Raw genomic sequence first — 144,179 nt, forward strand, 5'->3', positions numbered from 1 at the left:
CATGGCATTTGTAGAAGTACCTGTTCAACAAGTGGGTGGGAAGATGAGACGTATGTAGTTCAGTGGGCTGATGTTTATTTTCTCAATGCATGCCGAGTATGTCAGAGTTTTCTGTTTTACATTGTAACATATTTTTCAGTGATGTGCGTATTTCTTTTCCCTTTTATCTTTTTTTGGAGGTATCCAATCACATGAACTTCACTGCCATATACTTAGGGTGGGATTGATGCCACGTCACTGTTTTTTTTTAGGGGGAAGAGGACATGATGATGATCGGTTTAGGTAAAAAAATAATCAAACCAGGGTCGTGGCAGGGAAATAGCACTACAAGGTAGTCAGAAAATCAGACCTTGAGAGACTGTATAATATGTATTAAGATAACGATTGAGCCAAAGCTGGCTGCCGCCTTACAACCCCCAACAATGTGGAGTAATAAAGACTGTCCAAGCAAAGGCGGTCCAGCAAAGCCATTAATGTACTAATACTCATTTATTATTATTATTTATTGTTTTCTATAGCACCATCAAATTCCGTATTTATACATTAAAAAAACTAAACTAAAGGGCTGCTGCATTGTAAGTTTTTTTAGTGTATAAATATACACTTGGCTCCCGGGAGACAGAGTTGCCTCGGTTCCTGCGTGTTCTTAGTGTGACCCCAAGGAGAAGCTAAATTAGGAGTATAATAATATGACTGAAGGATACTAGCATGGCAGATATACGAGAGTACAAATCGCATCTAGGAAAGGACACCCATAAACATATGTAGAGATGTCATCAATATATGGGGTGCACATACCATTACGGAGGCCAGCCACATGCAGTATACATTGATTTACTTTGTGAAAAATATATACTATATAAATAAAGAGAGTAGACATTATGTGCAATCTTTTATCCTATATACCAAACAGTTTGAAGAATGTGAATGCGATTCTGAGCTTATAATTCTTATTGAGCTTTTCCACAAGAAACTACCATCCTTGCAGAGGCTGACCATTCTCGCTTCAATTATTTATTTATTTAATTAAGTTAAATTCTTTAATCTATCATATCCTGCCATTTTTGCTGATAATTAAGATAGAAGCACTATCTTGTTACCCAAATACACTCTCTATCAGAGCTTTGTGATGGGACAGTGTGTAGTGCAGGATCCAGAACAACAGACTGGATACTTTGTGTATACACCTACTATGTATTCCTTATTCACAAACTTTTAGAGCCTAATCCCTAAAATTATAGTTTTTCAGATGAAATGATTTTAAATTTCCACATCAAAGCAAAGTCTCTATAAAAAAAATAAACACAGGTTATACCTGCTATGTGTATATTGCAGTAAGGCTGTCCAAAACTGATAAGCAAAAGTTCAGCTTTTCCTGGTCTGGGATGGCAGCTCGGAGAACTCCCCACATACCTGGCTAAGATTTATTGAAGGACGTGGCCAAATTCACATTTCTTTGGCACAAACTTTTATATGAAACACTTAGATGTAAGTATGGCCGTGTTTTACGGGCATCATATCTGATTTGTAATTGCGTGTGTTGTATATGAAGGATATATGGCATCACGTATATCTGTAACTGGAAGAGTTAAGGTGACTTTTTTATTACAGTTGCCATTTTTCTGCTTGTTTATAATTCAGTTCAGAGTCAACTGACAGCAACAGCATAAGAGGACCAGGACAATCTGACTGCCCTCAACTCAAAATGATGTTCCCGAAGGCTCATATCGCAGTAAATGGATAGGAAAGTGAAATAGCACAATGCTAAAGAAACAGGCCATATCTATTCCTGGGAACTTCCCAGCTCACTTCCCTAACAGCCCTGCTTAGTGCCTGATTAAGAGCACATGTGTCCCCTAGGCACGTGACTCTTGTGTGGCCCGTTCATAGCTACACAAACCACGCATGTACCATAGGAGCTGCCGCAGTAATAGGGGTCATGAATAGACTCATATTGCGTGACCCGGAAAGGGGGCTCTGGCTCTTCTCTGTATGATTATTTTGGACCCGGGAAGGGTGGAACTGCTCCCAGAGGTGGTGAGGTCAGACTCGGGAGGACAATAGTAGGGTAGGAAGGTAGGCAGATCTAGATTGGGGTAGATTGGGGTAGAGCTACTAACCACTATAGGGTCACAGTGACGAGTCTTGATTGTGGGGACATATGCCCTGTTTAGTAACATCTGCTGGTGAGCTGGAGCATTAAAAAGTTGTATTGTTTGTTGTTTGTTTAGTTTGTGAAATAAGCTTACTATTGCCAGATCATCCTCGGGTTTCCATGCCCCAGTAGCGTCTGTACCCAAGGGCGACTTTTAGCTGGTATGATGTCAATCCCAGTTCATCTAGATCACCGAATTGATAAATTGTATTCAGCTTTTAAGGAAAATGGGGATTCTGCCTTTATTCCTGTGAAATTGTTTCTTCCTGAGGCGTGAGAGGCAGCAGTTTATAAAAAAAATAAAGCACTCCAAACTAAATGAATTTAATAAGCATACCTTTAATTTTTCAGACTAACCCAGTGACATAATCCTTAATTGTATCCATTATTAGCTCAGAAGAACGTTTTTCAGACTTCATTTTTTTCTAATGGTCTCAAACGTACTTCATAAAGGTAACTATTGTTTTTGCATTGTAATCAAGGGAGTAATTTATGCAGATATGAAGTATAGGTTAAGGTAATTTACTAGTACATGCCATGGAGAATAAAAGAAAAGGAATTTCAAATAATAACTGGGAGTTGCAGTCCCATAAGCAGTGAAGTAATGTAATAACTTTCACGTGAGGAGAGGCCATATGGTTAATTTAATGTATGTTCTTTAATGCAAAAGGGTTATTTTATTAAACATGAGCTCGGGTCTCTTAAACATGATATGGCGTCTAAGCCATAAACGAGGGAAAGGCAGCCTGGGGCGCAGGTCGACCTAGAACGCTAATGATTGTAAAGCAATAGCCTCCACAAAATAATGGGATTGGTAGCTAAAGAACACCAAGAAATCAAAAGACTCTCTGGCCATCTACAGCAAACCTTACAGAGGAGTTATGTCGCATGTGTGCGTATGATAAGGGTATATGTATATATATATATATATATATACATATATATATATATATAAGGACAGTAACGTGTATTTGCAGCTAGGCTGTATGCTTCAAAATCCAATGTTAGCTGTAATGTGATTTCCTTTCCAAAACAGAATGGCGACCGTCAACTGATATTTTAGCCAAAGGTGGTAAGACTAAGCGGCTTTTCTCATCTGTGCTGCATATCCTAATATGAACAAGCAAGGCATGAAATAAAAATCGAACAGGTAAAGTTCAGATAGCTGGTGTTCTCGGGGTTTGGACACCGGTCCATGCACCCCTGGGCACAGAGACGTGAAAATGAGAATGACATAGTAGGCGGTACATGGACAAGACAAACTGGTGGCACATGGGCACAGGGGCTACTATTAAGCTCATTATTTGCCTAAAAAGTACTTTTTATACTTAATATAGAAACCAGTCTGGCTATTTCCTACTGACCTACCTGGTGGCTGTATTTGAAATTTGGAACTGCATAGATAAGCAGAACACATAGACTGACAATGTTCCTTTTTTGTTGTATAAGGTTCTATTTTGTTTAATTAAGTTTTTACAGCAGTAATAATTGGCAGACTATGTAGGCTGAAAGGTTCTCATCTGCCGTCAAAATCTATGTGTCTATCTAAGAGCCAGGTTCTCATATTTCCATCAAGCAAACTCGGAGAGCAGTTTCATGCTATGTTTTAGAGTAGTCCTCTGCCCAGAAAGTGCCTGGGAGGTGGTCAATAGGGTAAGTGTAAAAAGGTTTCCCTCAGCTACAAAGCTTGAGATTCCAAGTATCCTAAAGCCCATCACTGTGTAAGAACTTTTACGTATCTGTCTGCGATTGCTGTAAAATCCATTTAGCTCGGTCTTATTGATTCTTGCTGCTTCTTAATTGAATATGTCTCTGACATGGAATACTTAGGGGGCTACGTTTCTTTCTGTGTCCATCTCCTTAGGCACAGAGATACTCAGGACTAGCGGATCAATGTCTGAATATGTAGAAAAAGTCTCCACAGTAAGGAAGGACTTTTAATGTATGGAGTCAGACAAAACGTGGCAGAGCTTCCCTGCGAAAGCTATTGGGCAGAAGACAGAAGAGTCTCAAGAATTATAGAATACACGATATTAGTAAAAATACACTGGCACAAAAATATATAGCATGTAACGCTATCACAAAAGAGGTCAACACCTTAATGAAATGTGACCACATCAGAAAACATTGTCATTGCTCTATAGGACAAAGCAAGCCTTTATTTTCTGAAACAAGAAAATTGGAGTTCCAAGTGAGAGGAATCATTTCTGCAGAACCGCAAGGAACTCTTCCTCTGTCTCTTGGGGAACTGACTTCACTCGAGGATTTCACTATACCATTCTTCTCAAAGACTTATAACCCAGCAAGTACTTGTTCGCCTTTCTTAACTAGCAGGGGTATCGATAGATTCATACAAGATCCGAGGCTAGAACCCATACCAGCTTCAAAAGAACTATGATGGTGATAACCATACACGCTAGGATAGATATCACCCCAAAATACACTACGCATGCTTCATATGTACAGAGTATACATCCCACATATACAGCTTTCCCGAGACTCAAGGCTATCCAGGTGCAGGCCCAGACTGGCCATCTGGCAAAACGGGCAAATGCCGGTAGACACAGGTCACTTGCCTTTAGTGCTGTTCTGGTTCTTTAGTGTGTGGCCCCTGGCTGGTTTAAAGAAGTAGCATGATGAGATAGTGTAGCATTGGGTTCCGCCACATATATCAATTTTGGTAAGCCATCTAAACTATTAGAATAATGCTCCTCGGGGGGCTACAGTGCCTTCGAACTCACCCTGGGTCCGTGTTCCACAACCAAGATCCTAAACGGACATCTCCACACCCAGGAGAAACTGAAGTCAATATGGCAAAATAGTAAAATCAAAAGAAACGTTATTGCTGTCCTTGGACAGCAGCAATCGACAACCTCAGCCAGCAGGACCAGACTTCAGACGCATTTCGCCCACCTGTGCTTAATCAAAAGCAGCCTGTTTTTAGCATAGCGTACCACCTTGTGTGTCCAGACGGCGGCTGCATGTACGCCATTTATTGGCCACAGGCCTTAAGGTGCCGGAGTTCATTTAAATCCCCAGTCGGTCCCAGTTTCAGGGGAGAGTTAGGGTTTAAGAACATTAGCCGGTCACTACCAACACTCCTGCCACAAGGTACCTCTCCGACTTTAGAAGGTATACGGAAGAAAAACATAAATGAGAAATGTGAGATACAGCAAGTGCATCATATAGAACAACGTCACCTTTAACGTAACATGACAGTATTTTCTTTACTTGTAAACTAGCAACTACAACTGACCCTTGGGACGTAAACAAGGCTGGTGTCTCTGGGCCATTGCCCTAGCAACTCTACCCATGGTACGCACATCAATGCAAAGACTCACAGACGAGTGCGTTAATGCCTGCCATGTCTGCGCTGACACATACAGTCCCTAACGTCTTACTATAATGCTTTGTCTTTATAACGCACATACATTACCGCCATTTTCCAAGCACCCAGTGTTGTGGCTTTTTCCTTTTTTTTTTTTACTTAAAATGATCCAAGACAGAGACTTCTACAAAGCCAGCACCCATTACACAATTTTCTTATTTTTATTGCTCATCATTGTAAAAAAAACAAGACTACAATATATTTTATAGAGAACAAAAGGTAACAAGGCTTCTCTTACCCTATATTCTCCATAAAATATTGTAATATTTCTTTTACATGCATAATAAAATGTTAATTGCTGATATATTTCTTAATTAGTTGGATGCCAGCAGCTAGAAAGAGACATTTGGTTTGATTCATCGTTACGCCGGATTATCTCACTCTTCACGGACATTTTTGATGCGTGATCAATATTTTTTTGTAGCACGCAAAGTAAAATGTTAAGAATTCTTTATAATACTGAAAAGTACATTTTCCGCTGCTTTTCAGGCAAATACTTTCCTCTCTTGTTCCTTTTAAAGGCTTACGGCGTGACAGCTTGCTGCATAAACAGCCCCTTTTTTTCTCCAGACAGAAGGACGTGAGCTTTTTATAGAATTTCATCAACAAACCATATTCCGTGAAGATAAAGATTTATAGTTTCTCAAATATAATACTTTCATTTTTTTTTAATATGCTTTGCTGGTAATTTTTTTTTAATTACTCAGTTTCCATGTTTTTTTAGATTATATTCTAATATATATATATTTTATGTAGATTATACTGTTTTTCTCAGTTTTTGTTTTATGGAGTCTAAAAAACATTTTAATATTTTTGCCATTACAATGATTTATTAATAAAATTAATGATTTATTTCACAGTTATGATACAGATTTGTCCTAGATAATACATTTAATGATGATTTAGCCTTTGCGGTGACCACACAACGTGGATGATTAATTTAGGAATCCTCGCCATAAGTATTTGGTTTTAATTATAAAAAGAAATAATCAAATGTGAAAAGTAGTTATGACTATGAATCGCTTGACATGTCTCAGAATTTGGCTCGATCCTACTTTTGTGGGAAGGTGTAATGTACGTGGCTGGGAACTATCCAGGTTTGACCGGAGGCTCTGGGTAAAGCCCTGCTTCTCTGGGTCTTTGGGTCAGTTTCTTCTTTTTCCTGGCAGAGGAGTTGTATTTGGCTACGTCTACTTACTCTCCTACTCAGAAGCCCACCCTGGGAGGTTCGCAGGTACGATAATGTGCCTTCAGCCGAACACATCTCCTGCGCATGGCTTACGTGTTCGAGGGGTCTGACAAGAGTCTGCGCTAAATGATCAGTCAAGATCTTTAACAGTATCCAGCAGATTGACTGTTGTCGGCTAGTGAGATCTCATAGGCTTGGTTTCCGTGTTTCAATCTCTATAGCGAGGTATTTTATTTAATAGTCTCCCTCTTTCCTTTACTGTCTGCCTGAGGACCTATTTGTAACGTAAGTAAGATTTATTTCACTGATAGAGTGGTAGATAAATGAAACAGTCTTCCAGCAGAAGTGGAAAAGGGAGTTGAGACATGTATGGGATAGGCACATGGCTCCTAAATCTAAGACAAGTCCAAGGGCTTTATTACGAGGAAGAAAACATCTAAACGATCAGGTCCGTTCTATCTTCATCAGTTTTTTGAGCTTCATGTCGTAGTAAGATATGCAAGGAGGGTGAACCATTACCCAGTCTTCACTGGGTATCATTTACTGAGTGTTGTAGCCAACTGAGCTAATTCATGGTGCATCATTTCCGGCATAAATGCTGTAACACGTTTAGAACCCGTACATAAAACAGAAAATAGGGATAGGTTTTAAAATGTGTCCAAATTGCCCAAAGCATCAAAATGTGTGAAAGCTTTTATCGCAAAGATCTTAAAGATCTGGACCTATAACTGTTAGAAATCTTGTAAAACTAGCAGAGACATAGAAAGTCTACTGGTAGGTGAAGACGAGCAATACATTTTGGCTAATGGTACAAAACGTTGTCGTAAAATGGTCCAAGAGGTTTGGGTTCAGAAGGGGCGCGCAGGGAGCTTCTTGGGAAAATGACTTGCTAGCCAAGGAAATATGTATCTATAAGAAGTCTAAGAGTGAATGAATGAGCTACATCACTGAATGAATCGGTCAAACATATGTATGGCCACATGCTACATGGGCATAAAAATGTGTGCGGCCACATATATCCAGCCGTCTGCTGCACTTGTGTCATCAGGCGGCCCTGGCACTTTAATGCGGCAAAGGTCTGTATATGCGTGGCCGCACACTACACTTTTATGCTCACATAGCGTGTAGCCAGGCATAGCCAGCAAGTGTGTGGCATTGATGGCCAGCAGTCCACTGGGCATTTGCCCTATGAACTAGGTGGCCTGTCCAGGCCTGGATATATGAATACTTTTCTCGCTGCATTACAGCCACTTATATAATTAAATAATTAACTAGAATAATGCACGTGGGTCTCTGGTTAACAAAAGAACTTTTAGAACCCCTATGGAAGCATTGCATTATAGAAAAGAATGTCTCGATCGACCATTTTGAAGTTGGTGTCAGAGCTCCCTGATTAATTTGGTGTATTTTCTGTTATGTTGAAAATCCAGCTCAGTCATTGATCTATGCAGAAAAAAGTCTAAATTGCTTGTAAGGTAATTGTGTGTATCCATCAGGTCCCATAGTACTGTGTGGTGTCGAAGACAAGCAGCTGTTTGTTTTAATAAAGCCATGAAATACTTTTCCCCTCTCTTATTAGGAGGCACAGGGGACATCGGCCAACGAAATCACTGAGTCAATGGAAAGCCTGCGTCTTTCCACCGCCTGCCAAAGAAAACAAGGGAGGGCCCTGTGACAGCGCAACCAAGAAATTTTCTTCCGCAAGAAACAAGTCTTTTCCAAAGTCAATGAGAAAAGTGCCATAAGTCAATATAAAGTCTCGGCGTAGGATAACAAGGAGTTGTTCTGCTCCTTATTAACTTATGAATTCACTTTAGGTGTAGAAAAAAATAAAATAATAAAAAATATTAAATAACGTTGTGCTTTAGATCTATCGTTATTGTTACCAGTTTACATAGAGGTATTAATCCAGGCAGTAGTGTTCTGGAATCAATGGAATGTTCCTAATATGTATTTAATATGCACTCTGTGGATATTCCACAAACCAAGCGGTGATGTATTTGATTTATCAAAAAATAATATTAAAACTATCTCCATTCCGTTTATTGCCTACAAAACTTCTGATATTAATCAGAAGTTTTAATAACCAGTTCTGATTGTAATAGCGCTGCAGAATCTGCCGGCGCTTTATAAATAAATGTAATGTAATTAATGTGTCCTTAAATATAAAAAAATAATAATCTGCCGTGCCAGTCTCAAGGGTTAATAGGGGAAGATCTGTACTTCCGGGGAGATTGATGGTGAAACAAAATTCCTATATTTTTTTTGATTCGTCCTCATTGCATGCGAAGCACAGTTTCAGGAAATGATGTCATATGTTAGCGTTCTATTCTGTGAAAGTTACAAAAGTAGCCTAAGGGAGTGACTTTAAGGATGAAAGGGCACAGGTCAGGCGGTCTGCCACTACTTACTGTCCTGTTCTTGGTATAGGCATAATGTATGTCTATCAGGTATATATATGTAGTATGGTGATATTCCGCAGCGCTGTACAATGGATATACAGGATATAACACGTAGTACATAACATAAAAATGTTGACTTATAGAAACAATAACCTATTCAATATATTAGCTATTAAAGGTGTCAGTTAGACCAGAGAGTGCCACTGGAGGGCTTCTGTTTTTGCCCCCGCATCACCAATTTTTGATCATGTTCCACCCAGTTCCTCTCTACGCTCTACCTATAAAATCTCCGATTTTATTTTTTATGGTACAGTATTCTTAATATTTGTGGATAGTTATGGTATAAATGCTCTATCCCAACTGTCCAGAAACCCAGGGTTTAGATACCTGTAGTGATGTATATTACGTATGGGCAATTGCGGTTGGCTGGGAATGCTGTGAGTTATTGTGGACCGCAAATACTCATTATACAACAACATCTGACATATTTTCCCTGCGCTCATCAAATGATTTCCACAAGGTAAACTTTTTTGACGAAGCCATATGCATTCAATGTGTAGTGTCTCGCACGTCACAGATGTAAACAAATAGCTACATAGTTTTGGGAAGCCAGCATTAAGCCCCTCTGTTGTTATAACTATTTAAACAGTTTGTAGCAGATGGCGTATGTTATATCTCCATTACAGACCAGACAATAACCAGCATATGACGTGTTCTGTAGGGATTGTTCTAAAGTAGTTAATTGTTTGTTTTAATTTACCGATTCTGGTGCTTCATTCAGTGCGAAAATGCCGAAACCATTGAAATTGTCATGTTTTAGGGCAGCTTTATGGTTAAGTGACCTCATTTTTTTTTCCATGATGCGAATAAATTTCATATTACGTGTAAAGGGAATACTCACAGAAGGGAAAAAATGACTTAGTTATACATCTCACATGCTGCAGGGCAACGCTTTACATGTGCCGGTCAGCAACATGTGTAATAAGCGTGTGTTTTGGACAAAGTGGCAGGTGGGGGTCACATTAGGTTTATGGTCAGATGGACCCGTAATATTTTGAAAAGCAACGTTTCTCTTCCGTGTTGGCAGTAAAACGCAGGAGCGGTTGAGTACGAGGTCATTTAAGGATTGGCACACACGCTCATTCCACTAATCTTCTTTCTGCAATACAATACTAACAATGTCATGTGCCGAGATCTTCGACACTATTTCGTAACAAGCCTAGTCTCGTATTAAAGGGAATACTTATAAAATCATTTATTAATACTCTACTCCCGATATGTCCAGGGGTCACTCGTTAGGTACACTAGAAACTGTTACGTTGTAAGATTTAAATGGCAATTTCATTATTAAGGTACCATTTTAGATGAATGGACCATTTACGTTCATCTACGTGGATTACTTTACTATAAACACAACGGGAGAACACTTTTTAAATGAATCCGCACTTTTAAAAGTTTTTTTTTTCCAAACCAGTGTTTTAACTATAACTGACTTTACCTTTGCCCAATATAAATCTGCGAAAGTATGCATTTTTTCGCTTGCGCTGACCGTTCCCTCCATAGGTGGCGCTATCATACAAGCAGATTCAGCTAGAGGACCCCAGCTCGGGCCGGAGGGCATAGACCTACGCATGCTTGATTTATCATACCATTAGATAACCAATTTTCCCTTTTTATTCCTAATTTTATTCTTAAAGAGTAAAATTATTCCTTGGTCTGTACAACATTAAGTTCATTTGCTTCTGGCCCCTGGAAAGCCTGAAAGCACCTTTGATTCATTTTTAGACATAATCCTTTAAAATTAAATACATCTGAGGTCGGAAGATTTGAATATTATGTATTAAGTACAATTCAGTTGGTTGCTATGGGGATTACACCATTTTTTTTTCTATTCTCGTGCGTGGTTACATTGCCTCGACCATTGTCTCTTGCTCTATGTGAAAAATCACCAGTGGTTTCGCTAGTTATGCGTGTTTTAAATAAATCTTTTTACATAACGCTGGGTTTTGGAGCTTGAAATATTAACAAAACAAATAAAATGTATTGCTATGGATTGAAAGGTAATCCATCATGAATATTTGACTTTTGTACCGGTAAATGTATCGGAGTGTCATGTTGTTCAGGTAATGGCACATGCCAGTTTTATTCTTTTAAAGGTCTATTGATCCAGAACCCCTGCCCGGAGCGACTCATTTATAAGGCTGTGTTGCTGCTGCGTTCAGATTCTGCCCGATCCACGAAGTCTATTACCGGACACCTACGGATCAACGATGGCGTCCTCCATTCTATCAGCTATATAATTCCTTCACAGGATCATACTGTTTGGAACATTTTAGATATCTGTATAATTCAGTGATAAGTGTGCTGTATGCAAGGCTCTGTCTTTAACAGAGGGCAAAAGGGGCAGCTTAGTCTCTAAGTGGCCCCCAATAGGCATCAGCTGCTGACACCTCTCCATTTAGGCTTCCACGTGACCTACGCATCATCTGCTGGTGCAGAGGATGGATATGATGTCATATCCTGAGGCCTTCCAGCCAGGGCCGGCCCAAGGCAAAATGCTGCCTGGGGCGAATTTTAAAATGCCGCGCCCCCCCCCTTATCTACCCTTTCTCTCCCTCCGTCCCTATTATCTAACCCCCCCCCCTTGTACTTACCTTTCAGCAGTCCTGCGGCGAGTCTCCCTGTTCGGTCTCGGGGCCGGTTTGTAATGCTGAGCGCCTGAAATGAGGTAATCTTCCGGCACTCAGCATTACAAGCCGGCACCGAGACCGAACAGGAAGACTCGCCGCAGAGGAGAGAGAGAGGGGCGCCGAGCGGGTACTGACAGCTTGGTAAGCGAAAACCACTCGGCGCCCCTTTCTCTCTCTTTCACTTTAAAAAAAAAAAAAAAAAAAAAAAAAAAAAAAAAAAAGGGCCTGGAGCGGCTCCATTGTCGGGCCGGCCCTGCTTCCAGCAGTCAGTACGCAGGCTGTGACTGCCTGCGTTGGTGGCGACGGCACCCTCTGCCCCATTAATTATAAAGGCACTTCTGGTAGATTAGTATATATTGTATGCATAACCCCATTTAAATTATTTGTTTCCATGTAAAAAAAAAAGCTTATTTTGGCTGTATGGAAAAGCCAATCCTGCGCATTACTCCATCAATGAAAAATATTGATCCAGTGATCCTCACCTACGCTCAAGCAGGGATTTAATCCCGGTCCTTTGTGTCCTTTGAGTGCAAAAATTACCCTATTCTACTTTGAACAGTAATGCCCCGCGTGAGTTAAAAACCAGCATGTTTTCATCGATAATATTGAACAACTGAACAAATAATCTTTTTCAATACAATAATCACGATTAAACTTGGGGATTCACACGACCCTGGTTCACTGCGTTTGTGGACAGAATAACCGGTGACTTTTACATTTTAAAATGATTATATCAGAATTGGATAATAACATATGATGTCATAGAGACATCACCTAATGTAAACTGCTTTAACAAAAAAAATGCTTTAAACATCTACCTCGCAGGGCTGTAATGAATACTCTAACTGTCTGTACTGAGAGAATGTAGGTCACAAGACTGACGGAAAATGTACTCAAAGCAACAGTCGTGCCTGTTTTTTAATATATGTTTAATAAATTCCTGCACCGTATCATTATCGGGATAATGTATAATAATGCCACATGCAAAAAATGTAGAACAATAGCACTTGTGCAATAACAATAGTATAATCCGGAGTTTATTAACCCATTATATGGCTCTGTGGAATAGGATGGAGCTATATAACAAATAATCAGACCTCCAAACATTTCAAACAGCCAAAGCGGGGCACCTTTGTTTTAGGGAGTGTGGTTGGGGGTATAGCAAGGCGTTGGGGCTTTGCCAAAACTTTTTTATGTGACTCTGTGACCTCTAGAATCTACATAATTTAATTTATAAACCCATTTCTGCATTTTTATGTAACAGAAAACAGAACCCAAGAGGGTCGGAGGGATTTATTGTTTTGTTTTATATAGCGCCATCATATTCCATTGTGCTGTACAATGGGATTTGCGAGCCCGCTTGCTGATAGTGAGTACCTCGCACCTGCGCGGCACTGAACCAATGAGTTCAGCCAAAATAATTCTCCCGCAAAGGGCTGGGAGCTGGGGAATGGGAATACCTATATTCATTTGCATTAAAAAAGACATTTCTAATGGCAATGTAACGCTCGGCTATCACGTGCATTAAAGTGCATACGAGGGTTGGATTGTATGTACCTTTAAAGGTGGGAACTGGTTAAGCGGTTATTGCTTGATTAAATGTATCCCGTTAACTATTCCAAATAGAACCCTGTAACTATTCGATATAATGTTAACACATCGGTGATCATAGCGTACTGTACATTTCAGAAACATCATTTTATATTTTAAAACAATTAAACTGCAACATCAACAAAGCAAATTATAAAACAAACAACTTCCTATACACCAAATAAACAAGCAAAACGTGTCATTGTGTTTAGAATCCTCATTGTACAGTGCAATAAAATAATAATAAATAATAAAATAGAAAAAACATATTAATTATTATTAAATAACCAATCATTTAAGAGGCTCTAGTATGAATGCGTATTCCCAATATATATGTGTAGGAAGCACAGACAGACAAAATACACAGAGGAAAAAAGAAAACAAAAGATGTATATTTGAATCAGTCACAGAAAAACACCAGAAAGGTCAAAAAGGCACAGATGAAAACCATTACCTGAATGAACCCATCTCAACCCCCCTCCATGACCACTTGGGAAATAAAAATCTGCTCTCCCTCGTGTATTTGTGTGCTTTTTCATTCACAAGAACCATAAGTTTTAATGCCTGCCTGCTACAGACAAGAAGGTTTTTTTTTTTTGCTTTGCAGCAAAAAAAAAAAAAAAAAAAAGGCTGTGGGGAGGGGAGGTTGTTCCTGGAAGAGCCAGCCTGGGGAGTTGGTCACATTCTTGGCTGGGATTCAATGACTGAGGCAGACACCAACAAACAGAGAGAAAGGGGGTGGAGAAGGGAGAGAGCAAGAGAGGGGAGGGGAAGAGAGAGACAGAAGGGGGGAGGAGGAGTGCACAGCACAGACAGTGCATTAGCTAAGCATTCAAGCACTCTCAACTGGGAAGCCAGTCTGTGTGTATGGGAGTGCTGATCCTCCACTCCCCAGGAACAAAAAATCAAGAATTACAAACCTACCAACATGAGGACAAACTCTTAAACAACAAGAAACAATCTAACCCTACTTGGAAATTGTTAGAATTCATTTTTTTTTTTACAAAAAAAAGAAACTGTTGCTGTTTTTTTGGATTTGTTTCTTCTCAAGAGTGAAGAGTCAGATCACCAGGTCTGACTTCTGTGAGATCCAACCACCCCCACCCGACACCGTTTATTGATTGGGAAGCTATGGACAGAAATAAGGTGACTGTGGGGCATGTATAGCCCCCGTAAGTAGAAGCTGTGTTGTGACTTTATCGGAGACAGTGCTATTTTCAAAAAACATTTTTTTTATATTTTTATTTTTATTTTATTTTGGTGGGTTGGGAGGTTGCTGCAGAAGAAGTCAAGGAGTGGAGTCAGCTGTATGAAGCGGTGTCACTGCATTAGGACAGTTTTGGGAGAGTTTGGGGGGCCATTTCTTGGAACCCTGTCTAAGGATTGAGTCTGTGGGAACAGATGGAGGCGACCAGGTCTGCTTAAGCTCTGGATTAAAGTGCTGTTTGTTTGTTTTTTTTTTAAGTTTGAATATTTTTGCCCATTTTTTAAACTCTCCCCCCTGCATTCTCTGGATTTTTATTTTGTTGATTGGAAATTTTTATGATGGAGACTGTGAGCAGGAGCAGCTTTCAGCCCCATCCTGGTCTGCAGAAGACCCTGGAACAGTTCCACTTGAGTTCCATGAGCTCCTTGGGCGGACCAGCTGCCTTCTCTGCACGCTGGGCACAAGAGATGTATAAAAAGGAGAGCGGTAAAGAACCAGAACCGGTGCTGCATCTGCCTGTCCAGCCTCCCCCAGTCATCCCTGGGGGACCCTTATTTATCCCCTCGGATCGCTCTACTGAGAGGTGCGAGACCATCCTTGAAGGGGAGACCATCTCCTGCTTCGTAGTCGGTGGGGAGAAGAGGCTGTGCTTGCCGCAGATCCTCAACTCGGTGCTGCGAGACTTCAGCCTCCAGCAGATCAACTCGGTGTGTGACGAGCTGCACGTGTATTGCTCCCGTTGCACAGCTGACCAGCTGGAGATCCTCAAAGTCATGGGCATCTTGCCCTTTTCTGCCCCCTCGTGTGGCCTCATTACCAAGACTGATGCAGAGAGGCTGTGCAATGCCCTACTCTATGGGGGCACCTACCCACCTCGCTGTAAGAAGGACTTTCCGGGCACCTTGGAGCTGGAGCTCACTGAGAAGAGTTTCCGAGTCTATCACGAGTGTTTCGGCAAATGCAAAGGCTTGTTTGTGCCCGAGCTATACATTAATCCCAGCGCCCCATGTATCCAGTGCCTGGACTGCCGACTCCTGTATCCACCACACAAGTTTGTGGTACATTCTCACAAGGCGCTGGAGAACCGGACTTGCCACTGGGGTTTTGATTCAGCCAACTGGAGGGCATACATCCTCCTGGCCCAGGATTATGGCAATGAGGAGGAGCAGGCCAGGCTGGGCCGGCTGCTGGAGGAGATGAAAGACAAGTTCGACTACAGCAACAAGTACAAGAGGAAAGCCAGCAGGGTGAGTGGACACTCAGACGTCATTGGGTGGGGGTTACGCATTTACCATTTTCATGGGGTCATAGCTGTCCCCAGAGAACCCTTTAAATTTGAGCTGAAAGCAAGAACCCCAGAACCTTTGCAGTACCAGGGATAATAAGATCAGCATAAATTGGTTCTTAACCACTCCTCTTCCTTCCTTGAATTGTAACTTTAAAAATATCCTGAACTATCCTGAATAATTTGAACAGTTCCAGGACCTAAAGTGCAACGGCCCTTTTAAATTGATGATGGATGCTTAATTGGACCATTTCATACCATGCAAGTTACCCACTTCCTTTAGTCTAGAAGAGGGCTTAGCATTGAGTAATTTTTACCTCAACCAAGTACTCAATGTAGACCACCACACACATGATATGAGGAGTAGTTACTGGTGACTCTTAGTTCATTGGTAACTTTTGGAGTCCAAAAGTGAATTGAGCAATAAAGTCGGTAAAATGTTATTTTTCGGCTGATAGCGGGGGTTACTGAATTGACAATTAGAGCGCCAGAAGGCTTGTAGGAGGACAGTGAGATGGTGTCAAACTATTGACTGGTGTCACACTGATTTGAGAGGAGGGGAGCTATGATACGGCCATAGTCCTGCCAGTTTACACAGATATAGAATGGGTTAAATGAGTTTGGGGTGCTGGAGTGATGTGTAAATGGGCGTCTGTCACCTCCTCGGGTGTTAATAGGGCACTCCTGGAGCACTGAAAAGAACATCGCCCTGCAGTGACTTTTAACGTAACCTGATGCTAACCTTCTTGCAGCCTTTGTGTTTATGCTTATTGATGGCGTTACTATGTGTATATAATACATATTTACAGACGTGGTCATCTATATGTAGTGGTACTAAACAGGTGCAGCTACCCTCCCCCTTTAGCCAAACGCCCGACTCTCTAGGTAACCCTTTAATAGCCAAGCAAAGTATTGATCTGCATCACTCACCCTCCTGTGCTCCTCAATGTGTTGACATGTCAAGCGTTTGCTTTTAATTGTAGACCAGTAACTCTATAGCTTGAAGCCCCCCCCCCTCCCCCTCTGGTCTGGGACAGTATTTTGGGACAGAATAACACACATATTGTTGAGCTATCCTGAACGTGCTTTCCATGGGTTAGCGGTTCTCCGGCTGCCTGGGCAGACATATTACTATATATAGATACGCGCATTGAGGTTTATTTGTGCACGTGAGGTCATCAGTTCTTTCTAGGAATCTCGGTGTATATATCTGCGCTGCCCAGTGATTGAGGGACCTGGCACCAGACGGGTAGCAATGTTCTGCTTTGCGTGTAGGTGGTGTATACATAACTGAAGCAACCGCATTGAGGACATGCCACCCAGACTGGCTGTCCAGACACTAGTGGTTTATTTTAGTCGGTATGAGTTAAAGTTGACGTCTGGAAAAGTGGCTACTCCCATGGGCAGCGGATATAGGCATTGAATCTGAATATGGGGACAGTTGACTTATGTCATCTTTTTTTTTTTTTATTTCTTTATTCTTTTTAACATTTATAAAAATGATTTTTTTTTTCTTCTTGTGTTACACAATCACATTAGGCTACACCGAGGAAAATAATTTATTTTTCCGTATCAGCCCTCGCCATGCGAAGCCCTGTAATTATGGGTGATTCTGGGGAGCTGCACTTGGAATGACTGGGTCAACTACTTGTGGCGCCATTTGTTAATACCACCCTTTCTGCTCTAAACAAAACCACATTTATTCAACCGCAGCCCCACAATAAAAAAAGAATGGACAAACTATTTCTCATACACAACGACCACTACATTTTAAAAAAATGTTACTTTATTTATTTAAAGCTGGTTATCCTTTCTGAATTGCTACTATGTTGCATTTTTGTTTGGAAGGGGTTAATATAGCGGACACCTAACTGTACATTTTTTTTTTTTTAATTGTCTTTTTCCTTTCATGGCCTTTCGGCATGAGATGTGTGACTTCCTTGATTTCCTTTCGCTTATTATTCCTGGTGCATAATAACATTACATTTACTGATCTCTTCTTGGGAGGCCAATTAAATCACATTATTGCTTAAATCCTTTTTTTTTGCTCTCTCTCTCCTTTTTTTTTTCCTTTTTCCTTATTATCACTGAATAGACTCCTTTCCAATTTCCCCAGGAGTTTCTTACAACTGTGTGTCAGAGCTATTGTGGTGATGTTAACAGTAATGAGGCACATTATCTGTGATAGTTGGAGGTGGATGCGTTTTTAATGGCTTGTCTATCCCCAGCTAATCAAGGATTGAGGTGGTAGCTCTGAATAGCTCTGTCTGGCAAGAATGGGTTGCTTGTTATTGGCTCTGGCTGGGGAGACTTTTTATTTTTTTTTTAACCCCGTTTATGACATTTTGTAGAATGAACATTTTTTCTTTGAGAGTACATTTATTTTATTTAAAAAAAAAATAATTCTGAATTATGATTTATTTTTTTTTATGTGGTTTGCATACACTATACATCCTGAATGTCACCGGAGGAGATAAATATTCCTTTTGTATATTTTGCAGTAAAGTGTTTTTAGTGTTGTTGTTTTTTAACGCAGTCATGCATCTTGAAATGTGCTGCGGCTTCCTTTTTGTGTAATCTAATGCGTGCAGACTATGCGATCACAGAAAAAAGTTCTTGGAAGTGTCCCTGGTTTGATAATTCTTTGCCTGCTCTTTACCTGAATTGGCACATGGTGTACAATCATCTCATAAAAAAAAAAAGCTTGTGCGCATAGGTGGAAGGCTTTTTATATATTTTTATTACGTTTTTTTATTTACATCTGGATACTAAAATGCCTCTAAAAAAAATTAACCTATTCTGTGCACTCAAACCAGTATCTTCCATAACACCTTTCCAGTTTGTACTCTAATGCCACTTTTAAACTGAGACTGATACAGCATGTAACTGCAGATTTAAGTTACCATTGTGATGATGCAATTATTCAGTATGAAATTTAAAGTTGGACAAAAAAAAGTGCTCATGTGATAAGAGGTTAAATACTCATTCTTTCAGAAACAAAACACTGTGCGGGGTAGGGGGGAATTAAAACCCTTTTTAACCATTTGGTACAGGGGTGATCCAATCTTATTTTTGCTCACTAGAAGAAAAAAAGAGTATAATGACCGATCTGAGCTGGTCCCTGGTTCGTGGAGCATTTCAGCATCCTTTTGTGTGATGTCTGCTGGAGCGTTGAGCAAGTGTCCTGAAATAGCAGACAGGATATCATGTGTTAGGAAGTCTGAGTGAACTAGAATAGGGACCGAGGACTCAGACAAGCGGCTTCTTTTAAAATCACCTTCTCCAGAGTCTCAGACTTCTAAAGCTAATGAACTCCCTGCCCCCCCCCCCCCCATGCTTCTTTATAAGGTTGCACATAGATACCTTTTTGTTTTCTGGCTAAAAGAGATGGCTGTGCCAAAGCTATATTGCTACGGTTTTTATTTTTGTTTTAAACACAGATCTTGTATAATTTCCAGTAAAATATCATTTTGATCTTTGATATTGAATATTACGAATATACCTGTCATTTTCTGCCATACCTTTTTTTTGTTTGTTTCATTATTTACATGTGTCCTAGAATTTTAGAAATATAGATGCATATGTATATTTTTGATTGCAGCTTTTTGGCTCCTATAGACCACATTTTTAAAAATTTGCACAAACTGCAGATCAAGAAGGAAATTGGTAACAAAAAAGGAATAGAAAATTAACATTGGATTACTTTTAGGAAGTGGTCCGTCACTTTAGAATTAGGAGGCACTTGTTGGGTTTGCTAACAGAAATGTAAGAAAAGTTGCTAATAGGGTGTGTGTGTGTATATAATTTTATTTTTTTATTTTCGTAAGTATAAGAGGAAACTGTTCTAGTTCTCAGGAATTGTTAGGCTCGCAGTTTTTAATACGTTTGTCAAACATCCTGGCTTGATGCCTATTAGTGACTGGCTGCGTAGTCACAGGAAGAACGGGTTCTTGGTGCTAATCAGGATAAAAATATTTACAGATGTCTGCAAGTATGTGATATTAAAGTGAGTAGTTTGATTTGTCTAACGGGATGGCAATAGAAGAATATTTTTTAGTCGGTGACCACTCTTGTTTCATCCTTGTTTTATTCAAGAATCTCTCGAGAGTTGAGCTCCCGAGCAGAGCCTTAGTGAAGTCAATGGAGACACAACCCTGGGAATACCTGGCCTGTTAAGTACATAGTGAATACACGCAAGACTGAGTTGCTTAAGGGCAATTTTTGCTAAAATCTAGTTAACGTTTCAGTTTTTTTTGTTTTAATAATAATCTCATTAACAATATTCACTACACAGCGTTCCATATTAAATAAAATTAGTTTATGCTAAATAAGATGGGGGTGTAATTGTAACCTGTTGCTGAAACCACCAATTACCGTGAATGAGACAGGTTTAGCGGAAGTGCCCTTTTCAAAGGAATGTAGTTTAGTTATTCAACAAAATCTCTGCTTAGCAAATGCATCCAGCTATGTCCTGGTAGGACTATACTGAGCATGCTCCGCTTTATGCTACAGTTTTAATACTAAATATCCTTTAGATGACAAGGAAGGTTCTGCCTTTTGTCTGCCTTGTCTCAAGATTTTAACTTTTTTGAGTAAAAGATACCGTGACGCTATTGAAATGATGTATGATGCCCCACGTGGAGATTTAACAATTTTTGGTCTCAAGGTACTAAAGTAAAAATAAGTTTGATAACTTCCTATTGTGTTTGCTGCACCTTTCTGGTCAAGAGTTATTCGACGGGGAGCTCTTCTGAAGGTAACCATTGTTGGATAAAGTACCCTGTTTGGTTTTCTTTCTTTTTTCCCGCCGTAGTCTGGCGAGGAATTCCAAAACTAAGCTTAAAGTGCAAGGAGTGACTGTCAAACCATTCCTTTTTTTCTTTCTTATGGATTTACATTTTCAAACAAAGGTACAGTAAATAGAAATGTGAAGCCTTTTGCCTCTTGCACCCTTTTACTCGTCCTTTCAGCTCCCTTTGACTTTTAATCCATTCATTCTTTTCACTTCTTTACCGTAGGCTGTTTACCTCTCCCCCTCCCCTCCTTTTTTTAACACCCAAACAAAGGAGTTGGAGAATGACTGAAGGAACTTGAATTTCAGGCTTAAGCCACAAAGTAGTGAATGATTGATTTTAATATCAGCCAGGTGTGTGGAGATGCAGTTCATTCATGCCTGGTCATGACCATCTTTACTGATCGTGGACCAACGTAACCCCTGTGCTTTACAGCTTCCTAATCTTTTTGTAGGTATAGTACCGAGGCAGGGGGTTTGGCAATCTTCTCTTTTTTTTTTTTTTTTGTTGATCCTGTGTTTCCAGCAAAAGGCCATTTGCTGCCTGAGTAGGGCAGAGTTGAATGTTAACAACATCCCCCATGACTGGCTTATCTGTGTCCCAGCCATTTGTAACACCTCTTGTGTTAATGAATCCCATTGTCTGTTGTCCTAGCCCAGGTAAAAATCTCACCCCACTGTGAGGCTTATTTAGAATGTAAATAAACATTAACCAAGATGGAGTGGCAAGTTGGTGTCTAGTCTGCATCACAAAGGACCAGCGAATCCAGGAGTTGATCATTCAAATAAATACTTTTCAGGGCAAAGAGTGGTTTTAGCTCTTAGTACTCGTATGCAACTGTTTGTCTATTTGCATGAATTGTAATTATTTTCTCTTAATAAGGGAAATGTTCTCCTCCTGGAACCAAACCTCCCACCCACCTTCTTTAGCTGCGTGAATAACTAGATGATCCCTGTTGGGCTTTCATATGGCTGCGGGGATAGTCTGTAGGGCTTTGCTGATTCAGGTCTTACCATAGTGATGTTATACACCACAGATCTGGTGGGTTCCTGTGGCCAAAATGTGTCGGAATGTTGTCACATTGCTTATTGAACCTATTTACTAAATTGCAGGTGATCGTGGAATTCTATAATTATTATAAAGGGGTAAACCCCAGTGAACTTCCCCTACAGATGGTCCGAGCTGACTATGTGTAACACATTTTTAACGAGAGCAGAGCTCACGGTCTACATCTGATCGATGTGTTAAACCTGTGACATTAGAGATAAGAAAGTTTGCTATAATATCCCGCATGGACAGATAAATAAATCCTGTGCGTGCTGGTTGTGCTTCTACCCCCCCCCCTCTTCCATCTGCAAAATGGAACGGCCTCTCTGCAGTGTTGTAACTTTTTATCTTTTTCTCTGTTCTGCTGCAGTGCATCGTGGGATTTCCATTTTTGCTGAATGGGCTGCTTGTTAGAGGGGGAGGAAGTGAGCTCCCTGTAGGATTGAGGGGGATGTGGGGGGGGCGTCCTGTTTTATATGCAAAGCACAGCAGTTTAAAAAAAAAAAAAAAAAAAAGCCAAGTGGATAGCGCATGAGGATCTCCCTACACAAATATAGGGGTGTCACAATCTCCCAAGAGCAGCTGCAGGCGTTGTGAAGCCTGGTGGTGTTGTATAGGTTTTGCCCGGAATATCGTGATGTGTTGCCATTGTATTATTGACCGAGTGCATTTACCTTTGTCATTTAATAAGATGCGCTCTTGGCTTGTCTGCTCTAATAGCAGATCTGCAGGGGTCCTAAATGAAGCCAGGAGTTAAGAGGTCTTCAGAGCACGACCATGAAAAGGAGCAGGTCAGAAACTGAGCCCCCTTTTGAGACGATCTCCAAAAAACATTTGGAAATGCGCACTTCCCCCCCCCCCCTCCATCTTTGTTTCAGACTATTCACTGGCTTTCATGGTGAAGGAGTTTGTTGTAAAACTTTTGAAGTCTGCCTTCTTAAAGAACTCATTACTCACAAAAGAGTTTAATTTCCAATACTGCACACACGTGTTTCTGTTGGATCTCTGAAACCTGGCAGATAGTCCAGTGAGCTTCCAATGGGTTTATCGTGTTCTTTCAATGATCTTCCATTAAGTTTAAAGTGTAACAAAACAATCTGACCACCTTCTTTTTGTAACATTACCCTCCCCCCAATCTCCCCTCCACCTTTTGGTGCATTCCTGTCAAACCTCCCTTTTAAATTATCATTCTTAGGCTGAGTGGTATGCAAATAAAGTCAATTAAGTAGGAGGTTTTTAATTAGCGGTTTTAAGTTCATGTGTGAAGTGCCACGACTTAATCACTTTTCACAGTTTCGTAGTTAATTTGCTAAGTTTTTTTTGCTGTTTTGGAACAACTATGAAAAAACTGTGAATTTTCTGTTTTCTGCCATTTGGAAGCGGTTAGAGAGTGGAAGTTCTTAATTGCAATGGTTAATGCCTAAAATAAAACACTAGTGTAGAACGTATGGTTGAAAGTTTTTTTTTCTTGGTTTGAAGAGCACAAGACAAAGGAGAATGAACGATGGTCTCCAGAAAAGTCCTCCATGAAACCCAAGCAGGGAGAACTTGACGGAGGATAATCCAGTGTTTATCATTAAATGTTTTTGTCATTGACACATATTAGCCTCTTAACATAGTTTCATCATGAAACTTGCTCTTCGGCAACCTACTTCTCACGCCCTTCTTCAGTTGTTGCTAAACAGTCGTCCTAATCCTGAAAGACCGATCCATTCTATTTAAACAAGCGAGGCCAATATCTGTAGTGTAAAGAGCCACAGCATACAAGTTTATTTTATTTCTTAAAAACATTTGACGTTCAAGTGCTTTTTGTCTGGGCATGGAGTGTAAAATCCAAAGAAACAAAAGAAATTCTTTAAGCCCTACTCTGAGTGTCTTGTTTATGGGTTTTAGCTGCCAGGGGGTACCACAGTTCTCTCCATAGAAGAACATTATTGGCCCCTCTGGAGGGGAACTAAGTAAACTTGACCTATTGCTATATGTCAAGGAAAGAGCATTAGAATTAGAATAAAAATAACTTGCTGTGCATATTTTAAACCCTTGTTTGCCACTGAACAAGTTCATGTATTATGTAGAAATTTAAGACCCAAGAAGATAGACTTCCCTAGAAATCAAAGAAGAAAAAGAAGGGGTGAATAGGCACCCTGGGTACCTGGCTCCTGGCATTTGACCAACTATGTTCACAACCAATTAAGGGTATTTTTAAAAATGTCTGTAAAAATATCTTTTGTAATGCTTAAGGCATTGGAACTATGAAGGGGCATCTCACTGAAAGGTTCCAAGGTTTTTGCTGCCCTCAAGGCAAATGATCAGTGTTCAGACATCAATTACAAGAACCCATAAAATACATGGTTAAGAACTCTAAGAATGTCTTGACCAAAAACCGTCTGCAGCACAAGCGTAGTAGACCGAAATGTTACATAATTGTCTGTCTCAGACTTGGATTCTTTTGGAGTGAACATTCATGGCTTGCAAAACAGGGAAGAAGTTACTAAATATGATGATCTTGTGGCATTGGGAACTATTGTGTGATGAATCCATTTACATTTTATAAGCTATTACAGCATATTGTGAAATAAACCTCTTGCAGAACATCTGACAATTTTTTTTTCTTTTTTGCTTGGTCCACTCGGTCGAGTTATGGTTTATTTGGTATTTATTATCAGTGTTAACACATTTTTCTATTGGCAATCTCCTAATTTTAATTCATTACTGCATCCTATGTCACTTTACAGTTCCTCTGATGCATTGTAGTCATTTCAATTATATAGTTTTTTCCCCCCTGATTTTTAAAGGTGAGGGTGGCTGGGTGAAGACCTCTTGTCTCTACCCAGAGGTTGATCTTTTGTAGGTTCTATATAGGACACAGTCAGTGCAGAAGGGGTTATCTGTGACAGAGTTCTCGCTGAACTATGTACGTGTTCTGAGGGTTTATTCTCACGTCTGGATCTCTCATAGGACGAGGATTGTGAATAATTTAACAAGTGCAGGCAGGGTTGTCTACAGAAGCCACATTGTTAGAAATTTCTCCAGTCAGCAGACAGCTAGTCTGGGCAAGCGGTGAGGATACATTAAAGTCAATATTCCATCATCTTCTCACGGTTAACCATTTTGGTGCCTCCTGCTTATTCAGTGTCTTTTTATTATAGAATATTACATTGTATTAGTTATTTTTAATTCAGAATTTGTGATTTTTAAGGACTTCCTATTTTGCTGGGGTTAGCGTGTGTGTGTGTGTGTGTCGGCAGTATAAAGTCCAGCTGGCCATTGGTACAGCTGTGGTTAAGCTGTTAAAGTGATGCTTTGTATAGGGCAGCCTATGCTAGACCCTCAGTGACCAGGCAGCTCTGATGTTTCAATGTGGTTGAGGCCGGTGACACATGGCCGGCTGGAAGGCATAAATACATACTGAACATTGTGGGTCTGCTTTTTGGCTTGTCAGACACACACACCCATCACCAATTCTTTAAGATCCCAGATGGTAAATAACAGCAGGGGGTAAAAGGACCCCATTGTCTCTTTTCTTATGCCTAATTTAGGTCTTCAGTGACTGTCCATCTCTCTTTTCCAGTTTCTTTTTTCTCCCCCTGACTCTTTTCTTTAAATGATCAAATTAGGCTGCTTATTTGTGAGTGTCCAGAGAAAAGGAGCAACAGTTGAATCCACCTCGCTCGCTGAATGCAAAGCGCTGGGGATGTTCGCTTTGTAAAAATCAAGTCATCGGGATAATATGTTTTGTGTCATTAAGGTGATAGTGTTATCAGTGATATCCGATGAAAGGTTGCTAGCCAGAAACGCAAGTCTTACTAGTCTACTCAAAATTCTAGCTAAACATATTTTTAACTTATTTTTATTAGAAAGTAGTACATTTTAAATAAGTTAATTTGGTCATCCAGCTTTTTTTTTTTTTTTTGATGTAGAGAAGTGAATCCTATGCCAAAAAGTATAATTGTAAAACTAATCAAAAAAAACTTGTTTTGCAAAAAATGGGTTTGTCTCACATTTATATTGTGGGTTAAGGCATGCAATGGCTACTTTATATTATTCATGCTTGCTCTTTGTGAGTGGGGAGGCCTCCCTGTTGTCTTCGCCCTGTCCCCAGTTTAGCAGGGGACCCTTCTTGTCACAGCATGCTGGATTTATGGTGAGATTTTCGCCACCCTTCTGTGACCCGGGACTTGCCAAACACTGGCCACTGCTATTCTATCCAACTTTACTTGATTAGATCTGAGCGCTTGGTGAATTGACAAAATTGAATGGATTAATGAATTCCCCGGGTGCTTGGGGTGACTCTCCCTTTGTCTGTCTTTTTTCTTTTTGCTGTTGAATATTCATAAAAAGAGAGTGCAAGGTCTGGTTACAAGTTTCTGGAGCTTGAAAAGGCAAAGGCTACTTTTTTTATTTTTTTTCAAATATTGGCATTTATTAATACTTTTGAGGTTAACATCTGTACTTTCTTGTGTGTGTCACCTGAAGGTTTGTTGGTTCTGAAAATGTGTATGTTGTCCATTACAGACTTTGCTTGCCTTTTTAAAGTCTTGAAAGTGACCCAGCTGTATTTCTAGTGAGTGTTTAGAACCCTCCTCTCCTGGATATTAAGCTGCCTCTTTTTATCTTGTAAAGCTTCCGAATGAGCTTTATCTGAAATAGGATGCATGATATACATGAATAGAAGCCAGTGTTCTTTTGTCAAGGAAGCACTCCCTTTCCTCCTACTCAGCACTCATGCTCAGTAAGCACGGTGGGTCTTTTCACTTGGCAGCTCTCTTGGTGGTAGGGGCTGTGTGACTGTACCATTGTTATTTCATAGCCCATTTTAGCAAATGTGAATATTCTTTATCCTCAATTGCCCTGGTAGTTGCTTCTCTCCTTGACCATTGTCACGTCATCCCTCTCGCATCTCCAAGACTTCTATTCCCTGCCAACATAGCGGGGCTTTTTTCTCCCAGTATATTATTATGTGTGCTCCATCTTATTGTTAATTCTGTATTCTCTCTTATTGTAATTGCGACATGGCGGCACAGTATAAATTAAAGTTTTGTGCAACTTTATGCTTTCTAATGTACTTTGGAGTTGTACAGGCTTGTACAGTCCTTTTTCTTCCACGCAGTATTGAATTTTATTGGGCAAAGAAGCCTGCACCTAATATTACAGGTGGAACCATTGTGTCTAGATGGAATAGATTAATGTACGAATGGAATAAGACGTTTCTGCTGGTATGGGTAGAGTGTTTTGACTAGCGCTTGTTTAGCCAGAATGCTGATTTTTCAAAGCCATAACATCAACGTTTAAGGCAGGTGGAGAATAGACAGACAAAATATCAGATTCTCCTATGACGGCACCATCTTTCTAGCCTCCTACAGGATGTAACCCAAGATGCTGGAAATAACGTGAGAATGGTAAACAAAACCTAACTGCTCCCTTGGTAATCTGTCTCTCCTCCCATCAAAGAGTATTGAACACTCTGGAGAGAAAGCCAGCGGTGTTCTGAGGACCTTACAAGAAGTTAGGGCCATGTTCAAGATCTATGCTTCTCTCTATTCACTCTGCTGTTTTGTATCATGATTTAAGAAATCATGCTATATTATACTGATCAAGAGTTGGCCAACTACAATGAAAGTGCCTGTAGGCCATTCCTAATGATCTACTGATGGTCCAATTGATCCTTATGCAATTTCTATCTGGTTAGGGGTTTGTTGTAAAGAGATTCTCTAATTTATTCAGCTTTGGGAGAAAATGTCATCTTGTACAATGTTTTTTTTTGTATGGTGATCAGTATGAACGAGTAAAGTTGACTGGACACTGTAGCCTGAAATAGAACAGAAACTAAGTTACAGTGATCGACTATCAGATGAACACAGACCTTGATGAAAGTTTGATTTCTTAGCACAGAGCGCTTCATACAGCAGTAAAGTCGAATGCATGGGACATGTTTTTCAGGCGGTACATATTCTTATTATTTATTATTATTATTATCTTTTATTTATATTGCGCCAACAATTTACGCAGTGCTTAATACAATACATATATTCAAGGGGTATGACGAGACGAGAATTGACAGACTAAGACAAACCGATACATTAGGTGGAGAGAGCCTGGCTCGCAAGTTTACAATCTTGAGGGAGTACATAAAGTATTATCTATGGTCTTACGCCATCATGGTGCTGGCCATGTTTATATAAATTCTACAGAGCATTTGACATTTAAGTTAACAAGGTTCTTCTAAAATAACCACTTTTATCTGCAAACGGCAAGAAAAGAGAGAGCATGTTTGGTCTTTTTAAATATAACCTCTGACGGATGTGCTTTGATATCACACAGGGAACTCTGTCTCCACAAAGTCAACTTGGTGTCTGTTCAAACTTCCTCTTTTCATTAATATTACTTGACTCGGCTGGACAAGGGCAGCCCTTGTTTTTCGTAAACTTTAATTTTTTGTAACTTAGTGGGAGCATACGCTTCCATCTGTGTATGAATGTATTTAAAGATGACAATATTCTGTACCCAGAACTGTTTAGGCTTGGGACTACCTCAAATTGTTTGTGTTCAGTTTGTAAATTGCATTGAGCAAAAATTTAATTATTGCAGATCTAATAAGAGAAACCTCTTTATTTTCTGTTGACATCGCGTATTGTTCAGGTTGCTTCCAATTTGATACTTTTTTTTTCATGGACTAATACTATGTAACAGTTTTGTCCCCAACTCCATCTGCTCAAGATGTTTAATTTGACTGCAGGTGAATCAAATGAAACACAAAATGCGGTGCATTTATTCTTTGTGTAGTAAAGCTTGAAATAATTGCGTTATTTTTAGAGTTTATTGCTGTTTATCATTGCTACGGCTAGGATTGGACATTCTGTACACTTGGGAGATCCCAATGTTAAGCTGATGCAGAGCCGACAAATTAATCTTTAACTACACAACAGCTTACCTTTTAAACTCTCAATGGGTTTGTAACTCTTGGGTGGGTGTGTGTGTGTGTGTTTGTATCTGCTGCCTCCCTGCCTTCTCTTTTTGGGGATGAAGATTATATATATATATAAAAAAAATCACTAAAATATAATTTTAAATAATGCTGACATTAAATCAAGCATTTCTCATTTTGAGGGCATTGGGAATCCAAGCTGTGCTTTAAACTTTTTCTTTAACAATTCCCCATGTTTATGTTCTGCTGCAGATTTGTCCTTTTTGTAAAGGCATGGATTGCTCTTTTTTTGTCGTAATCGTTGTGTTGTACATGGAAGGTTTGAATGATGCCCAGTCTCAACACTGTACACAAAAGAGAACGCTCTGGACCTTATTAGACCAGGTTACTGCTGTTTAATGAAACTTTTTTTCCCCCATCAGAGTTCAGGGCAACTATTGTTTACTGTGTCTCTTGCAGTCTTTGGAAGGGTGACAGGGCTCTGGCTGTCTGTACATCACATGATCCCTATAGCGTGACCTGCCAGTAGTGTTTTCCGGTCACTGTGATGGAGCCCACACTCAGCTCCCACATGCTTCATTTAACGGATTTGCTCTTTTCCTGGGATAGGATTTTATTCCTGTGTAAACTTGCAAGAACAGTACTTATTTGAGACCTTTTTGTTTGTGCCACACAGACACTCCTTCTTGAATGTCTGGACGTCTGTGATCTAATACTGACGTGTTCTTATATGTGGTTCTAAGTATGTCATGCAACACGTCTATGAAACGGCAGGTTTGATGTTTCATCACTGACTAATGAACGAGAGGCTAGCTGTTCTTTCTCGTTGCCTTTTGTAGGCTTTTGGTCAAACAACCACAAAACTTTAAGGCCACGGGTAACCTGTTAATTTTACCTCTTGAATACAGTTCAGTTCACCAGATGTTTTCGTTGCACTTAGAGACCTTTGGATTCTTAAACCTAATCATTAGACCCTGGACTTCTAAGAATCTGGAAGCTAGGTTCCATACTGAAAAGACATTTGCATGCTATAATGATTCCTGCATTATATCATACATTGGACTGTTAAAACAATGCTAAGCACGTTAGCATCATGTTTGATTAGGTTTTTGTATTTTTGATAAATACACAATATGGTACATATTTGTGGTTTGACCGAAGCTTCTCCAATAATACGAGTTCATGTATTTTCAGTTTTCCAGTTTTATATTTATTTTGTGCATAAATTAATTCATTCTGCCCGGGTGGAAATTTCCAGCCTGGTTGTGTCTACATACAGAGAACACACCAATAGTACATGTGTGGTAAGTAGCTTGTGATTAATGGCCTTGTCATTTAAAGATCCACCTCATGATTAAAGACAAAGTAGACAAACCCATATGGAACAAAAGAGTCTTGCTTGGCCTTCGTGCGTCCTCCAACCTTTGCCAGCAGAGGAAGCCTCTGTTTGGGTAAACCTATCTGCTCTCTGCTCTTTTTTTCCTAAGGGATTTCAGTATTCCAAAACATCAAAGTTTCTGTTTCCCTTTAACAACCATGCGTGTCAGAAGGGGAACTGTTAATTAAATTACCAACAGCACACAGTGCCCGGGGCATCAAAAAGCCCCAACTATTCCGTCATCAGGCTCCCATCTGGGGGTGATCTACTTTTATTATGGGTCTCTGTTCATCCAAATATGATATCTTAAGATGAGGGTGGGGGAGGGTCGGGGTTGTCATGTGGCAAATATTCTCTTTAATGATGACTTAGTTTTGGTTTTGTGGCGTGGGGCTGGACAAATCCCAGGAGCGGAGCCAAGCGGCCATTAAAATTTTATTCTAAAAGAGAAGAAAAGATGTAGATTGCTCCTAAACATATAATGTATTTGATAAAATCATGTTTTCTGTTTCTCTCCAAGTTACAAACTGTAATGTGATTGGTTAACCCGATCAAAATATACTGATTTTTCTTGACTTTCTAGTGTTTCTAACATATAGTATATTACAGCAAATGTCACATCATGAGATCGCTCTTATTAGGGTGACTTTGTAATATGTTCTGCACGACCTTTGGCACGCAGAGGGTTTAATAAGGATGACACATTCTCTCTCCTGTGTGCCTCCGATGCCCGGCATTCTTTTTTTTTTTTTTTTACAAGTCCTCCGCACCAGCTTATGCAACTGTCTCCTGCGCAGGAAGGGGTCATTTGAGGCAGCTGTCTCAATTTGGCAGCTTTCTCCATCTCCTCTTGGAGGCTGTCTAGAAGGGTTTGTTCTTTCTTTTTTTTCTTCAAGGGGCACATTGAGGCAGTTATGAGGATTAGAGTTAAAACAAAAGTTCATTTGATTTATTTTAATTTTTTTTTTCCTCCTGGCTTTGGCTTGCTGGAAGACATTGCCATTTAAATAGCAAACTGAAACATTCTGCATTGCAGGCTTTTTCCTTTCAAGCTGTGCCTCGTTCTGTTTTTCTAAAGCTTCTCCTAATGGTAAATCTGTGCAGCTCAAATGATATTGTCACCGGAGGCCTGGTTGATGTGTACATGTCAAAAAAAAACTGAAGAGGTGCTCCAGGGCCTTCGGTATAGCCCGGTCCTTCCTTGTCTTCATGAATTTCGCGTATCTTCTCCATCTTGGCATTTTAATTTTTTTTTTCTTTATTTATTTTTACCAGTAGTAACTTACTAAATTTGCACACGCAGCTCTTGTTTCTGTGGGTAAATACAGAATGAAATAATAATTAAAAAAAAAAAAACTTTTTATAGACCAGCTTGGTTTTATTCCCCTATAGAATAGATTTAACCTAAAGTTTCCTACTCGTTCCTGTTTTTTGGCTGTATACCAGCAGAGTTGCCGAGTACTTCATGAGATCATACACTGCAAAGGATCCCTGCAACACAGGGAGAGGAAGCTTATGTGGAGTATAATTAAACCTAAAGCAGCTTTAAGGATTAACAGGTCCACCCAGGTAAACATTGCTTCCTTTGGGAGCATGGGAGAATTATTCATTTTTTTCCTTTTTTTGTTTTTTTTTTTAAAACGAATAAAGCCTTGTGCGCATTAGTGATCTATGGATTTTTCTGAGCTCAGTACTAGATCCTAGAATGAAGAAATGTACATAGAATACAGCCCTTCTCTCCGTTTGAGTTTTAGTTGGCTATACGTTGTGTAATAATAGGCATGTAACCGTTTGGGAAGAAGGCTGTTTGATCTAATTTCTTTGTTGCTGGGCTGAGAGTATTAATGGGCCCTTCTGGAGTTGTGTCCTATGATTATGGTGATGTGCAAACTGGTCCTGTTCCATAGCACAGAGAGTTGTCAAATGACTTGTGTTGGGAGAACACGTCTGTCAAGTGTCGTTAAGAAGTGTTTGTAACTAGGAACAGTTTACAGTGCCCAGGTCTGTTTTTTTTTTCTTTTATGGTTACCTTAAGATCTGGACTCGTACTCGTAAGAACATGGCAGCCATGTCTTTTGTAATGATACATTGGCGGTAATTCTTTAGTGTGTCTGAAGTGGCTTCCCATCAATATATCACCTCTGTTCCAAGTTCTTAAATTCATCTGTAATGTTTAGGGCTCTAACTGTGGGCCGAAAGACTAACACAAGAAGCATACAGGCAAAAATATAATTCATATAAAGCATATTAATGCCCTATTAGTAGACTATCCCTAATTCTTGAAATATAGAATAAATGTTACCAAAATAATCCAAGAATCATTTTTTTTGTGTTTTTGTGAGAAGGGACAGTTATCTCTGTTTCAGCTTAAAATTGGGGTACATGGCCCTAGACTGGTATCTCATTATAAACATTTACTGTGAATTCTAACCGAGATAAAAAAACATTTTAGTGTTTAGTGAACTCAATATTAAGCCAGAAAGCCACTAGCACAGTAAAACTGTAATGCAATAAATGTACAATACATTTCTCCCCCTTTTAAATCTGATTTTATTCATATTTTCATGCGATACCTGCAAGAGGTACCGGTTTACAGGAATCTCTAATTGTAGCCAGATGCCCCTGGAAATTGCCACAGCACTAGTTTTAATAACACATGGCAGTTCACAGGCAGAAATTATTGCTAAAGGTTTTTTTTTTTGTTATTTATTTTTCCTGTTCCTGGCGCTAACTTATTTATAGGCAGTGTCTGTGCTGAATTCAGTAAACTACTTCCCGTCACCATCGCTCTCGGTAAAATCTATTAACGCTTTTTAACCATAAACGTTTGAGGAGTTGATGTGATTGCTAATCTATTTTACACACGTGCTATAGGATGTCACGGATAGAAACCTATATCTTATTAAGCGTTTAAAACCCCCCTGCACCGACAAGTCTGTCTGGTGTTGCTTGCAAACTGGAAGGGGTTAAAGTGGGGAACCCGCTCACTCCAGTCAGTTCATTCATATGGTTTTTGTTTAGCATTGCGATGTAAATTACATCAGCGTAATATATAAGCGGATATATCGGCCCTTCTGCTGGCCAGATGTTGGATGTATAGAATCAGATGGGGGGGGCAGAAATGAAGGGGAAGGGGTTGTTTGTGCTGAGGATTTACTGCATTGCCCAGAGCGGTGAAAAGGTCTTCATTATACACTCACTACAAGGACCTGGAAAACAGAACACAAGGAGACCGCACACTTTCGTAGCTGTATTTTTACATGTGATATTCTGTTATATGTACGATTTACATAATTTATGGAGTGCCATCAGATTCCATATTGCTAATAATAATCTGAGATTTTATTTTTTTTTAGCACTTTATTGCGCATCATCCATAATGGCCATGTCAATGAACTTGCAGACGTTATCTGTGTAGTGTAGGCATTTTTAAAGCCAGATATCAAAAATTTTATTTTATTTTCTGGTTACAATGTTTCAAACATGGTAATGACAACAAGTTCCAACAAAGTGTAGGTAGGTATTCTTAGGGGAATGGCGAAGGAAGCTACATGGTTTTAAAAACCCATATTGTTGTATTCACAAGCACTGGCTTCCCAGTAGGCTTTGGTAAATCACTGCAGATCTCCGGAAATATACGTAATCGGAGTTTGTGTATGAGGGGAGCTGGAACATCGTAAGACCTTGAGCTTTGTTCTTTTATTGTTTTGTGACTTTCCACATTGGAGAGCACTAGTGTAGAATAGTAGACAATTTTGTAATTGTGGGGTAAGGGTCTGGTCTGCTTTTTTTTAAAGCACTGATTGATGAACACTGCACCCAAGCCTGTATTATATGCAAAGAATGTAAGGCTTGGCTTCCATTTTTTATAAAGAAGAAGTTCTTTGCAGATGGTAGACAACACATTTTAAAGGTCTGGCCTGTTGGAGTTATTTCCAGTTTTATGTGAGGTCGGACAGTCACTGGGTGACAGAGGGCAGGGTCTGCCATCTGGCAATCGTAAAATAACAGGGCAATACACACTTTTATTTGGAGGGGGTCTAGTTGGAGACTTGTTGGTAGTGAAACATACCACTGACTTGTCACTAGCAGACTTTTTTTTTTTTTAGGGCTCATGGGTGCTGCACACAGGGTCAAAAGTTCAGAATGTCCATTCCCTGCCCCTCCGAGGAGATAGACGGTGTTGTGTATGGGGGCTGGGGAAGGAATGCAAAGACTGTAAAATGGCTGGTCTCTGCCGTCCTCTGCTCCACACTCCCCTTCCTTTTCTTCCTCCTCACAAGAGGTTTCTCTGTTAAGGGTGAAGGTTAAAATGGGGCAGGGTCTAACTTTTGGAACACTTCAGACCCTAATAAAAATACCGCACTGCTACTACATGAGGACGGTGGTTCTGGGAAGAGTTTGTTGCATTCGTTGAACACAGCATGGTTCGCTTGAGTCATAACCAATGAAATCTGCACATTGAGTTGTCTAATGCTTTCATACAGACCAGGATGGGACAATGCAAAACATGTTACCTCTGACATACACATGAATATGTGTGAATGTAACATATGTATGTGAATATATATCTATCACACTCATATGTGTCCTCATGGAAACCCCTGCAATTATTTAACATGACACATCAAACAGAAAGTATTTCACATACGATCAGTCTTATGTATCGATGTTGTGAAAGCATAGGACCTCAAAACGTTAACCTATAGATATGCTTGCATTAACTTAATGTATAACTTATACAGGGTGTGAGTAGAAGGCGCGTTGCGCTGAACACACCCAGCCTAGAGTCTTTTACATCATCCCCTTAACTACTTGTGTGAAATATTGGAGGGACTGTACCTTACGTTCTAACTAAAGTTACTATACATTCACATTTATAAATTGACATTCTGCTTTGTCTTGTAGCGGATGCGCCATCTTGTTTCACCATTGGTAATAAAATAACAGACAAGGGCATATTGTGAAATGTAGCGGGGTATGTATTTCTTTTTTTGTTGGTCATAGTTTTTTAAATGACTGATTTGGTCAAGTTTGTTCAATAATCCACTTTAACCATCCATGGATTTTATTTTCCTTCTCTGTGTATTCTGATTACAAAACATTTAAATGAGCAAAGATTTTGGAATGCAAACGCTACATCTGTTCTGTATTATTGTGAAACACAATGCTGCCAAAATCTCTTTGCGCAGTTTTATTTTTTGTAATTTTTAACATAGAAATATTTGTTTTTGATAAAATTACTCTTGCTGTTTGGTGTACATCAACTGGTTTACTAACTGGGACAAAGTGGCTGTAAGAAAGAAAGAAAAAAAAAAAAAGCATGTATGTGTGTGTGTGTGTATGTATGTGTGTATGTATATATATATATATATATACTTTTTAACATAACATTGCTTGTCTTTATAACAAAAGCTCAAACCATCTGAATTGTAGCAAGGACCCTTAGTATCCGTTAGAATGACTTCATTCATACGTGTGTTGAAGTTGGCAGCTGTTCAATGACAGTATGATGCAAGTTTTTAATTAGACTTGGGATTTTTAAGACTAATTTCCATATCATTCCTTGTATAAGGATAATGTTTATTTAAGTCTTGTTTGTGATGGTATTAAGTGCCAATAATCCATCCGGTTTCTATCTTAAATACCTTCTTTACTTTTAATGAGGAAGTGTATTTAATAGTCGTCTTTATCTTGTATAAAGGGATAGACGGTTTTTGGGGTTTTTTTTTTTGCCTGAAACATTTGTGCTTACCATAGAGATCCTGTTCTGACAAGTTCTGCATTTTTTGTTTCTATTTCTACATATCTAACTGGTCAAATTCTGTTTCCTGATAAAAAAACCTGAAGCTCTGCAGTAGGTAAAAGCGAGCCTTGCGCCTCTATTAAAGGCGTTTAATAACAAAATAATAATGTATAGAATGCGCCATACAGCTTTATGTGAGCCTTCAAGCCTTGGCATAACATCCGGTATAGTTGGTTGACTCCCAGATAATGTGGCGGCGGCGGTGTTTTTTAAAATTATTTATTTATTTAAATTGGGCATTTTCTCACTTTTCCGTATTACATAACTTCTGTAACATCTACAGCAACAGAACCCCAGTCATCAATATCGTAATTTGGGTTTACATTTATATCCATTGACCCTTTTTAAGATCAATAGCAGTCCATGTGTTTTGATAGGATCTCTTACTTCCAGTGGATGTTGGAGATAGTTTTACTTATTTTATGGAAAGCAAATATTTTCTGGTGATGCTGTGTCTTTAATGACCTGACCGAGGGATGACCAGCCTTTCTACAGAAAAGATTTATAAAACTCCTCTTGAAGAAGAAGAAGAAGAAGAAGAAGAAGAAGTGGCTTTATATCTTATCACATATTTCTTGTAAATGTTTACATCAGGGTAACTCTTCCAGTACCGGAGGGTGGACGCCACCCAGCCCTCCAAAGAGTTAAAATCTGCTTACAATCTTTACCTCCTACTTATACCCTGTTCTCTTTTACTAATTAGCATCTCAAGCTCTGCAGCATACATGGAACTGAAAGCATGGTTCTAAATCCCTGCTAGGTGGTGGCCAGGTCACGGCTTCTAATTAAGGGTTTATAATGTGACTTGTTGAAGGGTCTTCCTCCTCCCTCCATACAAATGCACGCCTTGCAGTGAGTGATGTCTAGCAAAGGACCGCATGAAGCCCAACGGCTTCTTTTCAGCTGCAAAACGGCCCCTGGTTATTAGTCAAATTGAAATGTTTTAGTTGGGTGATCTAAGCCTTATAATCTTCCTTTGACAAGATATCCCCCACACCCTTGCTGCTCCTGCATTTTTTTTTAAGCCACCTTAAAGCTTTTAGTGTAAGTTATGACCACAAACAGTACGGGTTTGGAATGGGAGCGTTCGCAAGCTTCTCGGTGATGTGTGAAAGCCGTTTGATGAGGAGGATTTTGCTGCTTTTCGCGTGTGCGCAGAATATTCAGCAGTCTGTATTATTCATTGTCGGGTTTTTCTGTTTGTATTCAGAAGGGGCCTGCGCTCTGCTCCGAACATGTTAGTCACTTCCTGGGTGTATCTGCTACAGATAGCAGAATGTAAGCTTTTCTTTGCTAACTGTGTGTAAATATATGTGTGTGTGTGTGTGTGTGTGTGTGTGTGTGCATATATATATATATATATATGTGTGTATGCATAATTGTATATAATCATAATATGCTCTTAAAATGAGGGACAAAAAAACCTCATTAACCAAATTACTCGTATTTATTGGTTTAATTCGAGCTGCTAAAAAAATAAATAAATAAATAAAAAACCCCACACACAAATGATGAACATATCTCCTCCAATTTGCAACCTGCTCATATGCAGCCTGACAGTGAAAATAGATGGGCTTCTGCTCGTTCTTGTCATGCATGGGAAGCCTTTACATGAAAAAAATCAATTCAACGTATCGATCCATTAACCAATACACCAATCAGTTGTCATACAATATCCATTTGGGTCTCATCACCGCGTACGGCTCACAGCGCTTTTCATCGTTACTGTTTATCAAGGTGTCCTAAGAGATTTGTTACAGTTTTCTTAGTCTGGTCACCTACAGTAAAGGATAAAGTTGAAAAGTTCACAGTCCCTGTTTTTGTGTGTTGGGCTTTTATTATCCCCATTTGTGTTTTTTTGAGGTGACCTGGCCTAAGGGCATCAGACAGGTCAGCAGTTGTTATCTGTTTTACAACAGTCTGTCTAAAGGACAGGGATCTTCCATTAAAGTTATTTATTTTACGGCTAGTCCTTTTCAATGAGGCCGTAAAATACTTTTCTCCAATCAACAAATAAGGCAGACAAGGCTACAAAGGGAGCTGCTGATGCGGCTGCTACATCATTGTGATGTGTCTGACCCTTTCGCCTTGTTCTGTGCGTATTGGTAATTGTATGCTACTAATGCATTATGCAACAATGGTTGGGAATCTCGCAGGCGTCTATGGTCTACTGTGCTAATAGGTGCACTCATAATAATAATAATATAGCACTGATTGTTTGCAACACTCATAAATGTGGTAATCCAAGTTGGGCAACCCAACCTGTTGCTGAACTTGATTGCCTGAGAGTTATGAGGGTTGTATTCAGACATCAGATACCTATTACCCCTAAGTTACCCCTCTGTGGCTAATGTATTTATAGCCAAGCATGGAAAGTTCCCAGTAATCTGGGACTGGTATAAATATCATTGGCCAGGATGTTAACCTATTTCCTCTTGGTTGGTGGTGAAATATCACTGGAAATGAATGATCTGTGTCTGTCTGTCTCCTAGTTTGTTTGTTCGTGACGGGCTAGGAAAAGTATTGCTTACAGTGTTACCCGCGAGGTATCTGGCGCTCATACCATGCAAAGCCAGTAGTTTATTTCAGACTGAGTACGTATTCTAACAAAAACTTTTTTTTCTTTCTTTCTTTCATATTCTTCTTTGGTCCTGCGCTGGATGTGGGCAAACAGGTAAGACTCGCTTTGTTGTCTGTCACACACCTGCACACGTATCTGCCCCATATGTTTTTAACCCCCCTCATTCCACAAGAGAACACGAGTTATTGTTCCACATAGATCTGAAATAATGACTTTCTTGGAAAAAGTCTAATATAATGTTGCTACACGGCATTTCTCAGTTGCCCCGTGACCCTTGCTGATAATCTCTTAAAATACGTCCACTTTTGAGCAATAACTGCATCTCTCGCGGGAACTGACATATGGCAGCACTCCCTGCAACGTTACAGGCTAAAGTGTAGAGGAAGTCTGAAAAATAATAAAAATGTTCAACATCTGGTCCCAACCATCTCGATACCTTACCCTTCGGGGAGTGAACACACTTATTAGGTATTTTTCCTCTTTGCAAGGAAGTACACATGGTAACAATTACAATGTCTCCAGTTCTGAACCGCTAGCAGAACACAATAAAAAAAAAAACAAAAAAAACTAAATATAAATAATCTTATTTGAGTTCTAGACCGCTAGCCGTGAGAGGGTCCTGCTGACACAGTTGCCAAGAGCACTAAAGACCTGTATTTAATGTGAGGGATTTTTGGAATAAAATTGCACAAAATCTTTTCTATAAGCGTACATCCGTTACTATGGCTGCAGGCCGAAATAAAAGGTAGACATGTTAAAAAGAATGTTTAAAAAAAGTGAAAAATATATGTTGGGTTAACCTTTACATGGCATTTACAGTTTATAGAATGATGGGACCAAACATAAATCACTCCGTACTAGAGAGCTTGTAAACCTGCTTATTTGGCAATAAATAATACAGTATAGAGGCCATCCCTCAAGTTTCTTGCTTGCCATTATCCTACTTTCCACACCCATTATTAATATTCTGTGGTGTGGAAATAGCTAGATCTCAGTAGTTGCCGGCGCGTAATAATGGGATGTTATTAGCACATCATTCTGTGGAAAATCTAAATTGTTCCGATTCTTGCCCCCAAAACAAGCTCCTTTTGTCTGTATGCCTTATTTATGTCTGAGCGGGCTTTATACATTTGAATGAAAATGCTTATTTATGACCACCTATCTTTGCATTGTATTATACGTCAACGTTTATTGTGGTACGTAATAGACATTTGTTCTGCCTGTATGTAGACTTGAAGCCCCTTCCCCGAAATCATAACTTTAGAGGCGTACGATGGTGGGGGGCTTCTTGTTTTAACCAAAATATGCCTGGTCCCAGTTAGTGGATTGGGTTGCCTAGAGAGTTATTAGCAGATCAGTCATGGTGGATTAGGTCTTCAATCTATATTACATTATTTTAACATCAGCAAGGAATCCAAGGAACTGCATTAGAACTTTTACTACATACTTTTTAAAGGTTTGCATTTATCCCTAATATTGTCTTCTTGAACGTATCTTCCTCGAAGTTAAGTAACTGGTACAGTACAGGGTATGAATTGTGCATTAATGGGACTGATGTTGGGAAGACAAACACATTTGGATGCGCCTTCCCTAGGTCAAGTTCATATATTGTTTTGTTAGTTGCCGGAATGAATCCCGAAGAAGTTCTTGTGTAACATCTGCATCTGGCTACTCCCTGTCTGCTCTTTTTGCAAATATTTCCTTTGTTGCAGAACTTCCTACTTTTTGCTGAGTTTTGCCCTTACCCAAACACACTTTTACCGAGTGATTCATATTAAAAAAAAAAAAAAACTGCAGCGTCCCCTCGGAATGTGAAATGTGGGACAGATGCATTGGATAACCTCCACAAGCTGCCATGACAACTGGAGTTTCCAACCAGATGGCTCTAGTATGACACAATAGTGAAAGAACGCCATGGACTAGCAGGATGTAAAATGGTTTCATATGTTAGCTTGAGGCACCACAGGTCGCTGAAGCAACCAATCGGGTCCAAGAATTCTTAAGTGAAATTCTCAGTTCCATGTTCAGAATGGGACTTGTTCTGTCCCTGTCGTTGTCTCTCTCTTTAATCTACCTTTTGAAAGTCTTCTGGAAGTTAACTAGTCTATCATGTTAGCTCCCCCCCCTCCTAACTGCACTATTTTGTTTGCTTTTCTATGATTAGTTATTCCGTGCTTGTAAACCTTTGTTTGAAAGGCGTCTGTTTGTTTGGGGTTTACAAGTGTCCTGGTCTTGCCCTGTGTTTAACAAGTGATGTCACAGAGTAGTGAAACCGTGATGCTAATCAGTTGGTCTCCAGAGTCACCGACATAACAAATGAACCAGTCTTTTTATACGTACATGCTTGTCAGATCACAGATCTCCGGACAGAGTGTAGAATGTAGTTGTCATGACATGTCCTTTTGAAGTTATCCCACGTTAAATCCAATGTCATAATTCCATTTGTTACAAAACGGTTTCTCAGCCTCTGTAGCAGGCTCCAGGACCCTCTCCCACCTTCTATGTTTATTATGATTGTCCTTCAGGAGCCCCTGCTTTGGCTTGTACTTTTCAACTCTGATTTATCAGCTAAAGCCTTAATTATAGCTATAAAACCATTCTCCCATGGTCCCCTGACAGTGAACAAGTCAGAGAGCATTTAGAGGGCAAGGGTCAGAGGTCAGTTTTGTTGGAGGGGTTGAAGTTGAGCAGAAGCCACTCCGACAGTTCAACCAAATTGAACCTAAAATGCTTTTGTTTGATTGTATGTGTTTTTTATGAGAGTATTTAATTACCACGTTGCTTTCTTTCCCTCAAAAATGTGTATTTTTCCTGGAGACGTATTAATTTTTTAACCTTATGACGATTTATTGGAAGGGATAAAACATTGGGTTTATTTTAACAATTGCTGTCCCAGAATATAATGTTTTCGATTAATTGGCATATAATCCAGTGAACGGTTATGGCTGAGATGTGCGGGCAGAAAGTCTCTGTATGCAAATTATCCCCGCGCTAGTGAGGAAAGTCTTGTTCACGAAAAGCGGAAGTAGGCTGACAGCCCCTGCTGTCCACCCACAGTTTTTTTTTTTTAATCATACCTCTAAAAGAGGAAAAAGAAGACTTCCTGTGTTACTTTGTAACAAGTTCATGTCCTTGCCACTTCCACTATGATTGGTGGTGATTGAAGTGAGAGGAAAAAAATACTATGCCGATGATAGTGAATGTGTTTCCTGGGTATGGTGAAGGTTTTTATGTATGTTCCAAGCTGCTGCCCTGAAACCCCTCTCCCTACCAAAGCTTTTAGAGTATTTAGGCTATTTCTAAGGTAGCTTGTACAAGGAGGCTTGTGAGCATCCATGATAGCAAGAGATCCTTTTTTTTTTTTTTTTTTTTTAACGTGCTGAGATGTCCCGTCCTTTTTTTTTTTTTTTTTACATTCTTGATATCTGTGTAGCCAGCACTGCAGCTTTTCGTAGGTAGGATATAAACTGAACGCCAGCCCCAGCTGGAGATGTTCCTTGTCGCACGCAGCCATCTGGTCACCTGGCTTTCTTAATTATGTAACATTTACCAGCTTTGGATTTTTTTTTTTGGGGTACTGGAAACCTTCCTCTTACTCATACAGAGTAGCTCCAGGTCAACGGAACTGGGTCAGTAGGAAGGCTGCTATGTTGTGTTGCCCGTTCCGTGTTCTGAAATACCGCATCTTGAGAAACGGTGCAGTGCCTGCAGCTTTAAGTGTGTCTGCAGCATGCGTCAGCTCCAGGCGGCAGACAGCTCTGGCAGACTGTGGGGAGAGAGGAGGGAGGAGGCGTGTAGAGGCGGTGGGGAGGAGGAGGAGGAAGAGGAAGGAGGGGGCACAGAGGACAGAACAGCCACAGTCTGGGCTTCCAGCCTCCTGGCTAGACTGCAGAAACTTATAATTGAGTTCCTGAGCTGTTCCTCCCCTCCCTGCAGCTCGGCTGAAAAACACCCTGGCTCACAGCCATGCCCTTTCACAGTGACCTTGCCTGCAAATAGCAAGCAGGAATTTACAGGCACTCCGCACTTGGGCAAGCGTAAGGAGGCTTAATGATAGGAGACGGTACCTCGGTTTAAAAAAAAATAATTATAATAAAAAAGGAACATAAAGCGTTAGTCTGTAAAATATACTGTTTCTCTCTTCACAATTCTTCTCAAAGACTGTTATTATTTGTATAGCGGCATCATATTTCACGATGCATTGCATCTTGTGATGAATTTTGATGAATATTTTTCCACTGTATATCAAACAATTCATGGTAGAATTTGCGCATGCGTGATTTTGCTTATGTAAAATGAGACTGACATTCATCTAGTACAGATGTGATTGGCTTCCACTACAATGCTTTCAGTTGGAGGACTACAGTATATGTGCAGGAAGCATACTTGGGTACACTTCCTGCTTTCAGAAGCGATTGTCCGGGGGGGGAAGAAATGAGGCACAAGTCTCTTTCTAAGTCTATTTGCAAAAGAAGGCATGCGCCGATTTGAATTCTTTAAATGCCTCGAATTCAGTGCAAAATGAATGAGTCTGCTTTAAAAAGTAAATTGTGGTACTAGACTTCTTTTAGGTATGATTTAAGATGGGTATAACAATAGAATAAGTTATCACTAATGCACTATAAGCTACATCCTTGGTTTTGTGCCAGCGCAAAGTTTGTGTGATTCAAAAGAATCGTTTTTATTTTTTTTGTTGTAAGCGAATGTTGCTTGTAGAAGAACTGGTATTTCTGGCCTGCCCACTTACCGTTTAGCTCTGTGGAAATTGCCTCTTAAGTCAGCTGTGGGCATTCTTAAAACTACAACAGAGCTTTATCTGTTGTAGTGAAAGGTAAGTATTGTTTGCACAAGGTGCATATTACGGATTAAAAAAAAAAAGTTTGGCGTTGTTATGGTAAGGACATTCACAAAAAAGACAGGAAACAATTAATCCATTCTCTGGCATATCCGGTTGTGGATCCAAACCCACTCCGCCCCCCCCCCCCCCCCCCCCGCTGTTCAAAGAAAAACGTTTCACCCAACTCTCTGCTGCCGTATCTTCTTTCATGGCAGCTTCGACCCTGAGAAAGGCACCAGGTTAATGTTGTAATTCAAATGGCAGTTCGAGGTTTTTTTATTGCTCAATTTAAAATAAAATACATCTAACGGTGTATTGGAATCCAGGATTACTAGGGCACATGAATTGCATTTGGTCATGCATTCTATGTAAAAACCCCAGCGGCTATATATATATATATATATATATATATATATATATATATATATATATATATATATATATATATATAATATATATAAATTGAGCAAAAACTTGCTTTGCCCAAACCTTTGGCTTTTAAAGGGTTCTAAAATGGAGCGCAAGACCAGAAACAATAAAGGTCGTTGTTCGTGTATCTTGCATGGGTTTTTTTTCTTTTCTTTTTAATTTAATGAGAGACTCCAGACCTTTAGTAGCTGTGAGATTCCTGGCACTTGTGTTGGATCTGAACAGAGCAGTGTTCCTGTTCCCTGAACATATGGTAACCCAGCACCTGTTTTAAAAGCACACCGCAGGTTCCCTACATTACTTATTTGTGGGTGATATGTAGAAGAGGAAGTTTTAAATTCATTTCCCCCCTGATCCCACCTGACTGACACCTGCTCTGTTACTAATATTGGCAAATTCTCCGAGGTTCCCTGGCAGGGCGTAAAAAAAGAACATAATTCCCTTACGCTCCAAAATACAGGAATGAATAAGATAGATCATATGTTCCTTGTTAATATTATTGTTTTATTTATTTGGGCTCCATAAATGTTGCACATATCTCACAACCAACAGGATAGATGTGGTCCTTGAGCTTTTGCTGTGGTCTCCTAGCCTGTTCTTCTAAATGGTTTGCAGCTAATAATATATATCAATAACTTTGTTACTTCCAATGTATATGATTTACCATTATATTGCCAGTAGATCTCGTACTGGGCAATTACATGATTGCTCCTCAAATGCAGGAAAATTAAATGTAAAATGTGTTTGGCATACACTTTGTGTTCACGGTATGAAGAAGCCAAAGTCGCCACCATTGTAGATTACATTGTTCAGAAGTAACAAGTGTGTAAATCCATCAATGTGCTCTTTGATGTTAATCAGAAGCCATACTTAGTTTCTGTATCAGATAAAATAAATGCCTTACTGTTCTCCGTACCCTGGGAGGAAAACACTGCTCAGAATGAATTGTCTCGCAGAAGGACGTGACCCAGTAAATTGTCTTGAAATCAGACGGCATTAAGCCATTCTTATAGTTCCTGCCAAGTGCGTATTAGTGTCGCCCCTGCGAGTACTGAGGCCATTTACAGATAAAGATAGATTAATTCCCTCAATGGAATACACTGGCTTGAGCAGAGGCGTCAATACCAGTTCACGAGAAGAGGCTTAATCAATAAGAGATCAGATAGTCTGCCCCTCCTTTCCTAAATGCCGCGTACCTTTTTATATGAAGATGGTGAAAGATTTGCTATGGGGCCGTGTACATACCTCCCCCCCCCACCCGCTCTATGAAACGGCCCCACATTCCTTGTAACTGCGTAATTACATGTCGGCTTTTCTAGTTAATGGGGCCTTCTGTTCCTACCTGGGCATTCAATTTATTAGTAAAAAAAACTGCAAAGCCATTAATCTTATTTTAACCAGTCCGATGGCCTCGTGCCTATAGATTTTCTTCGATTCTTTAAATACATTTTATTTAGCTCCATGCAGGGCCGCAGTGTGGGGATTTTATATTTCAAGATAGATCAAGAACATTATAGTCGGGAGTAATTGATATTCTGGAGAGATTCTCGGATACATCGAACATTGTAAACAAATAGGGTAGGAAAATGTAAGCGAGCGAGGGGCTGAAGGTTAAAAATAATTATTTATATAATTCTAGAGTAAAATGAGTGCCATATTTTCTTTTGGTTGGAGGGGGGGGGGAATCTTGTCACCCCCATGATAGAAAAATTGTAATCATACGATTAGGTGACATGCTGTCAAAATCCGGTTCGCATACAAAACCTACAAATTCAGAAACGTATCTGTATAAAAGTATCCTTCTGCAAAGCAAAAAGGGTTAAGGTAAATTTAGTCTTGAAGAAAGAGGAATGTTTTAGCTAGTGACTATGCCTCTCTACCGCAGGAATTTGTTTAGTCTTCCTTGTCACTGAAAATGTTACATTATGTCTTCCTAAAGTACTTCCCTCCGCTCTGTTTCTTTCATGTTACCATGAAGTGGGGGAAAAAGGCTTTATATCATTAATATATACATTTTTTTATGCTGCTTTTTAACCAGTAAAGTTAGTCACCTTCTACTTGGTATTGGATTGTTGAAGCAATCAGTATGAAATAAGGTGAGCTTCCTATACTTGTAATACTGAGGTGTGGCTCCAAGTGGATGTCTAGAAGAACACCGTGTAGTCCAGGAGGCCTTATTACTCAGAATAATGTATTCAACGTAAATTTGGTTCTCTTCCCGCTCAGAGTTTCTGAGAAGAAAACCTCATACCTGCAACTCTTGGTTGGGTCGTTATTAAAGTTCCCGACATGCGGAGGTTCTTGAATAATGGAGTGGTTATGACGTGGTGGAGTTTTGGACTCCAAAGGATTATTACCCCGCAATTGCCGACTAAAACAATCTTTTGTTGCTTGCTTGCAAGGCATCATGGGAATTGTAGTCTGACAGCTGGGGTCTCTCTATATACATGCATATATATAAAATTTTACATTTAATTTTTTTAAAAAATCCTTTTTTCTGGAACACTGTGTGTCTAGCTGATTCAGCTCGCTAAGCTGCTATTTTTTTTATATGGCCCTCTTCTGTAGTTTAGGGGCCCCTTACAGTGTTTTTGGTGCCGGGCCAAACTTCCTCTTCTATCTCTGCTCTTGCTCTCTATTCCCCCCTTACTGATTGCCAAGAATGTGGAAAATAAAATAATTAAAAAACACACACACAGGAAATGCCTTTTCTTCTTCTTTTTCTCTAATGACATCCCCAGCTGCAGTTGGATGGGAGAATTTGCAGTGGAGGAGGAGACATTTTTGGTGGAAATTTGCATGGCTGCCAAACTAAACGGGTTCTTCCGAGCGGTGGATACACTGGTCCCTTTCTCTGAATAGTTGGCCTATATTTGCAGTTCTGATTAAGAAAAAATGACATCAGTAATTGTGTTTTTTCTCCCCAGCCCTATTTTGTAGTCTTTCTTTTGCCATCCTCTCCATGCCTAAGGCTTACTTTGAATTTCTTTTAGATGGAATGGTATTTAACACCATGGCATGAGGCCACTGATTTCCTTGTGACCGATCCTATGCTGTGTTGAAAAGTTGTCTTAGATGTGTGTAGGGGTATTAGATAAAACTGATGAAAAAGCACCACTTTTACATGCAATGCCACATGACTCTTTGCGGCAGAAGGTTAATTGCGTGCGTCAATTGTCCACATTCTGATTCTAGATCTCTAGCGGCTGGTATTGTTTAGTCTTAAGGATTTCCACAAAGGCTGATCTTGTGGAGCTCTTACAAGGCTCAGTAGGCAGGTAGTGGCTAACCAGCTGGTGGCAGATGAAATTTGCCATGATTGATCCTCGGGATGACACAGACTCGGGGGATTAGAGACCGCCATGCTTGCCAAGCCCTCATCACATTTTAGGACATTGCTACTCGTTTTTGTTCCTGAGACAGGAATTGTTCTGCTGACTTTTTTTTTTTTTTTGCCTACTTACTGTCTACCTAATAAATAAACGTCTCATTGCGATGCCTGCTGCTTCCACTCTGTTTAAAGAAAAAAGGAAAATAGATGGACAATGATTCAGTCTGGTATTTTTGTGAATCCAACTTCCAGACAAAACAGACGAGGGGAGGAAAGAACATAGACATCTCTTTATTGCTTGCAGCAGTTGTAAAATGGACTTAAACCAACAATGCTTAATGTAATATGTAAAAGCACAAGCCAAAAGCGGATCTCTGCTAGATTTAGAGGGGTTTTTTTTTGGGGGGGGGTTGTGGGGTAACAGGCCAGCTTATGATCCGTGTACAACATTTGTCTACATTTTTCTTATCCTGGATTAAAAAAACAAGATCAGATTTTTTTTTTCTAGTCCATGTATTCTCTGATGTTGAAATTTGTGACCTTGTGCAATCGGGAAAGCGGCATGTCCCAAAAGCTGACATCCCAACAGCCGCGGAAGACCCCTGTCATTATTCTTTTACACTAAATGGCCCAACCACTGCACCGCCAGCCAGCCAGCTTTCCCAATAAAACATCAAAAGGTGAACAGAAATTTTACAAGCTGCCCTCTCCCTCGGAGTCTGTGCTTTTAAATGCTGTCATTATCTCTGCGGCTGACAGAATGGCAAGTCAGAACATATAGCATTAGCTTACAAACTCCACGATGCAGGTTCAGCACGTGTTGAGGCACCTTTTGTGGTGTTTTTTTCCCTTTTTTTTCCTTTTTCAATCTTAAGAAAACTGAAGCGCATTTACTTACCCAGCAGGTGGTGGGCTTTTTTTTTTTTTTTTTTTTTTTTTAACTATTTCAGTACCGGTGCATGCAGTGGAGTGTTTAATCCTGCCCTGGGTCAATTGGAATAAATGAACATCTGAGCTGGTGACCTCTGTCCGCAGCTTTTCTAAGGTGTCCTTATGTTACACGCACTGCATTGTGATTTGATTGAGGGCTCCTCTGATGTCAGGTGCAGAATAATCGGTTAATGGGATTTTGACTCCATTTACCACAAGGCTGAGAAATGTCGAAGGTCTGCAGGCTGTGTTTTAATCCACATTTTTTCCTCCTCTCTCCATCCTTTTGTGCTAATATAGTGTGCAAAGAAGTTTTGAAATGCTTTGTGTCAATGTGCCTTGAAGCTGTCAGATCTGAGCTTCTGCATCTGCCCAACCCTTTGCCCACCAGATGTGTTTACACGATTCCGTGGGACAGGATTTAACTCTCACTACTCTCAGCCAGGAAATGTGGAATTTTGCTTCCTAGGCAGCCTACCAAGTTGAGTTGTGTGCGGCATTGTAGCTCCTTGTTTATTCTACAGGGGATTGGACACTTGTTATCTTTTGGATGTAGGATTGTTTTTTTTTATTCCATGATGCGGTAATTTTTTAGACTAATGCATTCTCCCTGATCTTGTGAAATTAGTGAGGTCAGATGGATTTCAAAACCAATGATGGATGTCCTAAACAAATTTCTATCTTTGTCAGCCTTTTTTTTTATTTTATTTTTTCTTCCTTTCGAATTGTGAGTTTGATCACTTACTTTGCTTAGGGCGCTATCGATGGACTTGGCAGCACCGGCAGCTGCTGTTTTGTTAATGGTGCCTGTTGACTCCTGTACAGTATTCACGTGCATTCGTCTGTCATCGTTAGAAAGACTTGGGTTCTGATGAAATGGGACTGAAGCTGGAGTACAGAATGTTCATTTATTAGGAAAGAAAGGAATTACTTGGAGAATACCTTGGCAGGTCACATGTACTGGCACACGTACTTGATCTTGGGCGGTTTTGCTGAGCCTGCTACGTGCTTTTTTTTTTTTCCCCTCTCTTTCTTCGCTCCGTCTTCAGACGAAGTTGTCTCAGGCTCTCTGTTATGTCTGTTTCTATGGAGAGTGAAGAGAGAAACACACAGCGCCTGCCAGACTTAAGAGCGTAAAAAAAATACAAAGTGCGAAACCTGAAAGAACAAGTAATTTAATGCTCCTGTTGTGCGTAGGGGAAAGGTTTTGCCATAGCGTTTTTTTTCCCCCAATGCCACGATCCAGGCATTTGAATGCCTTCAAATATGAGTTTAAATGCTATAGATTAAAATCTCTGCGGCAACTTCCAGTTCATATACACTAACGACCTATTGCTACAGTAACACGCAATAGAATGGATGCAGCAGCAACGCTTAATCTTTGCATTCGTACCCCAAATGCTGTTCACACTGTATTCTAGAAATGCTGTTGGCTGCCATTTGAACACCTTAAGCACTTCCTTTTAGATTGTAAACTCATTTGAACAGGGCTCTCCTTACACTTTCTTTCTATAAAGCCAGATTATGAAAGGCACTACTTTTGTCCCGATTACGTGTTGTACAGCACAGATTATATGATCACCGAACAGTTGGCTATAATTCGGAAAGAAATAAAAACAATTCCAAGGTGATGTGTAGCCTCTGAAGTCCTTTGTACCTTCATAGCATAATTTCTGCTTTGGGTTCTTTGGCTGAGGTGCCGTACGGCTCCCGCTGCCAGTTAATCTCCACGACAGAGAATTCTGCATGACCGTTTTTTGAATTATGACTCAGGGCTGGAATCAGAAATGTAAAATTTTATTTTTGACTTAAATCATATTTTTTTGGCTTATGATCCGCTTTGTTACTGTGTTTCAGATGTTGAATTTTAAAGACATCCATCTGCACTTGTTTTTTATGGTGCACTCATGTTCCGTTCTGCCATGTTCCGTTCCCGGGAACCTGAAATTTTGCACCAAAGTGTTTTTTAAATAACACATTTTAAGGCATAGAATAGTTGTAGCATATATAATTGAAAAGTAGATTATAATCTTCCCTCTCATGTATATCCATTCTCTTTCAAAAAGGCCATGACTTGGTTAGTTTGTAATTAAATGCTTTTTCCATGGTTGATGTTACTGAGGGTTCCATTTGGCCTTGAAAGGTGATGGATTAGCTGCAAATACAGGGTTCAATACAAGCTCCCATGTTGGAGCCAGATGCGGCTGCAACCCCACATATACATCATTGTTATTATCCAGAACGCTTCCTGAGTCCGCACATTCTAGCCGCCTAATAGACCTCCATAGCTCCCACGTGCCCCCTTGATCATCCCTGCAACTAGACACATAATTGACTCCAAAGAGCTTTTGGATAAAAACCTACACAGCACTGTATTATGGGTCAACTAAAAGAAACATCTGGTGTACCAATGGGTTTTTAAATCGAGATATTAATCACAACCACTAGCACTGTTGTAAGCCTACTTTTATTATGTATATATTTTAAGAAAATGGACTTAGTCTCTCTGCTGTAAAATTGTTTTTCTTTAACCATGTTTGGCTTTCGTCTTTCTGCTGTTCCTTTTCATGAAAGAATACCTACTTCGTGTGTATCTGGTAGTAAACAGCGCGTAACAACCATAATAAAAGTGATCTAAAGGCAGCGTTATTGGAGCTCCTTGAAGATGATGAACCCTTCTGCTAGCAGCAAGGTTGCCGTGCCCTCCCATATGCTTTATAGCCTTCACTGATGTGAGATTTGTAGCATTCTATTTAAAACAAGGCTACGTCGTCATGTATCAAGGTGCACTTGTGCTCCACGAGTGGGCAGTAACTGGAGAGAGAACAAACATTCCCCTTAGTAAACAGAGGCCTCTGCCTGGCAGCCAGAGCGAGACTAGGGTTTATTTTTATTTCTTGGAATTCAGCAGACACAGAATCTCTGTTAAATGTTAATGTTTCAAAAGACGCACAGATCAGCATTCTACAACAGTGGCCAGAGAGGATTATGGGGAACTGAAAATTCAGATTGATTTATAGTGCTTTTCCATTCTTCTTTTTTTACACCTTTCACTCGTACCCTCTGTGTTCTGTTTTACCCCCCCCCCCGTTGTCTGCCCTTCTCTTACTCCCTTTCTGCCTCCTTTCTTCACAAGCTTTGAGAGCCTACTTTTTTTTTGTTACCGAATCAGATATGCGGCGTAAAATTGTACCGACAGGTCAAACAACTGCCAGTTACTCCTTTCACTTTAAAGCAGTGAAAGCATAACTCACAAAAAAAATAACTTTTGTGTTGCTATGGGAAGCCCTTTTTAGGAAATCTCATTTGGGGGAACAAAAGCATATTTTTACCCCTTAAATAGTGCATAATCCCTTTTGAAGCAGATAATCAAAGCAACATATTGCTTGGCCAAAAATAGCTTCCTTATAGCATCCTTGATAACAAAAACTCCCACTGTGTCCGCCATAGATTCATGGTTTCAACTACTTGATTTTCATTTTGGGCTAAGGGTTCACTTCAAACATCATAAGAAGGATTTTCTGCTTTTGTGCTTAAGTTCTCCATATATCACAATCCCCTCTCGTTATTTTGGATTCTACTTTTAGTCATTACTGATTAAGACCAAAGTACTGTTCGTTCGATGTCTTTTTGTTTTGTTTTTCCTTTTTTGTAGTTAGAACTGATGATCCAAAGAACGCATTAAGTAAGCAAAGGAGGCGAATGCATATTACCCAGAGCAGCCGGTCTTCTGAAGTGTAAAAACCTTCTCAGAGAAGCCCGTTGAGGGCAGCTGAGTTTTCCTTGAGTGCCCATTAGGGGAAGTGTCACATGAAAGAAGTCTCGGTGCTAACCACCTCCTGACAAACCTGATCACGAACATTACATTTCTTTGCAGGTCCATTACATTAAGTAAGGTAATGAAGCGGACATGCCTTGCCTTCCTGCTAGTCAGTTGGAAAGCTATTATTTTCCCCATTTATGAAAAGATCAACTGCAGGTATTTTGATGGATTGAGTTGAGTTTTGCTCTTCCACTGGAAAAACTATTAACCTCATCAACCATGCATCAGACCGACATATAGAAATTTATGTGACAAGGCTTTTTGTCCTTTAAAGCTTTGTGAAGCCTAACAGAAGGAAATTGTATTCCTTTGTTTTTATTTTAATGGAAATAGTTTTTAATGTTGATCCAGAACATAACTGAAGCCTTTCATAAGTTTCCAGACTCAATAGTAAGAGTTGACCACCTTGCCGTATCACTTTAGTTATTATATCTTTCTTGTTGCTTTTGTTTTACCCCATTTATCCTCAACTAGTTGTTTTATCTAAGGGCCCTGTTCCTAAATTACGTACTCTAAGCCAGTATAAGTCTTTTGGGAAATTTGTGGAACAAAAGTTGGATTAAAATATCCGCTAATTTATCAAACTTGCATGCTTTCGGCGTGGTACGGGTTTCTAAAAGAACTCATCTGATCACGCAGAGTCTCCCTAGAGTCACTTGGTAGGTTCCCAAGATAATTCTCTGACCAGTATGAACAAGTCTCTAAAACTCCCATAAGCCTCTGCTAGTGACATTCTAACAAAGGGTGGCTACTTTCTTTTCTAGGTTATGACTCTGAAGAATCCTTGATACATTTCGTAGCTAAATATTCTTCGTAGAAAGTGAAATGTAGCCTTTGTGTCCCAATATGTAGCTTGTTTGAAGAATCAAATTGTCTGAGGTATGCAGTTTGTCCCCGTCAAAAAAGAGCAGAGGCAGCTGGCAAAAGAATGCTATAAAAGCAGATTAGGTTATTGACCACAATGTGATGTAGCTTCGGAAGAGGTCATGTTTTCGTAAGATGAGGAATCTTATGTTTAATCAATTGTTTTTAGAGTTTACTAGATAGCAACTTTGGAATTGGCTTCTTCATATATTTTCATACTACAAGCTGGCTTTATAAAAATGTGGACAAATGGTAGCGTGAAATAATTTTGTATTCGGTATATCTTAATTGGGAACTGTGGTTGTGTGTGTGTGTGTGTGTGTGTGTGTGTGTGTATATACCGCCAGACTCATCTGAGGACTTTAACAAACAACCTTGCAATCTCGGGCGGAAGCAAGAGAGAAAACAGTCCGATAAGACGGGAACTGTTTCCTAGACAGCTGATGCCAAGCACATGAATGTTGAAAATATAAAGAATTCAAAGTATCCCCTTTTTCTGCTTTAATGTAATCTGTAACGCTAAATTATTTGGAACAGTGAGGAACAGATATGCAGAAAAACTGCAGTCGAAAATGATCTTGGTAAACCCCCTCCAGACTATTATCGGAATGTTAACGATGTCAGATCTGTTCATGTGTTCAAAAATCCTGGGGAAACAAGGGACAATGGGATGCCCTGTCTGGGCACTGCCAGTGCAAGGAACATGGAGTAACCCTTGTAGGTCCCGATTTCACTAGAACTGCATTAGTATACTTAAGGGTGGAACTAATTTTGCTTTGAAGCATTGCTTAATTTCCAGCTTGTGAAAATGGTTTGCATTTGCCTAGAAAGGATAGTGAAGAAGTAACGGCTTTGATGTACACACTTTTTTTTTCAGTGTATATGTTTTTAGCAAAATTATTTGCTGTCTTCTTGAAATACACAGTGGAAAGACTGCTCTTTAATTCAGTCGTTTATTGAGACTGCTCAATATACAGCCTTTTAATTGGAAACACACCTCACAAAAGTCAACTCATACATGCTACAATGTATGTGTCTGAAGTGTCTCAAGACCTAGAAAGAAATCTTAAGCCATGAAGCCATAAACAAGATCCACACTTCCTTGATGTTCATATTAAGACATTCTCTTTTAATTAACTCGGATTCCTAGTATATAAACCGTCCAAGTGCTGCAACCACAACATCCTGTGTTTCATTCTGCCTCTCTCATCTTGGGCAACATTTCCTTTAATCCTGAATGGAAAAGTTTGCTTGTCGCATATTGATCCTTTTGTGAGGAAGGGCAATGTGCCAGAAATCCATTAACTTGTATACCCCACAACTTTGGCAAGTAATGTCTCTGGAATGTCTGATGTGAAAAAATCCTCATGAGCTTAAAAGAAAAGCAATCGCTTCTACTGAGAATGCTGAACTATAACCGACTCCATCTTCAAAGATTTTTTTCTTGAAATGTCAATAGTGGCAGCTGTTTAATAAAAGCTACCTCTTCCACAGGATGGCGCTCCGCTTGGCACTTTAGTTGCACCCTTTTCTCCTCTCCCCACGTTGTCAGTTGTCTATCTAACCTTGCATTATTTTTGGCTTGTCCAGATCAAAGTCTTATTAGCTGCATCACCCTTTTAAAAAGAGATGGGGGGGAGGTGGTTCTCATGGTATTGCGTTTTGGAAACGCTTCACAAACCCCAGTCCCTGAACCTTTTGAAGAGAGACTCTTTCACCCTGTTTGAATTTTGTGGCATGGCTGAGAAACACACTATGAGAATGAACTGTCCATAACTAATCCTGCTCCGTCGCATTGTAGTGAAAGTGAATTTCCACCACCCATTTATTGTGTCTGGTCACCAACTTGAACAAAGAGTCAAAAAATAAGTGTCCTCCCTCTCTTTTAAAAGGGCCACTGTTTTATTGGTCTTTGTCTAGCCATTTACCTCTGTTTGAACTCTTGTCCAGAAACAGAGGTTGTGGTGACCCTTATGAGCTAGAACATTTCTCTCTTGGCCCTTGCACAACCATGAGGACTCTTGTGAAAGCCGGTGACCTCTCCTCAACCCTCCCTGTCTACACAGAGCTTTGTTGTTCTCTAAGCCTTGATTTTTCTTTCTGTCTTCAGTCTCCGTAGGGAGATTTTTCCCTTCCTGCTTTCCTTGACTACCCACTCTATATCTTTATTACAACATTTATGTTTTTATTATGTGCTCTTCCATTTATTTATTGTTGGGTTCCTTTTTTTTCTTATCCTCACTCATCACAAAATTGTTTTTTTTTTTTTAATTTTTTTTTAAGCTTCTGTTTAACATAGAAGCTATATGTCCTTTTTCATTTTCAGCATTAGTCTTAGTTTGCATTACGTAAAGAAATCTGTAATATGCTACACAAACAACTTGGGCTGTTCTTTTCAGCTCTGTTTTACAGCTATGAGGTGTTCAGCCTTTGTGTGTGTGTGTGTGTATATATATATATATATATATATATATATATATATATATATATATATATATATATATATATTACGCACACACACTCATACACATATAATGCCCTTGACCACCACTCTTCTCTAACTTAGTGCTTCTCTGCCTAATTTTTCCGCACGCCCCTTGCTGAACGTGAGTGGTCTCCACTGTTCCCAAACAGGTGTGGGCCTTGGCCCTCGGCCAGCGGTAGAGCAGAGAGAAGACACATTGTCGCCAAGCGGTTTCACCACACGTGGAGCCTGCCTATTGATAAATCTCTGGCAAGTGGCCAGACACCCAGCTCCCTTCCCTCGCACCCCCAGCAAGGCGTGAGTGTACAGGAGGAAAAAAAAATGGCTAGACAGAAAAATTGATTGTTCATGTAATTTGATTTGACATAAGGCAAAGTGGAAAGAGAGGACAGGGGTAAAGCTACAACCTCGGCGCTGCATTAGCAGAAAGGCATTGATGTGAAAGAATTTATGGCTGCCCTATTTCTTCTCAGGAAGCGTTCTTACACAGTTCTTACCGAAAAGGGGGTCAGAAGAACCTCCAGTAATATCAGGATGAATGGAGACTCTGTAGTCTAGGAGACACTGTGGAGTTATTCAGAAAAATCTCCCATTACCAGCCTACAAAAGATTATGTGGAGATCACACATTCGGGCAAGATACTCGATGTCGGCCGACTTATAATCGGCCCTTATGAAGAGCGTACGAATAAACCAGCTCGACTGAGGCAGAGCAGGATTGTGGGGGTTCGGACAGACACAGAGACGTCTGGTTATAGCCTGCGGAACCCAACAGCATTTTTCTTTTTTATTAATTCAGTTTTAGTATCATTAAGCCAGTGCCTTCTTGGATGCATGAAGATTTCTTGATGCAGAGATTGAAGTCCCATATGGTTTTCATTGACAGAATAATATTTCTATTAATAGGTCGCAGTCTGTGGTCTGCAGAAGTGCGTCTATTCAGCCTGACAGATGGGTATTTTTGCGACTATTAATTAAAGAGACAGTCTAGTGCCCCATACAGTCTCATCGATTTAAAGAAGGAAATTACTCCTATTGACATCAATATCGGCAGACCCCGTTGAAATGTCATGCTAGCCAGCACTAGAGCTCGCCAGTGGCGAGTATCCGAACGCACCCCTGCCAGCTGGGGGTCGGGGAAATTGTAAATGCATAGAGAGTATTCTGATGAAAAATTGGGAAAAATATGAAATTAAAGGTAGCATTCAACTGTCCGGTACACTAAAGTTCAAATAATGGTTGGAGTGTTTTTAAGCAGCGCCCTGCTTGTTTTAGATTTTTGATGCTTGTTTTAGATTTTTTATAGTTCTCTTATTAATTGGTGTAGCTCTAAGAAAAAAAGAAGCGTTGAAAGACTACACATCATGCTCTATTTTATTTTATCAGTATGTCAGAGGTCTTCTGGTGTGAGGGGGTTGGGGTGTCCTGAACCTGCTTTCTTCAAAGTCAGCAGGATTGTGAAACATGTCCTCGTATTTGCCGTTGGGTCTACACAAGAGTATCTCTGGCTTGTAGTTCAAGGTGATAATATGTAAACATACGCTTCATGTTTCCCGTGGAGTTTGCACTTGTTGAAATTATTAGCTGTTGTACTACAAACCCTTTTGGCGATAAACACATTCCAAACCCATGGAGGGAAGCGGCAGAATAGTAGTATTAATACGACTTGCGTTTGACTCAATGCAAACAATAAATCAATGATAATATATTAATAAAATACAAGATTTTATTTTCTTTTACATTTTTTCATGTTTTTTTTTCTTTTTTAAATTGCCCCTTTTCTCTTTTCACTTAAAAGCTGTTGCGTGGTTTATATTACAGAGTTATTTAAACTGACTAACAGCTGGGATATGTCTTCTGCTAGTACAAAATAAATGCAATGCAGACTAAATGTAGGGTAACCGTGTTATATTAAGCCAAAAATTCTATGTTTATAATAGACATTGCGCTGCCGAATTTAGAGTGTTAAAAATTGAACATAATGCAGTTTCTATGCGGATGGGGCATATTACGTACAGCAGCTTCAGCCATTGAAGTCACTGTGATTCTCGTTGCCTTGGAGGTAGAATAACAGTAAACGTTTAAGAGCACTAGTTAGAATGTAACCGGACAGATCCTCCAGTTGTTCCAAGATATTGCTTTATATATCCATGATCTGGACGTGTCTGCTCCAAAGGGGCTTAGCTCCGAGAGTAATCCCCCCCCTCCTTCCCTTCCGCAAGCCTGGGAGCAGACACTAAATATAATTGGTCTTGAAAAGAGAGGCTTAATACAGCAGTCTGACCTGCAAGGACTCAATGATCTGTCTGGGATTGGATCACCACTTCGACCTGGGCAAATCCTTTCATCGCAGTGAAATCTGCTTAACAAATGTGTCCCCCTTGAACCTGAAAATGACATTCCTGAGTGTTAATTGCTGCAATAAAAAGTACACAGGGCTTGCAAACTGATTTTTTTTTTTAAGTGTCAGACATTGAGAATCTATTTAGAAAAGTCCAGATTGAGTCATTCTTTTACTCATCTGAAGGGTGAATGGTTTCATTCTTACAGGGATGAATCGATGAGCCTCACACCCTTTCCTGAAAAGGGTTAACGGCGAACGTAGAGCATTCAGTTTACAGATGCCATTTTCGGGAGAGGTTTTAATGTGATTTAATCTTTGCAAATTTACAATTATTTTAGTATTCCGGAGGTTATATGGATGGGGCGGGAACGTGAGCGTCGCAAGATCCTATGGTTATAACTTTTTTATTGTTTGTTTTAGTGTCTAAAGGGCTTTAGAGACCTGGAAGCTTGGAACAAAATGTCTTAACAAAAGCACTCCATTAAAATTCCTTTATTTTGTACACTCTACATTTCACCATAATCGAGTTGCTTTGCACATAAAGTGTGAGGGTGGCGTATAGAGAAAAAAAATGTGTGTGACTTCCTAATGCAAATTCTCTATCTTTGAATTCTTGTTGCTATACAAATGGTTAAATACTTTTTTCCTGAAATTGACTGGTTAAGTCCTTAGTCTTGGCAGGCGTCTCTGAGACTGCCATTTAAATCTCCCACGAGCCTCGGCTTGCTGTGTGTTTTTTTTAAAAAGCTCCACAGTGTGTGTCTGCGCTTATGCAGTGTGCACCTAAATGCTTCCACCAACCCTGTTAAGACAAGTTCCATCACTCCGAGCACACACAAAAATCAAATCCTTCCATACTGCAGCAGATAATTGCATAGAGACTAGCAGGTAGGCTTTTTTTCTTCGTCTTCTAAACCGTCTTCCCCTGGGTGCAGCATCTCGTACGCCGAACACGTGACGTTCCCGAAGGCAGCCAAAGCCGCTTTAGAAGTCTAAGACCATAATTGGTTGACTGGCTTTGTCCTCAAATCTACATGGAGATTTCCAAAGTCGTGACGCTTGCATAAAGTAATTAAGCGCGGGAGATTTTCCTGTCCCGGTTTGAAAACATGGTTCTGCAAGGGCAACTCCTTCCCACCCAGACATATACCCTCTTCCAAGACAAAATGCGTCAAAGATCTTTTGGACTTTAATTTAATACCAAGTCTTCACCTCTGCTAAAATATCTGGCACCTCCACTCCCCTGCAATGAAATGCTTTTGTAATGAGTGTAAGTCTTCCAGTTCACAGAGCTTTAAATAGGTTTGCGGAATAAGCCACTGCAGTCTTTTACAGTACGGTATGATATGGGGATCCGGCTCGTAAAACAGCCCAATGTTCTGTAAGGTGTTCTACCAACCCCTGCAGGATGAACGTAGCGTATAGAAAGAGTTAACATAATCGGTAAAGACGAGTTATTACCATTGGCTACTTTAAGATATACACTCGGCGCTCTGTGATTCGTTAATATATTGCATTGGGACACTCCAGGCGGTATTAGATAGGAAATTCCTTCTCCAAAAACACTTGAAGGGTTAATATAAAAGGCACATAGGTTAGTCTGTAATTTGTTAATGCTTTCGGGAAAGCACAAGATTATAATGCAGGTTAAACGGTCTTCTCTGGATCCAAATCAATACATTTTAATGTCCATTAGCATTGAAGCCCGGTAAAAGAAAATAGCTTCTCAGCAGTTTGTGTTTGAGGGGAGACATTCTTCTGCGCTGTAGAATGTAATGTGCCTGTTGGTACAGCGCTACAGAATATGACGGTGCTACATAAATCAATACACAGTAATGCTAGTGCGTCCTTGGTTAATGCCGATAGTTTGAGGCATTGGCTATGAGAGTGGTAGCTTTGAAATATCCGAGGGGGTACTTCTAGAATTCTTGTCCTTCAAGCAAAATAATTTCCCTTCGAGTTTACCTGTCGCCTACAAACAAAACACAAGCTGTGTATATACACCTTTGGTGTGTGCTTTTCACCCGGGAAAAATTACTACTTTCTTACAAATTTAGCTATGACTCCTCCTATAAAGACCAACTAGTTCTGGAAAATAGCAGATAACCCTTAACCCGCTAGGCGGAACGATGCAGCATTTATGGAGCAGGTTCCATCTAGGATTTGCTGTGGCAACGCACAAGTTATAATGCTCTTGGTTCTGTTTATTGTGATAATATAAATTCTAGCAGCGAATCAGGAGAGTTTTTCAGCTTAACCGATGTAACTCAATGGTTTATGTGCCAATTACAGTCTAGCCGCTGCCATGCACATCCTTTTTGTAGCCCGTTAGTAGGTGGTCTCTCTGACACATTGTGATTAGCGGTGATTCAACTATAACAACGAGGATCAGATCGTCTGCATTTTACTGGGCTTACTCAGAGACCGTTATTTCCTTCCTTTTATAAAAAAAAAATCTATTCTGGCAAGAACAGAACTGTAATTTACTCCTACTCGTTAATAACAAAAAGAAAAAAAATACTGTTGGAGGTTCTAGAAACAGCTGTGGACAGTCCCATTTTCTTTTGTTTTTAATGTGGTGATGACCAAAGAGATAGTCATTGTCAGACTGGTTCACAGTCGAGTCCAGGTTTTGGTGGAATGTTTAGTTCCTGTTTCTTGAATGCGTAACCCTTTACAAAGCCTCCTTTTCTGCTATGTTTCACCACCTATTAAATATATATGTTTGTACGTAAAATGTGTTTTTTTCCCCCCTAATTACAAAACAGATAATCTAGAACGATGATCCATTTTAAGAGCTTGTAGTATAGCTCGCCATCTGCGAAGATGTTGCAAATGCTTTAGTAAAGAATTCTGGTCAGAACTTTTTGTAGCCCACCATGTATACATAGCTCCATTAACCATTTGACCTTATTACCAGAAGACCTTATCGCTAATCCCAATTTGCCTCGATCTTACAAACAATGAAATACAGAGGTTCCAGACCAGGATGAAACGTTAAAAAAAATAAAATAAATAAAAAATAAAATAAATAAGTCTATTGTTTTCCTTCTCATGCACACTTCAGACACAGAGTGGTTCTGAATACACATACTCCCTCTCGAAGTTTAGTGGAGAAGTCTGTTTTGTCTAGTACAATGGTATCCAGACACCGCTTCCCTGGAAGCAGCTGCATGCCGTTATGTCCTCTGCCGAGAGGACGTGATTGTGGCAAGTTGCTCTTTTTCTGTGAAACTTATCACCGACTAAACCAACACTGACCCCCTTCACAGCCCAAATAAAAACCGCTATGTATTTTATATTACAAAAAGAGCAAATATGATTATATGCCTATAATTTGTAAAACACCAGATAGTTCCTTAGCGAGCTTCTAATTGTCTGCCGCTTCTTTCAATATTTGATATGTTTGTCTAAGTATATGTATTTATCTTTTGAGGTTTTCTTTAAACAAAATACATAAGCCTATCAGACCGGCGCCTGGCATTGTGGTTTTGCTTTCGGTGAGAACCTCTTAGTGTTCGACTGCTCACAAGAGATTGCACTGAAACAGGAAGGCCTCACCCTGAATGACTGCTTCAGAAAGAAACTTTGGATTCCTTTGCGTAAGCCATCTGCAGAGAGAAAGAGAGAGAAGCCAGAATGACTTATATGCTGAAGCTTGTGTTCCTCTATCACCTTTAAAGGCCATTAATAGCTAGGAATAGATGTGTATCTCCAATGACAATTCACGTACTGTGAGACGACTGCATGGCATGATTGCCGTAGGGCTCTTAAATCTGGATTTGTAGACCTTAATCTGTTTTATGGTGATTTTTGCTTAAACACGGGTGCAATGGGTTATACAACTCTAATGCCAGCTGTGTCCAATTTGATGTGGCCAGCTTGTTAGCTGGTTATCTGTCCTGCGTACCCGTGCCTAGTGTAAATCGCAGACTATGGGGGTTGTTAACATTTCAAGGAAATGGGTAGTTTTGCTGATTAATGCTGTTTTAGTTTTTTTCTTTCTTACCCACAAGTCGACGTTATGGAAGTTTAATAATAGGTTTGCTTGGAAAGGGAATAGCTACCGCTGAGGATGTAAGGATTTCCACCTCAAGGTCACTGGTTCAAATCTGGTTTTGTCCGATTGTGTCTCCCAACTTGCTATTATCTACCGATCTGATATAATTATGGCTTGGGGGTGGAGTAGCCGCGTCGTCTTGTAAACTTGTTTGACTCGAGACGATATATTGCATTTTTTTTTTTTCTTTCCATCTTGGAGGAAATATCCACGGGTTGCAGCAATCATCTTGTATAGACTTGCGTCTTATGAGCTTGCCTAAGCATGTGCTACACTTCACAAGTATTTTCAGGAAGCAGACTTCTTATTTCATGGGCTCCAGACTGCGGTCGAATTTCTGGTAGTGTTTACTCTTTCATATTTTGTCTAGCCAATAGATAAAAAGGTTTGTGTTGTACACGAGGGAAGGCAACGTGTCTTAGCATCTACTGATTCCGTATTTACTTCCGATCTGGTTATTTTACATTAAGATAGTATAGCTGTACTAAATCTTAACTAGCCGGGAAGAAATAGCTTGGTCTGTAAAATTTACTTTTGGGTTCTTCAACGAATCGTCAAAGGTCTCTGTGGTCCAGTCCATGGTCTGTCTTCAGGCTGTCGATGACATAAAGAGAGGTGTCATGGAGGTTCATTGCACCTGCTTTTAAGAAAACCCCTCCAGCTTTCTTCGCTTCCCCGTGTCGTAGGGGAAAACTACTCTTGCCAAGAGGTATTTTCTATGCTTTAGGGTGATTTACAGCCCAAGCGTCAAACCACTTGTGGAAAAGTCAAAGCTGGATTTGGCAACTTACCCAGAATCCAGTGCAGCTGTGGCAGAGTGAAGTCATCTGCATAACAACCATTACAAATAAAAACACAGTCTGCTCTGTTCACGTATGGTGTTCCTCAACTGATTCACGCCACATAAAATATTCCTTCTATGTCCAGGCGGGGCTGATGTTTGTGACTGCTCGTAATTCTCTCAGTGCTAAAGCCTTGCGTGCGTCTTGCCATATTTATAATTATTCCACCGTGCCATTCACGTCCTATTAATATATTTGTTTTATAAGGTGTTCACAGTTGTTGGGCATTGCCATAAATTAATAATCATTTTTTTACATTTTTTTTATGTTATACTATATGATTTATTTGTTTTGGTGCTAGGGTATAGGTGCAAAGGTCTTGGTGTAGTTGCTAAGCATACAATGATCCGAAATGGTAAAAAAAATATTGAACGTTTAATAACTGTGACATATTTTTGTTTTAGATTTCTTCTGAACTTGTTGCTAAGAAGACCAAAGTCGAAGACACCATCCACTCCCCAAGCTCCGCCGAAAAGGATAAGCCATCCAATTGGTTACGGAACCTGTCCAGTTCTAACAAGGTAAGAGTTCACCTGTGTTCACGAAGGTCATTAGTGCCACTATATATTTGTTTTGGCTACCATGGAAACAAGAATTGCCATATGTGCCTGTGTCCATTTCAGTCTGGAAAGTGTCTTTCTTGCACTGCTGAAGTGTTTTGGCACACGCGTCGATGAGGTAAGTGGTTCTCCAGTGCCTCAGAGACTCCGGAAACGCCAGCATCCCCCATTGCAGAAAGTCAGCAAGGCCTAGTCTGCAAACAATGTCTTATTGGCAAGCAAAAAACCAAACATGGGGTTGACACCTAATTCAGAACCGTGAAAGTTGCTAAGCGATCAGGACCAACACGGCAACCTAACGAGGGGCTTGCGACACAGACGGCTTATTAAAATGTGCATGAGTTCTACCCAAAAAACGAGACACGGGCTGTATTAAGTGTCTCCAGGCCAGGTGCGCAGCACAGGTGAACCAGCCGACAAAGAAGACATTGACAGTGATTCTCTGCTATTACATCATAACCTCTGGTTAGACGACTTATTGCTTCTGCGGCAGAGCTGTAAATTTGTATTTTTGCTTTACTCTGACTAATTGAGTGTTTTCGGGTGCAGAAATACATGGATTTTATGTTGGGCTTTTTTGCTTATAATTTCATATAGTTTAACACTGTTGTTTATATCAGGGACATCCAAAGGTCGCTCCCTTCGCTTATAGCAAAAGTTACCTGCCGGCCCCGTAGAAGCTGCAATGCACCAAAGGAGCACGGTCCTGAATCATTTATGTGCTAAATGTTCTAGATTTGGATGTCATATCTAGAACAAACACGTTTGCTAGAACACGCATGATGCTGACCAGCACATGTAAAATGCTGCATGATCAACTCACAGAAGGTGATCATTATATCCCACGTACTGCTGGGGGCAGCATTTTACACGTGCAGATCAGCATCATATCAAATGGATATTCGCGTGTAATCTAAAGGAGGCAAAGCGTTAATGTTACACAGATACTGTAACTTTTAGTAGTACATTTTTGTATCTTATATGTTGTGTTACTGCCAGTTTTTTAATATTTGCCTTTATTTTCTCTTGATTTCAGAATACTGGATATGCCCACTCACGCCAGCGTCTTTCTGCGTTCCGGCCCTGGTCCCCCGCCATTTCAGCAAGCGAGAAGGAGATCTCTGCCCATCTGCCAGCTCTTATAAGAGACGGGTAAGGATGTCTTGCGTAGTTATTCCTCCCTCTGCGCTGCGCTCTAATTCGTAGTAGTGCGGGTTCGTGAGATCGGAGGAGCTGTATCTGAGAGTGCCTGCTGGCATTCTCTGTGTGTAATGGGTTGAAAAGTTTCTCTTTTGTAAATTTGGACACTTTCCATATTTCTGACTTCAGATTCTACAATTACAAAAGCTTTGAGAACCTGGTGGCCCCCAATGTGGCCCTGGCACCCCCTGCCCAACAGAAAGTGATCACAAGCCCACCGTGTGCCCCACCTGTGCCAAGAAGCCCCGCTCAGTCCAGGAAAAGGAGGCCAACAGCAGAATTAACTCCAGTAATCGATGCACCAGCCCCTCCTGCCCCAGTCAGGGAGGAGGAGAAGGAGTCGGAAACAGAAATAGAGGTTGAAAGCCGAGAGGAATGTAAGTGTGAGTTGACTTTTTTTTTTATTATTTCATTTATACTTTCTCTCTCTGCACCATTTCTGTTTCGTTCCACTCATCATGGAGTGTACAGGCATGTTTTCTTAAATAAATAAATAAAAAATTGCCTGTAAATGATATGTTTTTTGTGGATAAGGGGGTGGGTGGTGAAATAAAAATCACAGATCAAAGATTAAATGGATTATGTTTACGACTCGGGTTCCAGTAGCTAATCCAGGCTGGTCCCCCCCCCCCCCGATGCCCTGGGTATCACCTTGCCTGGACCGATGAATCACTGGGTCACCCATAGGTCGTCTTCATGCATAGTATAATATGTTGTGCTTTGATACTTTGGTGTACTATGCAGCAAAGACTGGCAAGCATTTTATTTACAGATAACCAAAGGCATGGTATTTTGTTATCTGTATCATATAATTAACAAAATCAAAAAAGTAATGCCATTTTCCTGAAAGTATCACATTACTAAAATTCTTTAATTTTTTTTACGGAAGGAGAAATGGCTTTGTTTGTAAATTTTGGGAGACATTTGTTAAAAAGAGTAATTTATTTTCCTGAAATTATGTTTGAGTTTTTCTACTAATGTATTAGTTAGTCCTATGTGTGTGCGCATGCAACCCCCCCCACCTTGCTACAAAAATAGCCTTTTGTGTAGCCGAACGAAATTGGCCCATTTACTGTTCTTCGCAAAATTTTAGGATGTAAGGTTCAGATTGTCATTGACTGTATAGTGTAAGATCGTGTTGTATGAAGGTGCTAGCAGTTATTAATTAGTATTTTGTTGTGTCTTGTAATAGTAAATCACATTGGAAATACTTGAACCATTCATCAGCAATAATCTACCATAAAGCTTCTGTGAGAGTGAGGATCTATGGAGAATTGCTTGTAACTGTCTTATTCTTTTTCCCTGCTCCCCTACAGTTACCTCCTCGCTATCTTCACTCTCCTCTCCCTCCTTCACGTCTTCGAGTTCTGCGAAGGATCTGAGCTCCCCGGGCATGCTCGCACCTACGGTGATCAGCACTTCCTACGAAGTGGTATCGCACAGCGATGCTCATAGCAGTGGACTGGAGGCAGAGTTGGAGCACCTAAGACAAGCTCTGGACAGCGGCCTGGACTCCAAGGAAGCCAAAGAGAAGTTCCTTCACGAAGTGGTTAAAATGAGAGTAAAACAAGAAGAGAAACTTAATGCTGCATTGCAAGCCAAGCGAAGCCTTCAGCAGGTAACATAGCGTGCAAACCCTCATCATGTATCCACTTGTTTAGAACTGCTGTTTGGTGCCAATATGCATTTACTAAGAGATACAATTTATGTATGCACAGTTGGTGCATGTACTTAGTGCTTTACAATTTGGGGGTAATTACAGTAATTGCAGTAGATACCAGAGGAATTTTTATTGTAGGTATATATGGCACGTTTTAGGCTCCCTAGTGCTTTAGAGTTTACAATCTACATAAGATAAGAACCCATCATCACTTGTACAGAAGAATTCCTTTAATTATCTATTGATTTTGGAAAGAGTCATTGGAACAAGAATACCAAGGCAAACTTTCTCAGGTTCTATATTCAGTTTTGTCCATACGGAGATGTTGGCGTGGGGGTATTGCAGAAAGAAAAGCAGGTTGTAGTAGAAGTGTGTGATTCACCTGACTAACGTTATTATATGATGTCATTTATGCAGTCACAAATGATGTCTGTGGGAGTCGAGCTGACAGCCCCCTTCCCACTTTAGAGCTGCCCCTTCTGCACCCTATGTTGGTAACGCAAAAGGAAATAGAGATTTTGCTGCAGCTGTGATATGATAATCGTATTCCAGACAGGAGACAGAATTGCTCCTTGCAGCCTACAAAATGAATCATGGCAGCTTCCTTCCCTACAGTCCCGTGTTTCTAATTCTGGTTAAGAGAAAGTCACTGCTGCAGCACGGCTAACAATGGTTTGGCTGGGAAGTAAGATTATTGCAAGGAAAAGGATTTCCCATGATCTAGCCACAGGGTGTTACTTAACAGAAATATGTTGTTGTGCATGTTGGTATCAGATAGAGAGGAAGTCTCACTTCTGGTCTGTTTCCCCCTCCATTTTATCCTGCAAATCCTTTAAAAGCGAGATGTACAAGTAATCTGCAAACTTGTCGTTAAAATGTATGCATTGGTCAATCCGCGCTAACCTTTGTTTGCTTGTATTCAGTGTTACCGAATACAATTTAAAAATGTTTGTCATGTGATATGAGGTTTAAGTTACTCATATAAAACGTTTTTTTTATAATCAGAATTTCTGCTGCCGTTACAACAGGGAACTTGCTTTCAGAGGCTGCATTCAAGCAGCTAATTATTATTATTATTATTACTCCATTTATTACGCACCTAGCAGATTTATTAACCACATCCAATATCTCCTTTTCTCTCTCAGGAGCTGGAGTTTCTTCGCGTTGCTAAGAAAGAGAAGCTCAGAGAAGCGACAGAAGCCAAGCGCAACTTAAGGAAGGAAATTGAACGTCTGAGAGCAGAGAATGAGAAGAAAATGAAGGAGGCAAATGAATCGCGGTTACGTCTGAAGAGAGAATTGGAGCAAGCGAGACAGGCCAGGGTGTGCGACAAAGGATGTGAAGCCGGAAGGATACGGGTCAAATACTCTGCACAGGTAAGAATTATTATCTCCGCTTTCCCTTGTTACATTCAAGTGGGGTTTTTTTTTTTGTTTTTTTTTATGGGTTGATGTTCAACTCATGTAGAACGACAACTCCCACTATCCCCCAGCACCACAGATTTTTTTGATATCTAGTTTTTAAACAGATTGTAACGAGCACGGCCCTCTGATGGAAGTGATAAAACAGCTTGCCTTTTCTTTGAAAATATTCACTCAGTAACGGGAAGGGGAGTGGAGCGACTGATGTGAGACGCGCCACACCAGGCGACCAGAAACAGGAAATGATGTGGACTTCCTCCCCAGCTTCAGGCTGATAAGAGGTTTCCAGACTAAACATTACCACAGTGAGAACTGCTATGGGTGTTACCTGCAGCTCACTTCCACATCAGACCATTTGCCAAGTTGCAGCTGGTCTCTGATCAAGAAACTTGGTTTATCACGATAGATTTTTTACATTTATTATGCAGTTAGGTTGGGATTTTCAGGCTTGTCTACATCCCTTTCGTGGAACCGCTTCAGTATACGCTTGTATTGTCGTCTTCTCACACGGTTGCTTCGCTCATCCTTTTTTTTTTCCAAGATTCCTCTGCTTGAAAGCAACGTTTTATGTTTGGGGGTTCCTATCCTGGTATAAAGGGGGCTAGATGTGCTGCCTCGCCCCTATTTCTGATTAAAATAAATGGAAAGCAAATATTTAAATGTTATTCTTTGCTTTCTTGCCCTACGGAGTAATTATCAATAGTGGGGGCAGCCAGCGTTCTCCGTCAGGGTCATGCTTAGGCCACATTGCCCACTACGTTCCTGAAGAAATGGCAGAAGAGCAGAGATAAGTGCTCTGTATTTATCCTGGTGCGAGGTCTACAGTTTAGCTTCCTTTCATCGTGCAATTATGCAATTAAACTAGCTAGCTGCTTTGTGCTAATTCTATCCTCGATTCAATTATGAAAATAGCCTTTCTAAGGCCACGTTTCCAAGTTTTGCCGTGCTATTGTTTGTAGAGTCTCAATTACATCTTATGGTCACTGTTTGTCTTTGCAGGCACGTTGTAGTTTAGTTTGTTAGAGGGGTTTTTTTGGTTAAGAAAATACTTCCAAGTGATATGACAAAAGAACAGATTCAGGAAACAGTAGGTATTAACATGCCTACAGAGCAAGGGGATACTATTCACCAGTTGAGGTGTTGTTTTTTTAACGGTGCTGCTAAGAAACAATTTTTTTTTTTTTTTTATTCTTTAAATTCCAGATAGAAGACTTGCAGACGAAACTTCATCACGCAGAGAATGACAGAGAACAGTTGCGAGCGGATTTAGCTCACGAGAGAGACGCGAGAGAACATTTGGAAAAAGTGGTTAAGGATCTCCAGGAACAACTCTGGACCAAACCAAGCAGCCTTCCCAGCAGTGAACACACAAGAAAAGATGTAGAGAACTAAAGCAAAAACATATATATATATATACATATATATATATATATATATATATATATATATATATATATATATATATATATATATATATATATATATATATATATATATATATATACAGAATCATAAATACCTTATCTACTCATATACAGAATTCTACGTATATGCACAGGAAGGCGAGGAGAGTGAGCGATGTATGCATGAATTTGTGCATGTGTGAGTGTGTGGAGTGTGTGCTCAAGGCACACACAAATATGAACTTTCTTACTAGTTGGAGAGAAAATGTTCCTCTATACAACAGAAGCACTGAACTCTTTTGAACCTTCACAGCACAACATCTTACTGTGCCTCAGAGTGTTTATAATCAGAGTCCTTTTTTGGCTCTCGTGATATATATATATATATTATTTTTGTTTTGTTTTTTCCACCCCAAAAAGTCAACTACAAAAAAGACGAAGACATATAAAAGAAGCAAGCATGTGTGGCCCTTTTACAAAGTTCATAGGCTTGCTCAGAACACTTTGGGATTTACATTTTCTTATAAGCTATTTAATATAAAGAAATATATTAAAACGAAGAGGACATTCTAAAGACTTGGTATTGAAAAGAGAAAAAAAAAATATGAAAAAAATGAAAACAAACCTATCAGACAATAACCTTTTTGTATAATGGACCTGCAAACCTTGATGCACAATTTTAACTAACTTGTTACAGGCTTTTTATTTTTTGTTTTTGGGCGAGTTCTTAAAGAAACCCCTTTCTACTCTTCAACCCGATTCTCTATGCCATTCATGTCGACCGTGCAATGAATGTGTAGCAAGCCATCCACAGGGAACCCTATGAACAGACTCTCTCCAAACGACTTCCTTATCAGATTATATTCATGTTTTATATATATATATATATATATATATATATATATATATATATAATCTATAAATATATTTTTTAATATTTTTAAAAAATGTTATGCTACACAGTTTGTTCATGCGCATGTAGAAGAAGGCAAAAGATAAACCGAATTCTGTAACGTAAACTGATTACAATAAATATATATATATATATATATATATATATATATATATATATATATATATATATATGAATGGAACTTCTTGGCCATCTTGACCAGTGTTTCAAAATCCCGCCATATTGGAAAGGCCTGCAGTGAATAGGATGCATCTGAGACTCTTCACCCATCATCCATAATCACAAAGGGAAAGGAACAAAGAACTGTTGGACTGTCAATGTTTTATCAAAAGAATGAAATTAGTATTTGAAAACCTTGTGTAATCATTTGTTTTCTGGATGACGCTTATGTTTTGTTACAACTTTTTTTTTTTTTTTTTTCCCCCCTCTATACAGTATTTAACCTTCAAATTCACCTCAGTGCTTGGGTGCTTTCAGATACCCAGCAGCACAATAGTATATTGTCGTATATTAGGGAATGCAGATACTCTTTTGCTGCTGTTAACAAAGGAACATTGTTTTCTTTTCCAACAAAAGGAAAACATTGTTTGTTTTTTTCTAGAATCACAAACTGCTATAATTTTAAGATAAATGCTTCACTATAAATGTGAATTTGATTAATACACATGGTAGGTATATAGCTCGTTAATTTAGAACACAAATGTAACACTGATAATTTAGGTTTAGTGTAAACTCTAAAAATCTAGATCTAAATTTTATGTTGACTTGGGAGCATACGTAAGAGCCATACTTTTGGAAGTCTGATGTTCCATTGATGCCTGGTATTATTAGTGAAGTATTACTTAATACATCTGTGTTGTTTTGTAGACCTGGGCTTGGATATCGTTCGTATCATGTGATGCCTTAACCTTAAATTATAGCAGTTTTGGTTTCCTAAAGAAGGAAGTATTGGGGTCAGTCCAATTGTCATTTACGTTTGAGCATCGTTTGATGAAGGCGTTGGTCAAAGAGCTGATATGCTACCCTTTTTTTTTATATGGTGTTAAAGTATGAAAGATATTCACTCTGGTGTTTGAAACGGTCCAGAAGGGTGATTTGGTAAGTGAATGTATTGGATATGTGATCGAGTAGGTCATAGATAGTCCCCCACAGTTTGATTATAACCAGAAAACCAAGACATTTCTTTAACACAACATCTGTTCAAACAGATCACAAATAACCCGGACCTTGCAATTCCCACCGCGATAGCCATTGTTGCGAATTCTAAAGTAATTTTTGGTCTCTTAACCCAAAGTTCTGTTACTGATTCACCTATTGGTATCCCCCTTATAATGCTTTTCCTATATACATCTGATTTTTATGTTCTTAATTCTTCTCTTTCGTGGGTCCTCATGCTCCTCCTAACAGCCATTGCTTAATCTCCAAAAAATGGGCTATCATTTTATGTATGCACAGGAAATACTTTTGCAAGGTTTAGCAACTCTATTTAATCTATCTAATCAGTAAAAGAAGTCTCGTTCACAACGTTATCTTTACCTGTTTTTTTCCCGATGGGACTACAAGAACTTTATCACATCTCTAAGTGTTCGGGGGGGGTCGCACATCCCGTATGACACTGAGGGATATTCCTCACCAAAGCCTTGCGTTTGTCTGCTCGCTAACATTAACCGATCAGCTAAAGGGCTGTTTGTATTCGCCCTGCCTGGTTTACTTTCGAAGGTGCAGTTCCACTAAAATAACTTATTTCTAGCTCCCCGCTTGTTAATTCATGCACATGGCACAGTTCTTATATTTCCATGTAACCTCATGTTTTAGCTTTTTTATTTTTATTTTTTTTTACTTAAAGCGGTCCAAACTTGTACAAAAAAAAATAAATTTAAAACAAGGAACTTCTGCAGCAACGATGAGATTTCTTATATTCAGACGACAGATTTTGGACAAAGAAATCCTCATGCCAAATTCCCATAGATCAATTATATGCCAGTTGAGTGGCTTGCTCCCATCGGTTGCATAGATGTGTTACTGCACCTTTGAAAATATACGTTTGGTGTGTCCTGGGTTGGTCAGAATGACTGCACACACAATGCAATTAAACAATCTCATTACTTTTTTAATCAAATTTCATTATGTCTCTGTGGGACCCACCTTATCGCTGCTAGTGGGTCCCTCGATATTTAAGAGGTGACGAATGTATCTCCGTAAAGTCTGCACTACAGGACATATACCCCAGCGAGTAATCTTACATTTGATCTTTGTACAGTGCTCTGAGCAGCTTTCATAAATCCTCTTGGTAGTGCAGGGTCTTGAATTGCATTTGCATGTGTTACGGGCCCTTCGGCATTTAAATGCTTTCCTCTTATTAAGTGCAATGCAGATAAAGAATATTGGTTATAATTAATCTTTATATATATTTTTTAATTTTTACGTGGGGTTACATTTATTGCTTCATTTGTATATATATCTATTTTTTTTCCTACAATTATTAAAGGAAACAAATTTATGCATGGAATTAAAAATCCTGCCATACTTATAATCAAGACTGGGCATTAGTCCTGTGTTTATGTGACTATTTTTTTTATTATTCATTACACACGCAACCTTTTTTGTTTTGCCTTTAGTGTTTCCAATGTCTTATTTGCAGTCTTTAATTTTCCAGAATATTTAGAGTAAGAGAGATTTTGAAGTGTAGCTCGCCCTCTATTTTCCTTTTGCGAAGGTTCTGTCTAATAGCACTCAGTTTCAATGTATCGATACATTTACAATAATTTGCTGACCCGCGTCGTCGGTTTCTTCAATGATGGCTGCTGTCTCAGCCAGAGAGTCAGGAGTTCAGGGAAAAAAAACCCTATACCTACCCTTGCTGCTTAATGAAATCTCCTACGCTGGAGACGATGAGAAAATCTAGGGTTTCTCCCGTGAGAAATCTTAAGTCTTACTCGTAATTTTCTTTTAAGTGATTGTAACCTGTAGATCACAAAACTACATTTGTGTAAGAAATATCCAAAACTAGGCACTACAATGTATTAACCCTATAATCTAGGACAAATGTGTAGGATAGTAGCATTCTTTAGTATCATTAATTTTTTTTTTTAATGCTTAACCTGAAATCGTTATTTTTAACCCAACTTGAACAAACCCTGATCCGGTTCTTGTAAGTCACTCTGGGCTTTCAGAAAAGAACATTAAGATAGTAAAATGTTGAGTACGTTTCTGAACTCCTAGCAGGATGACGGCTTTCAAGAACGGGGATGGATGGTCCTCAACCATCATATACACAGTTCATGATTTCCTGTGCCTTCCTTCCATGTGAATGTCTGTGCCTTCAAATCTGTCTATAGCGTCAGTTCTCAGATGTCAGATCTCTCTTTCTCGTCAGGAATGGTCATCTTAATAGAAAATATGCTTAAAAACTACTTTTCTATTATTGACTTCAATGCCCCCGGCACGAGATGGGTTCTCGCTGTGGGGTTAAGGTTTTCTTGAATAAATGTTTTAAACAAATCAAAAGCCATAGCAGTTTGCAAAAAAAAAAAAAAGAAAAAAAAAAAGCTTGAATTCCTGGTTTAAGCTGCATTTGGGTTTCATTGCAATAATTGCAAGGCTTTTTTTAATAAAAACAAATCTGCATCTGCATAAAAACCCTAGACATATCTGGAAGTGTTTCTGGACATCTCTTTTGAAAAACAAAAGTGATGATCTGAAATGAGTTCATACCTTTACCTATTATTCACCTTTTCTGCCAACATGAAACCCCTTTGACTTATTCTTACTTGCTACGCACACTTTGTGTAGACATTTAATTGTGGAAGTTTTGTGTATGCATGGTCTTACTGCTCGTCCACTCGTCATGGGTCACCAGCTCTTCTAGCAGAGTTCACAATTTGCAGAAAGTGAGGATGTTTTCAGTCATTTTTAAACCCACACATGGCATCAGTGGATTGCTTGTAGCTAAAACAGCAGAGGTAGCAATTCTTGAATCCCCAACATCCTGGTTAAATTTTATACACTTCACTTGTTTTTAGAAATACCATTTTTTTATTTGATTGCCATGGGGAGCTCTATCTTACATGGCCCGTTAAGAATATATATATATATCATGAAACCACAACAAGGCTTACCCCCTAATCTAAATACTGTAATAAAAGCCATTAATATATAGAATATATATATATATATATATATATATATATATATATATATATATATAAAATCTCTTGGCCTCTTTGCCTTATTCTGTTTGTTTTTGCTGCTACCTGCACAGATGGTCTCATCCCTAAGAAATAGCCACAAAACCCGTTCTACGTTTCGTTACGATGTTACATCTGCTTTTTCCTTTTAAACAATTGTTACTCAAAATTCTAAAACAATTAGGATTTTGGAAAAAAGATTGGGTTACCCTTAAAATTCAGCTGGTAAATGCAATTCGGACAGGAGGCTCGTAGACGTATAAAGCATAAAATTGACACCACCCTGACATATAACTGTCTCGTCTTGATGTTGAGATCAGTCCCTTATCTAAAGCTTTGGAGGTTTCTGCTCAGCACTGGGTATTTGGTGTGTTAAATCCTGTGTATATGATTGCAACACTTTCTCCCTTCTTTGTTTTAAGAATGCTGTGACCCATTCTCCAGGACGCTTTTTGACTCCCTTTGCTTATAACAGATTGCATTGATAAATGTATATTGAATTTAATAACACAATATTTCTATACTGGAAAAAAAAAAACATAAAGGGAACTTAAACCAACAGCAATAACATTCATATCTATTAAACCGATAAATCTTAAAACATAATCTAATTTTACAAGTCAGACTAGCCAATTGTACAAAGAAACTCTATTTGTAAATAGTTTTTTTTCTTCATTTTACACTGTTGTATTATAAGTGTATATGGTGTTTTTTGTTATGTTTATTTTCATTTTTTTTGTTCAAAAGCTCTTTATTACTTGCTAATTGTCAGGTTTAATTGGTTGTGTTTTAACTCAGAAAAATCTGTTAGAAAGAATAATACATTTTTGCAATTTTTTAAATGTAGGCTTTTTCAACACATTTTGTCCATATTTTCATTGTAAAGTATTTTATTAAAAAGGTTGCATTTTTTTCATCATTTCTCACATTTTTAGAGGGCTTTTTTGTATCCGAAGAATTCACAAGAATGACATAATTCTGCTTATGTTTTAGCCAATATCATTTCAACACATTTTGTTATCTTGTTTTTCTCCTATGCTGCTGCTAATGACAATATTAAAACTTACTCGACTATTCTAGAACTATTTTTATGTAATGTATGCTTTCTTGTTTATAAATGCCTGATTAAAAGAAAACAAAAAATGAGAAAAAGGCTTAGCATATTTATCTATTTCGCTGTGTATCCCGTTGGTTCTTTTATACCTCCTTTTTCCAGATCCTTTGCCCTCACACAGATAATATTGTAAAATAAAGGACTTTATGAGATTATGTATAAAAATAGCTATGCTTATATACCACAGTGACTGAATGTACAGTGTATAGACGCATTACCTAAAATAAAATTGTTTGTCCAGAAAATAAATGTCCCCAGAAGGTTTTTTTTTTTTTCTGCCATCATGATAGGATTATGTATTGTGTATGTGTTGACTAGTAGAGAACAGTAGCTGAAACCTTGATAAAAACGCCTTCCTTGTCTGGTGTATTCTACTGTTCAAAAATTTGGGGTCACTTAGTTATTTGTATAGAGGGGGGTGGGAAAGGACATTTTAAGCTGTGGTAACACAATTGCAAAAGGGTTTTCTAATTATGAATTAGCCTTTTAAACTTGTATCGGTGAACGCAACGTGCCATTGGAACACAGGAGTGGTGGTTGCTGATAAAAGTCCTCTGTACACCTATGAATATACTCCATTAACACTGTCTGCTCTGGTTTCAGGTTATTTTTTAATGTGCAAAATTAGATTTTCTTTCAAAAACAAGGACATTTGTAAGCGACCCCCCCCCCCCACATAGACTTTTGGACCGTAGTGTATGTTCATCAAAAGTGTCTTCAGACATCTCTCTAAGAATTGCTTGTTTTGAGCAAACTGTGCACTTAGTTTTCTGTAACTATAATTTACTGTACTTAAGGCTAATTTTATTTACCATTCATCTGTAATTTTGACGTTGCACAGCTGGGAGACAGGAATTCCTTCTTGACCCATTAAATCACTTTTTTATCTCCAAGGATCATTCCTTGGATCATTCAAAATGTTTCTGTGTCCATCATCCTTCACATGTCCTTAGAATTTAGAAACAGGCTAAAAGCGTCTACTCTTCAAATTAGAATGTTCCTAACATTGAACGCTGTGGTTTATCAATAGCTACGTTGTTAGGCTAATACATAGGCTCATTTTAAGAAAAACATTTGGCAGGTGATATTAAAATTACACATGGAAGAGTGGTGCGTTTCTTTTCTGATGGCAAAATAAGTGTTTATACTTTACAATGTGACATTTGTTAAGTGGGTCTTCACTGGGCGACTGAATTGGTGGATTTGGTGACATACCAAGAAGTGAGTACCAGCCAAACCAAACTCTTACATTCTTGTTTAAATATCATTACAGAATTCTTTAAAAAAAGTACAAAATTGTCAGTAACATGATTGATTTATGGACAAATAAAAAAAAATAAATAAAAAATCTAATCCAAACAATTGGATATTTTTTCACTAAACAAAAAAAGAAAAAAGGATTTAAGGTTTTTAAGTCAGGTTGACCTTGTCCTACTTCATATCAATAGTGGGAGAGGGGAGAAGGGCTTTCAACTTCATCCTCTGGGGTGATTTCTTATGGATGGTTTTTAGGATTTCCATTTGTGGGGAGTAGTTAGAATTGATCTGTTGACTTTAGCTCATACCTTACCCATTCCACCTCGCTCAAGTGTTGCCATAGCCATAGGAACTGGTGAGATGCTGGTGACAAACCCGATCTAGGTTTCCAAATTATGAGAATGGAAGAAGATCGACATATGTTATGGTCACTCGGCTCCTCTACCTGCTATAAAATGAATATAGAATGTTTGACACACTTCCTCTACACAAATCCAAAATAGACACTAAACCTATATTATACCGTATATTATGTTATTACACTTCCTTTCATCAGCATTCATACTTAACAGCTGTTCATCAATAAAATAGAAAAAAAAATACTTCAACTGGGAGCACAATATTCCAACACGACCGAAGAATTATGTACCATTCATAGATGTTCATGATTCGAAGGAATATTTTATTGATGGGGCTAAATACCCCAACTGCAGTCTTCACAAAGCTCTCTCCCAACTGTACTCTTAATGAAAACCCATTATCTGCACAGCTTTCCCCAATGGATAAAGCAAGTATTTATAGCGTAGACATTTTGGCTTTTTATTTCCTGTCTCTTCTGCAGAAATGTTGATGTATCCCAGCAGTGGATACCATCCAACCTTTTTTTTAAAGAATTGGACCAGAAAACGGGAAGTAGGAGGTGGCTTTTAGAAGCCAAACGTCCAAGGCTCGTAACGTCTATAAACATAACGTATAGTATGCCAACATGAGAAAATAACATATGGTCATTTTTCATGCTGTCTTGGTTGATGTCAAGTTCATTTTTGGTAGCAGGACCCTCTAAACGTTTACAGTTTGTGCTTCAAGCCAACACTTTTGAATAATCCGTTTGCCAGTTTAAGACGGTTTTAGATGTTTTCTCCCTTTGCGTTTTTGCTGCTGCTTTTTAATGTATCGACCAAACCGGGTCATTGAGGAGGCCAAAGACCCCTCATTTTTTTTTTTTTTAAAAGGGAAGGGGGTCTTGGGTTACACTGCTCCATATACAGTTTTACATGTTGAGTACAATCCCTGAAACATATGGCAGTATCACGCATGTTAATGTTAAAAGCACTAGGTACTATGCTTGTCTGAAATTCATTTATAGCAGTTTCCCGATTTTCTCAGGAGCTCATTAACTATTGTCCTTAGTAAACGTGTGTTTGTCATTAAATGCCTCTGAAATAGGAGTAACACGTATCAGCCACAGAGAACATGCCTATGTACTTACTTCACTCACATTTTACATTTTTATGATGCATCTGTGATTTATGATCTGGGAACAAGAAGCAGAGGGTTAATGCTTATTGTTAGGGTTCCATTAAAACGATATTTTTTATTGTAGCTGGGAGTGATTCGCCGTAGCAGATATTGCACTCCCTGTAATTATATTAAAAGGAATGCAGCATTCAATATAAGGTGGAGGTTTTTTTCTTTTCCAATTGTTGGCCTTATTTTTACAACTTTTCATCTGCTTTTTCTGGAATAAAGCACTGCCTTTTACAACAGTTTCCCCCCCCCCCATCAAGACCTTGTAGTATTGAGTAATATACATGAAACTTCTGCAGGCATAAGGGGGATCGGTATGCTGGGGGTTTCCTTAACAATGTCAATGTTTACAATGAAACCAGTGATTTATGACAATAAAAATGCAAAAAAAACCCCAAAACAATTAAACCAATGTTTTAATGGAAACATTTAAACATTTTCTTGTATTTTCTAAAAATGAAAATGACTCTCCGTTGCCTAATTTTGTTGTTGTTTTTTCAATATATATATATATATATATATATATATATATATATATATATATATAAAGCTAAGCTGACAGCCTCATTTTCTAGTTTCTCTAAAAAAAACAATTCATGCTCAAATTTGTACTGTAGTCCCTTATTTTGTAAGCTCACGCGCTGGGCTCTCATAAGCCCACCATCCCCGCCAGGAACTTTGTCTAAAATAACATAAGGCTAGATAGCAAGCTCACATGCAGAATTCCCATCTCCTCATGTGTCTGTATTTAATAATGTATATTTGTTATGTATATGTTAACTGCCCCAATTATATTATACAATGCTGCATAATTTGTTGACGCGTAATAAAAAAAAATGTTAATAAATAATATATATATATATATATATGTGCCTTAACATGTGTTAATGTTTTTGTCAATCCCAAAGATTAATGTCGTTACAAAATACTTAATTGTCCCTTAATGTAACAGCGCTACGGAGTCTGCGGGCGCTAAATAAATGAATGTATCGTGGGGAAAAAGTATAGACAAACTCTTATATTTTTCAACTTCATTATCTTCGGTCAGCCAATCATAATAGGAATTGGAGCGGAGCAAGCTTGGCCATGCCTGACTTATTACGTAGGTGCAATGCATTCCAAAGCTGCTTACATTCTGTTTCATCCACCACATGGCCACAAAGCTCCCTTCCTTTGCTAAGATTACACAAGCGATTTTGTTTGGGTTACTTTAGGCTGATTGAAGGAGATTAGTTGCAGAGGTATGAGCGGGCCGTTGGGTTTGTCTGACTAATGTAATCATGTAGGCGCAGAGGAGCCAAGGTTCGAACAAAGAACATACGAAAGAAATGTCTGGTGTTTTTTTTTCTGTGGATTACCATAGCAACGCATCCTTAAGGAAGTCACACAGGGGTCAATTTCAAATACCTGAGATGTTACATGCCCCTTTCACCAGATGCGTTTTGTTTTTTTGCTGTGAAAACCATTGCTGGGAGGCTGACCTGCAGTTTATTACGGCGTGAATCACACTGAGCAGGTTAAAGAAAAATTCTGATTAATTACTGGGTGCCTGATAATGAGAAAAAAACATTCTTAGCTCTGTTTCTCCCACCCAAAGCATTCTCAACTTGTGTTATGTTACCATCTGGCAAACCTTCCTCCATGATACCATGTTACATATATCTTAAAAAATATATAAAAAATGAAAAAGCTCTATAGAAAAATGACATGGCAAAATAAAATTACTATCAAAATAGCATCTGTACATGGATATTGCTTTTTGATCTTTTTTTTTATTTCTAACTTAAGAATCCTCTACCGATTTGTCATACAAATATATCAAATGTGTTACATATATATATTTCTGCTGAAAAGGTGTACAGAATGAGTCTATGGAATTCCTGGGTGCCGTCTTGCCCCTTTGCTGGTTTGGCGAGGCAGATCCATATACAAAGGGCTGGGGTAGCTCATGATAGGCAGGGTATGGAGAAAGTTGGAGCAAGGTGTGGAGTATACAGAGACTCCAGTAGTCCAGGAATCAGCTGTCTCCAGAACATCCCTCTTTTACCTCTCTTCCCTCATGGACGGGAGTCACCCAAGCAATGCCCCATGCATGGTCCATGCAGAAACCATATAAATAATAATTAGGGATTCTTTCCCAAATAAAATGTTCTATGCACATATGATATATTTTAAAGACCATCATATTTATACCAAGATCAGCGGCTGACAGATTTGTGATTCATTAAATGCCCCCCCAAACAGACCCTACTTAACACAGCAATTAAAATAATTTTCTTAAGAAGAAAAAAAACAATCATCTACAATAATCCACCATACTCATGAAAAAATTAATATGATGATTTAACCTTTTTGTGACTTTGGACTCTGTTGAGACCGGCATCCTGTGATAATGAGACATAGAAGAGCATTCAACTGGTTTCCACTGTTCTTTGCAGGGAACAAGTTTACTGATCAGAACAATATATTTGGGGCCCCTTGGTAACTGTGTTAACTGCGCATTCAATGAACTTGATTGATAGACCCTCCCTTCCCTTTTCTTTTGCTGCCTTTCTTATTATTACTCTGCATCTAGCTCTCCTTGGGGAGCCACCACGCTTGGTATCCTAACTTTCTCCCATATGACCTCTTACACACAAGCAGAGAAGGCCAGCTCCTGGACGGCTGACAGAGAGAACAATGTCAACGCCAAACACATTTTACTCGTGGATGCCAAATGTAGCAACCCTACCTGCCCTGAAAGGCCTTGTGGTTTTGGGGGGACTGAGTCATCCAGTTCAGGCTTTGCACATGGCAAGGCGAAGCTCCAACAATCGTTCTGTCAGACCTCCTGGTGTAGGCCAACCGTAAATGCAGTTAATCCATTCAAACTGCTGGAACAATAAGCGTGCAGAATCATCTGAGATCAATGCTTGTGCTCCCTGTAATGCAGATGTGCAAGCGATTGAGCGGTGACCGGGGGCAGACACGTTCTGGCAAGAGCCTTCATCAACTGGCTGCGCATGAAAAGAATTATAGTCCGTAGAACACAGAGATTGTGTATCTCTGGTAGTGCCCGTAGAACACAGTTTGAGGAAATGTTACTTAGTAGATATCAGATTTCATTTGCCATAACTATAACAACTCTAAAAACAAAAAAACAAAAATAGCAAGATCTGGTCTACGCTATAAAATAATATATATATATATATACTCTATACTGAGTTGATATTTTTATAGTAACAAATTAATTATCATATAATTTTTATTTTAATTATACAAATTGAAGCCCACTACGTGCATCCTGGTGTAATTTTTTTTTTTATTGCTTCATAGTGATAAACTGGACTGACCTAACTGTTAGTGTAGGTTTGTTTTTTTTATCTGTGAAGTTTACAGGGACTCGATAGGAAAATCACCAGATGTCGAACTCGTGCTACAGATATATCATGGGAGGTAGGCAGCCTCTGGCTGTCCAGCTGCTTTGGACTATGGCATGCAAAATGTGGGGCCAGCAAAAAGGGTGGCCAAGCGTATTGAAAGCCACAATCCACAGCAGCTGGACAGCCAGAGGTTTCTTTGTCCCCAGGGATGGTCTTTGCATCAGGCATTACAGGTGATTTCCCCGCTGGGGGCTCATATGGGGGATGCTGGACGTCTGCCTCTTTTAAATGGGTAATGTGATTTTATGTTATCATTGTCCTGCTGGCATCTCCCCAGCTGTGCCTTCTGTAACATTGTCTTGCTATTGAAAATGGTAAATGAATAGTGTACATGAGAGGGGCAACAGATGATTGTTGTTGCCTGGGGCCTTTTGGACTAGGACAGGGGCGTCCAGCTACGTCTTCTCTGGCTGCAAACTGGCCAGCGTGTTTAAGGTTTTTTTTTCCATGTGTAATCAAACAATTAACATGCCTCACTGAGCTTAGTGTTGTAGCCCATTCTGAAAACCTGTTGTGTTTTCAGCTCCGAGCGCCACTGCACTACGACCTGCCGCGATGGTCACTTCATTGCATATTAATTTGGGGATTCAGAGAACAACAATCTGCTCGATTCTAAGAAATCCAAGAATAGGCATTAACTATCTGTCCAAATACTGCTTCAATTAAATGAAACAACACAATGTGAAAAGATATAAACTCTCCCGAATGAAAATAGCGAGGTTGACTCATCCATGGAACTTACTACGTAAATATCACCTCATCTCTATTGCAACTTTTTTTTTTAGAAATTATTTTAACTGATGAAGTATCACATATGAAGAAATGTTTTAAAATCATCATTTTATTTATTGACGGTAAAGAGTTAACCCAAATCTATATCACCCATGTGAAAAAGTTATTGCCCCCCCCCTAAACCTAATAACTGGTTGTGCCACCTTGGCGACAATGGCTGCAGTGATACATTTGCGATAACTGTCAATGAGTCTTTTACATCAGTGTGAATTAATTTTGGGGTGTTCTTCTTGGCAGAATTGTTTTAGTTCAGCCACATTGGAGGGTTTTTTAGCATGAAGTGCCTATTTAAGGTCATGACACATACATCAGGTTGCAAGACCCCAAAGATAATTTCCACAGAACCTTATAGTAATAGCAAAAACTTCACAGGCCTCTTAAGATACTATCTTCCCTGAGACCAGTCTGACATTATGCATTTTCTTGTTTGGTGTGGTACGTGAGTCCCATAAATACTCCATTTCTGGTTGAGTTTGTGGTGACCACAGGCTGTACAACGCTTCTGTGATAGGTACTTTGTGTATAATGCACACCTTGAGCCAGAGTATTTTGATGATCAGAGCTCCCTTCTGGCTATTGCTGAGTGAAGTTTTTCTTTGCACAGCTTTAGTCTGGTTTTAAGAAAAAAATGGAATCTGCCTGATCTCTTTGGAAACAGAAGGTCCAACAGAGTAGAGCAATCTTCTTTAGTTAATGGTACTTGCAGCAAGAAATTGTTTTTCTTTCTTTTTATAAAATCGAGGAATAACAGCTCTCTAGGGCTACGTTCATTTCATGTTACACAGCCCTTTATGTGTCCCGACTGCTATAGAAATACTGGCAGGTAGAGCGTGGATTGAAAATCAGAGCTTTGTGCTTTAATTCCCAATTGTGCATTTAGTTCATAAAACTCTACTTAACCACCACCTAGGACTTGTGAGTTCTACATACAAGGCTGCTATAAAGTATGGAAAAACACCTTTTAATTCAGGGCTCAATATGCCCAAAAGGCAACTTAATCCAATGAAAAAAATGATAAAAAAAATGGAATCTTGTATGATTTCCATGGACAACCTTGGGTGCACTAGGAAGGCCAATACCCCTAGTAAAGCAGCCCCATCAACCTACCACCCTAGGCAGAATTAGCCACTGGTTAAAATAAGTATATATCTAATCATATATCCACAACCACATTTTACTAGGTTTTTAATGCGACATATTGGGCAAGGTGTGCCGGCCACAACGACATCTCTGGCTGTAGAGGCATCTGTGGGTCTTTCTTAATGACTTTCTCTTGCAGGGAATGTGGCTACATGTAACTCTGTCTGTACCTGCCTGAGCAATCCACCCAGGAAAAGATCAGCATTAACACATCACTCAGCAGTTTATACGGCCGTATATTTAAATATATTTGTTTTAAACAAAGCTGACTGTATCCCTAATACACGATTCCCCCAGCAACCAGCCAGCCGGCCGAAAGGTCTTTCCAAACAGTCAGAGATACAATCAGCTTTGTCTCCAAGTGCAGATCGCTGTTCCGTGCCAGGCAGGGGTAGTCCACATGCATCTCTTCATGTAGTAGAAAAACCTGGGTTTTTTTTTATGGATCATCAACCTAGGCTAGGCTAAGTCTAGGCTATCTGTATGTGATTGAGATGGAACCTGGTGATCCATACAATTGTCCATAAGATGTCCATACAATTTTTCCATAAAGCCATACCTGCTGGACCTTTTGGTCATCTGCTAAAACCAGTACATCCCGAATGTACCTGAAATAGCAAAAACTACAGCAATTTTCTTTTAATGTTCTTTGGATTTTATCTTTCTAATAATAACAACAGCCATGATCTTATCAGGGCTTTTAAAGATGGAAATATGCTGTCAGATTACACATGCGAATTGTAGCGATGAAACAAAGTCCAATTCAGTCTAGAAGGGTGATCTGAGGTCAGGGATTATTTCTAGACTGCCTGTGTCTGATACACTCAGCTCAAAGTCTCGGAGGTATATAAAATAATCAGGTAAGCCCGGCTTCCATACCTCATGGGACACAACACGTTTCTGAATCTACTCTTCAACCACATGTTTCCGTCTTTCCAATTCTAGAAAAAGGTCAATACTTTGTGGTTTGCACGTGTTCTTCAACAGTAGGGTGTCCATATATCCATATATAAACTGTAAAGGGGGCTGCAATAAAGTCATACCTGTGGGATCCGTTTTATAATTGTGGTCCTATAAAGGGGGGGGGGTGACCACTCTGAAACATCATCATCCAACAAAATGATTCAAAGGGGCAAACGCATTTGCAAAAGGAACACTGTGAATTAAAAGGAGCATATAGCTATCATATGCAACAGAGTACAAGTAAACTGTTTAAAAAAAAAAAAAAAGTTTAATGGCACTTTAGTACCTTGTTAGTTCCTATCTATGACTTTCAGAAGAATGCACCTAATAGGTTACATTATAGCATAACATTTGCCCATTTGCCTCTATCTCACTAAATGAGACTTCTAACATGATCCTCAGCCGCGAGGGTTAATATTCCGCAGGTAAAGGATATTATCAGACGGCCCGATGATAACGGGAAGTACCAAGTGTAATAATCCCGTGGTGTCAGAAGTAATGATGATTTGTGAGCTATAAAATCATTGACTGTGGGAAGTGGAGGCTGAAATTGAATTACACACGGCATGTATCGGAATCTTTATGAAATACTCTTCAGGCCTCTCAGATTAACCTTTCGGCCATCCTCTGCAATACGGCATTCAGCTATAGACATTGTAAGTATCCAAGGCGTACATGGAACGACGGGCATTAGCGGATGTAGCGGTGACCAGGTCCTGAATTCACACCTGAATCCAGGTGTGCAATGTATGCATCTAATAGCATAGATTTCTACAGTCAACTGTAGGATTTATTAAGGCTCTAGAATAAAGCGGCTATCCACAAAATAACCTAGAATAATGCCACGGACGCCCGGCAAATTCTGGGTCCTGCTTATCTAAGCAAATAGCATTATAGTAGGGTGCATTCTCACTGTGACCCATGTTTTATAAGCTAACCATTGTATTGGAAGTACATGGGGCACTGACGGAGCACCAGGGGGTATGATGGTGTGGTAAGCGAGGGCTACCATCCTGCCACCATGTCATGTTTTAATCTGCCGTTCTGCTCTGAGATAGCAATGAGAATTATTTAAGAAAAAAACCCCATAAGGCTATAAATGTCTAATGCAAGCTAGTCTTGATGGGAAGGAAACACAATTTGCATGAAATGCTCTGTTGATGCCTTTGGTGGAGGCTGATAACACTGTCAGAGATGGAAAATTAAAAATCTAAATTTGATAAACTGAGCAAAAACAAAAGAAAGGTTTTATAAGATATAGAATTACATGAAATGTTTACGTATCGAATGCAAGAGGACGAAAACTACACAGGATTGTCATTCAGATATGGTGGGTCTTTTTAACTATATGACAATCCCTGAAGCCTGCCTGATGATTTGTGATTTCTGTTATGTTTATGAAATATGAAAAATTCTTAAACATGAAAGTTACAAAAAAATTATAATAAAGACAATATCTGGACAGAAGGGCTTTGATCATATTAGCAGGAAAAAGTTAATACAAGCAGCGATATGCTTATCGCGGCTTTCATCTCACCTCCCTGCGTCTGATATCAGACTGATTTTGTGTACGGTGACTGCTTTCTTTCTTTTTCCGAGTCCATTTGTAGACAGCATTCTACGCTTCCAGGTAAGTTATAGCCGGCTGTTCTGGCAGCAGAGGCATTATACATCATAATAGCCTGCTGCACACTACAACGGTCGTCATTTTAGTGAATTTCCTGGGGCTTTAACATTACATATTATAGGCTGGAGTTGCTAGAAACAAGCAATAACACATCTCCCATCACACAATGCACTGAAAAATGATAGAGCAACAGCATTCCATAATACATTCATGGCAAAGCAAACAGGGGACGGCTGGCACTCATACATATACACTCACACTCACACACATACACTCACTCTAACATACATGTACACTTACTCGCTCACTCTAACATACATACTCTCTCTCTTTGACCTGCTAATAAAACAGATATGTGGATTCACTAACTTAGTAGATGAATATTTGTACTTGGAGTCGAGTATTTCAGCCCATTTTATAAGTTATAAAGGACCAGCCCTAGCGAGTTTAACCCCTTGGCTGCTAAGCCGTTTCCCACCCTGGTGCTAAGTTGGTTTTCGGCATTTTGGTGCATCTCACGTTTAAACGCGTTTATAAGTAAATTTCTTGGGAATAAACTATACAAACCATATATTGTTTTTTTCAGCACACCCAGCAGATTCCAAATATACCATTTTTATATGTGTATGTCTCATCAGGTTTGCTAAATATAGCCAAAAAATGGAAAAAAGTGTAATTTTTCACTTCCGACTCAATAAAAACTAGTTTGTAATTTTATTTTTCTAAACTCTAATATCAAAAGCTGTGTTGCTAAATATTTGTAGTAGGTAACCGGTCTAAAATAAACAGAAATTGAGAACAGTAGACTGTGTTTTTCTAATATTTTATTGCTAAAATTTCAATTTATTAGACTATCACAAAAGACATCTTTGCATTTAATGCATGGCTGGCGTCAATTAAACAGCTCTAGCTGCCTGGGATGTTAAAATATGCCAACAAAACTATATATTTTTAGAAACTACACCCCCAGCCGCAGCAAATGAGGTCTTATTTGTATTTGTATCACAAATCTGACGTGCACAACAAATAAATGAATATCACACTTATAAAAATAAGTTAAAAGCGCCAAGTTCATTTATGTCTTGCGCACTCCAGTCTTGTGCTACGAATACATGCAGCCCCTCATTTGATGCGCCAAGGGGTGTAGTTTCTGAAAATGTATACTTTATGTACCATAATTTAACTTCCCAGCTGTCTAGAGCTGTCTAAATGCAGGCATCACCCCTAAATGTTTTAAGACAATTTTTGACAAGATTCTCCAATCTGCCATATCTGAAGTTAAAGTGGTCTAGACATCTGGGAAGTTAAATTAGGGTTCATAAAGTACACATTTCAAGAAACTACACCCCTTGGCACTTCAAATGAGGGGTTACATGTATTTCTAGGACAAAAGTTGAGTGCACAAATAATCATGGAATGTGTCGCTTTGGCTAGAAAATATGTTTTTTCTAACCATAGCGACATGTTCATTTGTGTCTTGCGCACTCCAGGTTTGTACTAGAAACACATGCAGCCCCTCATTTGATGCGCCAAGGGGTGTAGTTTTTGCAAATATGTACTTTTTGTGCCATAATTTAACTTCTTACGTGAGCAGTAATGCCACGTCAAGGCTTCAACCCTAATTACTGACCATTCACACGCCTTTCATATCTCCATTCACTCACAGAAGCACACACCATACTTTCCATACATTCACTCACAGAAGCACACACCATTCTTTCCCGTTACAATCCCAAAGAAATAATGGTAAAGGGAGAAAAAAAAATCACTTTTACAGCAAAAATAAGTTTTGCAGTAAAAATGCAAGGAGCTCCAGGGATGAGATGGTTACTCACGTACCGCACAGGCTAAATGGCTGATTTTAATAATATTTGCAGTTCATCAGGATTTCAAAAATTGTCTCCCTCTACCATTAGCTAAATTTAACCCCATGATCAAAGGAATCATGGGGTTAAAATTCAGTATCGGCCATTTTTAAAAAGGGAATGTGACTTTTCATAGCTATATGATTACTGTGGTAACATTGGCTACCACAGTGATTATTTAGCTAGAATACTTAAACTTTTTTTTTTTTTTTAATTAAACTACTTTATGTTTAAATAATTTAATTTTTTTAACTTTTTTTGTACATTTTTATTTTTTTTACTTAATATTTTTTATTCTTTTTTCACAAGCATTATACATGCTTGATTACCTTTCCAATGGTATATGTTGGGGGTCTGTAGCTGCTTAGATGCCTGAGATAGCATGCCCCCATACCGCTTTAACTTACAATTGTCAGTTATTAATAAAGTTGCGCGGTGACGTCATCGCGTCATTGCGCGTGCCGTCACCGGCCGGATCGGGTGGCCCCGGTGATGCCCTTCAGTGTGAGGGGCAGATCGCCGGGGAAGGGGGTGATGGGGGTCCACAGACCTCCATAAAGGTAGGAGAGTGCTAGCGACGGCATGGTGCCGTCGTTAGCACCTGACTGGGACTGCTAGCAGTTAGCAGTCAAGGGGTTAAACTGTAAGCAGTGCTGAGCTGACCCAGGATAATTCATAGTTCATTTAAAGTGTCGGGTTATCCATTCGGCACATGAGGAAGATGCCTAGGAACCCTTGAGCCTGCATTAACGGATAATCCAGCTGTACTGTCTGTGCTGGCCAGTGTTATGAGACCAAGTACTACTAGAAGTACAGCTCCTGCCACGTGCGAGGTCAAGTGAAGCCAGGTACCTGTGTGTGGTTATGTATGTGTGTGGATATGCGCGTGTATGCATGCCTAGGGGCCCGTGTACATCTTCATATGACACTAACAGTGACTTATGTAAACGTTATATTCCCCAGCAAACTTAGTGAATACACCTGTAGGCATTCCCCCAACAGCACAGATAGATTACCCTATCAATTGTGATACATACTGAATAGAAACAAGCCATGATGGGACACAGCCAACTCCATTCAACAACAGAACAAACTTCCGCACTGGATGCTAAAACTTGCACTTCATAGGGAAAAAAAGCAAAACAGCAGCTGTTGTTTGCCGTGAATCCGATATAAATGCATCTAATATTGAATTTGTTTTCCGAACGTGTGGGATTTATTTGCCATGCATCTGAAACGTTGCTTTGCGCCAACGTTCTTCTAAACAGCGTATTATTCAGCTGGAACCAAAGTGAGAAACACATGAATTTTACAGCATGCAAATGGGGCTGCACCTCGGAGATTTCTGCACTTTAACACAGGTGGACTCCGCTGCTCAGCAACTTGGTAAACATTATAGTTCCTCTCCGGCATCACTCATCTTTATTGCCTCCCCTAGAGCCGAAAGAGAAGTCTGGATGGATTTCCAATACGTCTGGGTTGATAACGTGAAACATAAATAAAAAAATATATATAAGTTGGTTTTACTCAAAATAGGGATGGAAAGGTTTGGTTTACAACAAACAAGAGGCTGCAGCTTTGGGAAATCAAGGAGAATATGACCAGCAATTAACGCTGAGCGTTACAAACAAGGCCACGGTGATCTTATTTTTTTTTTTTTAACACTATTATGCTTATTGTTAATTAATCCCAATGGATTTTATATATGTGTTCCAATTAATGGAGCCATTTTGGACACAACAAGTGTTTGGCATACATTACGATTTGCTTGATTTTATTCATTCAAGCTTGGCAAATAATTTCTAGAGCAGCCTGGGAAGGATTGCATTGGGAAGATATAGGTGTCCTGTGCGGCAACTCAGCTGCTCATGTGTATACATAGAAACTCTGGATTTTGCATGGAGACTTGAAAAAGGTTACTCGGCCCCTGGGTCCCCACCAATTCCTGTCCCTCCGAGATACTTTTTGGTGGGATGGCTCTGCCCGTACACTTGGACAGCCTTGGCTTCTAACATGCTTTTGGGCTCCAGCTTTGGGAAGTTCACTGGTGTGATCATGTGTGGTCTTAAACTTTATTTTGAACAGGATATCTGTGATCAATGAATGCTGCATGATGGCTCTTCATCGGGTCAACTCGTACCTCTTGTTTTAGAGAATCGCCCCTGCCCGCAGTGTGATAAAATGAATGATAGATTATGTCGCGGTTGGGCTGTCACTATTCAGATTTGTTATCACAGACTACTACTGTACACAGCGCTTTACAACAGTCATATTGTGACATTCACGAGAGATTTATAGAGTATGACAATGTAAATAAGAATGGTAAACACTATAAGAGTACAGCCTTAAATACATTTGTTTTATGTAAAATGCCAACAGATATATACAAAAAACTTGATTAATGTAATCAGAGTTTAAGGTAAATCTCAATTTACTAAATGTTCGCTTACTTTTAATGACCCTGGGTGCAAAGGTACAATCTGCCAGGAAAATTAATTGAACATTGGTGGAATTAGTGGTTAACCTTCTACCACGGAACCTTGCTGAAATAATTAAGCCAAGCCGATCACTAATTTTACGTCTTAGTTCGGCTTGTACTTTAGCTCTTCCACTCAACCCGATCTGTCAATAACCTCTCGGTGTGCGTGGCTTTTCCACTTCTAGCATGGGAGCCTCAGACAGCGCTTGGGATCACGCGCAGATGTTTGCCACCCCTAGTTATAATCTTAGAAGCCTGATTATATATAACCATTTAGAGCAAATTCTAAAATTCCGGTTTAACGGGAGTCTTTGTGGACATGTATGGCATCGACATATCAGTTCCCAAACAGAAAGCTTTATCATAGATCATTTACCTAAAATAACTAAATCCTGTTGTGAAAGCTGTGGGGAAGAAGTCATTGTCACGGGTCAAGCTGTTGGTCTTCAACGCTGCGTTAAACATTTACCGAGTCTCTTTGAACAAGGTTTTGAAATGTATATATAAACAGGTTGACACACAAAGGTTTTATTATTTTTTTCCACTTTGTTTATGATTTATGCTATTTGGATTTAATAAATACATATACCGGTACATATGAGAATATCGGCCCAGCTAGTCTTTCCTGCTATAAAGACCTTAATCAGTCCTTGGTCTTCTCTTAGATTCAGGATAGCTTAATGCCTATCCCATACATGTTTAAATACCCTCACTGTATTAGCCTTTACCACCTCTGATGGGAGGCTGTTCCATTTATCTAGACTTTATCTACAATTCTGCATTTAGTGTTTGTTCTTAAAATGCCATCATTGACAGCAATAAATATACAAACTTAAAGGAACAGTCATATCATTAGGGTTGCTTGACTTCTACAGTGATGTTTAAAAGGCCAGCATGTCGGTGGTAGGAACAGCCGCTGACAGGGCTCAATCTGGACCCCTGGTGCTATCGATGAAAGCATGGGAAGTACACAGACTAACTGCTGATGCTTCCTGACAGGAGATGCGCAGGCGCTGCTGACACACGAGCAGTGTTCTGATCACCTAGAAAACTATATGTTGGCATCACTGTCCCTTTAAAAACAGCCTTTCTTCAATACCACAAAGATCACAATTCACGCTTAATTCACAAACCTTGTCATTGTCGATGTACAGCCGTTCTGCCTTAGCATTCATGCCCACACACCACATATAAATTACCAGCAGGCACTGCACACAGTAACATGACTCATTATATATATATATATATATATATATATATATATATATATATATATGGTACTAGCAACATCAGCGCTAAATTCTGTGTGCATATTATACAGATATGTATAATCGGAAAAGCGATAGAATGAAACTGCAGCTGTAACACAATGGGCCTCAGTGTATATCCTTATACATGGAGGTCTAGCAGACAAGGAAGAAGTTTTGTAATAACATCTCCAAGAACGCCAAGTCCCTACATGCAGTGCTGGAAGATAGGTCCCAGGAACAGCAGCGTGGTGGGCCCAGTTTCTAGAAGATGAAGCCCAGATCTTTAAATTAGGTTTTACAAAACTCGGAGGTGGTTACGGTTAGTTAAGGTGAATAATTAAAATTGGCAAGCAGATTAATTAAAATTACTATCATTATATGCTTTCCAAAGTTCTAAAGCCTCAAAAACAAAGTGTTGTAAAAATGAATGAGTGCAAGTATCAAGCAATTATTAATCTATCAGGGCTGAGAAAGGGATATTCTTAAAATATCTGCACTATACCCATGTCTGGAGCCTGGAAAATACTACATTAGTCAATGATTTGTAGAATACTAAGAAGTCATTCCTTTACCCTCCTATCTACTATAGCAAACAGTTAGTAGCTTAAGAGCTTAAAGGGCAACATGTAAGCTTTCACAATTAAAGGGACAGTATGATGAAAAAGTTTATTTGAGCCCTTACACCAAGTGCTGCAAGAAGCACAGCTATAAAGTGTATTAAAGAAAATAACTTTTTTGCCTTTTCATTATATATATATATATATTTTATTTTTTTTTTAAAATAGCTACCTGTTGGTTATTGATTCCTATTCACAAAAAAATAAAAATAAAAAATAAATAAAAAACCTGGGACCAAGCCACGGAGGCAGCAGTTTCCTTCCCCACTTGCACAGTTGGGTGGTAATTAAAGTATATAGGATATCGTCTTTTAAACTCCCTATCCCCTGCCAATGGGAATGGGGGTAAGCAATGTAAATGGGGGTAAGCAATAAAAAGCCCTGTGGGAGGACCCCCAGCTGTGCCTCCCATCAACCCCTATCCTCTTTGTAGTGGGATGAAGTGTTAAGGTTTATAGAAATTACCCTTGAGGAAAATCTTTGTCATCCACAATATACCCCCAGGTATTTTAATTACACCCACCTCACTGTACATGGAGTAGGTGAAGAGGGGGGCAATTGTCAGTTGCCTCCTGGTTTTGTTTTTATTTAGTTAGTTATGTTTTCATTTTTGTATTTATTGTAATGGGAGTTTTGTAAGCGTCAGACGAGGACATGCAAGCTCACATTGACCTTGCAAGCCTTCGCAAACAACTTGCATTGTAGCTACAAGTTGTTTTGTGAGTGTTACTGTGTGTAGGTGACTGGTCAGCCACATTAACCCTTAACATTATTGACTACTCATTTTTTTATTGAATAGACTAGGCTATGTTAACTAAACTTCTTGTTGTCTTAGTGACAAGATTTGATGTAACTGAGATTATCTCACAGTAGACACTAATAGCTCATATAACAATAATGCTTTTTACAGCCAGCAGAGTTGCTATCAGATTCTCTGGTGCCCCTGACCTCGGCTTGCTTCTCAGATTTAGGGCACGATTATATATACGGTACTCTCTGTACTTTCTACTGTATCATTCCCAGGGTCAGTCTGCATACAGGACTCCTCTCTCTCTCTCTCTCTCTCTCTCTCTCTATATATATATATATATATATATATATATATCACCTCACAAATACGTATGTGTAAGTGTGTGTTAGAATGAATGTGCATGTATGTGTATGAATGTGTATGTGCAAGTGTGCTTTAGCATGAATGTGTAAATGCAAGTGTGTGTGAGCATGAATGTGTATATGCAAATATGTGTTAGCATAAGTGTGTAAGTGAGTATGTGTAAGCATGTATGTGTGTTAACAAAGAGTGTGTAAGATTGTATGTAAATATGTGTGCCAGTGCTTATGTGAGTTACCCTGGTGAGACCAATGTGGCCACGTGTCTTTACCTGCCCCCCGGGCCAGAAGCTGCCTTTTGCAACAGAATTACTCCATTTCTTTTTTCTTTGTCAATGTCAGGACAGAGTTTTCCTGAATAGCGGCAGCCTTTTTAGCTTAGTAAAATGGCCAAACGTTCTAAAAATATACAATATAATAATAACCTGACGGTTCTCTGCATATAGATTCATGCAGAGATCAAAGCTATTGAAGGCTTAAAGGTAAATACAGTGATAAAAAATATGTTGTGATAGTAACCCTGGAAGCAGATTGTTGGCTTTTAGGTTCAGTGAGGTTATTACTTTATGGCTGAGACTGTCTTCAGTCATTTATGTGCGAGAGTTAGCATTACTTTGAGACACAGATCGTGTGAGACTTCCATATTCCAAGAAAGTGTGACCTCAGTTATCACAGGAAAGATAACTATAAGCTGTACACTTCTTGGAAGGTAAGATAAGGAGAGCCCATAAAGACATAGCTCTACAAAGACAAGATCTGAAAAAATGCAAGGTCAATAAAATCCATTTGCTAAAATGTATCCAGAAGGGTAGTATAACACAAAAAAGACTGCGGCAGGAGCGAGGGGGTAAAGATTGTACTTTATCTTATGTAATAAGTAATATAATACTACGGTGGTTATATGTAAAAAAAAAGTTTCTGGGGTAAAGTTTGAAAAGTGGAATTATCACCATGGCAACCAATGAAATGCTATATATGGATAGGATTGCATACCAAAAGCAATCACAAATGATTTTGAGAAAACAATCAAGATATTTTTACATCAAAACCCCCCAAACGATACATCATACTCACCCGATTTGCCTATACGGCACCAGATCAGGTGTTGCATTGAGCGGCCGCTGGTAGATAGGCCCGGCTGCACATTGTGTTTTTAAGCTCACATTGCATGCGACTGGGCCTATCCACCAGTGGCGGCACAATGCAACATATTCTTCTGGCTGCTGCACTTACCTCATTAGGCAGTCATCGGCCAGGGCTACCCTGTCATCCTCAGTCTGGCCCTGTTCTCTCCCTAAAGTTTGTCACCAAGATGAAGTTGTTAATACAAATTATCACAGTTCATTTATGTTCAAGACTTATTCCGGTGAACAAAAAACAGTGTAGTAGTCGGAAAAGAGACAATGTTACACCCATACAATGTACACAACGTATACTAATCCCAGCCATCCGTTATTGTCTTTGTACTGATCAAAGGGTATGGGTATTATGTTAATTAGTGTGTGCCAGGATACACTGGGCTGGCCATTGTGTAGTGGGCTAAGCAGAATGTGCCAGGGTGTATCAGGCAATTCAGAAGATAATACTTTGTGTTGGATCGAGGGTTGTAAGTGTATGTTTTATTCATTATGCATGCTCATATTGTCTGTCTGTATACAAAGAGTGTACATTGTGCCCTAATCCTTAGCCGGTTGCTTCGCTGCCCTGCTTGACCTCAAAGTTGCCAGACTGCCGTTTGGTTCACACACTAATAAAGATATTAAAATAACTTGATCTTGAGAGCTGTTCCATATGTTCTTATTTTTAGACCGATACATTAACGACCTGTGACTTCACAATTCTGTACTTATCTGGTTATTTTTAATTCATTAAGATGAGACGACTAAACCAGGCATCCAGGAAATATTGAATGTTCTGATGGCATCCATTGTGGAACACATTGAAGAATGTAACATGTTAATAAAAGTAAAGGAAATGTTGGGATATTGTTTATTTCTGTTTCGCTATACTATATCGGGCTGATTTTCTCAGTCTGGCTGTGATGTTTAGTCCTCTCTTTATATGTTACTTTTATATATGTTTCCAAATGTTTTAATATGCCTTTTATAAAAGGTTCTGAACCTGATTAAATGTTCCATTGCTTCAAAGAAATCTATTTTGGTTTTGAATGAATGGAATAGTTTTCCTTAGGAAGAATCTGTATTAAAACTCAGACAAAGCCACCTCAAGAACGGACCCCTTAAAGACAGTTTTTTACTTACTTACTTACTTACTTACTTACTTACTTACTTACAGATCCTCTTAGGTTTAAAAAAAACCAACGCTTTATTTATCTAAGAAGCAGCTGGAGGCCAACAGTGAGATACTCTAGAAATACTTAATGACAATCTAGAACAACATAATGTATGTTTTTAATTTGCTATAAAATAATTGCTGAATTAACTACATTAATCTTCTCCAAAATGTTTTACTAAGTGACATAAATCAGCAGGTCACAAAATCACTTAAAAAGTACTGGTAAAGCCCCTTGGCCAGACCTATTTACCCAAACAGAGTCATTTAAATTATTTCTCGATGACCATTAAAAAACGATAAGTATAACACCAAAGTAAGCAAAGTTTATAACTGAGTCACTGCAGCCAGGTATGTACGTCTACGCGATTGTGCAACTTAGCTAGACTTGTGATATTACATAAAAGCCAATTTCCCTTAAATGTGTGAAGGAACCTAGTGTTACTATGACTGTGATAATGACTGTATGATTACTGCATTCATTGCCTCGTTATTTCAGTTCTTCATAGAATTCCAATAAGTTCACTGATAAGAAACTAGAGATAAGGCTTCTTATGATTCTCCAACACAGTAATAAACCAATGGGACATTATTTGCCCATGAGGCCATGGTGTACATTCCTCCACCTGGTCTGTGTTTGAGTCTTGTGTAATAATGAATATCTCTGCCATATTTCCATAGGAAATAATTAGCAAAAGGTGTGTTAGCTGGAAAATAAAGTGTCTGTGTATTATCGCATAATGGCTCAGAACTCGTACTGTTGACATTGCTGATAAGGTTCTGAACCCAGTGTATTTTTACACTATGGCCTCGGTGAAAGGTTTCTTTCAAATTGCTGATTCATTAAGAGATTGTACTTTAAGGACAGGTGAGCCACCAGAATGGAATCCATTGTGTTTAGACGCCTTTTTTTGTACTGTTTATAGAGGGTTTATGAATAAAACCAAAGGTTTAATGAAGAATGTGAAATCAGTATCACAGGACCACACCTTGTCGTGAGACGCTGAAATTGGCTAAACCTGAAACCGCTCCTGTATCCTTTGGTAGAATACCGAGCCAAAGTTAGACAATTCACAAATACAGACAGTGACTAGACCAATCATTAATCTTGGTAAATATTCATTGTAAATACATGCGAGTTTGTTATATTACTAAAATTTCAAGGTTTACATTGCTGGGTTTTTTTTCATCGGGGAAGAGGGGGAACAATTATATTACAACTTTATGAAATCAAATAACTTGGTCTCTTAACTTCATCTTCTTCCTCCTAGAAGAATTTGTGAAGCTGGGAGAATTATTTTTGGAAAGGAAACTCCAGAACCCATGCTTGGCCTTCAGGGTCTGTGGTTTTTTTTGTGGACCCGACACACATTCCTGAGACACTCAGAAGTATTCCGAGTATGAGGTGGTCATGTCCTTTTTGGGACCGAGTGTCAGGCTGGACTATTGGCTATCTGGATGGGGCTGTGGTTAGCCATGAGTGGAGTAGAGTATGCCACAGAAGGCAGAGATTGTTCTATACAATTGTTTAATCCATTGTATATAACTTCTGAATTCATTGGAACCTTATAAACAAAATAATGCATCGTTTGGATGGCATTTTATTTGAACTAGAAGAAACTGACCAGAGTTCCAGATTTCTGTGAAGTTACAGTACCTAAGGGGATGGAGAACCAGGCTAGAATGTAGCTGCATCTTCTGATAGATCAGTACATATCTCTCCCAAAAGTACAAAAAAAATATTGGCGTGTGTATGATTATTATTTATGTTACACCATCATATTCCGCAGCCCTGATATAGACCTATGAAGGGTGCTTATGCGCTTAGAAATTAGGAAACGTAGTTTAAGTAATCTTTTCTGTATTACGTGTAAAATACCGATAGATTTCCTCATTATTATAGGAATCCTTTGCATTTTTTTCAGTGAGTACATTCCTTTGGCACACAATGGGTTTATCGGCACAGAGAAATTCCACCCCAAAAAAACCCCCAAATGATTGTTAAATTTAGTGCATTATTTTATAGTTAATTGCAAAGACTATTGGATAGAAAAAAGTAGATTGACAGGGAAGCTTCTTCCTTCCTGTATTATATCAATTAGGGAAACATTGGATTGTCCTTGAAATATGTTTAATGCACCATTAATGAAAACCGGCGTCAATACAAAGCCGTTGTTACTCAGTAATACTGACTACATTAAGAACCAGATTTAGTAAATGCAAAGCCAAGAGTTAGAAAACTCTGGGGATTAGACTTGTGTAGAAGATACATGGGTTATAATGATATACTTCAGCTTTGGGGTGAATATGAGGTTATATATAACAAAGTAGAAATCAGTGTTTTGGTCATAATGCATGACCCATTGGAAGTTAATTGTCAGAAGTAGCTTGTGTATGTATGTATGCATCTATCTTAAAATTTATTTTTTCAGGTTGATTTCCGCATAATATTTATGTGGCCGATTTTTCTGCTGCGGGACCTTTTTACGAAATTGTGGAAACTACAGAAGCAGACCACAGCTATACACTTTGGGTTTTATTGTGCTTTTCTGTTCCATTGACATCCTTACTAAGAAGGGGTACTCTACCAACACTGTTAAGTCTTCTTCTGAAGCTACTCACAAGCCTCAATGAAATATGTAAATCTGGCTTGTTTGACTTGGAGTTTTAAAGGGTTGGGTAACAATCATTGTTACAGAAAAATGATAAAAGTTTGATCTTATTGTAAGCGCAAATTAAAATAGGCCAAAAATAAATAAAATAAGAGTAAGGAGAAGAGTGTCTTGATTCTTAAAACTCCATCCTACATTTGGAATCTCCATTAAGGTTCTAGAGAAACAAAGATAAATGGACAAAGATACAAAAGCAGAGACTTTATCTGAAAAGATGGCGAGATACTGGTTGACACGTTATGCAGGAGCACACAATGTCAAGTAGCAGATGAAAAAGACAATATATAGAAGGGCTGATTTCAGTTATGAAGTGGAAGCAGGCAGACATGGTTTATTGTACTAGAAAAGATTCACCCAAGGCATATTTTATGGAGGACCATTGCATAGGAAATCTTCACCTCATGGACAGAACAGAAAACAAGAAGCAACTGAGTAACATTAGAGGTATACTGGTTCCGGTTACTCATCAGCAGTATAGGCAGAAAAGCTCTATAAAAAAACTGCCTATGGAGATGGTAAATCTGGATAGTGTGGATGCCTTTAAAAGTAATGTATGCTCATTTTCAGCAAGAAGGGCTTTTGTGGGGTCAGATTGTCATTTTTAATAGAAACATAGAATTTGTGACTGATTCAAGAGTTTACCGGACTCTCGATGGGATCGTGAAATAACTTTATTCCCCTACTCCTTTATTGGAAAAACAAGCTAAAGCTGAAGTTTTTAAAAAAAATGAAAGGGTTGAACTCGCTGGAGCTATGTCTATTATTTAATCTAATAAACCAAGTCTCAGCAAGTCCCATCTGACCTTCCGCTTAATGACAAGAACCATCTGATGTTTAAAATGTCCACATTAAGAAGAAGCACCCGCTGCCACCTGACCGTAGGAGCAGCGTGCTCCTCATCTCTGGTGCATAATTTTGAGAATTATTCTTTTAACTGTTTAAATATAAATATTGAAATAATTAATTTGTTATAAATTTACAGAACCAAACAGCAAACTTATATATTTTAGGAAGAGCAGTTACATGTCATCACTATCTTGGTTTTCCTGGATTATGTTTTGAGGAGGTTAGAGAATGTTCTATGTCCATGATGTAACCATTAGAGAACTTTAGCCTATTCTTTCTTGTTTATTACACCCTTGAAAGCTATTCCGTGTGATTATCTTTATATGAATAAATTGTATTTTCAGAGAATGGCCAGCAAAAAGGGTACCCACCCTTCATCTGAATACAGTTGAGGCAGAAATTAGCTCAGCCATTTCAGTATGTTAAATAATAAATTCTGAAAGTTTTAATAGTCCAGATGATCTCATCAGAACATCTTGTACTAGATCCAAATTCATGATAGGGTGGTTAGAGAGAGATAAACTGTTGCACTAGCCAACATTATAATCATTGAAATGGAAGCACTGCGTTTAATATGTGATGTGTTACAACATATATTGTGCTATGTATATAAATTGTAGATAAGATGAAAAGACATGCAAGGAACAGGAAGAAAAGGAAAGATTAAGAAATGGTCTAGAAATGAAACCATTTGAAAGAGAATTATTCTAGTAAAAAGTATAACAGACTATGGAAGGGATGGAATAACAATGGAAAAAGCATTGGCTAAGGGCTCAACTTCTACATTACTGGTCAATGAGTTAGTAGACTTGTGTAATGGAGCAAGGACACGGAGGTGGTCGGCAGCGAAGGTAGAGAGACATTCTGAGAGAGTGTGAGAGACAAGAGTAATTGAAATTTTGTTTGAAAGCCCCCTCAATGTCTGTCCAAAAGAAATGGGCAGGAAAAGATATTTGTTGTCTGAAAACGAATGGACGAAAACTGGAAAATCCATCTGAACCGTCTTTGGTTCACAAGTCTACTAATTAGCACAGGCTAAAGCCTACACAAATCGAGGATAATACTTAATGAGACGGTAGAAGGAACAATGTGTTGGGAAATAGGAAAGGTAGGGGAATAGATATCATTATGCTAGAAACGAATGATATGGAGTGAGATGGTGGCCAAGTGCAAGAGGCAGATGACAGGCAAACTTGCTATGGTATATTGTACAAAGTTGATTCTTACAGAACCCTGGAGCACTGAAGAGAAGACATTCCACAAACTAGCTTATCATTTATATCGCATGACTGGGGTTAATTACTGCAAGAACAAATCACTCTTCTGAGAAATTACAACAAGGCTCACTGGGAGATATAGCTGTCTCAACCTTTTACTGAACTATAACTCCTATGATCCTTAACTAACCATTCTGGACTGGCAGAGGATGATGTAAGTCCTCTACTCCTAACGTACATGTGGTTGGGCTTACATATTAAAGCTTACAGAATCCAGATATTAACTTTCTAATAAAAACATTTGTTTCTTACAGTACAGCATTTATATATATATATATAATTCCTTATTGTTCTGAAGAAATTAGTGTTTTATTATTTTCATTAATACTTACCATACTCACTGTTATTTTATGATATGAAACAGATTATAGCTATTTATATTTAAGATAATTCTTTTTTTAAACTGCCAATTGTGTGGATCTGGCGTATTCATGCACAGATGGTGAATGAATTAGTTAAATTTAAATTGAAATAAACTCATGTGTGGGCATATTGGATGATTCACCGATATGTCTCTTAATCATTCTTGCAATTGGGACAAACACATCTTTTATCAACCCTTAACGCACTCAGAAGTCACTGAAGTTGTACGATAACGAAAATAAAGACACATCTTTGTAAAAATTGTGTAAATTAAAAAGAAGTCATAACTTTTTTTTAACAGAAAGTACGCCTTGATTACTAAAGTGATATTCTGGTCCCCTCATTTTTTAGTACTGTACATCAATGTTTAATAAGCGTGATTAGGAGCTCTACTGAGCATGAGCAGGAAGTATACTTAGGTACACTTCCTGCGTTTAGTGGAGGCAGCTGGGGGAGGAGGAAAATAATACAGAAGTCTGATTGTCTTCTTCAGATAGCTAAAGAGCACACTTCTAGATGTACTTACAGTGGAACGTTTTGGAGTCCATGCAGAACAATATGTATTTTACATAAAAAGGGGCTAATGATGAGCAAAACATTCCGAGTAAACATCAGAAAGGAAGTATGCGCTCACATTCAGAAAGCTTTACTCAATACTTTTGTTTTTGCCATTTAGTGTATTCTGTTTTTATAATGATCGGGTCTCACATGATGTCACTGCACTAAATATATCTTATTAGAAGAAGTAAATTGTAAAAGCGAAGTAATTTATAAAAAAATGGATACTGTAGTATGTTACACAAATCATTTGATAAAAAAAAACATTAAAAGAAACACAGAAGCCTAGGTAAGCCTGCTCCCCGCTGCACACACCTGTGTGGTGCCACGTGCTTTATTTAGTCATGGCCCACACATATGTTTTATATTTAGTGTACCAACAGCAGCTGTGACACATGCCTCCGATTAGGGGCCAGTCTTGAGATCAACCCTTAGCGTACTTTTTTCTATAGATGTTATATTTGATAAGAGAATGGAAATATCAGTACACAATTATTTTAACGTTGTCCGCACAAAACGCATTCACAGAACTTTTATCTCGAGGTCCTAATGCCTATTTTTATACAACCAGGCAATATAGTCTAACGATGTTTCTCTTTTGCCGCTGTGATATCCTGAGTGAGCTTGAAGTATCCGCTCACATATATTTTACAGAATTATAGAAGGTATTAAGCCAACTTGTCAATATTACCCCAAAGTGCATGTACACATGTTTACTGATACAATAAAGCCATAATAGAAATAGAATTTGACAGCATGCACCATTCTGCCTATCTAATTCATCCATTTTCTTGCTGTAAAAACCTCAAGCCTCAATCAGTCTATTCTATTTTATGAAAGCCATATGCTTATACCATTCATGTTAGAATTCCCTCCCTGTGTTACCTTCTACCACTTCTGCCGGACACTTGTTCCACTTATCTACCAGCTTATCAGTAGCGTAAAACTTAGTTACATTACATTACTAGTTCTTTGGAAGCATTTTGATACCATGCCATGTGGCCAATTTTTATTGCTCCGTTTCAATGTTTGTTGTTTTCATTTATTTGGTGAAAAGGCTGCTACGCATTATTAGTATCACAGTACGTCTTTCCAGAAAATGAAATGGATCTGCAGATGAAAGGCCTTCTAAAGTTATTGCAATGCCGTAGGCTGGATCCTGCTGATGCAACATAGCTCCAAGTCCAAGTCACAAACTGTGAGAGTGTTAAAGGCAGATTGTAGTCAAAGAGGACCTGGCTATGGTCAGGAATATCTAGTTGGGCAAAAGAGGAAGTTGCGCAGGGCCAATGTGTTCCCCAGGGGCCCAATGCTGCATAGTTTTTGTTCCATTCCCCTATGTAGAACTCTCAAAGGACATAAAATGGCCTAATCCAACCAGGCGGCAGATCCTAGGGAATGATAGCCCTTGTGTTCACTTGCTAAAGCCAAATCACACTACTCAGGCTTCCTGGAGCACCACTCGCTTAATGGCCTCCTGGGCCACCACTTACTGAATGGGCTGGTTAGGGTGATCTTTCTTCTAGCTGGCACTCTTTTCCGGGCCATGTGTCCTACAAAAGCAGAATACCAGGACACATTATTAGGTCAAGGCGCCCACAACAGAGGCCATATAGCTTGAGGTAGGGTCCTCAAGGGGTGGCTGGTGTAGCTTCTCTAGGCCAAGTCTAGGAAAACCACTCCCATAAAAATACACCCCTGAGTGTATTTAAACTTTTCATCCAGCCTTACAACCTATTACATACACCCATGTTCCAATTGCATTCTAATTTGACCTTATTTTTTTGTGAAACCACTTATGTCTAGTGAGCAAGCACTATGGAATTTATATTTAAAGCAACTTTTGTCAGTTTACTAAAACACCACTCATTTTGTGGAACATTAGATCTTAACATTTAAAATAGAAAACAATGTTACTTAACTCAATAGTCTGTTCTTTAAAACAAGGAACCCACCCAGTCTTGTAATGCATTTGGAAGAATTCGTAATGTTTGCTGTTATGGTATATTCAGCACTTAATGAATTTCCATAGATTCCGTTTGGTAAATAAAAGATGTTTTTACATGTCTGTATAATCATAATCTTTCTATGAGAAAGTTCAGGAAAGTTATTACATATTATAGTTTACTGGTGGAAAAAGTAAAACCGCAATGGTCCTGGGAGGTTATATAACAAACATTTTTTAACAGTTCTCTGATGCTAGTAGATTGCATGCATTGAGAATCAGATTTATTTTATCTTCTGTAAAGAAATTCTGAATGTTATATATTCAAGGCACATGTGGTGTAAGAGGTGGGGGCTGCTGGGTGCACCCTAATCTTGTTCTTTTGGTTTGCATACCTGTATATGGCAAGGTTGGCTTCAGTTCTTAATGTCAGATGAAGAGAAGCAAAATAATTGTGCATCTGTGGCACCCATGGGCCACAGGTTAAATGGGGCTATGACATCATATTTCCATGTGGTCATTAACAAAAAGAGATCTACACCCAAAAAGCCCAAGCCTTTTCTTACACCATTAGACATCAGACAAATTAGGGATAGAAATTACCGTATGTTTGCATATCCATTTTGAATTAGCAGTTGAAAGAAACAAGAAAGTGTCCTAGAGAAGAATCAGTGACATCAAAAATGTTATTAAATAACTAATCATGTGGGGCCATACACATGTTTGTATTTATATTAGCCAATGTGGAGGATATTGTTCATTAGGCTCTGAAGGTTCTTGCCATTGCTTTTTTTGCCCCTGTGCATGTTGAATCTTAACTCTCAATAGAAACAAGGTCATCAATCTGTTGTAAACCTTAATTTGTCAGCAAAGATGATGAGAAATTGGTTGGCCAAATGCATGTGGAAATGTAAGGGGTACAACAATAAATGTATGTTTATATTTTTTATTTTATTTTAAATGAATTAAATAGAGGGTGTGCACTAAAAAGGGAGCTATGGATACCACAGTGACCCAGGTGCCCAGTGGGGTCACATAATGTGTGTAGTGATGACAGAGCTCTGTATAAGGTAATAGAAAGGGGGAGAGGGAAAGGTCTGCAAGCTGCAGTAATGATGGGAGAGAGTGGGTGAGTGTGTCTGTATGTATGCATGCATGTGTAGGTTTATGGTGTTAGAGTGAGTGTGTGTACGTATAGGTGTAAGGTGAGAATGTGTATGTTAGTGTACAGTGTTACCGTGTGTGGGGGTTTTGATGTTGGCATGTGTGTGATGTCAGTGTATGATGTTAGCATGAATGTATGTGTTAGCATATGGTAATAGAGTGTCAGGGGCGAGCCTGGGTTTAGTGGTGTGAGGGAGAAGAGGGAAAGATATGTGTGTATCTGTGGACCTGTATGGTGTTAAAGTAAAAGAAAAAATGTCGGTGCGCTAAGCTAGTCTCAGGCTCAAATAATACAAATGTGTAATACGAGGCCTACCAAACAGGTGTAAGCATGCTGCAAGAAACAGTGTATTGGCTGTACAATGTATACAAAAAACAAAAACTGTCTGCGCTTCTTACCCTAATAAAGTTGGCAACAAATATATAAACACAATATAAATGAGAGGTTTTGGTTATATGAATTGGCCAAAGCATAATTAAGCTCACCCGCCACGTCATAGTGGACACACAAAGCAGTTTATACTGCTACCAAAACCTTATTAATGTTTTGTTAAAGTAAGTTGGTGTTAGAGCGGGTTTGTGTGTTAGTATGTGTATGTTTTTTAGTTATGGGGGGTGGCACTGAATAAATACTACACCCATGGGCCATTAACTCTAGGCTCACACTCTTGAATTATTGACAAAAATATAAGATATTTTGAATTATAAAAAATTCATTTTGCTCCCTTTGTGCGAAGGTAGCTGTTTTTTTAACTTATGGTTCTAAAAAGTACTGAATGTTTGCATTAGTCTACTCTGTTTATAGCTGAGGGGATAATCATGATTACAGACCATTTTTGTACTTATGTTATTCAGGCTAACAATTTAATAGCTAATGCCCCAGACTGCTGAAAAGTACCCTGGATAATACAAGCCATTAAAGGGATTTACAATTATACTGTATGAAGTAAAAATGTTTGTTATAAATTAAATCTGTTTTAATGTTGATCTATTTCCACAACATATGCAACTGTTTTTTCCAAAAAACACTTAATTCCCTTTCTCTCCAAGGTGCATTGATAGAGAGGTTTAGAAATGGCGTAGAAGTTTCTACGATAAACATTTTTGTGATAAACAATAGAATGTCTCAGTCTTAATCACCCATCCGGACACTGACCAAAGATAGGAGTAAGGAACTGATTTAGCATTTCCATAAAGAGTCAGCACAGTGTGGTGTTTGAGCAGGGAAAGTCATCCAAAACATCACATGACCGACAACAATGGCCGCCTCCTGGTCTGCAGATAAAGAAGGTTTATTGAAGCAAAATGAGATTACAAAGGGTTTTTATGCTCAATGAAAAACATATTTTTATCACTGAACTTCCCTTTTCAAACTTCACAGGAAACGCTTCTCTTCCACTAACTGGGGGTACTTTAAAATAGCCTAAATACTCTGGCCAAATACATAAAACCATAGTAATAACCAAATATTATACATCGTTATTATTACTACAAACTACTTACTTAAGAGAAAAACATCTTCTTAGACTAAAATAGCTGTGTTATCAGTGGGTACAGCATAGAAAAAAACATCAGGAAAAGGTAATCAGTTTCACTTCAACTTGTTGTGTTGGGATTATGGCAGTAACAGACCATTGTTCATGCAATAAACATTTATCGAATGTATTATTGAATGTATATTAAATACAGCTTTAAATATAACCCTTTGACTGTCTGATAGGTATGCTAATGCATTTCTCCATTTGGCCTTCGGATGTTCAAACATATGCGGTATGCATAAGAATAGATGCTCATAAATGAAAGTAATTTTGCCAGGGAAAATGCATTTTATATGGGAATTGAATTGTGTCCCCAGATACCAGATAGTCTGACTTTGTTACAGATATAATTAACAGTGACATTTGCACACATGTTTAAAGTGAAACAGAACGGAGAGCCTGGATTTTCTAAAGGGATAAGGTAAACTATTCCAGAAGTGAGGGGCCCAATGTGAAATTAAAGAACAGCCAGATTCTTCATGAGAACTGAGGATCGTTAACAGATGTTAACAGAAGATGATCACAGTGAAGAGGAAAGTATGATGAGAAAGGAAGAGGGAAAATAGGCTCCTTGGTTTGATTTGCATACCCTGTATCATGTCTCAACTACTTCTTCTCATTTGGACGGAGGCAGAATCATATTCAACTTTTCTCACACACAGTTAACTGTTTTTGTGAAGCCTGCCTTTAGTGTTGTGGGTACCAGTAGGAGGCAGGCCCTGGCAGAAAGTTTAAGGCAGACAGGGGTTTCCAGATGTTCTGCCCAAGCTCTTTTGAAGATGCACACAGAAAAGGGCAATGTTGAGGCCTGTAGAATCAGTGGTTGGCCAAGGAAACTTGTGCAGCAGATAAAAGACACACCATGCTTACTTCTCTTTGTAATCAGAATGTCCAGCACTGCCATCAGCTCAACATCAAACAAAGAGGAGGATCCTGGTACACCCATCTACGGTTTGAAGTCTGGTCAGAAGTGGCCTTCATGAAATACTTGCATACCTCCAATGTTGAGACAAGGCGAAGGGACTAAACTATTCCCTGGGATGCAGAAAATGGCAGCAGGTGCTCTGTAGCAGAAGTCAGTTTGTTTGCTGAAAGGCTTGAGAGTGGTACAAGAGTGGGTGTTTGCAGGCAACAGTGAAGTGGTGGAGGTTCCTTACAAATGAAGTTGGGGATTTCATTAGAATTAATGGTCTCCTCAATGCTGAGAAGTACAGGCAGATACCTATCTATTATATAATATTAAGGGAGAGCATGAGATAGAGTGAATGAGAATATGAAAGAATGAGTAAAAGTATGAGTGCAAGAGATTGTGAAAGAGCATGAGAATGAGGGTAAGTGACAACAAATTTTGTTTTGGAATGTGAAAAACCCTCCAAATTTTGTCCGAACCGAAAATACCAAAAGCAAAACTAAGAGTTTGTCCGAATAGTTTTTGATCCCTTTCCAGAAGTCTACTATTAACATGTCTATTTTTGAAAGCATTCTTACGTGCCAGCATATTTTCACACCTTTCTACAGTACTGTATATATGAGTATGTATATGTATGTTAATGTGTGTGTGTACGTATATATATGTATGTATGTGTGTGTATGTATGTGTATATGTATATATTATGTGTGTGTATATATATATATATGTCCCACATTTAGAAAGTGGTTAAAAATTTATGTGTATATGTATATTATGTATGTGTGTGTATATATATATATAAGTCCCACATTTAGAAAGTGGATAAAATATATATATATAAGGCGGACAGGCACACAAAAGGAAAAAGGGAAAGACTATAGATGGAGGTAAGGTAAAAAAATGAAACTGCTCAATAAATTGCCAAACAGAAAAGAAAACAGGGAAAAAAGACCACTTTTCTATATAATTGCCCCAGGGCTGGTCCTTGTAAAATATAACATCAAGTTAAAGGATTATGTTGTTACCCAGCATTACAATTTTATTAGAATATAAGACTAATATTAAAGTAAATTTTCACTTTCCTTGTGTCATTTTTTTAGAATATATCATTCTCGAAAAGATCCATTGGCTTGCGAGATAAGGAAAGTGCAGTCACTATTTTTAGTCTGAGAAATCGAAGATTGGTTCACAGGTGAGATATTTCCTCTCAGCTAGAATGTAATTGTACAACAAAATTCTAGTCATTTTTCTTTTATGAAAGGTCAGTAGGGAACAAATCCTGAATAATTTCAGAAATGGGTAAAAGAAAGAACCCAACAACACAGAAATAAGAATTCAATAGCTGGTGAGTTGTAAAGCTTTGTGAGGATTGAATGAGGTGAGATCAAACAACAGAATGTGGAACTTGTCAAGTTGGAGCCGTGATCAGGAGATAGATGATTCTGTTCCATGATCTTTCATATTAACCAGTGTTGGATGTTTAATTGGTTCATCAGTGAATAAGTGAAGCATTGCACCCAGACAAGCACTTACATACATCACGGAAATGTACATGTCTTCTTAACATTATTCAGAACACATCAAGCATGTAAGGTTTCTTGTAACTTGTTATGCTGGAAACAAGCCGAGTGTACATGTCTATTTCCCAGAAAACAACGGTAACCATACATAAATGACATGGAGATAACTAAACTAAAGGTGATTGATTGCTAAAAGAACAATTGTATACATTGCTGGCACATGTTTAACAATAAAAATAGTTTGATGACATATTTGTGATAATAGTTATATGTTAAGTTCTTTAAAGGTATTACTATGCTGACTGTCGATAGAAATATTTTTGTCAGTAGGTTTAGGTAGCACCTAAGACAGAACCAGACAGCAGTCAGGTTCTGTGAGATAACGCATTTCATATTGTAGACCAAGCCCGTACTCGTGGAAACTTCTTGTGTGTGCCTACTGAAAAGAATGGTTTCGTGTTGTATACTTCTTTCTGTCTGTCTACATATTTATGATATAACATTTTGATATAGTGTTCCAACCTTTTTAATTTTCTTTCTATGCTGTTTTGTATTTGTTACGTGGGTAAAGTCTAACTTCACATGTAGCCAGCACCCAAATCCTATCACTTTCCACAATTCCAGCCTTACTGAGCATCCCTGCCTGATTTACATCATCATTGCATGTAATGTCTTTGTTTTTATATCAGAATAAAATCAGCCTGCCACCTGACTCTGATTAATACCATATTTACCCTTCCCTGTCTGAAAAGTAAATAGTTTATCACTGTTGTGACTTTTTTCTTTTCTAATGTTCAAACCACCACACCTTTCTCTAATAATAAAGTTCCTTCTTGGCTTGCGGTATAGTCTGTCACCACTCCCAGAACAAAGTCTTCAAAGTGTAACAAGTTCAGATATCATAAACTACAAAGTTGACATTCTAGTTTCTAAGCTATAGCCCTATAAGATGCTTTTACTCAAAGAAGAGCCGCTACCTGCTGATTGGCAATTCAGCACTGCAGAAACCTTAAATCAATTGTGGGAATGATAAAGTTTTTAAACATTTAAGTAAACTTAAAGTAGACAAAACTCCAGGGCCAGATGGGATACACCCGAGGATACTATGGGAAGTTAGTCAAGAAATAGCCAGACCACTGTTTTTGATTTTCAAAGATTCTTTCCAGTAGGGAATGGTATCAAAGAATTGGCGGAAAGCTCATGTGGTTCCCATTTCTAAAAAATTATGACACAAGGTAATGTTCTAAAGTCTGACCAGGATGTAGCTTCTCTTCAGAATGATTTGGATAAACTAGGGGACTGGGCAAATAAGTGGCAGATGAGATTCAATATATAAGTGTAAGGTAATGCACTTTGGTACCAAAAATAAGCATGCAACTTATACTCTTAAGGGCATTGCATTGGGAAAAGCAGAAAATGAGAAGGACTTATGAGAAGGTATAATTGTAGACCATAGACTTAGCAACAAAGTGCAGTGCCAGTCAGCAGTTGCAAAAGCCAGTAAGGTATTGCCATGCATAAAGAGGAGTATTAAATCATGAGATGGAAATATTATTATTTTTTAACTCTTTATAAAGCCATGGTGAGGCCTACGTTTTTAAGAAGGATGTTATAGGGCTGGAGAAATTGCAGAGGTGGGCTACAAAGTTAATTAAAGGAATGGAGAATTTTAGTTACGAAGAAAGACTAGAAAAACTGAACTTGTTTTCACTTGAAAAGAGACGTCTAAGAGGGGATCCGATCACATTGCACAAATACATACAAGGTCAGTATAAACGGCTCTCTAGTGATCTATTCACCAAGAGGTCTCTACAAAAGACACGGGGTCATCAGTTGAGACTTGAGGAAAGGAGATTTCTGCATCAGCATAGGAGAGGGTTCTTCACAGTAAGAACAATAAGAATATGGAACACTCTGCCGAAGGATGTTGTATTATCTAATTCTGTGTAGACTCACAGATATCTTAACCTTTTAAGCTAACAAAATAATTAACATTATCATTGAATGTCTGTCTGGCCGGCAATCAGCTCCAACAGGCTAAAACTCCTAAAAGTTTATTTGGAACTATGTTAACTTGAGCTGCACTTATATCACGCAATGGTAAGAATCAATGTTTAGGTACCACATTTAGTTATTTAATACAGAAATTAATTTAATTCATTAAAATGGTTACTTCCTTCTTTCTTGATGTCTTTCTGCCTGTTCATCTATATAGTGCAAACCATGCCTGGGAAAATCAAAATCAGCTGACCTTGAGACTTTTAATCCTTTATTGGCCCTTCATGCAGATTCTTTATAGCAGCTCATCAACTACACTATCCAAATGACCTGAAGACATGTGCTGAAGGAAACCTTGAGTTGTCATTATTTAAAGATACATTTAATTGACTAACAGGCATTGAAACAGGGATATCAACCATGACATACCAATATTAAATGCATTAATTAGGAGTCTTAGATATTATCTCGCATCAGATCCAGACCCTTAGATTTTTCCTCTTTCATCCTGAGACTTTGAAATTGGAAGAAAACCTTGAAAGTCCAGACCAAACCCTGAGAGTTCCCAGGTATGCTGTACACATACATAAATCTCTAGAATTGCTTTCGTAATGTAGAATGCTGGATCTGGTTGGTGTTTGCAGGCTAAAGAAAAAGGCGGTGTATGCTCCCGCTGGATTAAAGGGTTCCTGGTGGTGTCTCTATCAGCACAGGTATCTGTTTTCCCCCAAATCCCATGAACTAAAACCTGGATAGTCACATTTTCCTTATTATTTGATGTAGTTTATTCATATAGTTGTGATGTTTTTACTGATAACTTAGTTTGTAAAATTTCAAGCATGAACAAACATGTTAAATATTTTTTATATTTAGTGGACTTGTTAATTGTTGCTATAATTCCAGTCTAAAAACAGCGAAACGGTGGCCTTTCACAGCAATACTCTACAGACTGCAGCTATGGCTGGTTTGGTATGATGACAGAAGCTTTCAGACAAATGTTACTTAAAAATAACTTTTTGTTTCCAACAATCACATAGTAACAGATAAGTTTCAGCCTAGGAGTAGTGGGACCTGGGTGCAGTGTTGCTTTGGCTCCCCACCCCATAACTAAAACACTCACTTACTCTAACACCATACACTTATACATATACTTACACTTCCCTCCCATGCACCCTAACCATAGGCTCACCCCTGACACTCTAACACACTCATGCTAACACGATACACTAACACACATGCTGACACCAAATGACTCAGTAAGTGCGAACAACTACAGCCTACTGCCCCTTCATGAATTGCACTTTTTCTGGCTACAAGGAGCCAATCAATAAGAGCACTCTTTGCAAGTGCACATGGGAGGGTCTCATTAGACTCTCTGGAAATCCCACAAACTAGTGCTAAAGCTGGCTGAAGGTGAGTATTTGCTCATGTTCGCTTCTGAGCAAAGATGCGTTCTATAGAACACACCTCCCACAAGCCAAATGACTGGGGGAAGGTAAGCTAAAAATATGTATAGAGGATATTCTGATGAAGCTCTCTATGCATTAGCAAGCTAAACAGATACAATATAAGATGACACATTTACTGTAGGTAAAGTGAACATGATGGCTGCAGTGATCATTCAAGTAGATTGTTGGGTTTAGAGTTCAAATATAAATGAGATTATCTCTTCTTGGTGTTCAGATCAACATGATCAAGTAAAAGAATCTTTAGTACAATGGTGCAGAGCATTATTAATGCACTATAAGGGACACATGATGTATCCAACAAATCTTTCCATTCCTTTTAAAAAACCCTATAACATTTGGGACAACCCATTGCCTACTATAAACCGACGACGTCTTAAAATGATTCTTCCTACAGTGAGGAACTAAAATGCACATTCATTTCAAGGGTCTCAGAGTGAGCACATGATAGAAACAGTAACCTTAGAAACAAGTAACAAAGTATGAGAGGATGTGTTATTTATGAAAGGAGCTGCAAGGGTTATCTGGAATCAGAATGGAGACATCTAACAGTTCTTACTCAGCCTACGATCATTAGTTACATCTTACAGTCAGCAAACCTCAATTACAAATCACTCTGCTACATCTCTTGACAAACTGTTGTTATCCTTCAGGTGCATGTATGAAGAAGGCCATTAAATTGGAATCATTAAGCAGAGATGAAGTCTGAAGTCAATTACTGCTGTAAGTATCATATCAAGGTAGGCACAGAATGACACATGAGAAAGTTAAGCTGTGTCTTTATTACTAATAATGGCAACAACATAATGCAAAAAAAACCTTTTTAAATGCCACTTGGAAGAGAGATTAACCCACATTTACAAAGAAAATAACAGCTTTCTGTTACCAACTAGCTGTAAATTTGTCTCTGGTGTCCTTAGCATCTTCTTTACATCTGATGTCAGTGGGCGGTTCTGCTTATGCTGGTGGGCGGTCTTGCTTATGAAGCGGGGCTTCCCAGGTATGCATATTACCCCTACACAAAACTAAATATTGTGTTAAAGCTGATACCTTTAGTGGACCAGCATAGAAAAATATATAAAGTTCCACATGCTTCCAAAAAGACTATGTAACTTTACATCTTTTTCTGTGTTGGCCCAATAGACGTTATCCACTTCAATTGAAGAGTGCATTTTTTGCAACCATGTCAGACACCATGTTACCCACACGATTATCAGCTTCCAAAGAGGACACCTCTTGAAGGATGTTGTTAGCCACTTTGTTATATTTTGTGTTGTTCTCACTTAAAGTATTCAAAGCAAGAAAAGAGAAATCACCTTACTCCTCCATTCCATTCCGTTTTTAGTCAAGTGGACATTCTGCAGAAGTCCCATTGGAAAGTTAGTAAATATCAAATATTTGTTAGCCAGCCGAGGTCAAACTCCAAGCTAATGCAATAAGCATTGCTAGCATTGCCGGGATGGGTGGGGAGTCTCAGCAGAGGTTTAATAGCTGACTTTTATTTAAATCAGGACCGCAAACAACTAGTAAAATTACCAAGATCATGAAAAGTAAGCCGGAATTTAAACAGACACCATGTGCTCGGGTTTTAACTTTTTTTTTTTTTTTTATTACGCCTGGTCATTTTGTCCCGATGTTTTCTCAGTGCTTTGGTCTTGAACCATTCCTTCATTTTTAGCTAATTTCTGGGCACAGAGTCATGGATGAGTTCATATTTTTCAGTACTTCTTAAATTAAAAGTCTATAGTATTTTATGAATCCACCCAATGTCTGTTCTTTTGCTTTCCCAGGAAAAGCGTGACAATGACTCTTGAGACCATGGCGGAATTAAAAAAGGATACAACAGAATGTTTTTAAACTGCAAGATATGCATGATAAGTTGGTATAATAAATAATAATATTTGCAAGGTAATCATATTTTACAAAATAGTGTATAGCCCAGCATGAACTTATCCTACTACTCATGAATGTAGAAAAAAAAAATCCTCCCTATTCCAAAATTTATTTATTTTTTAGAATTTTTAATGTCTGAATATATTATAGAAACTTTGAAACTTTTGAAGTTTGAGAGCTAACCTACAATACTTTATCTCTTTTTTCAATGAAATCCCATTAGGACCCAGACACAGAATTATAGAATAAAATAGACTTGGTAGCATATAGTCTATAAACTTAAAACATTACAATGTTTTGTCCAAATCTCCGATGTTTCAATGTAAAGTAAAGCTTGTATAAAATTTGAAGGTGGTAAAAAGGTAAAAACAGATGGCAAACTCAGGTAATAAATAAAAACACATTCAATCCAAACACAAATATTGCAAAGATATATATATATATATATATATATATATATATATAGTATCTATCTATCTATACATATATATAGTATATACAGTATATAAATATATTGGACTTGTAAAAGAAGGTGATACAATTGATGTTTTATAACACATCCTCTATAATTACTTAAGGTGAGGAATTCCAACATCCAATTAATATGATCACAGATGTACTCATATTGTAGGAAGGCAAGAAGAACCCTTAATAAGTTCCATGACCGGTCACATGGTGGACAGATGTTCTCAGTAAAGCATATGCACAATTTGGTTGGATACTATGCTAGTCAATGAAAGGGTTTCCGCTGTAGAATTTACTCTTACCGTCTTGACAGGATAAATAAATAAAACAAGATCTATATAAAGAGGTTTCAGGGTTAAAAAAGTTTTTTGATGGACATAAACTTAGGAGGGTCCTGCTACAATGGTGTTACAATTATACATAAATTATTTCCCCATGAAATTGGCTTTATATGTTATGCCAACAAAGTTTGAAATTGCTTTTTATTTTTTGGTGAAAAAAATGTCAAGAATGCTTAGAACAATATCCACATAAAATCTAATAAAAACAAAATGTTAAACTTTGGTTGAAAATTCTTGGAAAAAAAGTGCTTACATGCTATTTCTTTTCTCTAGTCTTTGCTATTAAGAACCTTAAATCAAAGCAGAAATGTCTCTCTAACTACCTCTAACATAATGCTTTAGACGCTTGCAGTGATGAGCCAATTAAGGTTCATTGTCTTGCACCATTTAAAGTGCAAATGAGCTGTTACCAGCAAAGTGCTAGTCAGTCATTCCTCTACTTTGGCCCAGATGCGGCTGAGAAGAGAAGCTGTCTGTAAGACATACGCTAAGTAAAGAAAATAATCTTTAAAACGCTGCCAAACTGGAATTTTCTGACATCCTAAAGCATTGGAAATAATGTAAATGTACAACCAAAAATAGCCATATTCCAATACCGTTTGAAGCAGTGAATATTTGAATTGTCATAGTTCAGTAATGAAGGTTTCAGACACTTTAAATTGGCAAAGTGTGATGCCAGGAAGTGATGGAACCTCGGCCTTATTGACTGTTCCGGATTCTATTTTGGAACACTGATACACTGTCCGTGTTCCATTGTTTTTAGTATAAACTGCCAGAAACATGTTTTCACATGGTTTTATTAAACTGGTTTTTTTGTGTGTAATTTCCCCCCTAAATTCTACATTTTATGCTACAACATGAATAAATGTAAAATGATATTTATAGATTTAAGTAAGCTATGTGCATTTATTAAACACCCAACTCATTTGTATACCATCAATATATGATCAGCAATCTTAACTGTTGCCTGGAAGTAATAATACATAATTATTATTATCTTTTATTGCGTGCCAACAATGTATGCTGCACCGATTGTTATAGTCCGTACATTCAAAGGTTTTGACAAAACTAGAGTTGGCAGACTAAAATGAATTGATACATTAGGTTAGGAGGGCCCTGCATGCAATCGTACAATCGAGTTTATTCCTGCTTATTCCTGCTAACTCTCTCCTATTGTAAGCTTGCTGATTGCTGTTGATTGGTTCAGGCATCCTTTGTAAGAGTGGAGTGATTAGATGAAAGAGAACGTCAAAACGGAATTTCATTAGATACTGTTAGCTTAGCCCCATTAATTGAGTGAACTGCTTAGCTGAATATCACTAAATGGAACTTAGGGGCAGCATCTCCAATCCCCCGCACTTCAGTTGTTGGTGTCTCCGGTACAATAAAAGGCGCTGCTTGCCTTTAAGAAACAGATCATCTGGATATGACATCATATGCCAGTGTGTCATATCTTAAAGATGAGCAGCACCTTTTAATTACGTTTACGGGGGCTCAGCTGAGCTGGCACAGCCTCCATAGCAGAAATAGGCTGGTCAGGAAGATCAAGGATCTCTCGTAGTTGGCCCATTATGAAGCAGGACTAGTCCGGGATACATCACTGAAGAGTCATAAAAACAGTAATATTGTTAGAAAGTAATCTGAACCTGAAATGTAACTTGTTCCGTGTTCCATTTATACTTAACACTAAAGAAGAATCATCAATTGTCACTGAAAACCAAATGGACTACATATGACTGGTTCTATTGTAACCCCCTACTCCCACCCAAAAAAGCATTTGTGAAAAAATATACTGCACAATATAATTTATCATCATTTAACATTAAATATCCAAAACATTTAAATCTTAATTTCCATGGAAGGACCTTTCTATCTCCTTGGCTATGGGACAATTTACTTGGTTGTCAACATAATTCACTGAGAGGTTCTCATTTCTTCTAAAACTTCTTCTTTAGATCCATGACATCATCAAAAGCATTTGTATAAATGCGAGAAACTACAAAAGTGTTTAATAATTCAACGATCCTGTTTTTTTCTTACAATGCAATCAGTTGTGTTTGAAATCAAATTAATGACATTTAACCTTTTTCTACTTTTTGTTCGAAGTCGATGTACTAGAATATGTCCACAACACCATATTGACTCTTCCAGCAATGATATGGTTTAGAAATTGAATGAAAAATGGTCTGCAATTACCCTCGAGACATTACCTTGTTCTTAACTGTAATCTGTCTAACATGCAACTGAATGAGCAATAAGTGGTATGAAAAGGCAATAAGAAAGCACCAATTAGCAACATAATTTGACTCATGCTGGGTTAGTCGATAATATAACATTGATGAGTTCATTTTGTCTTTGTTGAAGTAGAAAGTGTTACTGGAATAGACTGTGCTTAAAAAAAATCTAAATTCTAATGCCGTAGTTTATTTATTTGTTCAAATAAAAGAATCCGGGATTGTATCTATAGTGTCCTTAATAATGATACAATATCTACTGGCAACTGCTTAAAGGTGCAGTTCCACTTGAATGTCCATGAGTTGCGCTCTCTAGAATGTTGAGCAAAAAACAAGAGCAGGTGCAATTTTACTGCAAAGGTTAAATGATATAGCAATACCAAAACTATTAAGGCACTTTTTCTGTTTCTATGACAACAACCTATCAGTGCCTGCCTTTGCATCACTTGACAATTCAGTGTTCCTGTAAAAAATCAGCAGCTTTTCAATTTTTGGGCAAATTTTATGTCTCAAAATATTTTCACATGATTTTAAAATGTTAGTTATAATGTCTGGTTAATAACCATGTTTTTTTCTTGTGGAAATATAAATTGTATGGATTGGGTAGTAGCCAAACTCCTGTAACTATCACATAAAAAGGGACCAAAATGTGTGAAATCCCAACATTTGGAGAAATCAGCTCTACAAAATAGTTTCCAACTGTGCATAGATAATATATATCCCTTGATACAAAAGCTGCTGTAATGTTTAGAACTAGGATAATATTTTTTGATATATACCAGTTGGCATCAAACTGATTGTAACGCACTGTATGTGCTGAAAGCATGTTTCCCAAAATTATAAAGCAAGGACAGTGAACAGCTGTACCATCCGATTTAAATAAAGAAAGTTGCTTCGGGATGTTGCTCAAAAGGGTAACTTTTCCCCTGCTAATTACATTATACAGTCCAAAAGCTACCTACAAACTAGAGGTATAATGCTTCTAAGAAACTGTAGTTTTCACAATGAATTATTTTTATTTTCATTTAGAAACTAATGTAAATAAATAGAATTTTCTGGCATGCCTGCTGTTTGCTGATACAACACAAGGATGATAAAACCATACGAATAAGTGGTTTCAAATTTCATTTGTTGGTGGACCATCTGCAACATGTAATAAAAAAAAAGTAACATTTACGCTAAGAATCTGTAGAATCTAATCCGGACTGATGCCATTGAAAATAATCACATTGTATATTAAATAAATACAATAAAAAGAATTCAGGGGACAAATGGTCCAGATCGTGGGATTTGAGGTCCTTCAGCATACTGGCATGTAAAATGTAAACTACACTGACAGCATCCATGTATTTTCATTGAGTTTCCACTAAATTTGTAAACCTCGGAAAACCTTTTAGATGACAAGAAAGATAGGATTGGGTCCACCTTAGTTCTATGTTTGTTACTGAAATCTATGGTCACTGTGGTTACTGAAAAACCTAAATATTTATGTATCAGCAATGACAATCTACGCTAAGCTTGCCTGAAAGCGGTGGGTCTCAATAAATAAATAACTTGTTTAAAATAAATAACTAAAGGTTTCACAAAGATGTAAAATCCACAATCCATATATTGGATATTACATGTTCTGCACTGGCCAAAATGAGAAGTTCAGCAATATGTGAATGTTTCTTTTGCTGTTCTGTACCAATGCTGTTGGGGATATCTTTAATAGGTTGAACCAATGAGCATTCGGTTCATCTTATTGCCTTAATTCTGCAAGATTCTATTGGATAAGAACAGTTAAAATTCAGTGGTTGTTCCGGTGAGTGGTGTCTTCTGTTTAGTTTTGTTAAGTGTAGAGCTATATAATTGCCTTATGAACAAGGTATTATATTTTACAACTTCCTTTATGAATTATGGGATCCTAGAGCATCTTCCCCCATGTATGTGTAATGGTTTCCCACTTATTTCATTAAAATACATCATTCTTACATCAGTTCCTATATCCATAAATACGAATAATATAAGTGTGAAAGATTTGTTATTGTGGACACATAAAACATAATACAAATAGAACTCCCACGAGGATCAATCAGAAGGAATCACTTTTGGGGATTAAGAAGCGGATTTGGTTATTTTTACTAACAATCATTGCGCTGTGTTAAAGTCATTAAAACAGCATGATTCTAATGTTTGCTGCTATAAGTCTGTGGACCATAATGTTAATTGTCGCTTTACCAAGTTGCGTAGGAGAAAATGTTTAAGTTGAATAGGGATTGTAGAATTCTATCACCTCCTGATTGTAATCAAATGGAGTAAAGTATATTTGCGGTCTTAGGTGATACATTTTACAAAATACAACTACATGGTATTTTAGAATGTGATGAGGAAATGCATTGCAACCTTCGGTTATAACAATGGTGCACATATTTAACCAGTATTTACAGATTTCAAGGGTTTTGTTGTTTTGTTTGTAATGTCCATTATATCCTCCATCACATTCCTTTATGGACACTTTAACCTCCTGGCGGCATATACAATGCTATAAGCACAGTCTATGTGAAAATACCAAAAGTAAACTCTTGTGCATTGCAATAAAAGCCTTAAAGCATGACTACCTGTTTGCTCAAATGGTAGGGGAGTTAATTGGTATGTGTTCCTTTTATCTCTGGTAAATAATTTTTATGTCATGTTTCTGATTTAGTACGTGTTTTATTACATTGCCTAACATGTTACAGTATATCATTTTTCTTCCATTTCTTCTTGATCTGATGGTACTGTTCCGATTTGGGTTCAGACATTCCTCTTCAGACATTTCCATTTTCTATGAAGCACAGCCAAAATATTGTACTTATCTATCTTTATCTCCAAGTTGTAATGATGAGACTGCTGTTCATTGAGTTTGTAATATTACAACCTCTCCAGGGTCACTCCATTTTTGTGGATTTTTTTTTCACCGGGTCCAGACGACCTTCCATTTTCTTGGGTCCAGATGTAGTTCAACTGGAATGAAATCTAATCCCTATGTAGTAATGTAGTATAATAACATTGGCTTGCCAGAAAGTTTTTCATGGGATGATTCCTTTTATTAAAAGTGCATGTTAAAACAGAATTATATTAAAATATCACTATTTCGTGTGCCATCATATTGTTAACACAGTGAAACTTGATATAGTTGACACAACACAGTTTGTAATGTATGTAATTTCACTCCGCATGCCTATACCTCAGTGGACACAATTTGAAACATACCTTTTACTGCTCCCCATTTACTCCCGGAGCCCTTGAAATCAAAACGCCTTCTGCATCAGATCAAAACTGACAATAATTGGGATCCATCCCCACTACAGATCATATGCTAGACATTATCAGATTATGTAAGAGAAGCATTGAGATATGATAAGTTCACACCAGACAGGAGGAGTTTCTAGTTTGATCTGTCGTATACAATTTTTGATACTGAGCAAACTTTAGTAGAACGCCTAGTTTCAAGGGAAAGAAAATCATTCGCTTAAAATTAATTTTCTAACATTCAATTTCATCTGATTTTCTGATGGCGGAGCTAAAAAAGAGTGACGCCAACCTTCTTTTAATATATTTATGCCAAATACATCTACGTGGGAGAAAGTTAGATTGGTTTATCCTTTCGATTAATTGTTAGACATTTTCTTTGTATAATTGACAGTGAAATTACTTTTTTATGAAAATTATTTTTGAGAATCACATACTTGTTTTTATTGTTTTTCATCACACCAACAAAACTAAGATACCATAATTTGATATTTGAATATTATCCAAAGATTGACTTCTAGAATTAGTTCTGTAATCATTCAGAAAACGGGAAAACTTTGCCAAGCAACCACTTTAGTCTGAGAGTTCCTAAAAATAGAGCCTGGAAGTCAAATCTTGATAAGTTCCCAGGGGGATCCATTCATGGCTTTTGACCTCTGCAAAACACAATGCATTTTTTAAAAATATTTTTATTATCAATACTATATGACTTAATAATTTGGTACACTCTAACATACCCTGAAAACATATCTGAACACTTTGTACAAAATCTAATATTAATATATGACCATCTGAATAGAAAGAGATTAACCAGGAACCTCCTAGGTAGGTGTGAATCTAGGTAGCAGGTAGCAGTGACTGTGCACTTGACTGTTCAATTATAGAACGCCTCTCTAGACACAAAGGTTAATATGTTTTACTGTTCGCTGTGCAGAGACTTTGGGGTTTATTAAGGGAACTCGGTTTGGCTAATCATTTAAGCTCTAACTGTTGGGATAACGCAGATATAGATAAAGGCATTTATTTTACTCAACACAATCTATTGCTCAATGTATCAATGACTTTCCCATACATACAGTATGTATTTTCTAACTGCCTGTGTGTATCCAGCAAATTATATTTCTTGAACATGTGGGGTGCTACGGTTTTAGCAGATTACATGATTTAAGGGTGCCTTTGTGTCATCATTAAATCAAACATTCGAGACATTTGTGTCCAGTTAATTTGTGTTCAGCTAAATATGGGTAAGATATGGGTTCCTTGAAAGGTCCTTGAACATTTTGGCCGCTCCTAAGCAAGTACAAGTTGTCTCCTCAATTAGAGTACATTTATATAATGATGGTTACCAGCTCCTGATGAATTTGCCAGACCCCAGCAATAAAATGCTTTGAGGGCACTTGGGACTATCCAGAGGCTTGTGTTTTCTTACGTCTGTAAGTGTTTTTCCTTTATAAATTAAACTGAAAGTTGTTTTGTCTCTCATTTCAAAAGGTGAAACAAAGATTAAGAACAGTGCATGGTCACTATAATTAATAACATAGATCAGACACAGTTCTTTACTGACGAGATATTTGGCATCATAATTGTTAGCAAGTTCTGTAAAAACTATTTATTAACCAAAATAAAATAACCATCCATTATAAATTTACAACTTTGTTTTCAATCAGAAATAAAATACAGAAAAAGCAGATGTACAGAAATGTAAATGAATCTGGTTACTTAGTACCCTAAACAAGAATGCTGTATTTTGCATACTATACAACACATCTGGACTCCTAACATCTTGACATATTTGCACAAGTGCACAGGTCATGTCACCAAGATGTATAGCAGTATAGGAGCTGATGGCTTGGCTCCTGGAGCATAAGAGGCACATAAGGGGATGTATATTATACTAGAACATCTGCTAAATGCCCCCCCCCCCCCGTGCTAATCCAGGCTGTGGAGTCCTTGGGACATTCTCTCCAAAGCAAAAAATACAAGAGTGTAGAGTGATATTTGTAATCACATCTGTATTATAGATTTAAAAGAATTGTGTGGATATAAAAAACAATGTTACTTAGATCCCCAGGAACCCATATTAACCAAGGGAGAGGGGACAGCAAGTAACCCTGAAGGGGCAAGGGGTAATAAAAAGAATAGTATAGTCACCAAAGTTACCCCCTCAGCCTCCCCACACAAATGATATACTTGTTGATGAATCTGTGAGTTGCTTCAACTTACATAATGCTGAAAAAGTGAATTTTTAGACAACTCATAACCACTCGCAGTTTAGTAAATAGACCCCATCGTCTTATAGTGGATGTTCAAGATGATCCTCAAAACTGTATCTTCTGTATTTATTGAACGGCATTTAAGCTTCTGTTTACGCTGTCGGGAACACCTGAAGGCTGCGTTTCAAAGAAAGGAATTACGAAAGGGCCAGTTAGTCTCCTGTATAGTGTAAGAGTCTCTCCTATCTCCCATACCACAGATACCAATTTTTCATTTGATATACTACACCATATTTTTTTTTGTTTTGTTGGTTTATGTCTTTGAAGTACCTAAGATCTTCATGAATATATACAATCTGTGAGATACGTTTTGGGAAGTATATATAATTCTGAAATACTCACAATTACTTGGGTGCTGTCACAAATGATGTCTTGTTACATATTTTAGGAATTATTTAATTACCAATCACAGAGACAACAAAAATATACTATATGTAAAAAAAAGTCTGCTAAAAATGTTCCATCAAAAATTTGAATTTGCATATTTTCAGTGTGAAATTCAATATTGACATCTGTGGTGTGTTGGAACAGAATGCAATACAGTAATTGGTCAGGATTTCAGAAAACAGCACTTATATAGTACTTTTGTTTATTTCCCAGATGAATAAACATCTTAATGTATTTTCACTGTAGTATAATAATATACTTATACTATATAATAGTTCTAAAAGCTCTTTCTACCACTGTTCCACCAATACTTCAAATCTGCAATATGGTTCTACAACTGAAAAAGGATTTACTTTAGCGCTTGTTTAGTAAAGAAGCGTAAACTTATTTGTCCATTTATATAGTGAGAGGTCATGATGCTTTGTACCAACACCCCTATGATAGCGGAAAGCATATTAACCGTCTGAGTACTTTAATGAATAAATAAAACTCTTACCTGATACAGAAGTTATTTCTTTGCTGCAAAACCTTCCTTGTTTCTCCATGATCAGAAATTTGTTGCCATCGATTGACTGCAATCAATGGGCCAAGTCTCTACAGAACCCCTAGTTTAAAATGTATTATTGTCTTATAGTATTTCAGGTGCTGTGTATCGTAATTATTAGACACAACATCTATCTTAGATGGAGGTGATATCGATCACTTCTTTTTGTATCACAGGGACCAAAGGAAGACATGAAATTCTACATAAACCAATTTTGCCACTAACATTAAGGATGCTCATTAAGCCCTAATCTGAACAACCTCAGCTTCTGCAATGTGACAAAACATTCCAAGAAATGAAATAAAGTAGTAAAATAACATATTGTGAATTATATTTAAAAATAGCAAATTAGGCAAAATTATAAAATGTTCTATACCTTTTACTGAACCTTTAATAACACACCTGCTCCAATTTGTGCCAAATTCTATCATTTATGTATGGAACTCAGTCCTTTGGGATTTTTCAAGCTTTTGCCAAGGTGCAAAATATTAATATTTTCACGGTATCAAATATTGGCAGTAAGCAATGCACAAAATAAAGGCAGATTTCAGACTGAGTGTCTCCTACACTGTGTTACAGATTCAGGGTAAAAACACTAAGCACAAAAGCAGCAACAAACCATTAATTATGCTTCTCACTATAAGCTCCCTAGGAGGTATCCGGGGAGAAGAAAAAAGGTCTTGTAATTAGCATTTGTCAGACTGGTGTAAAAATATATATTTTTTCACAATTTTATTTATATTGTTCCTATATTTGAACACATAACAATGCTTTTACTTTGCTGTTTTATAATTATGTTTATAGGGCTTCCTTATGTTAAGAAGGAAAAGCAGTGAACCGGCGACAGGGTCATGAGCTGCCAAGGCTCATTGATACACATGGGGGGCGAAGGCTGGACCGTGTGCTCAAATCCAACAGACGAGCTACCGTAGCTCAAATTGCTGAAAAAGTTAATGCTGGTTCTGAAAGGTGGCAGAACACACAGCCCATCACAGTTTGTTGCGTATGGGGTTATGTAGCCGCAGACCAGTCAGGGCGCCCATTTGACCCCTGTCCACTACCGAAAGCGCCTACAACGAGCATGTGAGCATAAGAAGTGGACCACGGAGCAATGGAAGAAGGTGGCTGGTCTGATGAATCACGTTTTCTTACATCACGTAGATGTCCGGGTGCGTCGCTTACATGGAGAACACGCGGCAACCGGACGCATTCCATGGAGGCCCCAACTTGTAATTTACAGGACTTAAAGCCGTGGTTGAGGACATTGTTTAACAATACTGAATGGACTCTTAAAGGAAAGTCTTACATTTTCCTCTCAAGTACCAAGGGGGTGAGCCAAAGGATGCTTGGATGGGCCTCATCCTTGTTACCTGGAAGACATACATATTGCAGTGTCAGGGAGGGTTTTTTAATCCTAATTTTTACACTACTGTGAAATGGAGGGTGTATTCTCTAACAATTAAAGAGAAATACACTGGACGGGGTTCATGTATCTTCAAGGGTTAATTCTGCTCTAATTTCCTCTATCCCAGTGTGCAGGGGGAAGAGGCAGAAGGCACAGATAGCATCTTATTTTTCTTTTAATTTGTCCCTATCCCTATGAGCAGGAGATGAAGTGTGAGGGGGATAAAGGTGGGCTTTGACCACACTGAGGATGAGTAATTACGCCGTACACATCTGTACACAGGCCAGACAGTGAGCAGCTCACCACCCTTGGTTAATAGGGACTCTATGGGTTAATAAATGAACAGATTGCTTGAGTGTGAACTGATTCTAAACTTGTAGTCACATGTATGTGAGTTGAGTGTGAATGTTTTTGAGTGCAAGTGTGGGTAGGAAATAGTGAATTTGCAAGCTGGATAACTAGGGTTTTCTATATCAAACTCACATTTTCATATTAGTAAATATATCCCTATATTTAAACTTATTTTTCAGTTAAATACAGTATGATGCTCCTGAAACATTGCAAACAGGCTTCATCCTGGCTATACTTTGCTTTTCTAAGGCCTTCAAGCTTTTCCAATTCCCACCCAGCGGTTATAACAGACACCGTCAAATCTTTAAACATAACCAACTTATTAAAACTACCTATAGCATTGGCTTTTTGTTCATAAACAATTGTTTAATTGTTTTGGAAGCACTTTGTTTAAAAGTAAGAGCCTCTTAGACCTTATGGAATCCTCTTTACTTCTCCTTGATCCAATTCAGCTGCCAAAGAAGTTTCTTCCGTTGATAACGTTTCACTAAGCTAAGGATTTTATTTCCAATATGGAAATCTGTTTAAGGACTAGTTTGGTATGCGGAACGCTTATCCTTTATTTCATGTTGGATCTTTAAATACATTTCTAGCAGTGGGGTTGGAGCATTAAACACACAAAGCAAAACAGAAGAGATTCTACATTCTTGGCTTCATTCAGTACGGCTTTCTTAACACTCCCAGCAACGCTCAGCCCTGAATAGGCCTTAATCCCTAGAAAACGACAATATTTTTCTTGTTACCACAGAGATACCTCCAGGTACGATCCGAATTAACAGCTGCGGGCTTCCCTACCATCATGCGCTAATTTAACAAGCATGCTATGGCTTTTACCACCTGGGATTTTCCACTGCTAATGTAATTTGTGCTAAGTGAAGCTACAAGTAAATCTATATATATCTCACCCTATATATCTATATGACTACGAATTAGGCATGTGGCTCGTTTAGCTACGTGGGTACGGTCAGCAAAGGTTTATTGTTAGCTAGGCCAAGATTTTAATTTAGGGGCAATAAATGTGGAAATATAGACAGCTGCAAGGAATCCCCGGAATTAAAATCCACGACCAAAGTATCCCGCCTAAAAGAAACTTACATTTGATATGCGATCAAGCATGCATGCCATGTGAAACGTGTTGCAATTCTAAAACTGGCAGGATTTTGGTACATCTAAATATATTAATTTATATTCCGCATCTATCGACAAACATTTTGATTTTGTTTAATAAAAACACACATTCTGCATTCGTCTGACTCCATTAACAGGATGTTCTAAAACCTGAAAAAAAATATCACACAATTTCTGAATACATTTTTACCTTTTTTTTAATGTATTTTCACATTTTCTGATTGTATATGTATTTTTTTTAGTTTTATCCATTTTGCCAAAACACATCTGATGCCTTTTTACATCTACACGGCAGACTTTTAGTGCCCCGATCCGGTTATTTCTCTGGTTATACCTGCTGACGCACAATCAGTTTTGTTCACTAATGAGGATTTTTTGTATAAGCCTTTCAGACAGGAGCAGAAGAGATAAGGAAAAAACAACCATAAGGAAACAATAAAAATGTGTAGATTACAAAAAGAGCATTTCTGCTTTGTTTTAATCAATTGCTCGTCACTAGTAATTCTAGTTTGTCTCATTCACAGGTCTTAAAATTACTGTAACAATCTATAAAACGGTTATAAATTTTAATACTGAAATGTCTATTTATCTAAGTATCTTCCTAAATTCTGTCATAACTAACTACTATGAAAAATGTATCAAATCAGTTGTTAATTGTTGTATAATGGTTACCTTTTATTGTAAAATATAAGTCATAATATGTATCTACATGCCCATTCTCTCCTGTATGTATATACTGTATGTACATATATGAATCTCTATTTTAATTTCCACCTGTACAATGTAAGCGGCCACAGTCCCCTTCATTAAACAGGCATGTATTGAGAATATTCTGTTCCTATGCAACGCTACAAAGACTTTCACAAAGAAAGCAGTTTTAACCATTTGAGTACTCGGCTGAAAGCTTCAGAAGAACCGGGGCTGTTTCATCAATGAGCCATTTGGTTTAATGGGAACTCACAATTATGCATACATAGATGGATGGAAAGAATAAATGTTGCTGTTTATTCAAAATGATAGAATTTGTAAAAGGTAATAGTACTTTAAAAAGACCGATAAAATTATGAATTGAAATAAAATAGTTCATAAATAAGACGACATCTTGCTCCTGAGGAACCAATACTAGAAACCAGCAAGATGATTACAGGAGTCAGTATGGCTAATAAACAGTCCGTTTTATGTCTGTCCACCCTTTGTAATTTGGCTCTCTCCGTACCTCAAAAAAAAAATAAAAAAAAAATAGAATTTTAATTCCACACAAATTATTTCACTGTTGGAAACAACATCTTCGCTCATGCAAGCTATTTCAGAACAGAAAAGGGTTAATGCAGTTGCATATCTAAATAATATCATTTTGTAAGCAGTTGTGGGTCTTTCTCCTGTCAAACAGGATGTACATTTTACGTAACAAGTTACAATTACATTCTTTATACAGCCTGAAAAATCACTATGCTAATAATATAGAAACCTAAGAACCCGCCTCAGACGAATACAAGTTATAATTAATTGTATTCCTGTGTGAAACAACCATGGAGACGGCTGCCAGGAAAAACTGAATAGTTCACTGGGTGTAAATATTCCAGACAAATAATGAGAGAAATGCAATGTAAAAGGTAGTGTGTGTGTGTGTGGGGGGGGTGTTTATATATAGTCCACTTTCTTTATATGTTTTTCTTTCTTTCTATCCATCCACTGCTATCTCTCTCTACCTATACACATAGGAGGTGTAAAAATGTTACACAAATTTCATGAACCATAGTAAATACATAAATAAAGGAACAAAGAAAAAAGTGTCACACTCATAAAGACCTGCATTTGTGAAACAGGGAAATATATTAATTGATCATAATTATGTTCTCTGTGTGGATCTTATGTTCTCTGTGTAGAATTGCTTCCCCAATCTCAGCTAAATACTAAAAGCAGAATCCATATTTGATACATCTAGAAAAGAGGAGTATATCAATGAACCATACACTATAATGTTGTAGGATAAAAAGCAGGGGTGTCCCACTCTCTGTTAACCTTCTAGCTTGTAAGAGCCATGAATGCTGTTGTTTGAGCCACAGTACGTCAACTTGTTCTTTACAAATTCTACTTTAATTGGCCCAAAATGAACTATTTCTATAAATCCATTTTTTGCCTGGATCATATTGCCCTTGGGAATTCATTGTTGGCTCAGATAAAGTTATAAAAAAAGAATAACTTCATTGTAGGGCGTAGAGCCAAATTAATTTTCTTGTATTAATAAAATGCCAGCATATCCTACAATTCCAAAAACCTAAGATGAACACAAAATTCACAAAACGAGTTAGTCCTTTGTATCCTGTACAGGAAATTAAGGTGATTCTTCATCTTAAAGAACCACCTTTGACCCAGGTGTGCCCAAACTCACAAAGATTGCTGGAACCATCTTGGATTGTTAAAGGGACCTTGTAGACAGTATAAGAGTTAAATTTGTCTGGGCTATCATTTATCCCTAATTGTTCCTTAGGGAAGTGTTCAGTGGGCCATGTTGTAGGTGCGGGCTGGCCTGGGGGGGGGGCAGCAGAGCTATTGGTCTCCTGGGCCAGCCAAAAACTGTCCACAAAGAGACATTCTGAGCTGAACCGGGCTGGACCACTCCTTTGAACCATTTTCGATCGTGCCCGGGGAGGCAGGAACACAGTGGGGTCATGTGACCCTACGATAAAAGCGAGACTGCACGCTGAGGTAAAGGTGTGAGTAAGTAACCGACTGAGAGGGTAAGGGAGTATTTTCATGTGTATGTGTATGCATGAATGTGTAAATGTGAGGGGGCGTTATTGTGTGTGTGTTAATGATGATGTTTGCTATCGTGTGTGTAAATATGTCTGCCAGTGCATTATGTGAGTATGTGGGTAAGGGTCTGATGGGGCCACTTGGCTTTACCTGCCTCCGGGGCCAGAAGCTGCCAGCCCTCACCTTCAGTGTTAGGACCCCTGATATGTTCTCTTGTTTTAAATTGTGAAAAAAAAATTTGTTTCTATGGAAATCTATGCTGAGTACCACAACTGGGGACATCTTTATCCCATTGTTGGTTTTTTTAGGAGACCACCCTATCCTAGTACTCAACCAGGATTTACAAACATGGTGAAGAAAATGTTAAACATCATATGTTCTATGCATAATTCCATTTGAAATTATTAGGAGTTAGTTTCAGTTTCTCTAAATAAAACCTACTTTTCAGTATGAAATGCAAAAATCTGCTGTTTATGGCACATGGAAGGTAAAAATTTTAATCTCTATGATTTTGGGATGTAATAGCATTTAAGCAGAAGCCTATTACCCTGAATCCCCTTTAAGTAGTAAAAGTGAGTAAAAATACCTCTACCTTCTACTGGAGATGTTCAGGCAAAAATCAAAAGACCCTGTGCCCACTTTCCCTTACACAACTTGATATGTGACGCTTATGTTTCATGAAATAAAGTCAATATGTGTTGGTGATATCACTGAGTAGGCATTCCAATTCCCCAAACTACCTCTACTGGTTTTGAGGTTCCTTTGATAGGTTTTATGAAAAGTGGAAAAGTGTTAATGCCTTTACAAATACATGGCTAGGAATAAAATTTTACTTTTCCGACATGTCTGTTTAGCAGGCAAGAACTTTAAATGTCCTTACATTAACAAAACTTGATGCCCTTGACTAGAAACCTTGGGATGTGGACCTAATAGTGGATTGCCTTGTGGAGAAACTGAAAAATCTGAAGGAATGAACACTCGTTATATTGCTCTTGTGTTCAAAACAATTGTAATTTAAATCTTTCTTTCTTCTTGTTGCCATGAATTTTCAACAGTAAAGAATTATAGTGTTATTATTATGGCTGCTATTATACATGAACAATTGAATTTATTTTTTCTATTTTATTGACGGCATCTTTGCAGTTTTACAAGAAGTATAGAAAAGAGCTAGGAAACTTTTCAGCAAATGCAGGTATTTTTTTTTTAAATCGAGGAATGACAATTACAAAAATAGGGCATTAGCCTCATGGGTCTAACCGGACTTTACCTTGTAGTGTGGGGACTTGATATTGTGCTGTGAATGGCAATTCATGTCTTCTAGGATGCCTATGGCAATATTTTTGCAGGCACCAAATACTTCTAATTGGCTCTTGGGACATTGATTAGAAGCAATGTTACTGTCTATCTGATTTCAAAAACAACATTTCATGGAACTGTACAATAGCAGAGTTCTACGAACTCCCCCTTGCAAATGCACAATTACAATAATGCCAGGAGTTATGATTAAATATACCACTGGGAGGGCAGAAATCTGAATTTGGCTTTGTCTGACATGTCACACAAACTGATAAGCTTGATAAGCTTCTCCCATGGCACACCCTGAAATGTAACATATTGGACCATGATAACTGTAACTGTTTCCAAATTATCCCTCATTTATCCAAGGACCTATTGTAGTAAGACTTACTGTATAGAACCAAAAAGCAAAGTAAAACTGTTAACATACAACCAGAGTTTAGGGAAATGGTCTACACATACTATATGTACTGCATGCCACCCCATGGGTAACCTCCATGGGTCCAACCATATGTCCCACACTCTGTGTTTTGCATCAGTGGAGACTTCTGATCAGGGTAACCCTAACCTAGATGGCATGGTGACTCTAATCACTAGCGCTTATATGGAACCCGATACAGGAACTAGTTACCCTCAGAAACCAACCTGTTTCTAAGCCGCACATGTACCTTGTATACATAGCTGCAAATGCTAATAATGCATGTGGACGTAAGAGTAAACAAAGCACAAGTAAAACATGCAAGCGGATTCCTTCACAACCCTTCCTTTACCACAGATGACTTATAAAGTACAGATAATATGTTTCTCATACTTTGATCTTCCTATGTCTCTTTATCTTAAAAATGCTATGGTTTGTTCATTTTAACAAAAAAGATATTTTTCAGTTAAAGATATAAAAGTTTTTTTTTATTGCTACATAAACTCTGTGAATGAGGAAGCAGACAGACAAATTCCACCTGTGAGTTCAAGTGCAAAGTAGAGTAACATCTTTTGTTAAGAAAAGGATTATCTCAGATACTACAGTGAACATTTATCAATGTTTCAACTATTTATCAGGGTCCAACTGAGGGCATTTAGAGTTACAAATAGCTGCAGGTCAAACGATTACAGGCTGTGTGTGCAAGTTAAATATATCTACTGGGAAATGTATAGTATATAGTCTAAGACAAGACCAAGGACTGGTTAAGGTCTGAGTCTTTACATCAGGACCTCAAGGTCTCAGGTGGAAACATCCATCAGAAGAAGAAACATCTGGGGTCCCAAACATCTGTGTGGCTAAAAGAGGTGGAGAAATGATCCAATGGATATTTCTCACATCGCTCAAAAAAGAGATTCGATTTTGAAATAAAAATGGGATAAAACAGAGAAATTGACGTAGCTACACAAGATAGATGTAGGGCATAAACAATTTTTATATACGTTTGTATATTCAAAGAATTATTGAAAAGTATCATTTTCAAGAATGGTGAAAATAAGGATAATTTGGGGGTCACACTATCCAGCTTTTCATGTCAAAGAGAATTATAGAAATATAGAACCAAAACATAAATCAAGCCACAAAGGTACCGCAAATTATCCTTTGCCTTCACAGAATACAAATGCTCGTGTTTTCAGAGTCGGGGTATGTGTCAAGTGGTTTGAAGAGGATTATAGATGAATAAGCACTTCTGCAGATGGTAATGATATGTCTTTGTGAAGCACACAGATTTCAAAGAATATTCTCCCTTGCTCTGAGGTAAAGAAAAAACAAGTTATTTGTGCACGCCAGACAGAGACACTTTGTGCTAGATGTGCTTAATGACATTGACATAGCACAGCTAATCTTTTGTTATTATTAGTTTTTACTAATCAATGTTATTGCAATTTGTAAATTACTAATTATCATTGAAGTGGTTGTTGTAATCTGTTCAGATATTCATGCGTTCAGAGACTACAAACTACTTGTCACGTCTGCAATACAGCAGAGGATCCGCGCTGCAGAAATTGGAAGGCGCCTCCTGGCGGAGGTGGAGAGACCAGCAACGGAACACCGAAGTGTATAACGGACACAGGAGCGTAGCGTAGTACAAATAATCAGGAACAAAAATAATAAATAAAAATAATAAATACAGGGGTCAGGCAGAAGAGTAGTCGGGGTCACAAGCAGAGGTCAGGGCAGGCAGCAAACAGCAAAGGTCAAAAACTAGCCGGAGTCAGAACCAATAAATATTAAGCAAATTCAGGAACGCTAGTGAAGGCTATAAGGCACTATCACAGGCAAAGGTGAAGTGCATACTGAGGGTTTAAATATCCCTCTCAATCACAGGATCCTCCTACCCACCTAATTAGGGGGAGGAGGAAAAAAGATAAATGTCACTTTAAGCAGTGACATGAATATTTATGAGTCGACGATTTACGTCGAGGCGCGGGCCCCGTCAGGATCCAGTGATCTCTGCGGGGACGCGCGTCTGTCCACAGAACGGACCGAGCGGGAGGCTGGACGCCTCTCAGCTCCCCTACCCGCGGGACAACGGAGGAGGTAACACTACTTCCCTATTGCATACAAACGCCCTAAAGTAGATTCATACAGTCCAGGCACGCATCAACGGCTCTATATTAAAAAACACATGGACTTATGAATCGTCTTTGCCTCCATTTTTGTGTCTCTCACATATAACGCTAACAATAGTGTAGACATCTTGTTGAATTTTTTTAACAATCTTAAAATCGTCCTACAAAAACAGAAAGATAAACATGACATTTATATACCATGTTTATCCTTTGGAACTTAAATTTGATGGCAGATAAGAACCATTCGGCCCAACTAATCTGTGCATCTCTTGTTCCACCCAGGACAAGCAAGAAACCAGCGGAGTCACGTGACTTTACGTCACGCCACATGACTCTGCTCTGTTCCTGCTTTTTTGGGGTTTGGCATTTGAACAGTTAAAATAAAGCGCTACAAGCTGGTGTTCCTGACTCTGATTGCCCTAGAGGACTGTGCTTAAGACCCTTCCCTGTGACATTTATGGCCCTAATGCTGCAGGGCTTGTCACATATGGTGGAGAATGCGGTTGACGGACTGCTATGGTCCGTGGGCAGAAAGCAGGAACCAAGTGAACAACTGAATGGATGCTGGTGACGAGTGCTACACCAGCTCCAGGAACCCCAAAAACAAAATTATTAAAAGAAAACAAAGCTCCCAATTGGAGCCCTCTCTAACTAACCTAAACTGGCCCAGACTGGACGGCCTAATCACCCACTAACTCGACCTCCCAGCCAGACCCAGCTACGCCAGGCTCTGGAAATCCTCCCCCAGACAGCACACAAAAGGTCCAGGCAGGTGATGCCTCACTTGGCTCAGGGATGGTCTTCTTCAGGGCCTCTCCTTGCCCTGGTAGCATAGGGAAACTTCCTCTTCCCCCAACAGTCTCTCTGATTATCAGGCTCCAGGGGTTTTTAATGCCCAGCACCTGTGCCTGATGCCGGCCCCATAGGAATCCCGGATCGGTTCCTGCAGACTTCTAGCCTCCTTGAAAAGCCGGCATGGATTTTCCACAGAATGGGGGAACGGAGCATTGGCCCACTCTGCTGCTCCAATTGCTCCACCCTAGGGACACATATTTATGATCTGGAAAGCGCCTGTACCAAAATGCCAAACTAAGCATCTCCCTGGAGATTGCAGTGTCACAATATATAAAGAGTAAAGGTACATGAATAAGGGCCCCTCATTGGTAATAAGTAGACTTGCGCATCCGTTTTGGTGCAAATGCGTTTTCCAAATAATGAATGAACGAATGCAACATTGGACGAAAGAAACAAAAAACTAATGTGTGCCATACGAAACTCTTCTTTCATTCGTTCCCGCTGCAGCCGCCATTTTAACTACACTAAGAGAAGAAGAATCTCATCATTTTAATTCAACTTCTTCTAGATGTTTATTTCTTGTTTCCATGGCAACGTGTCCGAACAGAAGATGGAGACGGACAAACACGAACTTACCTCCGGCGCCTAAGTCTAATAATAAGTAGAATTATGAATAAGAGATTCTTTAAGTGATAAAAGGGATCCATCGATCCATTTTGGGGTGATAATCTTCATCTGAAATGTAAGGGTTCTTGAACAGACACAAACATCACTAGGTCGTTATTCAATGTTATTAACTCCGTCCCCTATAATAATTTCGTCTCTGCCGTTTTGTGTATTACGTTGACTACCTGTACTTGCTGTAAACCAATCAGTCTGGAAGATTATCAAAGATTGGCACTGTTGGCTTTTAGTTAATATACAATGAAGCTGTTGTGCTCTTATGAACAGAGCTCGGATTAATGAAAAACATTTCTTGAAAATATAGGAACTTGTAGCAACACATATATAGTGTTGCATATAAATGAAAGCATTCAGTCATGTAACACCTTCTGCTCCATTAATGGTGTTTACTTATAATACGACTGACAGGTTTTTTAAGCACGAAAATTCAGCTCTGAAAAATTTCATCTGTGGCACTATATAATCCTTTAAGTAACGTATGGTTTGTGGTTGATATCTCAACGGACAAAGAATGTTGCTAATTTCTCAGAGTTTCGAAGCCAATTTTTCCGTTCACACAAATATTATTTTACATATATTTTTTTTAAATCCAAGACAGAAATGCACTTAGGGATTTCACAACAGAATATGTGATTTCAGGAAACATTTTTTTTTTTAATTCCTTTAGTATTTTTGTTATATCTATCAATCATTTAAATGATTGAACTATACATTTTACACAAAATAATTATATAGAAACAAATTAGAAAATAGTCATTTTTATTAAAGTAAAACTTAAAAAGTAAAACAAAATATGATCTATTTTAAGAGATTTATCCTGGTTTATAATTAGGAAAAAAGTTCAAAATTTTAGCACAATTTTAGGAAAAAAAGATCTAAATGTTAGCACTAAGTCAAAAATATACAAATTACATTAATTAATGAATAAGTTAATTCTTGTTTTCATTACTTATAGTATCCTAACATTGTATCTGGATTTTATGTGAAGCCAAGACCCTTACAGAAGGGGCTTAGCCTTTTGCAGCCACACCTTACCTATACTCCACTATGAAAAGCTTTTTTCTTACCTACTCCAAACATTAAGTCAATATTATTCAATATATATAATTTTTACCGGTCGTGTTTATGTGTCGTGGTTGGTCTTGAAGCAGTTGAAAATGTTTACAGATTGAGTCAATGTAACACCAATAGCAATAAGGATATTACAAGATATGTCAAAATAAGTCACTGATTATGTAACATACATTTAATGAGATAAGAATAAAGGTGATCATCTGTTTGCACAAGCAACTTATACACAAAACAGACATACAGTATTACTAGAAAGAATCGCTGAACAAGTCCAGTGCTTGGTTCATTCATACTTGTCAAAAGAACATCCATGTGAGTTGAACCAGCTTATCTATTTTGCAAGAGAAGTTTCAGACTTGGGACAAAAATGTGGCCTGGAACTTTAATGTGAGCAGCCGATGAAATTGTATACACTACACTCTTACACTTTTGCACCACATGAGCCACAATAAAAGTTTGTAGGATGCGCCATAAGACATAGGCCCACGAGGCATTTGCCTGGTTTGCCCGATGGCCAGTCTGGACTTAGTACTCATGTGTATCAATAATGACTGAAAGTATTTGGTGGCGTTCTGAGTTGAGTTCTGCTCTGGATGTGGGATCAGCTTCTACTAATACCCTTGGGCTATATAGCGAATGAGAAAACAATGGTAAGTTTCCTGCATACCACATTTACCTTGTAATTCCATTTGAATTCATTTCACACCCCTTAAAAATATAGACAATATAAAGAAAATAGGCATTACATACACCATCTGAAATGTAAGTCTTGTGCTGTAAAATCACTTTATATAATTATTTTCCATCTCAGACTATGGGAAAATATGAGACAATTACAGTGACACAAGTACGGATTTATAAATAATGTTGTCTAGCTATGTCGTTGGAGGATAAAACTGCCCATTAATCAAAAAAACATCAACTTGATTGTGATCAAACATAATTACAATTGGCTGCCATGTACGAAATATTCATCATAAACAAATGAAAATAAATTCCCTAGAAAATAAAATACAAATTTTTCACTTGGAGAAAATGGTAGATCAGTAATATTAGAAACACATGGCTCTTAAGTTTATTCTCTCAGGCCCGTAGACAATGCTGCAGAAATGAAACAATGTTACCATTTCCTAGTCTAGAACAAACAGTGCAAAGCCTATGCTAAGCCTATTAAATATGTCTTGCCAAACTTGGGGTACTTAGTATGATGTAGTGGTGGGCTAAACAATATATGGCCATTTAGTGTGATGGAATCTCCAATATTTATGCCTTAGACTACCTGGCTCACGAGACTTATGCAGCCCTAGCCACAGTATGATAAGTTAGTCTAAGGAAATATGTTTAAAAGTTTTTACGAGTGCATCCAGTTGAAGAACCAGTGGTAAGGCGTTACTTTTGGATATACCTTTCAGCAGATACAGCGCGTAATGCATCCACAGACAGCTTGCTGTCAGACAACAGTTTGTGTTTTTCCGTTTGAAACTCGGATGCGTGTGTCTATGATCCCAACCTCGGAAGGTGAAAATGCAGCACTCAGTTATGAGGTGGTGCACGAGCCAGGGTACCACCAGTCCCTCGAATATATGCTATAAAGAAGCAGAGGCTCAGCACGTCAATCGTGAGGTGGGTTTTTTTCACACAGGCAACGTTTCGACACACAGGTCTTTCTCAAGACTTGAGATGTTTATGAATTAAAGTTGGAAGATATTATTTGATACCCCGATGGAATTTTTATTGATGTGCTGGAGATCTTGTCGGATTCAAATCATTTATTTAATCTATTCTGCTATATGAACAATTTTAAAACTGAAAAAAGCGCTGACTTTCAATAGCAGTAGCAATAATCACAACTTGTATATGAATTAAACTACCAGCATCAGTATATTTAGAGCTATTTCTACATTTGCTACATTCATCATCTACACACAGTGGGGGGCTGTATTTTTCTAAACCCAGTTGTTACAAATTTTACAAATTATATATAGATATTTTTTATATTTCATTTCTTAAGGTAAAGGTTTATGTACTTTGCCCAATAATTATATGAATAATAGGAATAACAATAAGGATGTTTAAATTAGGGGTCTCTTAAGTGATCTCATGATGTGATAATTCATACAATTCTCTAGGGATTTCACAACCTTAAGCTTGCTTTCTTAACTTGGTTGTGTTTTCTAGCAACCATACTGACATGGGTGGTAAATCCACTAAACCCACCTTGGTATACTAAACATAAAGCGACATTAAACTTTGGTTTCTCTAATAGAAAGCAGTTGTTATTCATTTGCTGCCGGGGTTTTTACAAAATAACAAGACATATTGAAAGATAATTAAAGCACACACAGATAATGTCAGGATGTGCGGTGGCCTGTCATCCAAGACAGGAAGCACAATGAACAATCTTTTGTCATTGCAATTAGAGTCCTTGTTTTAAATCCAATTGGAAGAAACATCTAGTTGAGATCTCTTTTATTGATCTAGGTGCGTAGTTCAAGAACAGTGGGCGACTAATGGTGAACGGCAGGTGATGCAGGACAATCAGAGAAAGCAGCTTGTAACACATAAAGTACAAGTTGCTTTGATAAAAGCACCTTCCATTTCTTCAAAAGGAGCCGAAATTATCTAAGCTTAGCGGTGCTTTCACAGAAACCCAGTTACACCTAACTTAAGTCAACAGAGACTGAATTATGACCAGAACTTCATTACTCTATGCAGCTCAATATGGAGTGGAGCTTCCAGTTTTTCAGCAATAGTGCAGCCCAATTATACTTGATTTGCACAAGAAATACACAGATCAGCCATAACATTATGGCCATCTGCCTAACATTGTGTAGATTTTTCTTTTGCCGCCAAAGCAGCCCTGACCCGTCAAGGCATGGACTTCACCGGACCTCTGAAGGTGTGCTGTGGTATCTGGCACCCAGACGTTAGCAGCAGGTCGACGTGCCTATTATAGGCGCTTTCAGCAGTGGACAGGGGTCAGCATAGGCACCCTGACTGGTCTGTGTAGACCCATACGCAACCAAACTGCAATGCACTGTGTGTTCTGACACCCTTCTATCAGAACCAGCATTAACATTTTCAGCAATTTAAGCTACAGTAGCTCGTCTGTTGGATTTGACCACACAGTCCAGCCTTCGCCCCCCACGTCTATCAATGAGCCTTGGCAGCCCATGACCCTGTCGCCGGTTCATCGCTTTTCCTTTCTTGGATAACTTTTGATAGATACCAACCACTGCAGACCGGGAACACCCCACAAGAGCTGTAGTTTTGGAGATGCTCTGACCCAGTTGTCTCGCCATCACAATTTGCTGCCTAATATATCCCACCAACTGACAGGTGCCATTACAACAAGATAATCAGTGTTATTCACCTGTCAGTGGTGATAATGTTATGGTTGGTGTATACCTGGAACACTATCTACACCTGCTTATGACCTGCCTGCATCTTACATGCTTACACATATGATCCATTTCTGTCCTGTGTATCTACAAGACCATTTATATTATTTTCATATAGAAGGTGGAATTAGAAACGCAAATACACAAATAGCTGAAATCCTTTAAGGTTAAATATCAACATCCTAGCTAGTTTATACTTTTATATAATTTTCCTACATTAGAAGCGTGTTATACAATTGTTATACACAGTAATTATGTCACAAGCATAGTAAACATTAGCACTGAATAGCTTGATTTTAGAAATCATACAAATAAATAATTACATTGCTTATTACCGCTGAAGACTCTTGCTCATTACATTATTCTCAAAATATTTTTGGAAATGACAACAAAAATTACTCAATAAATAAAATAACATTTTAAAAAATCCATTTGTCTATGAATATTATTTGGTCATTTCAAGTAAAAACTCATTTTGCAGATTCTTAAAAACAAACAAACAAAAAAAAAACAACCGGGTGGACCTTCGCCTGATCCTCTCTACTAAAACAGTAACAGACAGTTGTAGTGTGGAATTACAATGTTTCATGTCGTGTTTGACGAGGAGAAGGACCTGTCCTTATACAAATATCTATCAGGTTGATAGATTGTATGCTGCTTTGCAATGCCTCCGCTCTGTGGACTCCTGTCGCTTAACAAATAAACAGTAAGGTCACTATCTGACAGAAGTACTTGCTGATAAGTCATCATCTATGCAATCCCTGGTGGGAATTACTTTTTCATAACAGGTATTAGCAAACAGACACTTGTGTTGATGCACGCTGCGGAGGAGTGAAGAAGCCATGATACGCTCGAACCCATAAATTACGTTTGTTATGCTCCAGCATTTTTCTCCCCTATTAAATGATACATTCAACTCTGTCCACAGTTACCATCTGTCTTACTGCACTAGAACAATTATTCCCATATCAAACTACACAAGTTCTATGCATATTCAGGGCCGAATTGTAGGTGACCTTGATGACCTACAACAGGTGACAGCTTAAGTAATTGCCCCCCTGTTTCGTCCCATTTACTTACCAGTAAATTGCTCTAGCTGACCTTGCTTGGTTTGCATCAAGCCAAAGCCTCAAGCCAGGAACTAAGCGTATTGTAGAAATGGTCAGAAAAAAAGAAACTTGGATTTAATTTATTGTCATATATTTTACAATACTGTTTAAAAATTACAGTAACCTTAAATATGAAATCCAGTGGGACTCAAAGTACTGCAATTATGGCAATCAATGCTGCCTCTTTTCAATATTTTAGCAACATTTTACAGGATTTTGTGTATGGTGCCAGTTGACCTTTACTAATCAATATAGTTTTTCTAAATATAACATTTACATATTGCTTAGTATTTTGCTTGGCTTTAAAATTAAAACACAATTCTGGTAATTTTAATCAATTGGTAACTATTTAAAGGTACTTAGGTACTCTCTAGAGAATTTAGAGGTTATTTAAATATTATGTTTCCACCAACTGCTATGTCACATGCTATATATTAACATTATGCCTCGTGTGTGGTTGTCAGAGATGGCGATGCTACTCTTATCTGAGTCTGTCTGCTTGTTTTACCGGTGAACGTCTAACAAAGAGAAATGACAACATATAAGTTTAAATAATATAGATAGACAAGATTAATTTAAATCAAATCTAATGTTTCCTCCCCATACTCTGATTTCAACTAGCTTTTCATGAAAGAGGCATAGAAATGTAAACATTTCTATAGTTTGTTTTATAAACTAATAGGCAGTATGCTTGCTTAACCTTCTGTACCAGTATATCTTATGTGTCTTCACAATCCTGTTAACTTTGCACATTTGTTATTTTTCATGTTACTGTTTCTATTGTATTCTACCCTTTTGTTAGATTGGAAGCTTGTTTGAATAGGGGCCTCTTCACCATTTATTTCTGTAAATCCAAATAGACTACTAATTGTAATGCAATTATTAAACAGAACTTTATATGAAACATATTTCCAAATAGATACTGAGAATGTGCTCCATCCTACAGTGTTCTTTCAAAAAATTGTATTTACCAAAATATTTTGTCTTGTGTGAAGTCAATCAGATTAACGGTTACTACTTTTGCTCACTTTTGATAAGACTACAATTGATCTAATCTAGTTGGAGAAGAACCTAGTGAACCCTTATAAACTCATGTGAACATCTTTCCTTTCTCCTCATCTCTCATAATCTTTCTCCATCCCTCCTCCTCATTGTTCTCCATCTCTCTTCCTCTTTATATCTGTTTCTCTTCTTTCTCTTTATTTTCCAGTCTTATTCATTAACTCTCCCCATTTCTCGTTATCTCTCCACCTTTTTTTTATCAATCTCTCATCATTCTCATTATATCTTCACTTTGCTATCTATGCTTTGTGAGGAACCCCCCTTTAGTTTGGGCCAGTTTGAGGGAAGTATTTGATCTGGTTCTGCTCCTCCAGCATCCACAACAGCGGTTTATTTGAGTGGGCACATGTGGGGCACGATACTTTGCAGGGGGGCATGGCCACATCTGCCCCCCTCTCTAGGAATGACAATGTGCACATGCACACTGAAAAGTTCTTATATACAAGCACAAGTCGTTGATTTGAATGCTCTGGGAAAAGAATTGTAGGAAAATACAAATACTAAGGATTTAGAGTAAGAGAAAAAAAATAGAAAAAAGGTCAGTTTTGTTTTGCCATTGTTTGTTATCTATTACTTGTCATCAAGTGTCATTCTTTTCTATTATGATGTCCTAATTTATTATTTTTTTTGCTTTTCTCATTTCCAGGAGTGCTGAAAAAGTTGAATAATGGAAGTCAGTTTACACTTTGCCTCAGGGGTTGTGCTTGAAAGTGTTTCTTTTTGCAAATGTATTCCTTGGAAGCGGACATGGACAATATCTTTATTGAGAGAAAAGTGGCGAACCAGAAAAGTCAATAAAATTCCCAAAAATCATTGAGAAATTAAGGAAAGATGAGACTGTTAAAGATTCACTTTCATCAAGCCCACCCTTTTCTACAGGGTATACAAACTGCATCACATTACAGCTGATCTTGTACGGGACACCCTTCAGAATGAAGAGCGGGTACAACACAAACCCATTTTTAAGATGAAGACTAAAGAACAAAGATAACAAAATATGGATCTGCCCTTCATTAAGTAGAATCAGAATGGGGAATGACTGGCTCTGTTAGACCTAGATTATGAACACAAGCACATTGTACAGAGCCATCAGTTGTTGGATGATAAAATCATTGATGGTGCCCAGCGAAGTTATATTTTTTATCGCTGAAGGGCAAGTTTAACTCCGGTGGCTTACAGACCTGCCTACTTTTCCACTTTGAACCAGTAAATGGATGGGGAGCACAAATCCATTATGGCACCAACAGAGCAATGTAGACCCCACATGCGAGTACAACCAGAAGAACATGAGACAGTACCTTATTTCATGTTTGGAGAAGGGCTGAAAAAACATGAAAACAGAGCAAATCAGCAGTAATGCAACGAAGGTTGTCACATTAATCATTCTTTAGACAGCAATCTGTAAAGTAAGTTCATATAACTTGAAACTTTATACATATGTATCACTTAAGTGGTCAAGCTATAAATCTTCAGGTGTTGGTGACTTTTAAGCTTAACAACAACCTGGCATCTCTGTGTTGGCTATTGTGGACTTAGAGTAGTGTCATGTTGCATTTAAAGGGGTAGGGGTAACATCTTGAATTAACTGTTGTCCCTTTTTGAAAGCTTATAGAAAATACAGCTCTGTTTACTAAACAGCAAGTACCTGTGAGTTGGCAAAAATCCAACTCGCAAAGTTACTAAAGCCAACCTCCCAAAATTCACTCTTAACTTGCTTACACTTGACTACAGGAGAGTCTAGTTCACGCATGTTGAAAGTAGCAAGAAACTTGCCGACGTGTTGACTTAATTCCAACATGCATATTTCCAACTTGCATTCTTCATATGGAAGAGATGCAATGTGCATGTGATTCCATCTCCCTGAACAGCTATATAAAATGTAGCTGTAGCTCTTGGTATGACCCCTACTTGGATACATACCTTAGGCAGTATGATGGATCTCCTTATAGAAAGTGTGGACATTTGCTTTCTCTTACAAATCGAATGCGAATCAGGTTGCTGTCAAACTGCCATTTTGGAAGTTTCAATACGTCCGGAAGAGAATTGCAAGCTTTGTTAGTGACACGTAGCTTAGTGAACATAGCCCCTCCAGAGGGCACAAAGTGCCACATGGAACAAGGCAGCCACAGTTGTCTGAAAAGAAGTGGAGAAGGAGCTAGCAGTGAGGAGGAGATGGCTTTGAAAAAAGTCAAATGTCAAACCCTTAAATTTTATCGTATTTATATATATATATATATATATATATATAATTTACTGATTTAATTCTTGGATCAATTTTATTCAAGATCAGATTCCTCAATGTGCTTTATCAAAGAAATGTCATGAAATGTACCAGCTATACATTTATTATTAAGTGTTGTAACAAACATTGCTAAAATGTTATCTCTGCTGTAACACGATCAATGAAAAATTAAAGGTGTTTACGGCAGTTAAAAATTGACGTTTTCCCCTTTTAAAGTATTATTTGTTCTTTAAAAAACATTTTAAAGAAATGATTCATATTTCTATATTTGGCAGCTACTAATTAAAATCTGCTCTGAAAAGTTGTCATTGTAATTTTCTAATAAAGAAAGTACTTTCTTGGCAATAAGCACAAGGGTTTTGAAAACTAGATAAAACGACCACATGTTTATTTCCAAATGCATCCATATTGATAGCAAAGTGGTAAAACAGCACTTGGGTTACTAAAATATTGTGTGATGAGCAGAAAAAGTTTTCTTTTCTTAAGGGGAACATTACAACTACTACAACTCAATTATAATGATTTGTTTATATTACATGTATTAAATCCCCAACAATTATTTTTCAATTACATTATTTAATTTCTTCCCTTAGCCATATCATAAAATTAGTAATTTGAAAAAAAACAAATGTTTTGATGAACTGGAGGAAAATATAAAAAAATGCTTCCCCTAGAGTTGCCATGGAAAGGAGGTTATACGCATGTTGACGTACACCAGTAGTTTACCAAAATGCCAAATGCACAGCAACAAGACACAAAGTAGTTGTACTGCATCAACAATGTCTCTGCAAGGCAGAAATTTAAAGCAGACAGGGGTTTCCAGATGTGCAGTCCCAGCTCTTTTGTAGAAGCCCAAAGAAACATTGAGGAACATAGACATTGTGGTCAGCCAAGGAAACAGTGTAAAAGATGAAAGACACATCATGCTTACTTCCCCTCAGTCAGAAGATATCCGTCAGTGCCATCAGCTCAGCATTGGCTGAAAACAGTGGAATCCTGGTACACCTATCTACCGTCTGGAGAGGTCTGCTCAGAAATGGTCTTCATTGAAGACTGACGTCCAAAAGGCCATACCTCCAATGTGGAAACATGGCCAAGGGACTCAACTGTTCACAAAAATACAGGAACTGGGTACATGGCAGAAGGTGGTCTGGACTAAAAAGCCAAAATTTGAAATATATGTCTGTAGCCGAGTGCAGTTCATTTGCCAAAGGGCTAGAGAGCAGTACAAGAATGAGTGTGTGCAGGCAACAGTTCGGGGCTGCGCTTCTGCAAAGTGAGTTTTGGCAGAATGAATGCTGAAAAGTACAGACAGGTATCAATGCATCCTAAAATACCATCAGGGAGGCATCTGATTGGCCCCAATTTTGCAGCATGACAAGGACCCCAAACATACACCCAAAGCCATGACGAACGATCTTCAGTTTAAAGAAGAACAAGGAGTCTTGGAAGTTATGGTATGGCCTCCGCAGAGCCCTGATC

At 38.4% G+C, this 144,179-nt stretch overlaps 1 protein-coding gene across 3 annotated transcripts; it reads left to right on the forward strand.

Annotated features, from left to right (window-relative positions):
- The first annotated feature begins 14,959 nt into the window (after positions 1–14,959).
- On the forward strand, positions 14,960–68,613 carry LOC149297935 (ski oncogene). 3 transcript variants are annotated; one of them, XM_089487958.1, is made up of 8 exons: positions 14,960–15,868; positions 16,906–16,932; positions 62,809–62,901; positions 63,977–64,092; positions 64,270–64,517; positions 65,457–65,758; positions 66,946–67,176; positions 68,425–68,613. In XM_089487958.1, exons 1-8 carry the CDS (start codon positions 14,960–14,962, stop codon positions 68,611–68,613), a joined length of 2,115 nt encoding a protein of 704 aa, XP_089344084.1. The 3 variants fall into 3 exon arrangements, with proteins under 3 accessions (XP_089344084.1, XP_089344083.1, XP_089344086.1); XM_089487957.1 differs by lacking the exon at positions 16,906–16,932 and having other exon boundaries at positions 62,785–62,901; positions 64,270–64,523; XM_089487960.1 differs by lacking the exon at positions 16,906–16,932 and having other exon boundaries at positions 62,785–62,901.
- The last annotated feature ends 75,566 nt before the right edge of the window (positions 68,614–144,179 follow it).

This window comes from Sceloporus occidentalis, unplaced genomic scaffold (genome assembly GCF_023333645.1).
Source record: "Sceloporus occidentalis isolate IW3139 unplaced genomic scaffold, rSceOcc1.0.p SCAF_35, whole genome shotgun sequence".
Classification (NCBI taxonomy): Eukaryota; Metazoa; Chordata; class Lepidosauria; order Squamata; family Phrynosomatidae; genus Sceloporus; species Sceloporus occidentalis.

What these genes read in the sequence shown, in the direction of transcription:
- LOC149297935 (XM_089487957.1), top strand. Translation starts at nt 14,960, where the DNA reads ATGGAGACTGTGAGCAGGAGCAGCTTTCAGCCCCATCCTGGTCTGCAG. An exon ending in CCAAGCGAAGCCTTCAGCAG is followed by an intron (nt 65,759 to 66,945) that starts GTAACATAGCGT and finishes TTTCTCTCTCAG; the next exon opens with GAGCTGGAGTTTCTTCGCGT. An exon ending in GGGTCAAATACTCTGCACAG is followed by an intron (nt 67,177 to 68,424) that starts GTAAGAATTATT and finishes TTTAAATTCCAG; the next exon opens with ATAGAAGACTTGCAGACGAA.